The sequence below is a fragment of the Alosa alosa genome, chromosome 6, assembly GCF_017589495.1.
Source record: "Alosa alosa isolate M-15738 ecotype Scorff River chromosome 6, AALO_Geno_1.1, whole genome shotgun sequence".
Lineage (NCBI taxonomy): Eukaryota > Metazoa > Chordata > Actinopteri > Clupeiformes > Clupeidae > Alosa > Alosa alosa.
This window is the reverse complement of record NC_063194.1, coordinates 8,435,143-8,557,038: the sequence shown is the minus strand read 5'-3', so window position 1 is coordinate 8,557,038 and position 121,896 is coordinate 8,435,143. Positions and strand designations below refer to the sequence as shown.

The 121,896-nt window shown below is 44.8% G+C and overlaps 2 protein-coding genes and 1 long non-coding RNA gene across 9 annotated transcripts; 1 reads left to right on the top strand and 2 right to left on the bottom strand.

Moving 5' to 3' along the window:
* Window positions 1-400: 400 nt before the first annotated feature.
* Window positions 401-10,998, bottom strand: LOC125296052. Its single transcript, XR_007193710.1, has 3 exons — window positions 10,394-10,998; window positions 10,165-10,255; window positions 401-783 (listed from the first exon to the last, which is right to left on the bottom strand). It is a non-coding gene; the product is annotated as an uncharacterized LOC125296052 (long non-coding RNA).
* Window positions 10,999-11,080: 82 nt separating this feature from the next.
* actb2 (actin, beta 2) lies at window positions 11,081-14,949 on the top strand. Its single transcript, XM_048245697.1, has 6 exons — window positions 11,081-11,191; window positions 12,549-12,678; window positions 12,782-13,021; window positions 13,356-13,794; window positions 13,914-14,095; window positions 14,207-14,949. Exons 2-6 carry the CDS (start codon window positions 12,556-12,558, stop codon window positions 14,348-14,350), a joined length of 1,128 nt encoding a protein of 375 aa, XP_048101654.1. The 5' UTR covers window positions 11,081-11,191; window positions 12,549-12,555; the 3' UTR covers window positions 14,351-14,949.
* A 21,178-nt stretch (window positions 14,950-36,127) lies between these two features.
* tnrc18 (trinucleotide repeat containing 18) lies at window positions 36,128-103,972 on the bottom strand. Of its 7 annotated transcripts, none has more exons than XM_048246720.1 (30): window positions 103,834-103,972; window positions 101,801-102,132; window positions 83,715-83,870; window positions 75,495-75,599; window positions 72,648-74,768; window positions 70,354-70,456; window positions 68,311-68,516; window positions 67,418-67,564; window positions 66,703-66,893; window positions 65,493-65,934; window positions 63,092-64,165; window positions 62,187-62,335; window positions 61,444-61,577; window positions 60,970-61,146; window positions 60,010-60,184; window positions 59,340-59,742; window positions 58,513-58,773; window positions 54,524-54,763; window positions 52,730-53,115; window positions 51,536-51,664; window positions 50,221-50,371; window positions 49,030-49,147; window positions 44,357-44,432; window positions 43,633-43,741; window positions 42,862-42,978; window positions 41,982-42,140; window positions 40,056-41,635; window positions 38,987-39,223; window positions 38,669-38,743; window positions 36,128-38,496 (listed from the first exon to the last, which is right to left on the bottom strand). In XM_048246720.1, the coding sequence occupies exons 2-30, from the start codon at window positions 102,009-102,011 to the stop codon at window positions 38,290-38,292; spliced, it is 9,639 nt and encodes a 3,212-aa protein (XP_048102677.1). In that variant the 5' UTR covers window positions 102,012-102,132; window positions 103,834-103,972; the 3' UTR covers window positions 36,128-38,289. The 7 variants fall into 7 exon arrangements, with proteins under 7 accessions (XP_048102677.1, XP_048102680.1, XP_048102682.1 ...); XM_048246723.1 differs by having other exon boundaries at window positions 50,221-50,368; XM_048246725.1 differs by having other exon boundaries at window positions 60,970-61,137.
* Window positions 103,973-121,896: the final 17,924 nt, after the last annotated feature.

Sequence of the window (121,896 nt, the reverse complement as noted above, 5' to 3'; positions counted from 1 at the left end):
GGACTGACACCTGGTCTGCGCTCCAATGAAAGCTGGCCCTTCCTCCACTCACTCATACTGAGCGATGGGATTGCCTTTTAAGGGCATGGTTGTCAGAGACCTGCGGCAAATCCTCTCGTCTTCTTCCTGCTCTTTTCCCCCCTCTCCCTCTCTCGCTTTCCCTCTCCCTCTTACAGTCTTGTATGGCGGGAGGATTACTGTATCAAGTCAGTGATCATTTCCGCATATGTTATGTTCCTTTGTCATCCACATTCATCTGCTTCACACACACACGCCCCTTCCCTTCCAAAGAAACACATACACACACACCCCACTGCACTGCACTGTGCAGTGCATTTACATGGAATATGTGATGAATTATTTGAAAATGTATTCAAAGACAACTACTCTTATTCCATCTTCACTGGTTCAGTGATCGATTGCATTAGCGTTTAATCAAAGAGGCACGAATGTAGAATATCGTACATTGCTCCATGTTTATCTTCTCTGTTGAGACATCTGCAACCATAAATAATCTCGGGAGCATTCAACCGCAGCTGTGCAAGTGATCAGCGTGACCGTGGGCGAGCCTGTCCAAAGATTCACTTCCCACGAGGTCATGGTGCAGGAGCAGAGAGTAACCCGGGGGTCAGCATTCAGAGGGTTAGCTTCAGCCAGTTAGCATCGAAGTTGGCCAGCATCATCTTCATCTTCATCAGCTCAAAATGGCATCCAACAGGTGTTCGCTTCTGGCCAAACATCTGGCATGGAGAACCCTCGCCCCTGCCACAGAGGAGGGCATAGCTAGGGAAAAGGGAAAGGAAAAAACAAGGGGGAAAAACAAGGAACTGAGACGGTATTTTATTGACATACATTTTGGTAATCAGGTGTGCGATCCGTCCTAAGTGTCCCATTACATGAACTCAAATCCATCTCAAAGGCATCACACCCCATCACCCTCTTTCAGTGTCTCAGTTTGGGAGTTTCCTGGGAGGCTCAGGCTGCAGCTAACTAACAGTAACTCAGCTGTAGTCCCTCGTTACCCTTGAAGACCTCTCAATGACCTTGCATCAAGTGTGCACTTCATTTTGGCAGGAGGACATGAGGGAACGAAGTGAGGCAGAAAGTGAGTGGTGGCAGCAGAGAGAGAGAGAGAGAGAGAGAGAGAGAGATGGGGTTGGGGAGAGAAGGAGGGAGAGGGTGCTGGAGCAGGCAAGAGGAGGAGTGTGTGGAAATTGGGCCCTTGGGAGAATGGTCTGGAATACTAAGCATCTCTGATTCAACACCATCTCCGTGGCTAGTTCTCCTCCATGAACCTGCACAGTGGAAGCACAGAAAGGGACACTGACATGGGAAGTACACTCATACAGAACGCACAAGGGCTCTCGGGTGCTTCCCAACAGGCAAAAAACAACCTGTGTTCCCTGGAATAGATGTGGGTTGCTGAAAAATTTGGTAGCTTATATCCTCCAGACAGCTTCCATCTCTGGAGCAGAATTGGCTTCTATGAAATAAAGTTGCTTCTGAATAAAATATGAAGCACAATCTAAATGTGACCTCGAGTAGGTGTGGCACGATCGATACACTGCAGGCTTGTGCACATGAATCAGTGAATAAATGAATCAATTACAGTAAGACAATGCTATACAGTATTTCAGCTTTTGTTAATATTTGGACATTTTTTAAGAGTTCGGAAGCTAAACCAGGCAGTATTACGCAATCAATGATCTAAGTGTGAGTTCGGTGAATGTATGCTTTCTGACCTACATTTCTTACTGGGCTTGTTTTGGGTGTGCCAGATTGCAATGTGATGTGTTTCTATTGTAATGGCACACACTAGAGGAAATGGTATCTGTTATGAGCAAAAGGAACAGACACTGAGAGACAGTTCCTCCAAAAACCTCTGAATTTAATCCTTTTTTTAACAGTTTTTCTAATGAACAATGCGCAAGGCAGCACTATTTTCAGTTTCAAAACTACAAAGTAACACATTATTGTGTGTGGAGGGAGTTGACAGTGAATATGTTGATATACATTGTGACCGTATAAAGAAAAAAAAAGGCTTGTACAGCATTGTGCAAATGAAAAATGACCAATATACAGTAAAACACACCTTGGTCAAAGCTGTGCACCACTGTACATCTTTCTATACATCCTGACATTCTGTCTGTTAGGTCACATATATTTATATATGCTAGACAGGCTATGTCTAGCATATATACTAGTTACTAGTTATTTATGGTTAGTTCAATACATTTGCATGTAATGACACAAGCAATGAAATAAGGCCAATTTGTTTTATGGGTAGGACTATACAGCAGGGAACCAGTCTAGTGCATTTTGACCAACATGCACTAGACTGACTAGCAGCTGAAAATTAAAAACAGACATTTGTACAAAATCAGTTGCATGGATGTACTAAAGCATTGCTATTTGTTCAAGATGGGGAGAAACTGCTTTAATGATGTGCACAAGTGATAAGATGATATAGAGTTTGAACAAACAGTTTTGAGAATTTTCAATTCTGGTCTGAGAAATTTCGCCAAAGCAACTACAAAAAACTGTAAATGTTACAGATAAAAAGAAAAGTTCACCACCTTCACAGCTTTGAAAAACACAAGAATCCGATGTTTGAACAGAGCGAGATAGAGAGAATGCAAATGACATCTGACATACATTTTCTGTCTTCATCATTTTTGGTCTGATGTGACAGAGCTGCAGATAGATGCTGTTTCAGCCTGGTGATAAATGTCCTTTTGTGGTAATTCAATGTTCATCTTTTCAGAACAGCAGCACTACAGTACTATTGGCTACATTTGTCATACACAAGACAAAGGTAATATTAAAAGGAAGTGTGATAGCAGTACCATCTCAGAGTAGGCGTGTTGTAAAAAGCCCCTATAGTGTAGAGAATGGGAACAACCTTGATAACAGTGATCGAACAAATCTAGAGGCTTAGCTCCATTTGATATTGCTCAGTCTACTGTGAGTCACCAAGACTGCACAGACTGTGTGCTTTTCATGGAGAGAGACAATTGCCATTCCTGAGAAACACAAACATGGTCAGACAAGAGCTTCATTCCTCAGTGTTCAAACAGAGCAGAAAAGAACGTTTGCAGGCCCTGAACACATCAGCTATTTGCCGGTATTTGTGGGTCTCTTTTTCATCTGCTGGCTACAGAGACTCTTCAAGACAGACAGCCGATCCCAAAATGTGCCTGGCGTGACTCCATACACGCATCTGCTGCAATCTGATCTGGGCTGATGGATTTCCATCAATTAATCTCTAAGGAATCCTAGGTCCCAACTCCCATTGAACCGATGCCATGGTGTTGAATATAGTGGAAATCTCAACCCATTTTGTGGAAATGTCACTTTGTCCCTTCTGCTATGTTAAAATTAACTTCCCTTCAGCATTCCCTTTTGCATTAAAGCCATTATACTACATGCGGATGTGTTCTGCAAAGAAGAGGAATCCCTTTTCCTTAAGTGTACGTGAATGACACAGTATTGTTCACATGGTGACAACAACAAGCTGGGCTACGCCGCTACACTGGACACACAAAACAGTGCACTGCTGTATGCGTCTGTGTGTAACAATGACACTTCCTGTTGTAAAATCTCCACACATGAAGTTTAGCCTGAAACCCAAAAGCAAGCCCCGACAACATAAAGGCTGGAAAAAAAGGTCCTTACATCACAAGACATCATAAATGAGCTTTTGTGCGACTGACTGCGCCCAAGCAGTTACGAGCCCAGTAAACACACACACACACACCGTGCAGAGGCACTGAGCATAGCTGGCAGGGTAGGCAGAACACGCCTCTGTGATAGTGGCAGGCAGCGCTACACAAGCTGACTGCGCAGTGAATGGACTGCGAGCTTTTGATGACTAAGTTTGGCAATCACTACCTGCTCATTCACTCCATATATGGAGCCTGAGAGACAAGAAGGGAAGAGGCATTCTCAGCCTAAAGCGATTGTTTTGCCATCTAAACAGTGGAAGGAGGAGACCGGAGGAGGGGTGCCAGGCGAAGTTATGATGCAAGTATTATAAGTATGACTATACTGCAGACATGTAAATGTTATTGTGTGTGTGTGTGTCAGTGTGTGTGTGTGTGTGTGTGTGTGACGTGCAGAGGGGAGTGTCAGCCAGCTTGCTATGAGGGAGCCCAATGGAATCTCATAGTCTACTCTAGGTTATGGGAAAATGACTGTGAACATGACACAGAGGGTGAGGATAAAAATCACTGGAAGAGCTGGTGACATAGTGACAGGGGCAACACAGCGACATAACCATAGACAAACAGAGTCTCAGCCATCAGTCACTAACATGCAGAGTCGCTCGTGAGCTGAGCTTTCCCCTAGCTGTCAGGACTGACTATATAAGGCTAAGACTGTGTTGTCATCACAACCACTTCCCCTCTTGCTGACAGCATTCACGATTTAAAGGATATCTTTGAAACTAAACTAGAGCTACAGCTACAGCTTAAAACAGCGTACAACCTCCTGCCAAAGAAACAATAAGACCTCAGTCAGAGAGAATTCACAGGACTTTTACATTAGCCAAGTCATGCAACTTCTTGGGGAAAAAACAACAACAAACCAAAAGTAGGAAAGTTCACAAAAAACAGACAAAGGAAGGGGGAAATATGCTCAAAAACAACAACATTTTTCAGTTGAATCAACAGGCAGAAGTGAAAATCTTCTTTGCTACACACATTCTTCACAGTATCTCACCAATCACTACTTCATTCATTTAACCACAGCAGTTTCAATCTGATTTCCTTGAGAAAGTCCCATGTGACAGGGCCAAAGAATTCTTGACATTGTTACCATGTGACACACTTAAAGATTTCCTTTTATGGTGGTTGCTGTTACATCCACCAGGAGGGCGAGGCCTCTCATAGCCTAAGTGCACAAATGGTTTAAAGCTAAGCCCTTAAGGAAATAAATATGCAGAGACTAAAAAATAGCCAACATAAACAAACAAATATTTACTCAGGCAAGATTGCTGCATTCACCCCCAAAAAAAGTTTAGATTTTAAACGTTTTCATCGCAGCAATGAGCGGTTTTCACATATTGGCCAAAGCTGATAATTCGTCTTTGGTTAACCACATACCCACATACACCATCACAACGTACTTAAAAACAAAACTGCAGAAACATTTCCAGCATGTACTACTTGTACGTGTGACATACAACTTGGCTTCATGCTCTTACATTAGATCTCCTGAGGTGCAATCAAAGGTTACTCCATGATTCAAATATCCTGACACTCCCAAATAAAGTTCCAGGGAAAACTCTTAACACGCAGGGCACACATCTTGTCTCATTTCAAGGCCTTTCATATTTAGTGACTAAAGAGGCTATACCTACATTTTTCATACACACAGTTTGCTACTCTGAAATAATCCAGCAACAAATGACCAATATGCCATGTCCTAAACAACACAGGAGGTCATCGTTTGGAGGGTGCGGGAGTTGAAGTTGGGATTAGCGTGTCCGCATGGCTTGCTGTCAGTGTTTTCCTTTCTCACTGCTGTGATAAGGGGCAGGTTTATTGAAGAGCATGTTGCAGAGCAGTCGGCACAAGCATGCCACTGAGCTGCACATTCCTGGGTTGGCTTAGCTTGCTCTGGGGGTAAAATGCCTGAGTGTGATTTCCTGTGTGGACTCGCTGAAGAAATAGGCATCCCTGAGATATTCAGTTCCTGTTCAAATGCGTGGGTCATTCCCTTATTTGGCAACCAAAGTTGGCCTGTAGCTTGCAACCACATATCTCAATGATGTGCTGAGAGATTGTGAATTTAAAAGGCAAACCAATTTTGGCTTCATACAGGGATTTGTCATAAAGTGTAACTCTATCACACAAGAACAAAAAAAGAAACAACAAAAAAAATGTAATGTTGTAATGTAAGTAAAACCAAAATGGCCAACATTTTAGACTTGTTGAAATAAATTGCTGTTCACACCTATAATATTATAGTGTCAAGTAACCAGCCCCATTCACGTTGACTACATGATCATGTTTTCAGCAAGAGATTTCCAAATATAGCCTGCAACCAAATATTGATACTGGAACTGTGCCTTCATGCTGAAGTGGTTCCCAACCCAGCTGACTCAAAAGGAGCTTGGGGTTTCGCGTAAGAGGTGACACACCTTAGAGCTACCCCTGTGCCTTTACTACAGAGATTCAGTATTCACATCCATAATTACTTCCAATAGAAACTAGTCAACAGTGGTAGTACAGGTTCACTTGGATTTATGAGTCTGATTCACCATCAGATGCCTCAGGAACCTTGGGTTGTGAATAACAATGGGATTATACTTTTTTCATTTTCTCTGATCTGGCTTTGAGGCTGAGCCAGGCATACATACAACTCATGTCTGAATTACAGGGAGCTTTGGCCTAAATACACCGGGGCCTTAGACACTAAATATCTTGTGAGGATTCCCTCGATCTCAGACAAAATGTGGAGAAATAATGATTAGAATTAGTCAAGTCCACACCAAAACTTTTTGTGTGCGATTGAGTTACTGGCCACTGTCTGGGTGGACTTCTGAAATAATGTGCTTTCTCCCTGTTGTCTGGTATTACTCAACTTCCTAGTGCATGCGCTAAGAAGGCTGCTTGGCCCAGTAATCTCTCCCTGTGCTGATTCGAAGGGCTGTGTGGTATGAGCAAGCGGCGAGGATGTGCTAGTCTGATTCACTCGCTCGAGTCAATCTGCAGGCACACACTCCTTGCACTAGCCCCCTCCACTGGACTGCAAGGACAGATGGTGGCAGACAGATAAGTAAGCCCAGGTTTATGGGTTAAAAAAACAGAGATCCTCGCCTTGTAAACTGTGCCACTGGGGCTGGGCGTGTTCCATACACCAAGTCTGAGCTGTATACATACATGTATGTATGTATGTATATGGCATATTCCAGCAAATGTCATGGAAACATTCAGATGGTATTGTTCAGTTGTTCCTAAAGGCCCTAGCTAACTCTGGCTCTGTCTTGCATACTGATATTGTTGACGTGAAAAGCCTCTGGCTAAACACTCTAAATATGCATCTCACACCATAGATATAGCTGTTTCACAGTGACACTCATTCAGCTGCTGACTTCCTGCCTGCCTCAACTATGTCTATGAATCTCATAATGTGCTACGCCACTAAACAGAGAAGAGAGGGGGTTACTTGAGTTCCAGTTAGAGGCCTCTGTCAACCCAGCAGGACACTAATATGCCTCTGATCTCCATTGATCTCTATTCACGGAGAGGCTTGGGTGCCCACTCTCTCAGGGCCTTATATGTCAGGCTGGCACCCTGGCTGTCATTTGAAGCAGAGAGGGAGATAGAGAGAGAGAGAGTCAGAGGTGAGAAAGTGTTGAGTGGCCACATGCTCCACTATATCACAGAGGTGATGAGTCTAAACTCGGCTAGTGTCTCCTTAGCAGGGTGCCAGCGTTAACGGACAGAACGGAGTCAAGTAGGTGACAGACGTGTGCTGACAACCTTCTCTCCACACCGTGTAAATCTCAAGCACCATAAATGGCACCTGCAAGCCTATCGGCGTGTGACAGGTCTGCAAGGAGGAAGTAAAGCTGCCATAGAGGCCCAACGAACACAGTTACTACTGTAGGAGGTCTAGTTACTTGAATGAGGAACTCATCTCTTTGTCAGGTTCATTTCTTGTTTTAGGGTTGTTCACATCTTGCACCGCTATGCTCACAAAAGCATTTATTGTTATTTTTGACACAAAAAATCTTGTTTGTGTTACATACTTCTCTGAGGACACCATGTAAACATACAAACCAGGCGTCATCAGCCATGCTGATATGCATTGCTATGTGCTGCGGGTGTAATTATCATTGCATGTTCAGGACTGGTGGGGTGTCCTAGGGAGGGGACTAGGCTAAAGGATATGGATCCTTTTAAACCCTCAATTGTGGGCTAATCCAATCTGTCCACTAAGAGGCCATTTGGAAGATTCTGCCGTTACTGCTGTCATCTGACTTGTGCAGACAACCTCGAACTACAGAGAGTGCATGGCCAATAATAAAAAAAAGTGCATGAATGCAGAGATCAATGTATTTTTTGGACTGTGGGCGATAGTTAATCAATGCTCCATTTGCTGTCGTGGGGTGGGGTGGAGGGGTTGAGGTGGGGAAGGGTGGGATATGGCCAGTGGCTCGGTGCTTTGCTGGACTTCAAGGGGGAGCGTCTGGAAAGCATTCCAAAGAGACTGGGGGAGGGCAGGGCGGGGTGTGTCTCCGGGTAATCCTCACAAAGGCCAGAGGGAAAGCAGGCTGCCGAGTTTCTGGCCAGCTCGAGACAAGAGAAACAGGGAGGGTGCCGAATGCTGGCTTTTTCACTGGGTTGCCTCTAACTTCTCCTAATCATAGGCCTATCAATGCTCATTTAGAAAAGACAATGATAAGGGCAGAGAAAGGATTTACAATTCATTGAAAAACATGTGCAATGCTTATCTGAAATGTTGAAATGTTAACATAAACAGGGAACTTGAAAGGAAGAAAATTCTTTGCAGTTTCATGATAGTCCAGTATAACAGGAAATACTGATGGCAGGTAAAAGTGGCACATCATTTACAAGGGAAATCGTGAAATCTCCATATTTGATAACGCATACAGAATGTTCAAGGACAATAACCAACACACACACACGATCCTATCCATAACAACTTTTGATATTTACCGAGAGTCAAATATTTAATGAGTTGAAAACATCTCCCAAATGGGTGGAGGGGGAATGATAATCAACAACCCCCCAACAACATCATTCAAAAAGGATGGGACCCCCGGGCGAACTATAGCCCCTAAAAAGACACATCTGTTGTAACACGACCCTAAACCAGCCTAACTAATCTCACCAAAGAATGAACAATCAAATTGGTATCCATCACAATGAATAGCACATGCCACAGACAACCATCTCAGCCAAACACGATAAATAACTTCCATGACTTGGCAGAGGCATTTTCTAATAATTATTCTGGTATCAGTTTGTGAGGGGCAGAGAAGTGTGTGTGTGTGTGTGTGTGTGTCTGTGTGGGGGGGTGTTTCTCTGAAAGGGATGGGGGAGGGTACAGCAGCACCACATCCTTTGGAGGAGGATAAGCTGCTCCGAAACTGTGTCATAGTGTTTGCTCACTCCGTGAAACATTCTCTGACACCACCACGTAGGCTTACTATTTTTGCTCATCTGCAAAGCACTGCTGCCTGCATGGACCTGTGGCCTCTGCTGATGCCCAGATGTCTACATGGTGACTTGCAGCATGCCTTGTATTCATTTTCATAGAACATCATCTTCACTTTCAACAGTGATCATTTTAAGCTGAATATAGTTTACATTTTTGTTCATCATTAACATGCTGCTAACATTTGATAAAAGAAAAAAAAGACACATTAAGAACATGCAGTAACAAAACAAGAAAGTAAACAATGTTCTTTGGTTTATCAGTCCTTTTTGCTCCACAGTAGTCAACAAAGTTGAAGTAAGACTGTTGTTGAAGTAGTTTTACCTCATAGTCACAGCCCAAGGAACAGAACAAGAAGTGCTTATTCACCTGTTGGACAAGCGGTGGTGATGTCCTTGATGAGAATAACTATTAAGGCTCACTGTAATTATGTGGTCATTAGAATCAAAGATAGCAGCCTGTCATAATCAGCTGTTTGTGTTTATAGTAGCCTATGGGCTGACACATGTTCTAACTCAGTCCAATGTGCTCTAAGTTCATAGCTTACATATTAACCAGGCTCACATGCACAGGGCACAGTCGTAAATTTGGTACCTATCACACAGCTTGTCAGAGCCTATAACACAACAACCCCTGTACCGCCCTCCTCACCCCTCCCAACTTGTGCTGCAATCAAACTATAAATTGTCAAGTTGCTGTTTTCAGTACTTCTTGTGTAATACAGAAACTCTGACTGATGCAAAATACACACCATCACATAAAAAAAACATAATTGTCACTGTTGTCAGTGTTTGTGCTTGTGTACAGTACTTGTTTCTACTACTGTGGGGTAAACCATGAATTACAGGCATACTGTAGTAGAGTGTGATAGTGACAGTAGCCTAGGCTACTACTGGCACCCTGGCGAATTTCTTCAACACTTAGTTCCACTGACTGCATAGTGCACACAACATGAATAGGTTGAAACCACCTTACCAGTGTAACTGTCATTTTAAATCGTTGTCTCTGGTTGGTACTTCCCTCACTGGCAGACTACTTCCCCTCACTCTCTTGATGGTCTGAAGCCCTAACAGATTGGTAGAGAGTGTTAATGTGGTTTGTCTTTAGTGATGGTCATGATCAGTTGTCAGAATTCGGATGCTTTATTTCTATGTAGGCCTACATATTAATGGCAACCTGTTAATGGCAGGTCCAGAACACAAACCTGCGCTGTTGGCATGCTGGTCATTCAACTCTCACAGCAACAATAGTTTCCAGGCCCCACTGACAGGTCATAGTTTTGCTGCAAGAGATCTTAGGAAGCATACTGCATCTAGGAAGCTAAACATAGGCCTATAGGTTCATAATTTATTAATTGTTGGATTTGATATAACGAATTAGGCCTATGAAGTTATGTTGACGCTGGTTAGTTAATTCTATATGCAAGACAATATTTTACAAGTGTGGTGTGAGATAAAGCAAGATTCAATCCATACTTAGGCTACTAACGACTAAGGAAAATAACTCTGAATAGACAAATGGGTTAAAAGTGCATTGAAATAGCCAGTGTTTGCTTCCAATCATTCAGCAGTCCGTGTACAGCCTTTGTTTTGATCAGTTTCGTGAACCGATTAATTCAGAGATCATCCTTTGTTAGACAACTGATCGACATTGCTATATATTTGAAGAAAACAACATCGCAAATGAATGTTAGCTAATACCATTAGCTTGGGCTAGGCCTCAAAATTTGTCTTATTTTGCTCACGCCTGCTTCCCTCTCTCAAGTTGCAAGCAAGTGTAGCAATGTGCACGCGACACGCCGGGTGTGTGACGCTGAACCAATCAGATCGCTTAGCTCCGAAAGTTTACCTTTTATGGCTAGAGCCGGGCAGCCGGCTGCGTATAAAACTCTGCCCTCAACAGACAACAGCTCACTTTGAGCTCCTCTACACGCAGCTCGTGCGGGATATCATCAGCCTGTAATATTTTCTCTTAAACCGGCAAAAGCCCCCCCAAACCTAAGGTAAGTTTTCTGTCTAATTAATAGTTTTCTCACGGTTTTGAATACATCATAAGCCTTGTGTAAATCTCTTGGCTTAAATTGAGCTATTAATTAATACGAATTGGCGAAAGTAATGGAACTTATGTTCTGTATTTAAATATAACAATGTTCTTGACGAGTACACTTGTTGTTCTGCAAAATTGCATGATGTTGATTTATGAATAACACAATTTGAAATAAAGTGTGGCAACACTAGCCATGAAATGTATGACGACGTGATTAAGGCGAACCTGGCAGTCAAATGAACGTTAATATCACTTGATGCCAAGACTGGCTTTATTTAGCTTAGGGATGGGGATATTGTTGCTGTTTCACTCAATGCGGAAAAATAGTTCTTTAGTACTGGATTTGTCGTTTTATTGGTAACCACCACGCGGGGTCCTTTGTGCCTGTGCTGCAGCTGGGTGTGACCTACTTTGCGATATAGCTTAGCAATGGTCAACCAACTGTCCTTCAAGCTTATGCATATAGATATGAGGTCACTGGAATAACTGGGTCAATGGTTCTCTATTTCTTGTTTAGGGAAAATAAGCTTATTTTTGGTATGAACTTGGTTGGTGAATGCCGGCCGGTATCTGGTTTGAATTGCAGCCAGTTCACGTCAGATGCCCAGAATCGTGGAAGTTGATGGGGAGAATAACCTTATTTAAAACGATCAGAGTTAATGTTAAGGTGTGGCCTTTAAGTTGACAGTAGCTCGGTATTTTTGGGTAACTTTGTACATGGGTTGCAATTGACCCTCATGAGTTTATGCAATCACAAAGTCAACTGCTGAAGTCTCTTATTAGGTTTTACGTTTATTTAATCATTTTTGCGTCCTTGACTAGCATTACGCGTTTAGGTATCGACTTATTTGATAAAGATGGTCGGTGAGTTTGTTAACGAGAGTACAGCAAAATTCTTACTGAAAGATCAGTTGTGTGTGTGTGTGTGACGCACCAATAAAGTGTAGCTTTTTTGACGGAATTCAGGTTTAATGTCGGGTGAGGGAGGGCGTTATGAAACTTACATTCGTGGGCTTTAGGGAGTGGCCGAGGGCATGATGAATGTCGAAATCTGTTCCTTTTACTGAACCCCTATGCTCTGGCTACATGCCACTCTCCCGGCAGCCGCAAAGCTGCTCAAACCGTTGCCTTTTATGGTAATAATGAGAGAATGCAGAGGGACTTCCTTTGTCTCGCCTATCTCTAAAGCATTGTTGGTACTGTCGCCACCTAGCGGCAAAGTGAAAAATGTGCAGCACGGAACCGGAAATGAAGTGACGCCATGTGGTGTTGAATCAATGACTAATGATGCTTTTTTTCTTCTTCCTTTTCAGTTTAGCCATGGAAGATGAAATTGCCGCACTGGTTGTTGACAACGGATCCGGTATGTGCAAAGCCGGATTTGCTGGAGATGATGCTCCCCGCGCTGTCTTCCCATCCATCGTTGGTCGCCCCAGGCATCAGGTTGGTAGCCATTTTTATTGATTGCCATTTTGATTGTAGATTGTTATTTTTATTAAATGTTTTCTTTCAAGGTGTTAATTCTTTTTTATTTGTTCTTCTACAGGGTGTGATGGTTGGTATGGGACAGAAGGACAGCTATGTTGGTGATGAGGCCCAGAGCAAGAGAGGTATCCTGACTCTGAAGTACCCCATCGAGCACGGTATTGTCACCAACTGGGATGACATGGAGAAGATCTGGCATCACACCTTCTACAACGAGCTGCGTGTTGCCCCCGAGGAGCACCCCGTCCTGCTTACCGAGGCCCCCCTGAACCCCAAAGCCAACAGAGAAAAGATGACACAGGTATGTTGTATTCTATTTCTCATCAACACAAACCTTTACAGTTTTCTGTTCTATTTATCATTCTCTTCATCCCCTTAAACCTCCTTTAGGTTCTTTCGCTTCCATCCTGAGTCTTCTTTTCCTGGGACCTGCAGGTCTTTACCTTGTGTGCCCCCCTCCCTTCCCTTTCCTGTTTTTTCTCCTGCACTTTGTGTTCTCAGTTTTCTCTACACTGGTCTTGACTATTAATGTCAACTGCATGGTTTGGTACATATAATAACAGTGGTTCACAATTATGGAATGCAAATTAAATGTGACTATTTTTTTTTAATATTTTTTTTATTCTCTTTTGCAGATCATGTTCGAGACCTTCAACACCCCTGCCATGTACGTAGCCATCCAGGCTGTGCTGTCTCTGTATGCCTCTGGTCGTACCACTGGTATCGTGATGGACTCCGGTGATGGTGTGACCCACACTGTGCCCATCTATGAAGGCTACGCCCTGCCCCACGCCATCCTCCGTCTGGACTTGGCTGGCCGTGACCTGACTGACTACCTCATGAAGATCCTGACCGAGAGGGGCTACAGCTTCACCACCACAGCTGAGAGGGAAATCGTGCGTGACATCAAGGAGAAGCTGTGCTACGTCGCCCTTGACTTCGAGCAGGAGATGGGTACCGCTGCCTCCTCCTCCTCCCTGGAGAAGAGCTATGAGCTGCCTGACGGACAGGTCATCACCATTGGAAATGAGAGGTTCAGGTGCCCCGAGGCACTCTTCCAGCCTTCCTTCCTGGGTAAGTTGGTGTAACTGGCTTGACATGGCTTGTACAAAATCCTTTGGCCTCATCCTCAGCCATAATGGTCTGTAGAGACTATTTGATCTAATCAACCATCTCTTACTTGTCTTCACCAGGTATGGAATCCTGTGGAATCCACGAGACCACCTTCAACTCCATCATGAAGTGTGATGTCGACATCCGTAAGGACCTGTATGCCAACACTGTGCTGTCCGGTGGTACCACCATGTACCCTGGCATCGCTGACAGAATGCAGAAGGAAATCACAGCCCTGGCCCCCAGCACAATGAAAATCAAGGTGGGCATAAGTAGTGTTTGCTTAATCCCTTTTCAAAAAAGGCTATGTTGTGTCATTCACAGTAGTTTTACATGACTTGTTGACCTGAGCAACTCTCTTGTGTTCTTGCAGATCATTGCCCCACCTGAGCGTAAATACTCTGTCTGGATCGGAGGCTCCATCCTGGCCTCCCTGTCCACCTTCCAGCAGATGTGGATCAGCAAGCAGGAGTACGATGAGTCTGGGCCCTCCATCGTCCACCGTAAATGCTTCTAAACAGATTGTTACCACTTCACGCCGACTCGTACTGCGCAGAGAAAAACCTGAAACGACAACATTGGCATGGCTTTTGTTATTTTTGGCGCTTGACTCAGGATCTAAAAACTGGAACGGTGAAGGTGACGGCAATGTTTTTTGGCAAATAAGCATCCCCGAAGTTCTACAATGCATCCGAGGACTTAAAATGTACATTTTTTTTTCCATTTTTTTTTTTCTTTTTAGTCATTCCAAATGTTTGTTAAATGCATTGTTCAGAAACTTATTTGCCTCTATGAAGGCTGCCCAGTGTTGGGAGCATACTTAACATTGTAGTATTGCTTGTATGTAAATTATGTAACGGATACAATGTCTGGGTTTTTGTACTTTCAGCCTTAAAAAATCTTGGTCCTTTTTTTTTTTTTTTTTTTTTTTCCTTTTTTTTTTTTTTCTTTTGTTATGCAAAAACAGAGCTTTACCTTTATTTCAAACGTAAAGGTTACCATTCCCCTGGGCATATGTACAAGTTGTTAGGGACCGTGGCGGTGCCAGACATTGGTGGGGCCAACCTGTACACTGACTAATTCCAATAAAGTGCACATGTGTAAGACCTGTTAAAACTGTTCTGTTTCTTCAGTTCAATTGTATACCGAGTTATGAATTGCCATTTCCTTCAGATGTCAATCTTTTCCCTTCAAGTATTATTCCAGCCATCAGTACTGTAAACCTGGTGTTTGACACTTAAAGCTGCATAGATGGATGGATGGGTACTTAATTGATTCCCCAAGGGGAATAGCAGTCATGTTTAGTGATTTACCCACTGAGCCAAGATTGGGTTGTATGTGACCAAGCAAATCTTCTGAAACCAGTGTCTTAATGGCACTTGTGTCTGCCAGGTCTGGAGCTGCTGACGTAGAGATAGAAATGATCGCCATTATTGTCTCATGCAAACTCATTTTAATCGGTGAAATTCACATTTCACTTAAAGCCTCTGAGGATTTGGGTGGGAAAATTGAGTATAAACAGACTTTCTAATGAGACGGCACTCAAAAAATCCTCCCTAGAAATGCATGGGGTTAGTTTGTAACACGTATCCCACCCCTTCCTCGCCAAAATGTCAACATGTGTATACATTGAGCCAGTCCTGTGATGTGACTACATTGAGCCAATTATGTGCTGTGTTGTGCAGACATCGTGCCAGTCATGAGTTGTGAACGTGCTGCTGGAGCATGGTTGGTGTCGTGAAGCCTTGCGCACGTGCATTTCTGCCACATAGAATGCCTGATGAGTACCCAAAAAGCGTTGCAATATGGCCACTGAAAGGGACTTGCCTAAAAGGACTTCGGTATAAATTAACCATTTTGAAAGGAAGCAGGTAGGAGTTTAAAACAGACCATGCTTCTATAAATGTGCCTTGACAAGGTGTAATGAATTGGTAGCACTCTTAAGTACTTTAGCTTTACCTTAAATACTTTTGTGAGGTGTAGGAGAGACTGTCTAGCAGCTGAATCAAATGGAGGAATCCAGCAACCACTGCCTTCTGTTAGATGGATGAAAATGCCAAGCTACATTCAATCAACAGTCCATCAATCAGCAAAGTGCACTCTGTTCATTATTCTTTTCATTATTGGTAATGGATTGACGGGTGCACTTTTTGACCTGAGCGCAGCATCAGGTAATAGGAATTAAGTTAGATAATCATTTGACAATAATATTCTTGGTTTTGCCACAGCAATAGTCTACAATCAGAAGAGTCAACATCTCATTCATCAACACAGGATGATGAATTGCATCATCTATCTATTTCCAGTTATTTGCCACCTAAAGTTTATTAACAGCTGCATAGTTTCAGGGGGAGACAAGACCCACATTCCACATTTCCACTTTCTGGTTCTGAGTGCACATAATTAAATTTATTGCAACGTTTTATGTACACGTGTAACCGTTATGGCCTGTTATGGTTAGGCCTATATGAAAATAATTTTGTCCATATAATATCAGAAATGATGTGTTTTTAATAATGCAAATAGCCATCCATGGATGATGGATGTGCATTTACCTTGGTCAAGGATTTCACATACTTCCTTTTCATTTTTATTGCCAATTTTTTTAATTTTTTTATAGCAAAGTGAGAGTGTAGCCTAACATCAAATACTCTGTAATGTATTAAAAACCCGTAGAGGCGTAGCCCTCAGGAAGGGCTGTTGTGTGTGAACATATTTGTGACTCCGTCAGTGTGTCGGAAGTCAAATCAGGGGGAAGACTTGCCCAACTAATGTAATTTCTTCAAAGAGGCAGCTGTTGGCACCGCGGGGTGCATGTTCTCGATATCTCCCCTGAGAAACGATGAAATGCCACTGTTTGGTGGATCACTGGGACAGAACTGTAATGAAATCAGATGACTTCATCTATGTGAATACAGGATTACCACCATTCACTTTGTTTCCTATGGACCTTTCAGAGGCAAAATATATGTAAGAAGATGTGCATTCTTCCCACTTCTTCCCAGTGATTGATTGTAGAACTATATTTTGGGGTTTGTACACGCCACATAATGGAACATGTTTTTTTGTTACCAACAGTCTACTGTACCCTACCCTCCAGACCCCAAGGAATGTTTCAAACCCTCTTATGTTATTTGGAAGTTCTGGCCACAATACAGTAGATGGCGCCATGTTGCCATCTTTAGCCTATGATCATGCAACTGTGCTACACCCTAGACCTTGAAGTCTGTCATGCGAGGATCCCAAAATCTGCGGCAGCATCCTCCCCAGATTTATATTAGCTCTAAGCTCCCTAAGGAGCACATGAAACGGTTCTTTACCTCAGCGCAAGACCAATGGAACGCAATGACAAAATGGAATGTGGTTCCTTTTCTTGCTCTCCCCACAGTATGCACTAATAAGTGGGTGTGTTGTCTTGTGTGTTGGTAAATCTTTGTAAGCTGGGCCCCTTGTTGCTTTTTTTTGTGTGCATATGTGGAGGAGAGATGGGTGCCCTAGTTGCATATGATTTACACCTCACTGCACTGTGGTGGCTGACAGGACTTGATGAAATATGATCAAGAGATTGTTCCTGCTGGGGCCTTCTGGGGAGGAGTTACTCATACACCTGTGTTTATCAGCCTCTCTAACCCTATCTCTCTCTCTCTCTCTCCATCTCTCTCTCTCTCTCTCTCTCTCTCTCTCTCTGCGTGTGCACGCCGGCATGTGGGTGTGTGTGTGTGTGTGTGTGTGTAAGACAGAGAGAGAATGAGAGAGCACAAGGGGGAATGACTGAGAGAATAAAATTGAATAATAACCCCTGAATTAACAATGTGCTCAACAAAGGAGCCAATTATTTTCGTTATAATTATCATGCTTGCATTTCTATTATCATCAGAGTCCACTCAGGCGGAAATTAGAACCTTATCTTCATTAAAAAGAAATTGATGTGTATGTGTTTTGTCAGAACCTGAAATACGCTCAAACTACAAATAGGTTGCATTATCCACTGGAAATCTAGTCTCTCTTTAAAATACCTGCCTTGAAAATAAATTATATTCATATGTTTAATTAAGTCAATTTGCCCATTATCACTACAAAGTAGCACTCACCACACTCACATGCACATGTGTCTGAGACAATTGTCCCTAAATCAGCAATACAGCCCTTTGATTGTGTTTAAGTAAAGCACACTTTCCAGGCAGAACAGAACGATCATGTACCCTTTACACACATAGACAAATCCATATGTATTCTGTGACTAATAAGATCTTGTCACGCAAGAGTAGAAATGGGTTATCGTGTATCGACCATAATGGATTCGAGCCTCTGCCGTTACCACTACAGAAACTGAAGCAATGTTTTGCTCGTGTCTAAGATTTTAATAGTGATATATACTACATGCGACGATTAGCATAGCTGGCTGTATGATTGCTTTTTGAGTCCCACTGAATCTCTCTGCATTAGATATATTTAGAATGGGAGAGGAAGTAGAGTGAGAAAAGAGGGGATGTGAGAGGAGGGGTGCCAGATAGAGACGGTGAGAAAGAGAGAGAGAGAGAGAGAGAGAGAGAGAGGGAGAGGGAGAGAGAGAGAGATGAGGATAGATGTGCTCTTATATTTTTAAAATGAGAGTGGCTACAGTGCCATGAAAGCTACTGTATTATGGCGAGGGCTTCTGGACCCTGGTGTAATGAGGACGGGAGGTCTCGGAGCAATTTTGTGGTGCGCAGCGATCTGAAAGAGCATGAGCTGGAGACCGTGTCCTACCCCTATCCCACCCCTAAGCCTCCAGCAGGTCCCCCTGGTCAAGCTAATGGCACTCTGGCAATCTGAACGGATAAGCTCACTTTGGACAAATGGGTACATTCTAGCAACAACCTCATGTATGTATGTATGTATGTATGTATGCATGTATGTATGTATGTATGTATGTATGTATGTATGTATGTATGTATGTATGTATGTATGCATGTATGCATGTATGTATGAATCTATCTATCTATCTATCTATCTATCTATCTATCTATCTATCTATCTATCTGTGTTCATGTCTTCCAATTATTTCTTTCTCTTTCTTGTTCTACAACCTCTTTCTCTTTCTTTCTCTCACTGTCAGCCTCCCTCCCTCATGACTCATGACAGCCCATCACATCAGGAGCCCACTCACTCCCCCAAGCCCCCAGCAGCTCCTCTACTGTCATCACTTCACATGGGCCTGCCTCTAAGGTCAAAGGTCACCGCTCCAGTGTTCCAGTAAGAGAAGTAAACATCACCCTGTGAAGACACTAATGTGCTGGATTATCACAGGGCGCTTCGTTCTCACATATTCCATAACTGCGAAGCCTTCGGTTTGTTTGAATCTCTGTGACTGTGCCGGGCCTGAAGACTGGAGATAGCAGTTTACGACTGGCTGCTGATAACACCGAGCAGAGTGGAGGCCCCCGCTTGTGTGAGCACCCATTGTTTTATGCGTCCCGCACTGTTTATGTTGGAATGGTGCTGGAGCGAGTTTTGGTAGCAATAAAAGATAAAAGATTTACAACACAGACGGTGGGCAGCACAATTTAAGATGTTTATTTTTATTAAATTCCTCAGCATAAAAGGCTCCACGGGCCCCAATTCCTCATTCCGCACAGCTTGACGTCAATGAAATCTCTCGTCTTTTCTCTAAATGTTGTTATAGACTTCCCATGCTGGCAAAGGCGATTGCCGTGTATTTTTCCTCCCTTGTGCAAATGTAAATCGCTTTATTTAAAAGGCTCATTAGAGAACTGGGATGGAGGAAATTGAAAAAGATTTTGTCTGCCGTTATGGATGAGCTTGTGAAGACAAGCCTCACAGTCTCACACACAATCATGCCTCATATAATGGTGAGGAGAAGAAAGAAAAAAAAGGCGATCAGCTGAGAATAAATAAGAGATGTGTCGAAGTCAAAGCCAAGCTAGCGCTTCTTTTGTCACAGCGGTGGCACGTAACGCTGCGGCAAGGAAGATTAATAAATCCCACAAATGAAGCAATCCTTTTGATTCCCTGTTCAATATGCTTGCATATCATAGATTTTCCCCAGCCCATTATAGGAATCCCATACAACGTCTTTTTTCATCTGCTGTCACATTCATCATACCTGTCATTACCCAGAGTCTGTGTAACCCTCTTGTCCTTGGATGATGCATACTGCTGATATCTTTTTGCAGATGGCCCAGGGCAGGAGACTCTGGGAAGAAAGACAGGCTCTGCTACTCTCTGTCTGCACCAAACAAGTTTTGTTGTTTTGGGCTTTTTGGACAGCTGTGAGCAAGGTGAATCTACAGAGACGTGATGCACTGACACACAGAGACAGGGTTTAGAGGACTGAGTAAACAGCAGGATTTGAAAGAGCGGGAGAGCAAACTGTAACTGTGTGTGAGCAGGGGATTATGTCCTCATTCTTTTTTTTTTAAGGACAAGACATCTTTCGTCATCGTCTTTACAGATGGCTTGAGCAATACATCCTCTTTAATCACTCCTGCTCAAAAACAAGCTTATGTAAAGTTTTATGTTGAGTCTGTTGTGTTGTAAGGTTGTTTAGCCTTATCCTTTAAGACACATTTAGTAGTATGACAGTCAGAGATTTCCTGTATGTCGTTAAAATCAGCTAACATATGCATTCATTTAGATATCTGCTACACTCCAGGACATCCAAGACAAAAATCCCTGATGTCACCTCACAGGGCATGTGGATTGATAAAAACAGGCCTTTGAATTCTCTATTTAGACCCGAGAAGTCTGCAGATGGGTACACTTCAGTGAGTCTTGACAAACATTTTCAGCTGCAAGTTAGCTTGTGTAGCATGTGGTGTCAGGGATGGGCAGTATTTATGATACATGTATTTAAAATACATATTTCAAATGCAAAAACCTATAAAAAATATTTGATAGGCGTGTATTTTTGTAGTTTAAAAATACCACCAAATATTTTTGGTAAAACCAATACTTTTGGTGATATGATAACATCATAAAAGTGCAAAATAATGAATGTAGGTTGCTCACACATACAATACACTTCACAACAACCTCAAGATCTTGAGAACTTTAATAATCAGTTTCTTGAAAACTTTAATCATCCAATCAAAACACATGGAACCGGTTATGTGGTTGCCCTGCAATATTGCTCAAAAAGTTGCCACATGTATAACCTAAAGCAAGTTGCAACACAATGATAAATTCATATTTATGCCCCTTGGCGTCAATATATAAACAATACCCAGTTTACAGTAACCAACTAAAAGGGTCATGATCCTTCCTGATCAAGTCAGAGACTTGTCTCCACTTTGTACTACTTGACAAGTTCAGTTGTGACTTTTTGAGTGCATCTCTGATCTCATCTCACAGTATTTAGGCTGTGAGATGTAACAGGCAGGTCAGCATAGTTGATCTGTTGACTGTTTGCAGGTTTGTGGCATGCCTCGTAGGCAGAGAAAAGCTGTTGCTCTCAAACACTATCCACTTAATCAACAGTCAACTGATGAAGGAATAGATTAAATAGACAGATATGAAAGGTTTGCAAGGTGATTTCATGCTTCACGCTGATTTCAAAATACAAAAATACAATATTTTATTTTCATGCGTGGCTAATGTATTTTGTAGTTTATTTTGATACACTTAAAATTAGGGTATTTGATATTTTATTTGATCAAATAAAAGTATCAGATAAGTGATATACTACACAGGGTGAGCTGTAATCATGTTGTGTTCTCTCTCTTCTTTAGGCTTGCCTAAATTGATTACAGTGGCAAACAATATGACAACATTGGCAGCTACAACAATGCTAGATCCTGACACTGAGTTAAGATCGGGTGAATGTGCTCTTGCATTTCATTTCTTGTTATGACAAGGTGCAATTGGAATGACTTTAAAAAAATCTAGCTGCGTTGAATCTCCATTTCCCTCTTCTTCTGAGCTAAACCTGAAGCCAGCAGCACAGAGCAAACATCACTTGGGTGAGTCACAGTGTTTCCACGGAACCGTTTTCCTGTGTGTCCAGGGAGCTCCCGCATCCAAAGACATACACTTCCCCTCCTGACTTAACAGTCAATGATGGCTTAATATGCCTACCCTCTCCCCACTCCCAGCCTTTTCTTTCCTTTTACTGTAAAGTGTATTTGAGTGTTTGATATGGATAGGACAGATGAATGTGTGTGTGTGTGTGTGTGTGTAGAGACGGGCATGCTGGAGGAGTGAAGCATGCAGGGTTTAAGCACGGAGCTTGTCAGCGCTGGCGACCTCTCGGTGCCTCTCTGAGTGCCAGTCAGCCGTGCGCCGCGGTGCATCCGTCTCCTCCACTCTCCGCAGGCTGCACTCGGGCTTCTGGGTGATGGACTCTATTTGCACACAAACACGGATCAGGGAAGGGGGCGGCCGAGGCAGGCTTTTAAAAGCACCGTCAAGGACATTTTGCGGCACACTCACTGAATTAGACATTTGAAAAGGAGAAAAGAGAGAGAGAGAGAGCGAGAGAGAGAGAGAGAGAGAGAGAGCTCTTCTGAGAAAATAGTGGTGTTCTGCTCTCGGGAGTGAGAAAGGAATGTTTTACATTGGTGTCCTCTTTCAATGCCCAGGTCACTTGTTCTTTGTAGTCTTGGTCTTTCAGTTTACCTTCTTGCAAATAAAATGACAGGGCAGGAACAGTCTGGGCGAGGATTGGGGCTTTTGTTTCGGGTCGAGAAAGATAGTGCTAACAAACGCATCAGTGTCTCAGACACACATCATCTCAGTCATCTGCTGCCTTGTGTGGTCATGGTGTGACTCTCTGTTATGGTTCCCCCGAAAGAAAATAAAGAGAATGCCGCACACTCTGCTCCATGTTTTAATGTTGAAGTGACGTTTCGGCCGTCTGGCCTTCTTCAAACTTACACAACACCAACATCCAAAATGTCTTTATATTCATCCCATTTAGTGAACACCTGGTCCCCTAGTGCATAGAGCTCATCCATTGGTTGATCACCCTAAATGTCTCTGAGCACAAGGCTCACTCATTGGCAAATCAGTCTTGATTAGGGGAGACCCAGAGTATTTACATCTATTTACACATGTTTACAGATTGAAATTAAAACATCAGTTCAGTTAAAACATCATAAATAATACAATCTGAAAACATAAACAACACATTTTTGCAGGTAACCCTTCAGAGAAAACATTTAAGGTCATATTCAACATTTAAACCATAGGGTGTTAAGGTTTTTAAATGGTATATCCAGTAGTGTTCCATTCTGGAACACTTCATGGTTCCCCCGAAAGACAGACGAGAGGAAAGATGGAGGACGGAGCAGACAGGGAGGAGGACAGAGAAGGGAAGAAAGAGGTAAGGGAGAAGGGGAGGAGGACAGAAGAGGAGGTGAGAGGAGATGAAAGGAGGAGAGGAGGAAAAGAAGGGAGCAAAAGGGACTGAGTGTAGAGTGGAAGGGAGAGCATGTGAGGAGGAGTGGAAATCCAATAATTGCGAGGGCTAACATCTTACAGTGCGTCTGTGCATAAAGAATTTCTTTGACCTCAACAACTGAAGGTCTAATTATGTCCGTCACTGAGACAGGACACTCATTGATTCCCCAGATGACCTGCTTATTTCCTGGTCTTCATTCACATCTATTAAGGGAAGATTCATAGCTCATAGTTACACAATGATCAGCCACAAACCCAGCCATCTGCTTTAAAAAAGCATATGCCAGATCCATCCTAATAAAACACTGGCGTCACCTTGTCGTGTCTCATTTCCATTACACAACACTGAAACAGTGGCTTGTTATTCACCACAAACAATGCGCCGCTATATACACATAGTATCTGCACTCCCAGACCTCCTGCTGCTCTCAAGATGCTTTGCTTTTCAGGCTTTAGTCAATCAGTCTTGTGGAGACAAACACAGAGATGGAAATGGCGGAGAGAAGACAACAGTTAATGAGCCCAGAGGGACCGCTCTACGTCTCCGTCACTCTCGCGTGCACCATCCGTGGAATCGCTGAACGTATTGATCTGGATGGGGACTCAGCCCACTCGTGCAAATTACAGAATGGGTTATGTGAGAGAAAAAAAAAAACAATAAAGAAAACATTTGGAAAAAATGCCTTGCCTGCTATACCTGTCACAGCTGAGGGTGGAAGATTTGGAAAAAGTGAATGCAAATCCATATAGAGGAGAGAAATGCTTGTGGTTGTGTGAGTTTTAGGTGTGTTAGGTGTGTTACTGTTGTACTGTGTGAGTGTGAGTCTAGCAGAAAGGCTAATTCAGGCTCAGCAGCCAAACGGATGGAGAAGGCAGGTGAAACAGCAGAGGAACAGGCTTCTGTGTTTCGCACCCCTCCTCACATCTGTCATTATATCATTAGACGCCGTACTTTACCACTTTCAACACCTTTTCTTTCGAAGACTCACCTTAGACACACACATACACACCACACACAGACCCCCCCAACCAAACACACACACACAAACTCAGGCCTTAAAAAGCACCAGCCCCTCAGGTGTGTTTACAGTGTGCTAGCTCTGTTTTATTCTGTCAGATAAAGGAAGCTGGAGGCATCTGATGACAGCTCCCTCTTCACCACTGCTGTTCTTTCCAAAGCTCAGGGAACAGTGTGTGTGTGTGTGTGAGAGTGTGTGAGAGAGAGAGAGAGAGAGAGAGAGAGATGTGTGTGTGTGTGTGCACAAATACATACAGGATGTAGTATATGGCCATGCATAGAGCAGTGTGTGTGAAAAAGTGTAAATGTGTGTGTGTGTGTGTGTGTGTGTGTGTGTATGTATGTGTGAGAGAGAGAATATTTAAAAAATATAGATTACATGAGTTGCATACATGCATACTAACATGTATGTGTGTGCAAAATGCTTTGTTCATGTTTGTGGCTCATAAGTGTGTGTGTGTGTGTATTCATGCATGCGTGTGTTGAGATGTTGAAGGAAGGGGGAGCTTTGTGTGTGTGTGTGTGTGTGTGTGTGTGTGTGTGTGTGTGTGTGTGTGTGTGTATGTGTGTGTGTGTGTGTGGGGGCTGGGGTGTTTGATTGGAAGGCAGCTGGAGGCTTGGCTGCGCCCGGAGCTGAGGGTGTCCAGTGGGGCCGTCAGCAGCCTGTCTGTCAGCCCCTTCAGGCTGAGCACACCTGGCCCTCTGGGGCCTCACGCTCCTCCAGACCCCCCACACACACACACACATCCCTCCATCACCCCATTTTCTCTCTTTTCTCTGTTTTTTTTTCTGTCAGTCTCTTTTTTTCTCTATCCTCTGTTTCTCACTCTGTCTGTCTGTCTGTCTGTCTGTCTCTTCCCCCATTTCTCTGTCAGATTTTGGCTAGAATCAATACCCCCTCAGGTTATCTTTACAATGGCGTAAAGGGACTGCATGTTGATGTATGAGGCATGCCGGATCCATTGGAGGTTAGGGTGTGTGTTTGTCGGTAAGCATAACTGTGTGATTGTGTGTGTGTGTGTGTGTGTGTGTGTTGGGAAGACTTTGAAGGATTTGGTACGAAGCTACTTGAGATGGGTTTTTTTAATATTGGCCCAACTTTCATTTGCATGCTTATTCAGTGCCTCAGTCAGGCTGAAATCTTTGCATTAATGACTTGCTGAAATGTTCTCTCAGCATTTCTTTATGCCACACACAGTCGGCAAGTTCTCCACTGGGTGAAGCGGTATTGGGGGAGTTTCTTTAAATTAAAATTCATGACCACTTACAGATTTTTCCAGTGAGAACCAACCGCATGTCTAAAATGTGTTATTGATGGCCTACGCTCCATCACCTGCAGGGGAAGAGGATGAGGATTTTTTTCTGGCATGTTCCATAGAGGTGCCATCAATGAAAATAGAGACACTGAAACCAGATGGACATTAACACTGTTTGCCAAAGCATATGGTGTGTTCCTTCAAGGGACACATACTTTTGGTTGAATTTTCATTCGCTGTGCATTATTCAATCCAGGGGGTTACAGCAGAAGCTCCGCCCATACGACACAGAGAGTGCATGCACAAAGAAAGGATTCAGCCAAGAAAGGACACCATTCAGAGCACCAGACAGGAGTTATTGAAAGGTCAGTACGGAATGGCCTAGAAAACATCACAGGAATGGAAACCAAATGATTACGCACTCCAGAGAAACTATGTTTTCCATCAGCCTTTGCCAAGACTACTAAAATAGGAGCTCTCATAGCCTCCTCTCTCTCCTCCTTCTCACTCTCCTAATGTTTGCGGAACACTCCAGAAACCACAGTGCCTTCGCCCCTTTCCCATTGCGGGTCAGAAGCGCGTCCGAACCCATACTTGGTAGCAGCGCGAGGTTGTCAGCCTGAGTGGATTGGGCAAATGTGGTTTGGGGGCCCATATGGCCCACGACCCCTTCGGGCTGAGGATGGTAATAGGAGATCGGCACTGGAAATTGCTCATTGAAGACACATTACTTTTTTATTAGTTTTACCTCATCATGGAAGATTGTCAAGTGCAATTCAATTAACGATGATGTCAGCCTTTTATGCCCTACTTATTTTAATCCTATGACCATTTGGTCTAATCATCATCTTTTTTTCTAGCAAGGACTGCAGTGTCTGGTGAATGTCTAGAGGAACATCAATGTATTCCTGTCTTAACAGCACAGCTCATACGAATAAGTGTTGAATTTTTCTTGTCATGTTCGGTAAATGTGGCTGCCTGTAAATGGATGGTAATTGCACTTTTCTACTCAACCAAGATTACAGCACAGTACTCAACACAGTTCATTCAGAGCTCCATAGTTAATTCACCAATGTTACAGGCTGCCTGTTCTTGGGAACAGCGTGTACATGAGCATCTTGCTCAAGGACACTCGGACATCCAGTCAGAGTGATCACCAACCAACCTGGCCCTTTGTTTTGAGGTTCTGAACGACTGCTTCATCTGCAGGGCATTTGGACACAAGAATTACAAGCTAAGCAAACCGCCCCCCTCCCAGTCCCCTCCCTTGGCCCTCGCGTCCCCTGGTGAGATTGGCCATCAGGAGCTGGTCAGGCCCAGCTGACACCAGCGCTTGGACACAGGAGGGCGAGGGCCCTCCATTAGCACCTCTGTCTGTCACCTCCCCATGGCCACCGCGGCGAGGAGGTGACCCAATCGCTAATTTTCACACAGATCACTGGTCATTTGTTAGCCTTTCCCTGACAAGGCCAGATAAGAGAAAGTGAGGGAGAGGCGGAGAAAGAGAGGGAGAAAGAGAGAGAGAAAGAGAGAGAGAGAGGGAGAGAGAAAGTGGGGGTCCTCCAGTCCTCCACTGCCTCCACCTCTACTCCACCTCCTCTTCCTCTTCCTCTTGTGTGATAGTTCTATTTTCTCCCACTCCAAGCTCAGCGCATTGCCAATCTCCAGGCCTGAGCGCTCGGCAGGGGTTTAAGGTGCTCATTTTGGAGAACATAATGGGGCTTGATCAAACTGCTGCAATCACCTGCCTCTCCTCCTAAGCGCTACCTTCACTTCTCTCAGATGTGCCCGCGTCGTGCACACACACACACACACACACACAAACACGTGCGCGCACACGAACACACACACACGCACACACACACACACACACACACACACACACACACACACACACACACACACACACACACACACACACACACACACACACGCGCGCCCACACACCTGGAAGAAAAGTGCTGAGCGGTACCTCTGGCTTTTCTCTTCCTCCTTTCTCCTCCATACGTCACCCCTGACTGGCACGCTGCCTTGTTTTTGTCATCTCGCTATTCAAATTCAACACAAGAGCTCGTCCAGATGCCTAATACATATTAATGCTGGGAAATTAGTTTAGTGTGCAGTGCATGACATTAATACGATTATATGCAGCTAAAACAGCAGTGACGGATGTGTGTGTGTGTGTGTGTGTGTGTGTGTGTGTGTGGGGGTAGTGTGAGATGCGCTTATCACTTCGAGGCAGACCAGTGTCATCTTGCGCACAGCGCTGGGTGCTGAGATCTCACATAGCCCTGGTTTAATCACTGTGGAACAAATGTCCTTATGCGTCACAAAGAGATGAATACGGTGAGGTTATCACCATGGACAAATTGTCCGTATATCGATGGCACAGGCGAATGCAAAGCAAATATGAATTCCCTGGTCTGCTGTGAGAAAGAGAGAGAGAAGAAAACCGCTGCCGCTTCACTGCAGATTTCATTATGAAGTCCAGAGATAAGGTCAATTATTGAGAGTAAAATGTACTGATTCCGTGTCGACTGAAATCCATCGTGGCTGCCTCCCCTCAAACCGAGGCCACTCTTTTTGAAAGTCTGACAGTAAAAGCCATATTCATTTCATCACAGGATCCTCACATAATTTCTTAACCGCCTAAACGGCCCATAGAAGAGGTCCTTTATGGCTTTCAAGCGATGCCACAGCATTTTTCATTCTGACTGCCAATATACTTGAGATGACACACTGCAAGTGTTAGCGATGCAGCCAGGTGTCTGGTTTCTCCCGCAGTGAGTTCTTTGAGACGCTACGACAGCTGTGAGGGAGAGGAAAGGAGAGGAGGATGGTCATGCTGCTAATGTACCTAAGGATGTAGGATATTGGAACAACAAGGTAAATGGGTCTCCAGTGAGAAGTAAGGGGCCATTACACACGCATATACAGTATACTCTGTCTTTCTTTACACTCTCTATCTCTCCCTCTCTCTCTCTCTCTCTGTGTCTGTCTATTTCTATCATTCTCTGTCCTTTTCACATCTTCTCCCAGTGCGGTTTCACACCCTCAGATTGCCTTAATGACAGGGTGCTGATTGAACTTTCCCTCGAGGTCGCCATGTAAATTGGGACCTCTCCCCGATGGGCTCTCCAGGGCTCGGCAGTGCTGCACGAGAGACGTGATGAGAGGAGCGGTGGATGTGGTCAGTCACAACACAAGGCAGAGGCACTGTGCCTCGTGCCTGCTGTGGTCAGTGCCGAGGCCCCAGCCAATAAATCCTGGGGGTTCCTGACAGGCCGAGGAATATGGGCTGTGACAGAGTCCAGGCTTTGGGGGACCCCCTCGAAGTCGTGACAGGGAGGCCCCGCGGTGGCGCGGTGCAGCCCCGGCTGCCCTCATGGGGAAGCAATAAGGGACAGAAGGACGAAAAGTGGACCTGAAAGAATGCCAGAAAGCAAGCGAGGACCATGGGAGGGATGGAGAGGGAGGAGAGGGAGGGAGAGAGGAGAGAGAGAGAGAGAGAGAGAGAGAGAGAGTGGGTGGGCCACTCACTCCATCTTCCTGCGATTGCTTAAGCAAAATATCTCATGTTTTGGAGGAGCCCAGAGGGTCAAATAATGGTGTCGTCGGGAAAACAAGTCCCTCTCCGCCACACAGGCCATCATTTCAGCGTTAGAGCATTTTCAATCTCGCTTTGATGAGATGTATGCCTGCCAGAGAAGGCTTGTTTTGATCAGCAATCATTTTCATGGCCAATAAAAATCAGTGAAGTATGCACAGGTGTGAAATAGAAGGACACTGTGCAATGTAACAAGCCCAAAGAGAGCATTTCAAAATGGGGATGATGATGTCATGGTAAACTAGGACTTAAAATGGGTTCCTGTTTTGGTCATGAGATACAATACAATAGAGCTGCAAGTTTAGTCATAACATTGGTGCAATACATTTGCCTCAAATATTCACAGGTCCTGATGTCCATCTGCAAGATCTGAATAGCTAAAGCAGCACTGTAGAGATACCCAAGGAGAAGACGAGCACATCCACATCTGTTACACAGAACTATATGAGTGTCTAAAAAGGCCTTCGGCTAAATAAGATCCAGAGAGAATGAGAGGGAGTCAGAGAAAGAATGAGACCCATTAGAGTCAAACTACCAAAGAGAGAGAAAAATACCCAGTCTAGTATGGGAAGTAGAAGAATTCCACCCCCTTCCTCCACATCCTATCAGAGCGCAGAATTTAATTGTTCTGCGCTCCATTTCGTTAAACGTGCATTTCCACCTGTATAACTCCCGCATCATTTGTCAAGATGGACGTCCATGAATATTACATGGCTCCCCTTCTATTTCTGTATCATTAGCATAATGATGCAGCGGGCCGTAGTGCGAGGGCAGCTACGCTAAGATAGCACAGGGGAGCGAAGGGGGAGAAGCGAAACAAAGTCATCTGAACATGGCTACAAGAGAGTGTTTACCGGAGGTATTAATTGCTTTCATGAACATTGACGGTACTATGCCACTCCCCTTTAGAGAAACAGCATCACTCTTCAAATCAGCCCCTGGAAAAAAAAGTCTCACACACACACTCTTTCGCTCGCTCCATCTAATGTGAGTAGGTGCAGCGTGTATAAATATGTGCTTCCCCTGAGCAAATACATCTTGTTGGCTGATGTCGTTTTGCTACTCAGTGGGTGCTTTTGATTACCAGGGGCACATTACCCAGCTCAAGAGGCTTCTGCCGCACAGCACAGCTCCCACCTTATTTTGCATTCAAATGTAATTCCAGGATCATTTAGAGATGACACATCCAGAATCATTTTCAAATTGTATGGCGACCATGAATATTTACTTTTTTATTGGGAATGCTTCCCGACCAAAGCACAAGCATGAAAAATTCAAAGGCATTTTCCAAGGATTAGCCTATATTTTAGTGTGCATCCACACAAGGAGTGAGTCGCTTAAGGGGAGATGTAATTGGGCAACTTTACAGGGTGTTTCTCCGGGGATGAGCATGTTATAGGTGACTGTGGGTCCCTGCATGAGAGAATGGGGTGTTCAAAACCAGCGGCTCCTTGTGCTGTGGCCCTTTGGTATTAATGATTGGCGGTGACATGAAAGCTCTTCATGCCCAGGAGTGTTGGTGCGTTTGAACCTCTTCTGAGTCAGAGAATAACATCAAAGCACGCAAGTCAAACATATCTGTGGTGGTGCAAAATGGATTGCAACATGTCTTCAAAATGTACTGCACAACCTTTGCCAAGGAGAAGCTGTGCATTCCACCCAAATGAAATATTTTCAGCCTGTTTTAGTTCATTGCAAACAAAAGATGCCTTTGAGGACAAATGGTTCAATGTAGCCCTGCACAAACTGAATCTCAAAAATAGACACCCAATTCATCGCTGAGAGCCTCACAGTGAAACAGCTGTGTGAATCTATTTTAAAGGCATTATTATCTTATGACTGATCCTATATATTAATCGTAAATGTTCCTTAGTACTCATTTCTAATACGTGGATTTTATGATGGATGAAGTTGAGCTGAATAGGCAGGATACATTATGTCAGTAATAAAATTAAGAGGTGCTGCCATTAGATTAATTTATGCAAATGCTATTCCATCAAAAGAGAAAGAGAGAGAGACTTTATCAAATCTAATCTCATTGGGTTTTATATGCATTTAAAAAGTTGATTCAGCCGACAATGGAGAGAGAGCGCGAGAGAGACATTTGCTTGAGAACCTGAATCTGTAATCAAACGGCTACTAGTCTGAAGTGAGCGAACAAATATGCTCTTTCACATTCAGCAATTGGGCTCTTTTTGACAAGGACTGTTCTGTCAAGCTAGTCACACAAAGGCCTGGTCATTTTGTAAACACTTCTGCACTCTCTCTCTCTCTACTTGTGCCTGGGGTAAGTCTGATGGGGTGTATTAAATTGTGTACATTGACACAAGAAGCTTGTTTGGCAACCATTTGGCAGGGGGATGATTGATTTTCACCTCAAGGTGCAATTAATGGGGAAGGAGGGGGGTCATGATGGCAAACATGATTCCTGTGGTCAGCTGAATAGCAGAATGAATTTCCCCTTTATCCTTAATAAGCTGGCCAAGGTAGGTTTTTGAGGAAAGCTACACAAAATCCCAAAGAAACTCAGACCAATCACTCAACATTCTAATCAAGAAATAAGTACAGCTTCTGTGACCTAGAGAGGGTCCAAAAAATAATTGCACACAGTTCAGTATGAATAGCTTTGTTGTTTCTTTTTAAAAACATAACAGATAAAACGTTGTCCCTGAAACTATTCATATTCGACGAAACCTAAGTCTGACCTCATCATTTCCCATGATTCACATCTGCAAGAATGTCCTTCCTAACCTCCAGCCCTGGCTGCTTGGCAACCTACAGGCAAAAATATGACCATGATTTATGTGTGTGTGTGTGTGTGTGTGTATCGCCATCCATCTGAATGGTTGTATAACAGCTAATACAGAGCATAGAGCAGACCAGAATTAATAATGCTTATGGAACAAATGGCCTTGGTCTGTCTGTTATTGTACTCTAAATTCTCTTTAGAACACAAAAAGTCATTTATATAGTCCATCCGCCTGATGTATAGACCCAAAACAATATAAAAGCAAATGGAACACCACTTTTCATTCATCTTAGACAGATTGCATTTGGAGAAATTATGGTCCTAACACCAACGACATAATGTTGTTCTATCATATTATGTGACTTCACTGGCATTCTGAAGTAATGATGGATGTGTTCAAAGATGCTTCCTCGGCCTACTGCTCAAACACGTGTACGTCTCTCCCTTCCATTTTGGTTCCGCCTCTCAGGCTGGCTGAATTGCACCACTACTTCAATACTCATTACCTGTGGAGCACTAGGACCCAGGGCATTCCTCTTCACTCTCTTTAATGTGTTGTGAGAGGGTAGTTACATGGCCAATGACAGGTGCTATAAAAACCTCATCAGTTGTAATAACACCCGTCCCTACAGGCTTGTAGAGTTTACCTGCAAGGGTACACCAGCTATCTACACACAGCTCTTTTTGTGCGTCATGGGTCATCACCAGAGAGAAACAGCCCCTTCTATTTCCCTGAATTGGGAGGTGGTGTGTTTTCTGGGAAATTACTAGTTAGTTTCACTAGATTGTGCCTAGAGCAGCATTAGAGCTTTGCATAGCCGTCTCGAAGGAAACCATGAACCCTTCAATAGTCCCGCAACACAACATGTGACTTACGTTGAGTCTTTGTGGAATGTATGAAGGGGTTGTTGTACAAACTGATGACACAATGTTATTTGTAAGAAAAAACCTTAGATTAAACTGTGATTGGGGTGAACCATGTAAGACAGATTCATGATAACAGTAAAGAGAAAAATGTGAAACCAGCAGACAGATATAGTGTTTTATCTGTTTATTGTTGAACTAGAAAATATTGAAAAGAATCTAAAAGAAAAACACAGATAAAACTGGATGCAGCTGTTAAAAAACAATTATGTGAACTACACACAGGTAAAACAGCCATAGTTTATGTATGTTTTCAGATTTTTAAAAAAATTATTCTTTCCTTTTTTTTTACAAGATTAAATGTGTGTACAAAGTATATTCATAGTTGTCTCCCCCTCTCACATTAAGGACCATTTACAAAACCTTGATGCTTTTTAAAATGTCAAAATAATCTTTTTTTTCTTTTAAATTTGTAACAGGACCTAACTGATGCAGAGGGACTAGCAAAGACCAGTGAAGGACCAGCCTCCAGACTGCATCCTCCTCGCTTACACTCGCTCTTCTCCTCCCACACACATTAACACTTTCTATCCATCACTAGCAGCTACCTCACAGAAACCAATTTCAGCAGTATTGCACATAAAGCATGTAGGACAATTGTTCTGAGAGGGGGATATGATCACCAAAAGAAATAAAAAATTAACAGGACCTCAATAAAAAAAGGAAAAGAACATAAGGAAGTAAGAGAAACAGAGCGGACTTGAATCCCCAATATAAATAAAACACCATTCAGAGAGTGACAAACGAGTTCTCCACTAGAAATACCGGTGAGTGTCTCTCATAAGCCAGTGCATAAACATTAACGCTGCCATCCATTGACTATAATATTAAACCTGCACTCTGCCTTTATATGGGAGTTTACTATATATATATATATATATATATATATATATATATATATATATATATATATATATATATATATATATATATACACATACACACATAGGTCTGGGCATGACACAGGACCGGCATGAGAATGTTAAGATGATCGTGACATTTAGTGTATCGTCCACCAGCTAGACTCCGTTCATTCGATATGTGTTCTTGTTTCAGGGGGATTCAGTGTTATCAGTCAAGGCCAGTCTGAGGGGGGCCATTATGCCATGCCCATAACCCTAATGGCCAGCAGAGGTCGCTGTTTCACACTCATGGTAAAGGTTATATTGGGCCTGGGTGAGGGTCTAGAGAAAATGAGTGGCCCAGATAAGTGTTTATCACCAAAGTGACTACAACTGTGAAAGGGCAAAACAGGCAAAATACATATTTGTGATTGCTTTGATTGTTCTGCTCATCATTGCTTTAGCTTACACATGTGCATACAAAAATGTGTCAAAAAGTGCTTTTCGTCAACTCAACTCAGTAAACTTTTTTTCCGGAGGGGCACACACTATACATCAAACAGTTCAATATACACAAATACCTTGTGAAAACCCAACTTGGACACAAAGTTTAAATGGTGTTAGATAATGGGAATTTGATTGCCGTGGCATTAGATTCTGAATTGATGGGTTATTTGGCACCATTCAAGGCGGCTTTGGGTCCATTTCACAAGACTTAAAAATGTACCAAGCCAGTTGTACAGAAAGAATATGTATACTATATACTCTACATCAAAACAACATATAACGCTTAACATGTTCAAGAAACATGTTAAAACCTATTGAATATCAACAAGGAATCATCTCTTTAAGAGAGACTGGGCAACCAGCATGTGAAACAAGTGTAAAAGATATTTCAGACTCCTTAACTCATATCTACCTACACACTCTACATACATATAGTGTCAACCTATTTCTACAATATAAAGTTTAGAAATACTGAGGATGATGGCACCAGCTCCAGTTACTGGACTGCATGTAACTAGTGTCAATTCCCTTTTTGCCTTCTCTCTAAACAAACTCTAAACAAATAATAATAATAAAAAAAAGAAAAAGGAAAAATGTGAAAAATCAATTGGATATGTATGGCAACAGTTTTAAGGGCAGGGTTGACATTCAAAGCACAACATTCAGTGATGATGAAAGAGAATATGTGACCTCCACGCTTACAAAAACAGTGAAAGCAGTATGGGGGAATTCAGACGGACCAGACGTGATCAATGGGAAGTGTGAAATGCTCAATTTTACAGGGAGGTAGCAAAGAATGTGGCATTGGAGATGTTTGGCTACAGAAAGTCATGCTAAACTATGACTATGGCTGATGTTTACAAACAAAAGGTAAACAAACAGATATAAAAACAAAATGTAGCCTCTTAATTAAGCTAGAACCAGTTCTGCATATCATCTTTGAGAAAATGGCAGCCATCTTATTATTTTTGGAAAACCATCGTGCTATTGGGTTTTGTACATTTCAATCAGAAACAAAAAAAAAACATTATTCACCAGGCACATTTACATGAAACATACCCAATTTTAACTGGACATATAGTATTACAAAAAAAAAAAATCAACATTCAACTTCCTCTTTTCCACTACTAGAACATTAGGCACAAATATGCAATGGATTACTTAGGAAATAAACCAGAACAATCAACATAGTTTAGAAAATAAAGAGCTCTCCATGCTGAGAAAAAGTATTTGACATCGGACCCCCCTCCCCCCCCAACAAAAAAAAAAACATCAAAAATACATTTGATTGGTCTTGACTAGTTAAGCAGCAAATAAATAGCCTGGTCCTTACAGCATTCAAGGGCCTATGGTGATGAATGGCCAGTTCTTTGGAATACAATATTAAAATCGATGGGCACTATTCACAATGAGCAACATTCAACAACATATTTTAAAAACACTGCACAGTCGCCAACAGGGACCAAGGTTAAGGCTAGTAAGAGCACCACACAAATGCACAGACCAGAATAAGCTTAGTTGCCGTGGTGAAAATGGATAGAAAATGGATAGAAGTGCTGTTGAATGTGCACAGGTGAAAGAAAAAAAGAAAAAACGCCAGAAGCTTCTAGACTTACACTCACACAGCCACTATCGTGCCACTGATTTGTTTTTTCTGTTCTTTGTTCATGTCATAAGAGCCATGTCAGTTATCGCAAAGTGCTTCTATGAATACAACGTAATTGCTTTCTTTTGTTTGCTTGAGAAGGAACAAAGAAGGGAACAAAGGGTAAAAACACTCAACCAAACAAGCAAAGAGAAGCCAGAGGAAATGAGAAATTATGTACAACCCTTCAGCTGGGGCCAGGAGGCCTCGGTAACAAGAACATTACATACTGTACGTAGGTGCCTAATCTGGTGTCTCTCTGGGTGAAAAAGCCTCCCTGACTTGAGTCCACGATGGACATCAGCTGCGACATCCAATATCCTATCGCATCACACCTGCACTGGGATTGTCAAGGGAAGGCTGTCTTACACAAGGCCAAGGGAAGAGCTTAAGTGCTTTCTGTTGTAAAACTGCAGTACTGTCAACTAGAGTAGGTGCTGAATACTGACTCTACAAACCCATTGTGTTTCAGTTGTAGCCATAAAGTTACACGTATGCAATACTACAACATGTCCAAAGTCCTGTAGTGGGCAGCTGAGTTTAGCTACAGTAACATCTTACCCTAAAACTCAGCGTTCCTGATTTCTTTTATTTCGCTCTCATTTTAGAATTTTGTTCACAGTTTATTAAAGCTTTTTTCATCTTTTACTTTTTTAAAAAATTTAATTTCACATAAATCTATGGTACATGAAAATAAAACGTGTTTTGTCTACATATATTCTATATATAGTACACACACTGCTATATATATATATATATATATATATTATACTATATATAGCAGTGTGTGTATGTGAGTATTTACAGACAAAATGTATACAAGCTTCGCTGAGATCCCTTCTGCTTCTGAACAGCACGATGCGGACTCGTCCAAGAGAAGCGTTCTGTCTTGCGAACTCCAGGAAACGCTTGTGTAAATGTTGTGTATAGATCTCTTGGGCAGCTCGTAGGAAAATTGACTCACACTTTCCAGTGAATAAACAGCGTGGCGAGGAGCACCAGCCAAATCTCGAGCAGACGGCTTGAACTTCAAGGTCCTGTGCGTGGGTCTTATGTTGGGAGGAAAGACATAGAGGGAGCGTGATGGAAGAGAGAGAGAGAGGGGTATCTATCTTAAATCCTCCTCCATTCCCCTCCTTTCTTTTTTCTCCTGTCTCCTTTCAAAATGGCGTTGCCATCTCATTGGACAATCTGGAGCATTAGCACAGATCCAAGTCGCGGTGGACTGTAGTCTCTCGTCTGACTGCGGACAGTGGTGTGTCTGTCCAGTCCCATTATGTCACACACGCACACACACACACACACACACCCTGCCTCCTCGGGAATTTCCGCCATGGCGTCACAGAGAGGTCACCGGACAACATGGAGGCCTGGGTAAAGATGTCATGTCTGTCTTCCGATGGCTGACCGGAGAACCGCGCGTGATGAGGCTTGTCAGCTTGGATCACGCTCTCTACAGGCTGCTCCCCGAGCACCCGGATGTGTGTGGGCGGCCAAACACCCCTCCACCAGCATCACCGCCGCCGTCCACACGCATGTCTGTGCCACCCATGGCCCTGGAGAGCGTGTCCCATGGGAGTAGTGTCACCTCCATTTTGAGTCGTGCTGGTGATGTTTGGAGACATAGGAGGACTCAGCTGTGCAGATGCAGTTGACCTTGAAGATGTCGTTCCCCACGCACTCTCTCCATCTCGATGTCAACGTCACGTCTGCGTGCACACACACTCTCTCTATCTCGATGTCAACGACACATCTGCGTGCACACACACTCACACTTTTCCTTCTTCCCTTCCCCAAAATGACAAACGGAAAAGACTCTCCCAAAGGCTGAACGGCTTTTCTTTCTTTCATTGTCCTTGTTAGATACTCCAAGTCTGAACAGAAACGGATTGTGCTCCATTAAACGGGGTTAAAAATATCCTCCCAATTAGTTCTCCCGAGCCCCTCCCTGGGCCTGGGTTCAATACAGACACATTGTGAGCTGCCACTGACTCCAAAACGAAGTGTAATGGAAGTCTTTTTGAAAACATAAAAAATAAAGTCTGAAGGCATCCAATTTGGGCGAAAGCCACCAGTCAAATCCAGTGAAATAATTTCCGGTGTCCTCGCTCAACGCTCCACAGAAGGCAGTACACGAACACCTTTCTATTGTCTCTCTCGTCAATGTCGTTCACACACTATTGCTCACCAAGCTCTACGCAGATCAGGGAGGGGGATTGAAAAGTAATGTGTCTGTTAAAGCACCTGCTCAGCCCTTGTAAAAGATCTGTGTACATTTCCCGCCCGTTCCACGCTGCTGCTGTGAGCTGTACGGGGGTTTGAGCACAGAGAGAGAGAGAGAGAGAGAGAGAGAGAGAGAGAGAGAGAGAGAGAGAGAGAGAGAGAGAGAGAGAGAGAGAGAGAGAGAGAGAGAGAGAGAGAGTGAGTGGCCCGGGTCAGACAGAACGAAAGAGTCACGTCAGAGAGAGAGAGAGAGAGAGAGAGAGAGAGACGGATCAATAGCCAAGGCTCAGCAGATGACGGGCACGCCGTCCGTGTTGAAGATCATGCCGGTGGTAGGCTCGTAGGTGCCCGCCAGGTAATACAGGTCCTCACTGTCCTGGTATTTCTTGGTCTTGATCATCTGCTCGTACTGCTCCAGGCTGACCACAAGACACTTGTGGGAGATGGTCTGCACGTCGTTCTCATCAATGTGTGAGGACTGGTAGAGTGCTCGCTGTGAGGGAGAGAAAAAACAACAACGTAGGGTTAGAGATCTCTCTATAGTACAAAGAAACATGTTTGTGGGAGAGTGTGTGAGCCTAAGAGTGCATGCTTGTGAGAGCAAGTGTGTGTATATGTGCTATTGTGCAAGTGCGAGATGGACACTACAAGGGCAGAATTCTCACCTCCATGAAGTCTTTCCTTTGGTTGGATACCTGCAGAGCTGGGGGAAGGCTCCTTCCAGACATCTGATCCCAGTTCTGTCAAGAGAAGTTAACAGGGGCCTGAGCAGGCAACGACAGATGCGCAGTGCACACAGGCTACTGGGAAACAGTGACATCGGCATGCTCCGAGGACATGCACTGAATAACTCAGAGTCAGAACCCATACAGTGAGACCTCACTCCTTACTCGCACTGAATTCTAAACACACACACAGACACACACACACATAAAAGATATGTCAAAAATATGACAAAAAAATAAATTAAATCAAAAGCTAACCTTCTTGTCGTTGAGCTTCTTGCCAGGGTTGGTCTCTTCGGGGTGGTAGAACCATTTGACGCGGACCACCATGTTGTTGCCCCAGGACTCCCACATGCTCTGGATGTGTCCGATGAAGGGCAGGTTGGGCCTGCCGGCCGAGAGGAACACGGCGCAGTCACCGATGCGGATCATTTCCTTGCCGCGCACTATCGCCTTGTAGAACAGCTTCTTTGCTTTCCCCTTCATTCCACGCCTCTGCAGAGACAAAGACAACCATGAGCACTGAGGCCTATGACAAATCTACAGGGAAGCATCACATCGGATTTTCTTTGCCAATATTAAATATGCCGATCCGTTCAAATATGAACATGTTCTTCTGCACAAATATAGGTCCTATAGGTCCTTCTCATGGTGTTACATTAACAAATTATTATTAAATTAGCCCTAGGCACACTTAAAGGAACACGTCACCGTTTTATGAAATTGGGTTATTCACAGTCTCCCCTAGCGTAAGATAAGTGAGCAAAAACATTTTTGTCTCTTTTTGCGGGCATGCATTGTCTTAGTCCGGCAGCGCCCCCGCTAGCTTAGCTTAGCATAATGAGTGGAATCTCTCGTCGCCAGATAGCATGTCGTGAGTAAAAGTGAGCCAACAAAAACAAAAAATCCCTAATTACTTGCGTATTCGCAATGACTGCACTTTGCCCATCATTCCAATTAGTGGCCAAAGCCTCTCCTGTACTGGGATGAATCTGTTTGTCTCGTGATGTAGTGTAGGAGCGTATACTTCATGTAAATCACAATTAAAAATACCCTCAAAAGCCGAATTACATTTTTATTTTGACATCAAGTCACGGGCCGGAATTGGGGCGGACCCGGCCCGGAAGTTGCCCGCGGGCCGGGAGTTTGAGACCCTTAATGTAGATACAGACATAAAATATTTCCCATTTCCTTTTTACTCTAAACGTATTCTCTAATATATGCTAGCTGTGGGTGCAGGTATATGATAATGTTCCCCTTCACCTTTACCTAAAAGTTCTTTCCGCTCAGTCGATGGTGGGATAAAGATATGTGAATGGCCTCTCACCTGAGTAGGCTTCCCAAACCACTTCCAGAGCTGGCGGGCCGGCAGGAAGGCGGAGATCTTGGGCCGGTTCTCCACCGAGGGCAGCCTCTGGCGCTTGGCCAGCTCCTTGGTGGTGGGCAGGTGGATGCCTTCCCGCCTCTTGGGCCGGCCGCTCCCCTGCTGCTTGAGCTTCTGGGACTTTGGCTCCTTCTGTTTCTGCTGCTGCTGAGGCAACTGGGCCTGACCCCTCTGCTCCTGTTTCCGGACCTTGGTGGTCTGGGCCTGGGCCTCCTCGGCCGGCACCTCCTGCTTCTCCTCCTCCTCCTCTTCGTCGTCCTCCTCCTCCTGGGGGGCCACTTCCATGGCCGTGGTCGGGGAGGCCTGAGGGATGGCCGCTGCTTCCTCGTCAGAGCTGCATGACTCCTCCTCTTCTTCCTCCTCCTCCTCTTCATCATCGGTGGTGGACGAGGTGGAGGACGAGGAGGAAGAGTTGGAGCCGGCGGAGGACGAGGAGCTGCTGCTGGACGAACTGGACGAGTTGGAGGTGTTGGACGAGATGGGGCTGGAGGCCCTTGAGCTGTTGGAGCTGGTGTCCTGCTTCGCAGCAGCGGTGGCGGTCACCTTCGACACCACCTTATCCTTCTTGGTGGCAGCAGTGGCGACGGCGGCAGCGGCGGTGGCTGGGGACCGCTCGTCTTCGGGCTCAGACTCCGAGCTGCTGCTGCTGCTGCTGCTGCTACTGCTGGCAGACTCCTCTTCGTCCACGCCTGCTTTCGCCACCTCTCCAGAGCCCTTGACTTTAACCAGGCCATCGCTGCCACAGCTCACTTTTCGGACTCCGTAGCTGGACCCACCCTCTACCTTTGGCGCTTCGGCTTCAGGTGTGGTCTTGAGCTTGCTGTTGTTTTTCTCACCGGTGTTAATGGTAGTGGAGAGAGCTGGGGAGGAGGTGGTGGATGTGTTGTTTGGGATGTTGTTGTTATTGTTATTGCTTGTGGCGCTGGTGACTGTGGTGTAGCCCACCCCGAGAACAGCCTTGTTCTCCCTTTTGGATAGATTCTGCTCCTCCATCAACATCAGCGCCTTGGTCTTCTTGGTCTTGGGTGACATGACCCCCTCGTGGTCCAGCTTGATGAGGATCTCGGCCTGCGGCTGCTTCCTCTGGGCCTTAGTGCCGAAAGGTGCCGGCTCTGCCAGCTCCTCACTCTTCCTCAGACGCTTCGCCGGCTTCGCCTTCCCGATGCTGCTGCCGCCACCCACGGCGCCAGCCTCTTTCCCGGACATGAAAACGGCCAGGGAAGTGGACGGGTCGTTGTAGAGGTCAACGGAGAGGACTTTCCCGTAGATCGGCGTGTTGTAGACCGACTGTGGCGGACGCGCCTTGGCCAGGGGCTTGACTCCTGCCGGCTTCTTCTGGCTCTCGCCTGGCTGTGCCGAGATGGCGGACGCCGTGCTGGCGACACTACCGCTTCCTGGCTGGCTCTTCCTACCGGGCCGGGGACAGGGTCCAGGACGCGGGGCCGCCAGAACCTTCTCCTTGGCCGGCGGAGGGGCTGGTACGTCAGCAGGCTTTTCATGCTCCTTTGGAGCCACTTCAGGATCTGGAAATGGAACACACAGATAGCGTTTAAGCTTTTTTTTTCTTTCTTTAATACGACGCAGTGGAAAAAAAGGGGCCTAAATGAAATGCACTAAAAGGCAACCATCCCTCTTCCTCTGGCATACAATGTTTCACTCCCCAAACGGAAAATTATTTAATATCTATTAAATCAAAACCTATTCACATTTGGCTTCCCAGGGCAACTACAAGAATGTCAGCATGTACAGCTGTTGGTTTTTCCAGCATCATGGAGAGCTCTGAACATCTTGATTCTAGTATCAATTTCAATTGAACTGCTCTAGTACTGCTCCAGTAAGGCGTTGCTGTTGAAACAGAATCTGAATTACCAGGCTTGGGCTTGGGCTTTCTCCCTCGGCCGCGGCTCTTCGGGACGGTTTCCTCCGAGGGCTTGAGGCCAGTTTCTTCACTTTCCGGAATGTCCTTGCTCATCTTCCGACCACGTCGCTTAGTGCAGGCCACTAGTAAAGCCGGGGACGGCTCCGCACCTGAGATGAGAGTAACGCCATCAGACACAGAGGGCCTAACCACACGGAGATGGAATACTGCTCACTATAAAAGCATTTAAGCCAAAATATCACTTGGCAAAGCTAGAATCCATAGCCCTGACATAGTAATGCTACCCACTCCAGTAAAAAAAACACACTCTTTCCCAAAGCCTAATACAAATCTGTTATATGTAGAAAAGTACTTAAATGCAACTTATTTTCGGATACAAATGTAAAAATAGAACAAGGTATTGAAGTGAACAAAATGATCTTCAATGTCAAACCTAAAAGACAGAAAACACACCATATTTGGTTGTGGAAAAACTAACCACACAAGTGCTGGCATCATAATATCTGTGGTTGAAGTCACAAATCACAGCAAATTCCCATAACTACAGGCACAGAGGAACAAGTATTCGTGTTTAAATTAGCAAGCCACAAATCTTAGAACTGTACTCCACTGTAGAAAAATTCCCTCCACTGAATCCATCCCTAAGCTTCAGTAATCAAAAGAGGGCAAAAAGTACACTGAAGTACATCCAAATAAAGCACATGTGCAAAGTACACACTGCTTTTACTTTGCCATCCTTGGTGAGGTTACAGCCATTAATCTTCAGTAATGTTTCATTTTTAGCTATTCAGCATTCATATTTGTCCCCCCGCCCATCCTTTGTAGGGTCGTTAAGTTTGTCCTTGACGGCATGCTGTCCAGGATACTTACACTGGATCTTGTAATCGGGGGGAAGCAGCCGGATGTGTGACAGGGGAATTCGGCCTGTGTCTCCGTCATCGAACTCCACTGTTATCAGGTCGTCTGCTTCGTCCATGTCAGAAGTCCCTGGAGGCAGATAATGGGAGCGCGATTGATGTACAAGCAACGTCCAGAGCATGTATGTGCATCTCTGCTGAGGTGCTCCCACGCTAAACAGAAACCGCCTTCATGGGCAGGAAGGTAAATCTGCGAGACGCCGAAGGAAAGTAATGGCTTTTTCTGCGGCTGGGGATGGATGACTGAGGACCACGGAGTTTAGACATAGGGACTCTTTATCCACCCTGGCAAGACAAGAGTGGGGAAGCTGCTAGCGGTGGCCTTCCCCCCACTAAGAGAGCTTTTGACAGGGCTCCAACCGACTCCCCTGCGTCGGAGGGAGGGAAAATAAATAAAAATAAAAAAGCGAGTCCCGCATGAAACTAACCACATCATCATCATCATCATCATCATAGGCCACTGGGCTCACTCTTTACTTGGCAATACTTCTAGGTCTTTGCTAAAAGCTTTAGATTATGGGCAAATTAAAAGCCCTGCCCGGAGGAAAACAAATGTTCCTTCCACATTGAAAGTCAGCATTGAAGTTTAACGGCCTTAATTCCACACTGGCTTGCATTAAGAGAGGTTTCGCTTGGTCAAACGCGGACCAAGCCTCATACATAATTTGGAAGTGGTGCTTAGCTTGAAGCGGCGCATTGAGGGTCGGGAGGAAATGGGCCTTACCTTGAACAACGGTGCCAGGGTACAGGCAGCGGTACTGCTGGCTCCAGTGAGCGGCGATCCGGGTCCCCGGGGGCAGGTAGCGCACAGATGGGGGCTTCACGTCGATAATCTGGAGCCCGGAAAAGAAGACAACCCCCAACAGAGATTCCGTTAGTCAACAGGATATTGTTATAAACTAATGTCCTAGACCCAAAAAAAAGTCTAATTATCCGTTCGGCTGACTATAAAGGAATTAAAAAGCTAAATATAGAGGAAATTGGCATCTGTGTCCCTTCTGACTAGAGACGGACTTTCAAGGGACTTCTTTACTTGTAATCTACCCATAAGAGACCGGGGAAATTAAGAGTTGACTTTGGCAGACTGAGGCTTCCTACGGCACATTAACAGAGTGGCCGAACTACCGCTAACTGCCTAAATCAACAACTTTCAAAAGAAGGGAAAAAAACCTAGCAAAGCAAAAACATGCTTGACTCAACACAGCAGTCTAAAGTGCAATAGAGGCAGTATGTTCAAGTGCACCCAGGGCCTGTTAGCAGAGAGGAGCAACAGTGCAGACTTCAGAGAGAGAGAGAGAGAGAGAGAGAGAGAGAGATGGAGAGAGGAAGGGAGAGAGGGGAAGGAAAGACGGGGGCTTGCTCTGTGGCAAGTCCGCATGGTCAGAGTCTGTGGCTGAACAACCAAGATGGTGTTTAAGAGCAAATGAGCACAAGGATGCAACACTCACCGCCTCTTGTAGAAGCTGTTCCAGGCAGTAGATGTGAGGCCTGTTCCCCCTCTCTCCCTCCACCACCACACTGTATCTGGGACACACAAACACACACACACATAAATAATACACAAAACTAAACCATACGTCTCTGCTACTGCAGACAAAAGATGTACTCCACTGCCACCAGCGTAAATTAGAGTAAAAAAATAAGAACCAGGAACCCGGAGGTGGCAGGGGAGTTAGGAGCATAATTGCATGCCTTAGAGAGCACTCTCTCTCTCCTCCATGTTTGAAGGGTAGAGAGGGATAACCTGGGCCCTGTTAAGCCGGCCTGAGGAGTTGAGGGAGGACAGAGCGATGGCTTTGAACAGCCCTTTAGGAGGGGGAATGCTCAAAGGAGACAGAATCTTGCAGCAAGCTGCACTCTTACAATGCGCTCATCCCCCAAGAGAACCGGATTTGGAGCAGCACTCTCCTGTTTCCAAAAAACACACCAGCTGATAAGTTCATGTGCTCTGATGACAGCTTTATTGCTTTGATTGTCATGGGAGAGAGGCTGGAGGCTCGGTGACAAGAGACGCTCTCTACTCTGGTCATGACATGTCGTATCATAGAAACTGGTCCTGAGTCTGTTTTTTTGTCCCCGCTTTAGTATCTTCACTGAAATAAATATTGTTTCATCTGGAAGAGATGGTGGAAATAACCTGGAACTTTCTGGAATGGAGTTTTCTGCTTGACCTTTCCACTCTCATGTCCATGGAATATCTTTGTGGTTACCAAGCAGCAAAAGAGAGAGAGAGGTTGGTTCTATATTAAGGCGAGCCTCCATTTTTCTTCCCCAAAAGTAATGTGTCCAGGCATATTAATAAGCTCCGTCTTTGAGAGTCATTATGCCTAGGCGGACGTCTATGTTAATGTGTTTTTAGGCAAAAGAAAGGGAAATGGTGTCTCAGAGCTGGAGTGTGTGGGATGGGCCTGGAGCGGCAAACAAACAACCTGCTCTCTCAACCCCCATCCCCAATCACACACAGAGACACACACACACACACACACACACACACACACACACACACACACACACACACACATTAATCCTGCAAATGGTATACAGTAGGGGGAGTATGAGTGTGTGAGTTAGAGGAGAGAGAGCGAGAGAAAGAGACAAGAGAGCGTCAGTGAGTGAGTGAGTGAGTGTGTGTGTGTGTGTGTGTGTGTGTGTGTGTGTCTGTGCCCTCTACCAGAGAAAGCCCCTGAGGGCAGCCGTGTGACCCATTTCATCTGGATTCATGAATGGGGTGCTGCAGCTAAAGCACAGACCCAAGCATAGCTGTCAAGCTTGTCTGTCACTCAGTGGCAGGCCCATTACTGTGATGCTGGTTGCTGAGGCTATAGCTTGTGTGTGTGTGTGTGTGTGTGTGTGTGAGATTTAAGCCTCCCCCCGTCCATACACACACCTTAACACTTCCTCATCTAGCGCCACCAGCAGCAGTAACCCCCTTCCCTCCTTTATTTGCCCGGGGGTGCAGATGCCTGCTGGGAGCAGGGCGCTTGGCAGAGCTGCAGCTTCTGGTTAAATTCAGGCCAGCTTTTCCCAGGAGGGTAAACAGACACAACCGTGTGTTCTTAGGCAGCCACCACCACCACGCCCCAGCAAGAAGCCCAATCAGAGCTCAACACACTGGGCTAGTCCAGTCAGAGCTAATGCTACTTGAAAGGGATGAGTACATTAACCAAGTAACTTTAGAGCAAGACAAGCTAACACACTTTCTGTAATGTGGTTGTTTTCGCGTTCTTTATCCGCTGTGGTAAACATCTGCCACACTAAAACCCAGAGTGTAAATTGTGTCTAGCGCCCCCTCCCAAAAAGGCTGTAGCTACATTGTTATTCACTGTACTTAGCAATTCAAATGACCTTAGAAATAAGACTGCTGGTTTTAAAAAAATGCAGCTGCATAAATTGGTGATAAAAATGCTGAGCCCTTTTGAGAGAGAGAGAGAGAGAGAGAGAGAGAGAGAAAGAAAGAAACATTAGAATGTGCTGCTTCTGCAATGCACAGCAGTTTCGCCAACACAAAAGAATCTTTGATTACATGCAAAATTGAGGTACATTTGTAAAAAGAGAAAGAGGGAGGGAGAAAAGAAAGAGAAAAGAGAGTTAGTGTGAGTGAGTGAGAGAGAGAGAAAGTGAGAGGGGCACAAGAGAGAAAGAGGAGGAGAAATTAGGTGTTTTCACAAGAAGAAGGGAAGGGAAGGAAAAAAAAAAAAACCTGTGCTCCCAATCTCAATTAAGAAGGGACTACATAAATAAAAAATGGAAGTGCACTGAGGGGAGAAGAGAAAAAGCTTCAAATGATTTTCCCATTACCCATAAATAATGGGCCCCCTCCATTAGTATGCCCTTCACGTATCACACATGACAATGGGCCTTAGCCAGAGGTCCCTTTTCTTAGCCTTCCACACAAACACTGGGAGGGGAGAGAGAATGAGGACTTCCTCAACCGTTCCCAGGATTCCACTTGCTTTCATTTTGGCCCACTGGCTACTTTAAATCACTGGCCTTCAGAGATGGGGAAATTTGTAAAAGCTATGCTGACACACCATACTAGCCCACCATACCTGTGTTCGTGTGTGTACATGTTTTTGTGCGCAGGGCTGTATGTGTGCGACGTGTGTGTGTGTGTGTGTGTGTGTGTTTTGGAGGTAGAGAGATTCTGAAAGCCAGAGAGTGTGTGTGTGTGTATGCATTGCGCATGTATGTCAAAGACAGCGAGAGAGGGCACGCGTGGTGCGTGTTTGAGGGGGAGTGCCCAAGCAGCTAACTCCCACGCAGACAGGATGGCAGTGTAATGAAGACAGGCACAGAGACATAAACAACAGCACAATATACACAACTGAGTGCCCCCGAATGGATTTTCAATCTCGGGATGTATTTAAAATGTCGTGTAGCACAAGCTGCCGCGGAATTAGATTTTCGGAGAGGGGCGCGGCGGACAACAAGCGCTGTTCCAGTCAACCTCTTCATGTTAACGCCGCTCTGTCTCTCCCACTCGTTCGCTTGCTCGCTCCCTCCCTCCCTCTTTCTTTCCGCCCCACTCTTTCACCATCTACCTTTTCCCCCATCTCTCCCTTTCCTTTTCTTCCTCCCTTCCCTCGTTCGCTCTCTTTGACTCCTCTCGTTCGCTCTCTCTCCTTTCCGTTCATACCCACCCCCCTCTCCTTAGCTCCCGTCCCGTCTCTCTCCTTCCTTCCCTCTCTCTCTCTCTCTCTCTCTCTCTCTCTCTCTCTCTTTCCCTCTCTCTCTCTCTCTCTCTCCTTCCCTCTCTCTCCCTCTCCTTCCCTCTCTCTGCCGTCAGCAGGGATATTAAATCTCCTCACCAGCAGTTCTTGCTGTCATACTAAACCTCGTGCCTTGAAGCACAGGAGTAAAGGCCTGGGAATCAAACACTCCGCACAAAGGCACCTTCCTCAGCAGGCAAAGGGAGAGAATATTTTTAGTCCATTACAGACAGAGAGAGAGAGAGAGTAGGAGAATGAAATATGAGAGAACAAATAGCCGGCTAACTCATTTCACACAGCAAACCAGGGATGGACTGAGAGGGGAAGGAAGCAGGAATAGCTCATAAACAACACCCTATGCCACGACTGTGTCACTTAAGAGTGAAGTACTTCACCGTGACCCTGCTCTGCACACAAAAAACTATTCCAGAAGAACAAGTGTGTGTATGTGTGTATGTGTGAACATGTATTTCCTGATTTCCCAGCTTTGGCAGCTCAAGCCCTTGCAGGAGAGGAGTGGAGTGGAGGAGGATAATAATAATTGGAGGGTGGTGAGGTAGGTGAGGGGGTGTGTGGCATGTGAGGCTGGTGGGAGGATAAATGAATTGCAACGGAGAGCTTCAATCAAGGCTAATACTCGAGCGAAAATTGATCAGTGCAGCAGATAGAGTTTTCTGCACTGCATGCTAAACACAAGTCTGCCTGTGGTCGCTGAAGGTGCTGCTTTTCTAATAGAGTTAAAATGGAGGACACATCGTCTTCTTGTGGGGGGCATCAGACACACTCCCATTAAAGCCTTCCTAGTGAGATGAGTCTGCAGTTTGATAGTTTGTCTCCCAGCTTTTAGCTCCTGAAATGAGATTAGGTTCTGTCGAAAGAACTGAGCAAGACATACAAGCCCCGTGCTCCTCAATAAACTGCAAACACGGCTAATCCATATGTATGAAGCACAGGCAAGCCTCAGCTCGAGGGAGAGAGAGGGAGCATTAAAATAAGTTTTACATCAATAAATCTGCCGTTTGCCGTTTCCAGTGATGAACTCCAAGTGTTTTGGACCAGGAGAGAAAGCAAGTCAGTGAGCATTCCTTTTTTCCCCCATCCAATAGACAGCCAATGTAACCAGTTTGAGAGACTTTATCTGCTTGATCTCTTGATTGAACCCGCATTCATCACAACACAAAAAAACCCAGTAGTGTTGCACCGGCGGCAGCTAGGCAGCTGGGCCTCCGATCTCATCAGGAGAGAGAGAGAGAGAGAGGAGAGATAAGAGAGTGAGAGAGAAAGAAAAAGAGAGAGGAGGGGGGTGGATAAACGGAGACAACCATGAACACAGGAGGAGCTCAGAGAGAGAGAGAGAGAGAGAGAGAGAGAGAGAGAGAGAGAGAAAGAAGAGAAGGGAAGAGGAGGCTTACATGTCAGGGGAGTGGACGGTGTTGACGTGGCCGGCATAGAGCAGCTTATCGTCCATGGGGATGAGGACCCGGAGGCCATCCTGCAGCTCGTCCTTGTCAATGACGCAGTTGCGCGGAGCTGCAAGAACAATGTGATTTTGACCACAGATGTATAGAAACATGAACTCTACCTAGCCTCTCTGTGTTACATCTGTGTCTATGTCCGTGACAAGGTCCAGATGCTACGGATTCTACTGTTGCCATCACAAACTGTAAAAAGACAGAAGAAAACTGTAAAAAGCTGAGCAGAATGCCTGGTTCTAGCGTCTCTGGAAGCTTTGCCAGGAGTAGAACCCAGCACACTGAGCTCTCTAATCATAGTGAACGAAGTTCAGTAAAATGGCCGATTGTGGAGGCAAGCTCTATAGAGCAACCCTGCCGTTCACCCCCGGCATATGGATGCAATCAGGCCGTGTCAAACAAATCTCCACATTTTTTAAAAAGTGCGAGATTAAGATAAGCTGCGGGGGTGAGAGCGCCCGCGCTTCCTGCGTCACTCAAGAAGAATGTGTTTTATTGGCATGAGTGAGGGGGAAAATGGCGACTAATTTAGCCATCAAAAGGCATTATGAGTCCAGACAAGGAGAGGAGAATTACAAAGCAGCTGCAATATCTGGCTGACAGCACTGGGTATGTGTGAGAGAGGGGAGTGTGGATTTTATGAGCCATGTGTACGCTTTATGAATGTCTGTGTGCAGGAGTTATGCATTTGTGTATCAATACAAGCTGAACTGTTTAGTTATGAGCTATGAGCTTGGCTATACATGAGCATTTTTATAAGTTGTATAGTTTTATTCAAGTGTCGAGTCATATTTGTGTACTGCAGCATGTGCTTGTATGTTTCTTTCCTTGTTACAGGCTGTGTATCTATATGAAGAGTTCAGATGCAAATCCCTCTGAATCCATCTGAGCAATCGTCTTTTAAATGAGCAATTTTTATCAGGCTCCTATAGGTTTTTTCCTACAAATCAATATTATTTGTTTAACGTATAATCAGCATTCGCTCACCATAGATATCTCATTTTTGATGGCGTTTAGAGGCTTTTGCATTTGAACTCTTCATATGTGCCTGTGTGTGTGATTTTTAAGGTGTACATTTGTGGGTGTTGAGATGAATTGGGCTTTGGGTGTGTGTGTGTGTGTGACCCTCACCAGGTGTGCAGGGCCTCTCGGGCTGTGACGTGTTGACAGATACGTTCTCGTCCTCGGAGAAGCTGCTGTCCTGGTTGGGCTCGAAGTCCTCGTCGGCCGCCATGCTTTCCATCAGCCTGCTGACGGCACCACCCTTTCCTGAGCGCACCTGCTGGGGGGATACGAGAGCACGTTACACCCCACCACCACCATCCTTCCTTCAACACACACACACACACACACACACACACACACACGATACCAAACACCGATGTGGCTTCCTTGTGTGATTCTCAGGATGAATCACGGGTGTGCTTACGCTGCAAGAATTGATTCAGGGCAAAACCCATTTAGATGAGTGACAAGCTGGGCCGCTGTGCAAAAGCAGGATCCATCTATGAAATGCCACAGGACTCAGGGGAGCATAATAAACCGAGCACACACTACCGTTACTATTTTTTCTGTGTGTGGATCATTAGAACATGTGATCCCTGCACTAAAATGAAAATGGGCTGGCTTCATTCTGCCATGAATAATAAATGCGGAGGCCAATAAAGAAACAAACAAACAAATAAATAAATAGATAAATAAATCAAAATAAATAAATAAAATAATGCACCCTGTGTGAGGATAGAGAAAGGCAGAAAATGGATGGAGTGAAATGTCCTTTAGTTAATTGAGCTCCCCCTCTGTGTCCTGGTGACTAATTAGGCAGCCACCCCTCGCTCACACCCCACTGCTGACGCCCCCCACCTCCCACCCGACCTCCCCCGACCGTTGTTTCCTCAATAAGGGGCGTGTGGTATTCCGAGCGGACCTGCGATGCACAGGACGGGCCTGGGAGGGGAGGTGGGTGGGGGTTGGCTTGGGGGTGGGTGTACTTAACGGATGGCTGATTCTAATGCACGGCTATTCCCAACAGGGTGTGATGGGGAGGGGAGGCAAAGAGAGGGAGTCCTAGGACTGCCAGGTAACATTATTCTAATGCCTTCTCAGACGCTCCCTTCCTCTCACAAGTGCAACCCCCCACCCTACCCCATCCCCCCACACACACACACACATTCTTTAGATCCCACATGCCCCTAAATGAATAGCCTCACAAAATGGCAGCTAGGTGCAGCCTTTAAAATATTTATCGCCTGGGCAAGGCAGTGGCTCTGTGGCGCCATAAAAACATGACTGGGAAACGCCACCCTCCCTTATGAAATTGTGATGCACTATTTATGCACTTCAGGCAGCCAGTGTTAGTGCAGGCAGAAGCTAAACGGAGATAAATAAGTGGTTAAATGCCGGCAACACTACAGCCACCGAGGTTAATGCGAGTTGCCGTGGTTACCTCTCTGGCTTTGGGCTTGACCTTGGCCTTGCGTCCGGGGCTGGCGGGCACAACAGGGGTGTTCTCTATGTGCGAACTGGACAGCTGAGGGGGTGCCACACATGTCGGGCTCTCCTTACCCTTCTTTTTCTATGACAGACAAAAACAACAACAACATCCACAACGTCAACAAAAACAAACTATAAACCAAACGTTCTCTACACTGGTACAAAACCATGATGTCACGGCTCTGTCCCACCCTCGACTGACAAGAAGAGAGGAACTGTGGCTACTGAAGCCACCTTGTGAACAGAGAGACGTCTCTGTCTCTGTGTCTCTCTGTCTGTCTCTCTCTCTCTGTGTCTCTCTGTGTCTCTCTGTCTCTGTCTCTCTCTGTCTCTCTCTGTCTCTCTCTGTCTCTCTCTGTCTCTCTCTGTCTCTCTCTCTCTCTCTCTCTGTCTCTGTCTCTGTCTCTCTCTCTCTCTCTCTCTCTCTCTCTCTCTCTCTCTCTCTCTCGATGTTTTCCACGGTGTGATATGAGGAAATGGACATTAATGGGTATTCATGTAGGGAGCACTATAAAAAAAGGTGCTCGGTGTGGGGAGGTGGGAAGGGGAAGAGGGAAGGCAAACTCCAGTTAATTGAAGCCTGGCGAGCTCCAATCATCCTTTTGTGTCCAACAACATGACATACTCGGCGGGGGGGCCTCCTTGTCCTACAAATGTACCGAGACACCTGCTGCTGGAAAAGCACTCAGCCTGGCTCCCCCGCACTTGGCAAACAGCGACTCACATAGATGGCGTCGATAAAAGGATCGGGCGTGGGGGGCCTTGTCCATCACGCCTTCACAGAGGAAGACTCAAGGGTGTGACATGGTGAACATGTCAACTCCTCCCAAGTCTTTATCAGGCGCCAAAAGTTTGGAAAAATGTAGTGAAGAATAAACTAATTCTTAGCAGTGCACTGTAACAGTGTTTCATCAACCACCACCATCCTTTTAATTAGAAAACTCCAACTGCAACAAACCAACTGGCACCCCTTGTGTTCGTAACATCCAATCATTCACTAAATAGAGCTCTATATATAGTAGGCAGTAAAGGTTCACTATATAGCCGCCGACGTTAATGCGGCGTCATTACGTAATGAATTAGTGGATGTTCCAAACTCATAGATGGTCTTGTTCCCATATAAAATGAGATGTGTTTACATGCATACCTTGTTCATCTCCTTCATCTCCTTGGGCTTGTTGAGTTCCTTGGGGCTCTGAGGGTTGGATTTGGGGGGGCGGGGAGGCGGGGGCTTGTTGGTGGGCGAGACGGGATTGGCCACGGCGGCATCGTGGAGGAAGATGCGCTCGCTGCGCCGCCGCGTCCAGCGGTCATCGTCGCTGCCGTCGGCCCCAAAGTCCAAGCTGAACTCCCTGGGGGATTTGACCTTCTTGGGCTTCCGTCCGCGCTTGCTGGGGCTAGACTCCTCGCGCACCACGCTGGCCGGGGGCAGCAGAGGGAGCTCTGGAGCAGAGCGCTTGCCCTGGAGCAGGGAGGGGAACTTTTTCCGGATTTTTCCGTCACTCTCCGAGTCGGTGAAATCAAAGTCAGGGCCTGGGGAGGGAGCATTACAAACAAACACCAACAGCTCACCAACAGCTCGACCAAGAATATCTTCAAACACAGTGAACACCAACCTCACACAGTACAACATCTGCCCCGAGACACACACACACACACACACCCCGACACATGTAACCACAACACAAACCCAGGAGATTTACACATGCTCCTTTTGCATACCTGTTCATTCCCCCCAGCACAACAGACATGACAGCTCACCAGGGACCGACCCCCGGGACTCTCTGTGCCGGCCCGCCCCCCTGGCGAATCCGAAACGCCTGACGCCGTAATGTGCACTTAAAACCATAAGTGGAGCCAGATGGAAGAGTGGAATTCTCCACTGATGCTATTTGGGTGCACTTTGAACCGCGGGGTCTGGAGTGCCTTTAATTGGGAGGGCTTGCTCGCTCTCCGCCTGCTCTGGCTCAGAGTCTGAGTCGTTCTGGCTCTGGCTGTGGCCCGTTCCGACTCTGGCTAAGACTCACTCTCTCTCTCTCTCTCTCTCTCTCTCCCTCTCTCACTCCCCTGGCGGGTCTGGCACTGCCACAGGACACGGGCTGGTCGCTGCAGGGTGCACAGGCCTGGATCACACGCTCACCACACTGTTCCATCACCACCCTAGAGGAGAGATGGGAGGGGTGTGTGTGTGTGTGTGTGTGTGTGTGTGTGTGTGTGTGTGTGTGTGTGTGTGTGTGTGTGTGTGTGTGTGTGTGTGTTAAGGGCTGCTGGTTGGAGCAGAGCAGAACAGCAGGCCCTTGGTCGCCTCGCGGAGGACACACACGCACACACACAGGAAACAGATGTGCTGAGTGGGTAATGACACTCCAGTCTCCAGGTGGTGCGAAACTGATGTGTGCCTACATTCAATAACGCTCCCGCCGAGTGCCCATTCAGAGCACAATGTGTTTTCATCCGCCAAGCACCTTTTCAATTTCTCCCCTCCTCTCTCCCTCCCTAACCTCTGTCTCTCCAGATCCATCTTGGTGCGCTCTCTCGCTCGCTCTCGCTGCCTCTCAGTCACACAGTCAGTCACGCACGCACAAGCTCGGGGCGGCCCTGTGAAGGTGCGCCCACGACCCGGCCAATGACAGTGTCTCATCAGGGACTCCTCCGCTCCCACTAGATTCACTGACATTATGCAGCTTATGCACAACGGCCCATACTATCAAAGACCCAACATATTATTTTACTGTGTGTATAAGTGATGCCAACACATCATACCAACACAAGAGGATACAATCACAGCCAGATAAAACATGACATAGAATGACGTGGCAGTCACATAGCCACCACTTATGAACTCATGAACACACTCACTTACACACACACACACACACACACACACACACACACACTCTCAACCCAATTCAAGCGAATGAGTGTGTAATTTTCTTTTTACCCAGAATGCTTTGCCTCTCCTGTTTCTTCTTGGCCTTCTCCTTGGCCTCCAGCTGGATGAGGGACATGGGGTTGCTGACAACTGGACTTGGGATGGCGCTGGCAGCGAAGCGGGCCAGCATCCCGAGCCCGCTCTCCTCGAAGGAGGAAGAGCACAGCCCATCGCTCTCGTCCAGATCATACTCGTACTCGTCTTCCTTGTAGTCATCCTCGTCATACTCATCCCTATCTGTGAGATACTCTGTGTGGGACAAAGGAAAATGGAGGTGTGTTAATATTACAAACATGACTTTTGAAGAGATTTGAAGAGATTGCAAATGCAACCATATAAATAGGTTTTGTGCAAGACACAAGTGTTGTTGCCTTAAGCACTTTTGGGTATTAGTGTTCTACCAGTCTTTGGTTGTGGTTAGCAAACGAGGCATTGTATCTCCTCGTACTAAATGCATTCTCAAGCTGAACCAAATGCATGCTTTAAAAATAAAAAAAAAATGCATAATGAATGCAGCCCTTTGGCATTTCTTTTTAAGGATTTCCCTCACCCGAAAAAGGTACTGGACTGCTTAAGGGAAAACTAAAAACCAGCTCCGCAGCCATCGTGAATACCAAAACCGGTCTGTCATTCATCATCCTGACACCGCCAGGAGAGGTGGGCGTGCGGCTGCACCGTTTCCCTTCCGTCGGGCCACTCTAATCTAGCAGCACGGGGGCCAAGTCCGCCTGGATTAGGGAGGGTTCCAGTGCAAATACGTGGGCGCCCACCCACAGCTACACAAGATTACTGGAAGGGGGACAAAGCCTGGCTTCATGCAGCAGTGATACTGTAGGCAGGGTGGGCAGTAGCTCATCAATACAGCTTTTTAAACTTAAGGAGCTTTTTTTTTCCCTTGCAGGGGAGAAGGGGAGACGGGCGGAGGTGGTGGTGGTGGTGTTGGTCGGGTGGCGGTTGGGCCTGATTTTATTCAGCATGTCCTCTTGCGTTTTCCCCCTTTTCCTCGCAAAATGAGAGGATGGGGGGTGGAGGAAGAGGGGTTGGATGTACACGATTTCCCCTTTAAGCCAGACTAAACACAAGTGGCTCAGGAGGGAGCAGCCCCATTCCGATTCTGCTGAACGAGCGGGACGGTGGTGGTGCTGGTGAAAAGAGGTGGCTAAAAAAAGATGTGGAAAGACGAAAAAGCCCACAGCACCATGGAAAACGCCTGACTAGCATGCAAAGTGAGCGCATATCCCTGACTAAGACGGTCATCAATTATTAACGCATCATTCAGTGAAGAGCTTGTCCGACTGATACAATTGATAAAACAGAACAGCGGACTTTCAAGGACTAAATGTAAAACAGCAGGTACCCATATGAAAAGCAAATGTAATAATAATCATTAAAAAAAATATTAATAAAAATCACTCCTCTTTTCATTTGCTTTTATCAAAAAAGCTGAGGCACACAGTTAACAGACAAGGACAGAGGACAGAGACAGGATGTTAGCGGTGCAGTTAGGGTTTGAGGAAGCCGTGGTGAGCTGGTTAACACAAATGACGTTAGGAGGCTTTGAAGCAGACACATAAGAGGAGCTCAGCTCGTGTCGGCATTGCGCACACTCAAGTTAGAGATTCCCTTTTCAGATCTGACTCGACACTCCCAAGTCATTGTGACTAAGGAAAGAAAAACAACAAACAAAAATAAAAACAAATCAAATCAACCACAGGCAGGTGAAGGGGTGGAAGCAAGCAAAAGGGTAGCACACAAAGCGGGCTCAGCGGGACACCTCCAATGCCCCATGGTGCACTCTGTCAGGCACACTGACTCCGGGGCAGGGGCAGCCTCGGCATTCCTCAGCCATGGTTATATCATCGGCCTCCCTCAACCTCTATGTTCACCTGCCAACACATTACACAAGACTCTGGTATAATGCCACCACTACCATCAGTGCTGTTCTACTGTTAACCACTCCACAAGACTCTGGTATAATGCCACCAATGCTCTATTGTGCTGACAACCACTCCAAAACTAATGCTAGAATCACACAGCCAAGATGACAGCAATATCGGAGACAACCATATCTCTATTTCACTGAATTCAATTCTCATCATCAGAGGAAAGCCAGCAGCCACATGTGCTAGGGGGTTTTGCAGTCTTCTTATGCCACCTTTATAGGAACAGACTAGCCAATGCCAAATAACCATATGGGCCTAGCACAAGGGAAACATCTGCATCTGCTTCTAAAATCGATGTGATTAAACATTAAATGCCATCTTCCAGACATTAACTGACAGTTACACAAAATATGTTCCATCCTACAAAAACCATCTGCCAAAGACTGTAAGTGTCATGTGCATGTATATGGACTGCAAAGAATCTCAAGTGGAATTGTCGTGAACTGGGTTCTGTCAACAGACAACTATGCATTAAAATTGAAGAAAACGTTCAGTAAAATCATAAAAATAAAACTAGCCTCATGAGTATACCAGAGCTCTACATACCAAGCGGTGACATAACCATGGCTTTTCAGGCACTACATTGCCTCAAAATGGCATTCAATTAGCAAGAACCAACCAAAACAGAATTAATAATAACAAAAAAATATTGCAAAAAAATCCATAACATTCCCAAATGTATTTGTCGTTATTGAAGTTTAGTTTATATAGGAGAGCATCAGAACAAATTGTTTTTTTTTTTTAATCAAAATTGGTAGACAAACAAAATCAGTAGCAGATTAATTAAGAAGTCAGAACAAAATCAAATAGAAAAGGAGGGTGGTGTCCTACTTACAGAACAATGCCCATGGCTCAGGTGACATGGGAGACTGAGCTCACGTTGTGCGGATGGCTGGCTGGCTGCAATAGTCCCAGCCATGCCAAGCTTAGGCGTCTGTTTGAGAGGTTGCAGCAGGACAAGCAAATGCACAGACCAAGAGACATTCAAAAGCATCATGGGTAGGAGAAGGGCAGGGTCGGGGGTGGGGGGTCAAAGGGCAAGGGTGGAGGAATGGCCAAGCAGCTGCAGGGGCAGAGAGGGGAGAAAGCGAGCAGTCTAGGGAAACTAGGTTATTCATTATTGGTGTGGTTCGTTTAGTAAGCAGCCCTGTTTTCCAAATATCCCAGCAGGTTCCCTGATATGTGGCTCATGTTTCACACACCATATATTCCATCCTCTCCCTTTTACAGATTTGTCATTAAACAGTGGATGCTGAATGAGATGTACATATCATTAAGTATATTGGAAGGCCTAATGCTAAGATGTATTCAGTTCTTTTCCATAAAGCCAAGAGTGAATAACTGGTTTGGAGATGTGTCTAGGCTTGCCTCGTCTCATAATGCTGTCATTGAATAACAGAAATGTGAAATCTCTGCGGTCATTCTGGAGCCTAATAAATCACACAAGCCATTTATTCCAAATCACAAATAGGCAGAGCAGTTTTTGCTATGGGGATATTTGAATAACAGAGCAGTGTTGTAGCAATGTGCTAAGTGCTGCAGTCTAAACATCTAGATAGAGATGTAAGCAAGAGAGACAAAGACCACAGTTTTTCTCTTTCAATAAAAAAGAAATCAGCATGTTTAATAAAGCTTGGGTACCAAACTGCAATACAATTGATCAAACAAATTTTCCACAAAGCCACACATTTTTTCCAGTCACAATGGCAATTATGTCTTAGAAAGCCAGACATAATTATAAAAAAGTGATTTAAAAAGAACGCAAGTTTTAAAAATAGCAAGGACTCCAGAAAGAGCCAATAATATTATATACAAGCATAAAACAGGGCTTTTGGAAGACTGCACTGCCTGAATCTAAAGAAGCCTCCTCTAGAAACATATCAGCAAAGCCAGCAGTGATGGATGTGGAAAACAAAAACATAAACAAAACAAAAATATAAAGCAATAAAATTTAGAGAGTTATGAGAATAGCTGCCACCTCTCTAATTCTTTGCATAGTGTAGGATTTTAAAAATTGTATTTGTTTGTTTTATTTTAGCGTTTTCGTTCAGTAACCTTGGTCGAACGAGTCCTCTGAGGAGCTGACGCCTGCCTCCTGCAGCAGCATTGCAAAGTGCTTGTGTTTCCGGTCTTTGGCCGCCTGCTTGGCTTTGAGGGTTGCCGGCGAGGCGCAGGCCCTTTTCGACGCCGAACGTTTCTTCTTGGACGGAGTTCTGGACATGCCCGGCATGGGGTGGCGCGAGCTACTGGGTCGGCTAAGCATGGAGCGTGGGAGCCACCCATCCTTCAGCGAGTCGTCGTCCTCAGAGTCAGTGTCTGCGCCGAAAAGCAACACGGAAAGAAACTTAGGAACTGCAGACCCAGAGGGCTCCATAGTCAATAGCAATGCTCAGAGACCAACAGTCAACTATCCATGAGTTTCTCCCCAAAAATAAAATAAAAAAAATTTTACAATGTGGAAAACTGTTAATAGAACCAGTGCTAATTACTAGAATTCTCAAGTCAACTCTCCACTGAAGGTTGTATTTGTCAGAATGAGTCTTCCGACCCCATCTCAATTAAAATTGACATCATGCCATGCCTAACCCATCCCACAACCTTCATTATCACACAACATCCAGGAGTCCAATTAGCACAGCCGCTATGGTAATCAATGGCACCTCCTAATAACCAGCCATTCTTATTACTGCACTACAGTGTCCACATAAAACTATAATGACTCACATGTCATTTGAATGCAGAGCACTCACTGAGAGAGTAAACCAGGGCCTGCACAAGATGGCTGATTTCAAGCTAGTCACTGCTGGCTAAGATCTGGACATGAGGACTCATCTCCAAGAACCGGCCCGGCAGGTTTTGTGTCCAGCGGTCGGCATACTTACTGTTGGAGTAGCTGCTGGCTTCGGATCTTGCCGGGGAGTAAGTCACCTTCCGCTGTGATCTTCCCTTGAGGCTCGCGTCAGGGTTTTTTGTTTTGCCGGCCATTTTGCTTTTACCTCCTTTGGACGAGGACTTGTGCACGAAGGTGCCAAGGTCTTTGGACAGGCCCGACTTGCTCGGCCGGCCTGCCCGGGAGTCGGCGTCCGAGAGAGTGGGCCGTTTGCTACCGCTGCCGCCACTTCCGCTGGCCCCGCTAGCCCTAGACTTCCCTGAGGGGGTGTCTGTAAACCTGCAGGAGGACTTGTTGAATTTACCCAGTTTAGTGAGCGACAAGGCCTTGTCCAGCTTGGTGGCCAGCTGCTCCTGCTCACTCACTCGGCCCTTTTTATGGGCCTTTTTAGGCACCTGTTCACAAAAGAAGACATAGAATACAGACACAATGTTATTTATAGAAATCAAAATGGGAACATGTGCTGCATTTCATTCCTATAAGAGGAGAACGGAAGAGAAATGAAGTAGGGAACAATAGAGAGAGAGAGAGAGAGAGAGATGGAGGTGTCGGAGGTTGAGGAGAAGACCTTCTCTTGAACTCTTGCATGTCCATGGTTGGACATTATGACCATCTACAAATGTTAAAATCTTTTTAAAAGAGTTTTTCTTCCGCACACTGACCTCATGGGAGTAACTGGACGAGGCTTCCGGGTCATTCCACCGCTTCTGCTTCCTCTTCCCCCGCGTGCCTCCGCTGTCCAGCTCCTCGTCTTCATCCCGACTGGACGCACGAAACCGCTTCCTCAGAACTTCCCCGCTTTCAGAGTCCTCAGAGTAGTGCAGTCCCCTGCCTGTCCTGTGATGGCAAAAAAAAACTTAGCGGTTTGGCCTACACTCTCACACAACCCTCTTGTGGCCGACCCGGGTCATTTCCCGATCCCATCCCATCCATCCATCCATCCATCCATCCATCTATCCATCATTCCCTTCCTGTCACTCATCCTGTCGCATTAAAAGGCATAAAATCCCCACAAAATATTCAAAAAACACAAATATACATATACAGGCAATGAGAAATACAACTAAGCAGAAATGCCTTTCCACTTCTCACAAATCCCAACATAGACCCAGCCAAGCACTATCAGGCGTGGTTTGATGTAAATGATAAAACCAGACATAGATAAGGTTGCTTAAATAGCACTTGTAGGCACTGCACTGAGAGGGTTTTTTTCCCGCCCAGATTTAGAGATTGACTTTTGCAGTTAGGAACCGCAAGGTATGAATGTGCTCTTTGATGTTCCATCTTGCACAGCTCAACAAGCGCAGCCTAATATTGCTAGCAGTGCAAAAGCTCATTGGATTCCATCTCCAAGAGCCTGGTGGTAGCAGGCGCACTGGAGAGTCAAGAGCTTATCTCTTTCCAATCCTCACTCTGCGGAAGATCTGTCTTTGTACATGTTGCCATTTGCCAAATGCCCAAAGTAGATAGTTTATTCATCTAGCAGACACTTTCATCCAAAGCAACTTATACCACAGGCATACATCAGTATGCTTAGTATGCTCGAGCTGAGGGGGTACAACGGACATGGACAGTGGTAATAAATGTCACAGGCAGTCCAGAGGTCAAGAGGACACACTCACTTTGTGCACTTGGCGTCCGGTTTGCTGGTAGTCCTCTGAGGCGAGAGCGCACAGAGGCCGTGTTTGCGCTTGCGTGGCCGCCCCGGCCCCCGTCTGCCCAGGCTCCTGTTGGCCTCCTCCTGCTGCTGCTGCTGCTGGAGCAGCTGCTGCTGCTGCTGGTGCTTCTCCCTAAAAACCCCACAAAACACAACGCACAATCCAGATCAGTTTACACATACCACAAAACACAGTTGGCTTATGTGTGTTCAGCTGCACACATGCTTTAGTTCAGCTTTGGGGGGGGGGGGTTCATAGAGAGATTGTTTGGAAACCCATCTATTAGTTATGTGATTAGTTATGGTCAAATTCTGCAATGTGGTCAAATAGGTAGTGTTTCCTTCAAATGCTCTTTGATGGCTGAACATGAGGGTAACTGTGAAATTCAAGTGGCCCAAAGACTGCTGGGCAATGCAGGAGAGGTCAGGGGTAACTCACTGGCTGTCCTTCCACCTCTGCAGCTTGCCCAGCTCCCGCTGCTTGTCCTTGTACCTCTTCTGCAGCTCAGCCAGCCGGATGCGGTACTCCACCTCCATGGCATCAATCGCCTCCAGCGAGGCCTTGGAGAACATCTAAAGGAGAGAGAGAGAGAGAGAGAGAGTTAGGAACACTTAAGAGTGGCGTCTTGTTCATTACAGGCACTGTTTTCTCAGCATTTTCTCAACACACCAAGGCAGGGATGACAAGCCATTTTCTTACTAACAAGAGGTGAGGAATGCGACAGATTTCAAATCTGACTTAGATCGGCAAGGCACCATTCTAGCTTTATTTTCAAAAAAGAAAAAAGAAAATCATCCTTTCAGCAGCTGGTGAAGCAGTCAACAGGGGCACCCGAAAGAGCCTCAAATTGCCTGTTCCAGCCATTTTCACAAATGTGCGCAATGACTCCATTCGGCAGGGGGGTCACCCGTCTCCTCTGTGAGTGCCCTTTTTAAGACAAACAGCCATACGCACAGCCATGTACTTAGACACGCTTGCAGAGATAACAGAACCCCTCTGTGCATTTTAAAGAGCTTTATAGTCTATCTTTGAAGGAAAAAACAACCTCAAAAGGACAGCATTTAAAACACATCAACAAACATTAGGATAACAATGACAGGAGATTTTCGACGAGGGTGTGTGTGTGTGTCTGTGTGTGTGTGTGTGTGTGTGTGTGTGTGTACGAAAGAGGGAGTCATTACTGGCTCATCCTTCTTTTGCCTCCAGCTGTACTGCTTGTTTGGGTCGAGTTCTCGGGGCAGTTGGATGTGAGACTGGCTCTCGATGGCCTCCAGAAGAATCTGCCTGCTGGCCTCGAGGAGACTGTCCAGGCCGCAGAAGTCCAGGCCTGCTGCAACACAAAGAACCAGACGATCAATACGCAACACTAATTGCAGCCAGGCAGCCAAAGACGCGGGGCCCATAGGCGTATCTAAAGGCTCTCCTGTGGAGTGACACTGCCATAAATACAGGCCTGTGCTGCGCCTCAGACACTTAAATAGATTAAGAATGTAGAGGAGGAAAGGGGAGAAAGGGAGGGAGAGAGAGAGAGAGAGAGAGAGATGTGTGGCAGCACAGTTGCCTTCTCTTTAAATCTCCTTATTTCTCTAAGAGCTACATGAAGGGTGCTGCACGCACAATGAGGGCGCGTCACCCGCATGCTGTTCATCACTGCGTGTGCTCTCTCTCTCTCTCTCTCTCTCAACCTGCACACTTCAAACACTACAGGAGCCGAAGTGATCTGTATTAGGAGTCCCTAATCTAGTTACCAATATATACCAACTACTACATGGACACTCCACACAAGGCTATGTATATAGAATGCTATGTAGTTTATTCATAAAAACTGACTATTTATTCTACATGTGGCTACAGTATCATATGAGTCTTACAATATTTATATACACAGAGTGCACTAGTGCTACTCTACTCATCCAGTACTCTTCATCCAACACTATTTATTCAAAACAATTTGTCCCCTAGAGAGTAAATGGTACATGACAATATAATGACAATATAATAATAATAATAATAATAATAATAATAATAATAAGAGAAGCAATTGAGGCCATGGTGCTGCTGGGGGTGCTGGCGGTGGGAAACTTACACTGCGCTGCGTCGTCCTGCCGCCGTTCCATCTCCAACTCGGCCAGCTGGCTGAGCAGGGTCATGCCCTCCAGGGCTGACGACTCCAGAGAGGAGATGCCAGCACTGCGGTCAGCTGCCAGAACGGACAGGGAGCCGGCCTGCGGCAACTCGCTGGCGGCCAGCAGGGCGATCATGCCCGCCATGGGGTCCTCGGGCAGGATGGTGAGGACAGGGGCACCGGCCGGGAGGGGGAGGGCTGAATGCAGGGGCACGGGAGAGGGGTGCGTGGGGAACAGATTGTCGGATTGCGGGGCCTCGTCGTCTGGACACGCCGACGCGGAGGAAGCGGACGCAGACACGGGCTCCTGTGGCTCACGGCCCGCGCTGAGCTGCTCTGGTGTGGGGGCGGCCTGTTCGGACGGACGGACCGGCTCGGTCTCCTGAGGACGGGCCTCAGGTGGGCCCACAGAGGGCTGGAAGGACGAGTCCGCCAGCCTGATGTACCTCTCCGGAACCTCCACCTTGGGCCTGCCATCTGGGAGCGGGGCCTCTGGGATGGAATACGGTGGGGTGCAACCATACGACGAGGACACCGCCACTTCCACTTTAATGCCTCCGCCAGATGCTTCCTTGCTGCCTTCCATGCGCTCGTCCAGTCTGGGTCGATCCTGGACCTCCAGGCCCGCCGGGCCTATGGCGTCCTCCATGCAGACGGCTGCTGAGGCCACTTCTGCGTCCCTGGAGTGGCGCAGGGCCCCCAGGCCCTCCTGGCTCAGGCCCTCCTTGCAGTCCTCCAGCTGGGGCTCCTGCTTGGGGGAGGGGACGCCGCTCTTCCTCTCCGGCGTCTCCGGCTCTCGGGAGGCCTGCAGCGGCTCCACCACCACCGGAGAGCACAGGTGCCGGGGTTTGACGTCGGCCGAGGCCACAGCCGCGGCGGCGGCGGAGGATGCCAGGCACTCCGAGGGCTCGGTTGGTAGAGGCACGTCCGGGGCCAGGCCATCGGCGTCCGCGGCTGCTGCCGGCTGGAGGAGGTAGGGGTAGTGGCTGGCGAACGGAGCGGCTAGGGGCTGGTACGGATAGCCGGGAGGAAGTTCTGGGAAGAGAGGAAGGAAGAAGAGAGGGTTAAATGAGAGAGAGAGAGATAGAGATAGAGATAGAGAGAGAGAGAGAGAGAGAGAGAGAAAGAAAGAGAGAGACTGAGGGGCTCGGAGTGCTTATGTAGAGCGGCAGACACCAGAGAGCTTAGGTCCCTGTGACAAAGTGACTTAGTGATTAATCGCCCATGTGCACTTCAGGACTGAGGCTTTATGAAAGTTTCATGAGCCAAGTGGCCTCAGTGATGGCATCCCAAATGCCCAAGAAAACACACACACACACTTTTCACTTTCATGCACATTCGCTCAAGAGTCCTTCCACACACACTAAGAGAAGCAACATAAACAAGATCACAGATATAAAGTTATTCATCTCTATTCTGACACAGTACCATTTATCCTTTTTTTTACCACTCACAAATCACACAGAGAGAGAGAGAGAGAGAGAGAGAGAGAGAGAGAGAGAGAGAGAGAGAGAAAAAAAAGAAAGAAAGAAAGAAAGAAAGAAAGAAAGAGAGAAAAAGAGAGAAAGAGCCAGAGAGTGCAAGAGAGCGAGAACCGTCAGGGGACTAGTGGCAAAAACTGCTGCTTTGGTAAGAAGTCTCTATCGCAAGCAAGCAAAGTGGCAGCTGGTAATCCCAGATGTGTGGGACTATTTGCAGCCTCCTCATTAAGGCAGCCCAGCCCAGCCCAGCATGCTTTGACATGAAGAATGGGCATCTAAGCCTCCGCGCCTGCTGTCCTGCACAGATCCCCAGGCCCCTGCCCAACATGCTCTTCAAATTTGTTACCGGAAGATCAATAGCCAGGGCTGCAACAATGACTGCTTCTGATGTGCTCTGTAGTTTTAATTACAAGCTATATGCAGATTCATACCACCGTTAATTAAAAAGCTACATGCATGCAAAACATATGCATCAATCATGGACTTTGATGGTAATAATTAATATAATAATAATAATTCAAGTACAATAACTCTGGCTTTCTGTTACACACACATTAGCAGCCGTTTTAGCTCCCAAAATCCACTTTCCACTCTTGTGGGCCTATGATGTTATGAGGATCCTGATGAACTGGTGCAAACTGCAAAGCATTAGCTACTCTTTCAGGGGTCCTGTAAAAAGACATTTACAGACTTAACAACCACCTATAGGGAAATTAACATATAGGCTCTTACCACCTTTAGTATTCATTATACATACCAAATGAAAGCCAAGCTCAGGCATATGAGAGAGAGATAAAAGAGAGAGAGAAAGAGTGAGTGTGTGTGTGTGTGTGTGTGTGTGTGTGTGTGTGTGTGTGTGTGTGTGTGTGTGTGTGGCTGACCTTGATACATGGACTGAAAGGGGGCTGAAGCCTGCTTCTGTAGCTCCAGTCCTTCCTTCTCAGCCACCTCCACAGACTCCTCTTTGGGCCGGATGGGCGAGGGGGGCGGTGGGGAGGCCAAGACCGGGCTGTGGGGGTGCGGGGCTGGGGTGGACGGGTGCGAGTAGGACTGCGGCGGGAACGGCTTCTCGGCCTTGAGGTGCTGCTGCTCCTCGGACTTGAGCGTCGTGACGGACGGGGACGGCAACGGGGCAATGGGCAGCGGCGTGAGGGCCTTGGTGTAGGACGAGGTGGACGGCGTCGGCGAGCGGTGCGGCGGCTTGCGAGGGTGCAGCGGCGGGGCGGAGACGGCCGAGAGGCCCGTCTTATGGGTCCCCTCACTGCCTCTCTTGTCCACTTTGTCCTCCATGTCGGCCCTTTGTTCGCTGGCCTTTAGCCTCTCCTGTGAGTGGAGAGAAAGCTGTGGTCAGGAGGTGCATGATGAGAGGCACCACAAGCACAGACACCCCCTGGAGATGGTCCCGAATACAACTAGCCGAGAAACTAGCAGGTGCCATTATTCACACAGATTTAGGCAACGACAACAAAAAGGCATATGACAACAAACGCACGGTTCGTCCCGACTGCTTCTCACAAGCTTCCGATATTCACTCCAAATGGCAAAAGCCCATCAAAGACACAGCTAGCAGCAGGGTGCCACCTTCAACATCTTTATGAACCCCCTACAGAGAGCATTTTAACAGACGTCTGGCACAGGTTATGGAAAGTAGTGCGAGTGTGTGTGTGTGTTTGTGTGTGTGTACACTGAATGGAAGGAGGACTGAGCCATCCAGACTCCGAATGAACGCAAGCTTTGCATTTTTCCTTCGTCTTCTCTGCATTTAGATGTACAGTAGTTGGCAAATGCTCATGTTTGCGGAGTTTCGTCCTGTCACTTTGCACAAACACGCATATTGCAAACACTGCAAACTCAGTAGAAATTGTGTGTTTGTCTGTCGCACAGTCTGTATGCACAGTGGTTTGAATGCACAGGGACTCGCCAAATATTTAATGACTGCACATACACCAAAAACCTCCGGTCTGATACCGTGTATTGTGGCAAATATTTGACTAGTAGTTACTGTACATAACCGTAATTAGAAGTCAGTCAAGTAGTAGTGAGTAAAATGAAATGAGTGCCAAATAAAAGATGTGCTGTGCGACTGCTCACCACGAACTGTGCGTTCCTCTGCATCTCCATGACCTGAGCGGCCTGCTGCTGGATCATGTAGAGCTCCTGCTGGCGCACGAGCTGCTGGTGGGAGAGCAGCTGGAGCTGGTGAGCGTGCTGCAGGGAGCTGCCCGCCGGAGGGTACAGCGCAGGCCACAGAGGGGGCGCGCGCTCCATCAACTCCTCCGCCGCCGCAGGGGGGGGGTAACAACAGGAGGAGGAGGTGAGGCTCAGGTATGTTCAGTATGGTGAGGAGTTTCTGCATGGGTGTGGTAGATCTTAAATAAATGTCCATTATTTACATGTTTCACAGTATGGAAAAGATTGCTTCTCTGGCTAGTATTGGCATTTTCACACATAATCCACAATGATAGAAACATACGTACAAGACATACAAATACAACTTATACATGGGCAGGACAACTACACAGCCCATATTTGCCTATATCAGAAAAGCCAATATACAGAAAAAAACAGGGGTAGTGCAAGTTACGAGTAGCGTGCATATGGATATGAAGAATGCAAATACTAATCCATATATAGAGGTTAAAGAAAGTATACATATTTTGACAAGACATTCATCTGAGACTCAGATATACGAATGTATATAAACCACAAGATAACATAACATTCCATTTCCAGCCCTTACCCACACACTTGTAGAGAAAAACAGACATGTCTAAAATGTCTCTCTAAAGGCCTGTGGGGAACCTACCATAATGGGAGAGATGCTCCGCAGGAATGACAATCAGCTGGCCAGACTGGGGATCGCGGGCAAACTGGTACGGTGCTGGGATGGAGCCCGGCATGGCAGGAGGGTAGCCAGAGGACAGGCCCTGGTGCATGGAGGGGGGTGGCAGGCCTGCATGGATCAAACAAACAAAAACGAAAACTACTGTTAGATGACCAGCACAGGACTCCTACGCAAAGCCTGGAGTTGATGGTCCATTTGCATCGCAACTGAAGTGGTTTTGGCAACTGCTCATAGCTGCCTTTGTAACGCCATAATGCCAACTCTGCACTTAAGTTGAACAGCTTTTTCTTCATCTATGCCAGGAATGGAAGGCCTTTTGAACTTGTGCTAGGCTAGGGGCATTCTTGTTTTGGGAGTACTGTCTAGACTGCAATCTCAGTGTCAGGGAATCGCAAAGGGAGCACATTGGTTTGTGCTGTTATTTTTGGATGAGGAACATGTACAGACCATGACTTTTTTTTTTTAGTTTTTTTTTTTTTTCTGTCTGGGGCAGAGAGTTAGGACATTCTTAGAAGCCGAGTTGGAACAGAACTGGCAGAAACACACCAGACAGGCCCACAGAGACGAATCAGAGGAAATTAAGCAGCCGTGTGACACTGCAAACACGGCAGAACCGCCGCGATCCCAATCTCAAGGAGAGGGGAATTACAGCACAGTGAAAACGGTGAGGCAAAAGCAAACCAAACCAAGCAAAACAAAAACAAACAAACAAACAAACAATCAATCAGACTGCAAAACACCACAACATTCTTTGGAAATAAAATAACCTTGAAGTGCCCCAGTACAGAAACACTAAACTTTAAATCACGACTTCGCTGGCACTGCGACACATTGAGAAGTGTCCGTGGTATTACCGTAAGGTGACCCCTGCAGCCAGACGGAGGGAGTGGCGGAGCGTGGCAGCCAGGGGTGCGAGGCCAGGTGGGAGCCCGGGTCGCCGGGCCAACGCCCCGTTCCAGCCAGGGCCGGCCCACCGGTCACCACCAGGTTAGGGTTGAGTCCACTGGCCGACACCATTGGGGGGTGCATCTGAGTGTACTCAGCCAGCTCCTTACTCTCCCTGCCGATGGAAAACCAAGAGAGAGAGGGAGAGAAAGGGGAAGGGAGGGAGAGGGAGAGAGAGAGAGAGAGAGACAGAGAGAGAGAAGGGGGTACAATTTAAAAAGCGGTTACACAGAATAATGAGGCTTTCTGTCATTTGTTCCCCTTTTTTCCAGGACAAATTAGACACAGACACCACAGCCCAGGATTCAAAGTCTGAAAAACTCAAAGTAAATAGATTTTTTTTTGCATAATGTAAGCATGCTTCGGCCTGGGAACAAGGCCAAAGTTCGCAGTACCGTGTAGCTGTCTGTGTAATTGCTACTCAAGCAATGTGAAAAAATCTCATGCTCCCTTTTGCCAGCTGACCACTGCTAATTACGCAGGTCCTTCATTAACAGTCACCCTGGTACTTTATTTCATATTTGAATTTTTTTAGAACAACTAGCATCTGGACCCTCGCTGTAGTAGCATTGCTTTTTAAGCGACTGTGGCATATAAAGGCATTACCAAGACATGGGGCACTAACTCTCGTTCACCCGGCCATTCATCCATCCAGGGTTATGCAGTGGGAGCAAAAACTGGAGGCTGATCCCCTGCTGGGAGAGCCAGTCTTTTTTATAAGCAGCAATTTCCACAGTGGGGAAGGCCAGGCTTTTTCTGCCACTCTAAATGAGTGCAACACTTTGAAAATAGACTCCCATGAGCATGGGGAAAGTACCCATAAATCCATCTGCTCCTTAAAGAAACCCACGCTGCGAGGGAGACCAATAAAAACATGCCCTGTTAAGCCAATGAGGAGCCATCAGAAGGAGTCGAGCGGCTTTTCTGAAGCAGAGCGGAAGTGCTCACAGCCTTCGGCAGTAAACTAAAAAACATTTTCATAACGAGGTGCAATTAATTATGTGCGCTCTCCGCCATTTTTACTCTTGGCTACCTCTGAAGGCAAGACGACATACTTAAATTAATTTCGGGGCAAAAATGATCTCCGTTTTTGGCAAGAACCACTACTGCTGCTGCTGCTGCTGCTGCTGGGATACAGGCCTCACAAGGCACTGTATACATCTCGTTTGGATCCTCTTTCGGAGCGCCTTCACTGGTAGCTTATGAGAACTGGGAGTTACTTTAATGAGTAACCTTCAAAAGGACAAACATCCTATCCTTTAACGGCTCTTATCGCCAGTTTCCACATAACTGCGGGGGGAGAAAAATCAATCTTGGCCACAGAACTGTGTGGTGCTGCTCCTCCCCATGTCTCTGTGAGAAGATTGGGTATAGACTTTCGGTTCCATTTTACCCAAATTTCACCCAGTGCAAGACAAAAATCCAAAATGCAACAGCAGACACAAAAGACTTCAAAGGCTTCCAGTACGAGATTACATTAATGAATACAAGAACGCAAAATAAATGATGCTGTATTACATTTTATGGCCTTCATCTAGCTACATGTTAATGGCCTTCATCTAGCTACAAGTTAATGGTTACAATGTCAAAAAGTAACATTCAGTAACTGAGTGGTAGAATTTCATAAAAATTAGATATAATGCATACTTGGTCTTACAGTGTTAGGTAGATAGACTTGAATTAGATATATACTGCCATTGTACAGACACCAATACAACAAAACTTGGTTTGCTACAACTGAGGGTGTACTTAGGATAAAAACATTAAAAAAACAGATAAATATAAGAATGTCTAAATAGTAATAAAGTACAGGTGATGTTAAGATAAATAAAATAAAAGAAGGATAAGACAGCATCTGTTGCCCATTTGAAATGTTATTGCACTTGTTATATATTATTGCGCTTGTTGATAACTGCGTTGTTGATGTTAATTGAGCATGTTAAACGTCTCACCTCAAAACCTTCTCCTGTTCTCGCTCGAGGCGGCCAGTTAGGAGCCGGTCGTCACGGTGACGTGTGCGTTCATCTCCTCGATCGTCCTCAGCGTGACCCGAGTCTGTGAGGGGGCACAGATAAAAGAGGTGAGGGGTCAGGTTTCAGATGGGGGCTGGTGGGGGTGGGGTAGGGTTTATGTTGGAAAGGCACAGGTGGTTTGCATGAAGCCTCAATTGTGAACTCTGGAATTCGCAGACCCATAAATCAAATTAATTTGGGAGAGCCATTCAAAGGAATGTCGTTACGGCAGACTCAACCTGCATTTTAAGCTCAATAACCTCAGACAAGATAACTATGCGTATATTACAGCGAGCACCTCTGTTCCAGAATTATCTAACACATAGCAGGCCACTGTAGCGTGTTATTCCATCTCTGGTGCCTTCTGTGTTCACTCCACTCTCAACAGGACTTCAAAAGGGGTCTGGACTGTGCCTGGGTGTCAGAATGTGTTTGCATTTCTCCGTGGGCATGGACGAGTCTAAAGATAGCCACAGCTCTTAGTGACAGAGCTTATCAGTCAATGGGCTGATTCAGTTTGCACAAGTCAAGTGGGATGAGTTAACACAACATGGACATTACCACCCCTCAACAAAAGCCGACGACAGGCACATCAAATTGACTGTACGGTTTCGTTGCTGGAGGGCTATGGTCAGTACAAAGCAAAATACGACTCAAACAGCAGTCTGCAATAACACTATAGCTCACTCTAATCCACTTTAAAATCAAATGCACATCCAGCAGCTGTTGTCGATACGATACGTGAAAAAATAAAATAAAAATGATGCGACTTGTACAACAATGGTCAATATTCTGTTTAAAGCCAGGAGGGTTCCATGCCAGCATTTCAAAATAGCCTGAAATAAATGTCACAGTGAGTGCAGGCTCCGGGTGGCTGGAGAGATGCACCCAGGTCCCCTCAGTCATTTTTACGAGTGTATTGAACCCTTCAGTATTGACAGCAGGCTGGAGGAGGAATACGCTCTTGGCAAACCTCAGAGGGCCACACGAGAGGAGCACTCCGATCGCGGTCATGCTCCCGAGCCAGAGGTTTTTCCCACTCGTTTCCAAGGTTACTGAAATCTAGTCCCGCAAAACGCTATCCGTCAGCCATCGGCGGAGGAGGAAAGGGAGGGGCATAAAAGGAGAACACCCAAAACAAACATGATCAGAACCACCCACACAAAAAAAGGCACCGTTCGCCATTTTTTTTTCTCTTCGGACACATTTATGATTTCAGAACGTCCCCGTGGTTCAAAAGGGGAGCTGGTGTTATTACTACAAACCCTGCGCACACAGAAGGAAATAAATTAATGCCTCTCCCCCTCGCTCAGTCAAGGCTGATTCTATTGCTTAGCAACAAACCTAAAGTCCTATTAGAATTCAGCTCTTGTTTGGAGCTTTTAGTTCTGCTCTGTAAATTACATTTATAATGCAGGCAGGAAGGCAGGCAGGCAGGCAGCATCTTAGTCAGAGAAAAGGCTTAGTATACTCTCTCACACACACACACACACACACACACACACACCTCCCTACACTGGCAGGCCCTACTGTAGGAAAAGCACACTGACAAGACCTTAGCCATCTCTTTTACATAAGGTCCCTGAAATGGCTTGGTAGTAAACAGGAGGGGAGGCTCTTAGGCTTGGGGTTTCTCTCCGCAACACAATAAAAGAAAAAAAAGGTCAAAAAAAAAAAAAAGCACACTCAAACAGGTGAATTGTTAAGATATGAAGAGAACTTTTTTTTGTTCCTAGTGAGAAGTCCACTGTTGAAATATTACGCAAAGCCATATGGACGTGTTTCCCGTTTACCAACAAAACTAGATGCGCGCGCAGCCATGGGGCAGAAGACACTTGGTGGCCGTCCACAACGTTATAAACTTAACCTAAATAGTCGGCTGCTGTAATCGGATTTTTTTGTATACCCCTGTTGTCTCAATGATAATAACATCTCATTTCAGACTATATTTCAAAGTTTGCCGTTCATTTGCATTATTAATATAACATCATATTTTGTCATTTTTGGCGAAGACATGCATTCCGTTAGGGATATTGAACATATTTAACATTCTCTAACCATCGTGATTTCGAATTGGTGCAGTTTTCAGCACAAAAACTAATTTTATTCTTTTGCTCTATGCTGTTCTATGGTGTTTTCTGCCTCTTGGATGCGCACGCATGTTTTCATGACGTTGCATAGAAATCCATGTATTGACTTGAGCTGGAAATGTAAAGCGACTAAATCAATCTTACTTTTGATGCCTCCTCCAGGGATGGTCCTCTCACGGTCCCCTGGTCCTGAGCTGGGTTTGCTGTTGTTGTCTCGCTGACGCGCCACAGCCACAGCGATGCCCACAGGCGGATGCCGGACCTCCACCTCCCCCTGAGTGCTGCCGCCGCCGCCCGCGTCTCTGCCAAAGGACTTGGCGCTGTCGGGTCTCTCCGGGTCCCTCTTCAGCTGCTTACCGGGCTGCTGCGGGGGAAGGTGCTGTACCTTGGACACGCCGCCGGGTCCAGGGCCGTGGCCATGGCCGTGCCCGTGGTTGTGGCTGTGGCCAGCCTCTAGCTTCATGCTCCCGAGCCCACCGAACGGGCTCCTGCCACCGCCAGAGGAGGCGGAGGAGGAGGAGGAGGAGGAAGAGGGGTGCCTGGCGCCGGGCTCGCCAGGGAAGTTTCCGCTGTACTTGATGAGACTCTGCATGGCCGACACCTCGCCCGCGGGGTGAGGGTCCGGCTGGAGGCCCTCGGGGCTGTTACTGCTGCCGGAGGGCCTGTGGTGGAGGCCGGAGGGGTCGAGGTACATTCGCTTGCCCCCGTCCTCGTCCCCTCCGCGGCCCACGTGTCCGTGGTGGGCAGCCAGAGCAGCCATGTGGCTGGTGGCGTAGTTGCCCATGTCAAAAGGTTTCCATTTGGGCTCAGCAGTCGCAAAGCCCTTCAGGGGATGTGGATCTGTGTGCATTGCAGCTGGGTCCATCCCCGCAAAGGGGTGCGCAGGCCGGGCAGTCCGCTCCCGCTCTCGTTCCCGCTCCTGGCTGCGGCTCTCTGCCTCCAGGTCCATTTTAATGGGGTGTCTGGACGGGGCGCTGGAGTAGTCCCGGACGTCGGGGCTGTGCCTGGATTTGCTCGTGCACATGTCGGCAGGAGGGGGTCGTTTTATGGCTAAACCGTTTGACCTTATGACAGAGCCTTCCTCCCTCAAGAGGTCTCTTTTGTAGTCGGAGTGAGGGGGGGACTCATTTCTAACCAAGGGCCGCCCGTGGTCAACATGAGTCCTGTCAACCAGTGGCACTGATCTGTAGGCTTCCCGGTCCCTCTCTCGTTCTCTTTCCCGCTCTCTTTCCCTGTCTTTCTCTCTTTCTCGCTCCCTCTCCCTCTCTCTCTCCCTGCTTTTGTCGTTTTTATTATCTCGAGCTTGCGAGGCAATCTGGATCGGTCCTTTCCTCTCGTCGTAAACCTCGACAGAAGGCACATACGTGGGAGCGATCACTCGGTGTTCCTTTCCTGGCTCCTTGGCGGCCGAGTAGAAGGGGTACAGGCCAGGCGGCATGTGGTGAGGGGGAGGGTAGGTGCCAGAAGACACCAGCCGGGGAGGCAGGTGGGACAGCGGGCTCTGCAGGGAGGGGGGGACGGCGTAAGACATGTGCAGGGGACCTCCGGGAGAGCCCGACACCGAGTCGCACCGCTTCTGTCGTTCCACGTGGCTCCCGAGGTGGTGGCTGGCGACGCTGGGTCGAGCGTTCTCGTCGTCACGGAGACCCCGGTCACGGTCGGGTTCTCCGCTGGCACACCGGGCCGAAGAACCGCCCTGCCCGCTGCCGCTTCCACCGCTCCTGCAGTTGCTGATCGACGACGTCTGCAGCGGATGCTTGGGTTTGGCGTCGGGCGCGCTCGGCCCAAATGGGTGCTGGTGGAAGGCCGGCCACACGTGCTCCATGCCGCCCTTTCCTAGCCGCTCTGACCCGGAGAGAGGGTGCCGCTCCCGGTCGTCCTCGGTCTTGACATCTTGCGTCAGGTCCACTACGCTGTGGGGGCGCTGCTCCTCCCTGGACCGGTCACGCTCCCGTTCTCTCTCCCGTTCTCTCTCCCGTTCCCGTTCCCGTTCCCTCTCACGTTCCCTCTCCCGTTCCCGTTCCCTCTCACGTTCCCGTTCCCTCTCCCGTTCCCGCCTATGCAGCGGGGTTCCCAACTCAATCTTGAAGGCCTTTTCCTTCCCCATTTCCCGCTCCCTCACAGGGTCCCTCAGGCTTTTGTGGGCAGGCAGAGGCTCCTTCTCCCTGGACAGGGAGCTGGGCATGTGGGCACCAGGGCTGCGGGAGAGGCTGGACTGGGAGTGCAAAGACTGTTGCCCCACGGGACTGGGCAGGTAGAAGCCTTCTGCAAGAGAACAAGACAGCATGATCAAAGCTAAGTCATTGGGCAACAGCACAGTCATTTGCAGCATCTTGGAAAGGAAAACATACACTGCCGTTCAAAAGTTTGGGTCACCATTTCCATTCCACTCCATTATAGACAGAATACCGGCTGAAAGCAGTTGCATTGTTTTTTTGATCAGGGCAGCAGTTTTCAGATTACATTATGTCCTTACATAATTGCAAAAGGGTTCTCCAATGTTTTCTCAGTTAAGGAGTTGCCCAGTAACTAAGCAAAAAAAAAATACCCAGTCGATTTTTGATTGAAAAGCTAGATGTCATTGCTGTTAGACTGTGCAGAAGGAACAACAGCAACAACCTGAAGTCAACTGTGTCTGTCTACTGTGTAGGAGGTAATGCTAGGACCTTTATAATCAGCTAACAGAGAAATAAAACCTACTAGAAATACTTCATTTATCAAACAAAAAAAGAAAGGGAAAAAAAACAACTCCCACACACACACAAAACCAAGACAACTGCCTACACATGCTCTTCACATGGACTGTTAAACACAAAGTGGTGGTTTTGTCTCTAAGCACTCAGTATAAACAAAAGCTTAGCGTTACATATCAGTGTGGGTGCTACCTGCACAGACTGGCAGATCAAGCATTCAGTTATAATCAATAGAGCACCTGACCCTTGATGGAAATCACGGTGCACATGAATGCTTCGGAGGAAAAAGATGGCAAACCTTTTTGTGAGTCGAAGAGTGCATGCTGGCCCAGCTGTGGGTGTTCCATATGGCCGACGGGAATGTAGGGGCTGGAGTACAAACTGCCAGGCAGATGTGAGTAACCTGCGGGGTAGAACGCAACATTTTGTCAGCCTTTTTTTTTTTTTTTTTTTTTAATTTTTAAATCACCATATTGCACTCTTCAACTCCATGTTTAACTGTGATTTTTATACAGATTATTTCTGCTCTTGTCTTTGGTCAGCTTTTATTTTTTTTTAACAAAACACTCACACACATCAAAACAACAGACTTCAAAAAATGTAATCTGGTATCGGTTCGTGAATCGCCTTTGGGCCAGCAGACTGCGTGGTGTGCTGCTGGAATCATAAAACTGAATTACGTTGTAGCAACTCAGGAAGGGGTCACATGACAGCTGGTCACCAGGGAGTGTCCACCCTAACATACTCAGTCATGAATTTTATCAAAGATTTCACCAATGACAATGAAACACAGCCATCTCAAGCACACACGCATGCTCATACTCGCTCAGTCAGAAACATTCCCTCTAAATATTCATTTTAACGAGTACCACAAATCATTCGAGGCACTTAAAGTTGCGGCCGTGATAGGGCAACGATAATGTCACCGCCTGACTATTAGCCGGCCGGGTTGGATTCCCGAACACGCCATTGCGAACCTCTATGACTTTACATAAGAGCGTCTGCTTAATACCAGTCAACTTTAACATTTCTGAGTTTCTTATTCTCAGTCCCCCAAACATGGAAATAATTGACATAGTCTTCTTTAGTTCCTTCTTTCTTATGTGTGTATGTTTCAGTGGAATCTGTTGCCCTGCAGGTGACCTATGCCTTCCCTGACATAACCCCCAGGCTCTAATTGGGTAGAAGGTTCAGCAGCCATCCAGCTGAAGCCGAGTCTTTGCACCCAGAGGGTGGGGTAGGGTGGGGCTATGACTGTTCTTATAGTGGCACACTGGAGGGAAATTGATGAGGGAGAGCAAGTGATAAACAGAAACAGCACACAGAGGAAGATTGAGAACCAGACAGGAATAGAAAAGAAAGAAGGAAAAAAAGGAGAGAGAGATTGGGGCCGAAAGGGAAGAGAGAGCCGGCCTGACCTGTTGGCGTATGGATTGAGAAACATTAGTGAAGGGGAGGGGAGGGAAACAGGGGGAGCAGTCACTCAGGCCTGAGGCGATGGCTGAACCCCCGTGACTCTTCCCTCCGAGCGAGGCGACGACTGACAAATGAAATGTTTGTTTTCAAAGCCACCGCCATCCCAAGCATGCAATTATTCAGAACACTCGCAGGCGTGTCAGACGAGTTTACCGGTTTTAGCAAAAAGGTCACAAGATGATGGTCACGACTCAGCTAGTGAATCCTCCCCTTTAAAGAGACACAAGAGTATTTCGGCGCTACAAACATCTCCCACAAAAACAACACAAACATACTGCAACAACACACCACCAATAGGACAGGTGTGCGTGGCTGCCTTTGTTTGTTCCGATGAAGGACCTTAGCAGGCTTACAAAACGCATTTAATGAGCCTGGAGTCCAAGAGCCAATTCAGCCCCAGGGCTGAGGGCATAATAAATGGGAAAGGTCAAACAGCCATCGCATCCCTCTGACTGCCATGATAATGGGCTCAAGTGCTGCGCCACTCCTTAAGGCTTCCATTCAACCCCTGCCATGGCCAGATCAGGCCAGGACAGAGGTTAATTTGAGTGGTTTGCAAAATAATTCAACCCTTCAAATAATCACAGTTTTCTTGTTTAAAAAAGATATCTAGACATAGCATTTTCTCAATCAGTGTTTGCATTATAAACCTTTTATCTTTTAGCGCATTTCTAGATGCTAAATAAGTTGCTTGTCTGTTGACATTAGAAATAAAAGCATTAAAAACTAAAATATCCTACTTAATAGCTGGACTGTGTTGCATCTTGCATCTGGGTGTTGTGATGCAACTTTAACTTTGTTTGAGTTGGTCCAGTGCTGCTCAATTGGACATAAACATAAAAATTACTTGGAATGTTTTCCTGTAGTTTCAGGAATATATTCCTGTATTTTCCTCACAATAATCTGCATCACTTTGTCACCTCAGTCTGTAATTTCTTCTGCCTGCCAGATGACCCTTGGACAGAGTGATTATTATGTCCTGAGAGAGATTTTGTTCTTATAATATCAACTGGTAGCACCTTATTACGGTATAAACAGCTATGATCAAATAAGGGGTACCTTTGTAGTATTTGTGAATTACTGAACTCAAAATCACTATGGGTTGAATATCCAAAATATTTTTGAAAATCATATCAAATATAAATGTTCACAACAATGCCGATTGTGCAAATATGTTTAAATATCTTTTCTAAATGTGAAAATGGTGATTAATTCCGAGCAACCAACTGCATTTGCAACCCACTGTATTTTACTGCTTGTAGCAAATAAATAATTCACATCGACAAACAGCATACAAGTGGGGGGGGAAAAAAACACCATAGTAAAATTCCATGGATACCATTTTAACATGAATATTTTAAGCTGCAATTGAACAGGCATCTTTAATCTTTTTCTTTATATGAAATAATACCGTGCTGAAGGCAATCGTCTTATTTGAGTGCATAGAGAGAGCGCCTCAAAACAACATGAGGGATTAGCTTCTGACAGCACAGGCAATTAAAATGTGAGTCGCATCAGCCAATATAGATTAGAGCTGGAGTCACGGGGCTGTCAATGAAAGGAAAGCACACCGGTGTTTAGAAAGATAATACAGCCAAGGTGCTGCGGGGTATCAAAGGTCAGGGGTCAAGGGTCACATGATCTTAATGACTGCCTCAGCATGAGCACTGAAAAAAGAATTGCCCTCAGGCACTTTTGGGGGCAGGGAGACTGGGCAGACAAAATAAAATAAAAAAGCCCATTCCATCTTTAAGGCAGCGTTCCTCATACGTACAGAGCCGGTACGAGAGAAAGAGAAGAGAGACCTTGGCCTTGACTAAAAGCAGACAAAGAGCAGCACAGTCACATTACTTTGCTATGCTATTCTCACAGTGCCATTCCGGAGGATTACTTATAAGAGGCTATGTCAGTGACCCCCCCCCTGATGAAAAAGTAAACCTTGGCGGTGTGGCAATAACAGGAACATGGGCCATAGTGGCTTTGCCCACACATGGGCTTTGGCATCATAATTTACGCTAGCAGCCGGGAAATCTACAAGCCAAGGATCGAGCTGGGAAGGCAACAGCCGTTGTTGCCAGCACACGGTCTCGCAAAGTAGCCATTTTTGGCGCACAACCTTCTACCCAGATAGTTACATCAACTGCCACTGTGGGCTTTTTTTGAAATATAGTACTCTGCTGATAAAAGATACGGTTGGGGAAAGGTACACCAGTTGCTAAGCAAGTTCTGGTCGAGCCACTAATAGACGCCTGGAGCCAACTCCGGTGGTTCATTGGAGCGGCCTTAATATAGAACTTCTAAGGCGATACGATCGCACTACGCGGTTGATGGCATTCTGACACCATTCCGACAGAGAACTGAGGACATCCTGCCCGTGTTTATGGAGAGGGTACAAAGGTGCCGTCCATTTCAGCTTCTTTTAGGGAGGACAAACATAGGCAAGAGTGTCAAAGATAATTGCAGTGGTCAAAACCAAAGAAAAGATAGACCAGGATTGCGCCTTCGCTTTATGGTCATCTCCATATTTGTTTGTTCTGATGTAAATACCAGCCACATACTCACTTCCCTGAGGAATAACTGGCCTTAGTTTCTGACTACGCGCCTTTCCGCATCCACACAGCGAGAGAGTGTCAGAGTCCACCCAGACTGATAAGAAAACCTCCGGGCTGTATAGTGGAACGAGGGAAAAAGAACATAATCCAGAGAACAGATTAAGGGGCTTAAACCCGGTGTGATTGTGAAAAGAAGGGCAGACATACAGTGTCTTTTCAAGCATAAGAATGATTTAACTTGGCCGTTTCTCAAGGGATCTATTACCGAGGACGGAAGAAGGTTACGCTTAAGTGGGGCATGGTAGTGTAGAATTTTTTTGCTCAAAGTGGAACAATCCAGGGAAAAAAAGAGAGACGCCATTAGCATTCAATTGGGGAGGGCCCTGTATCTGGGAATTCAACACACCATCCCCTGCCTGGATATTACCAAGGACCTCGAAGGCTCCTCTAAAAACTCCACTTTGCGCAAAAAAAAAAGTGGAGGGAAAAGGAAAAAGGAAAAAAAGAAAACTGACAGAGGGATGGAATGAGCTCTGCAGCGGAGGGGTGAGCAGGGGGTGGGTGGCGGTAGGGATTCAGAGGTGCATGCTCACGACATGATAAAGGTCAAGGGGTCGTGTGGAGGGAGGATAGCTGAGGGGGTGGGTGCGGGGTGGGCAGGGGGTGGGCCGGGATGAACTTTGACACGTCACACTTCATCAGTCAGACCTCACCTTCACTCTGCAGCAGCAGCACTGGGACTGGGACACACTGCACAGACACAGGGAGAAAGGCCACGTCCCACACAACACAACACATGCCTCTCGTCTGCATTCAACCTGGAAACCAAAGCCTTTTGTTTCTCCACAGACACAAACTATCCAAGTCCATTTTTACACATACACACACCAAGTCTAAATCAACCAAATCTTACCACTAAAAAACACACACACACACACACACACACACACACACACACACTCTTTCATTCACAGCCAGTGCTTGAAACCAGAGCCACGCATCCACTTCAGTATCAACAGGGTCTATCTGAACCAACACATCCATCAGGACAGTCCAGCCAGAGTGCTAGCCTTTCACTGGGGGCCAATGCGTGACAGGAGCGGGCAACAGGCACCGACACCAGCCAATCAATCAATCACAGGCCGGGGACACAAGCCCACAGGGCCTACGCCATTGGCTGACAGCACAGTCCAAAGGTGAACACTTAGGGCCATTAGTAGATCTGCTTACAGTCATTTAATAGCCAACAACTGACTCTGACTAACTGAAGAGGGGAAAAACCAACACTGTGGTTGTGATATAAAATCATTGGAACCATAAAAAGAGTCACACACCCACGTGCAAAAATAATCTTTAAATGTTTGGCACTGGTGTGGAGTATAAAAGATCAAAAAGACTAATAACATATCCTGGAGCACAGAGTTAGACTGCAGTTAAAGACTCTAGCCTTGGTCTGCTTGATCTGTGACCAGGCTAGCATGTGCCTGTTTTGCAGAGCAAAGCATTATCAACACACTCATGGAGATTGCCTCTTTTTAAAGTCAAATGCATCTTCTGGGGTTATCATGCACACAGAGGCGCTCCACAAGAGAGGGACTGAAGCGTCAACAAACTCAATCATGCGCTGGGGGTAACAATTCATGTTTATTAATTAAACTTTCAAAAGATAAATCTTTTGAGGCTGCATCCTCTTTTATTTCCACCGTACTTTACAATCTCCTTACGCAGCAGAGACGGGGGTTGGAAAAAAAAACCCCGCAAAAAACCACACACACACACACACACACACACACACACACACACACACGGGTACGCAACGAAGGACACACAAGAATTGTTTCTCCCTTCTCCTGCAAAAATAGCAGAATTCCACAGCTGCCACTTCTCGTTCTCTGTAGTTAATAGGGGGCAGGTGCACCCTTTAGAATAAACACGCATGTTCAAATATTTTCGCAGGCCGCAGAGAGACAGAGTACACTTCAATGTCAGCTATTCATCACATTTCTATGTAGGCAGAGCAACACAGACGCCGCGTGAGCCGTGCCAAGGCTTTAGACACAATTCATCGGCACTTTCCCTCTGGGGGGACGCAAAACAAAGCGCCGTGGGTACAAGGCCCTTCAGAAAGCCTAGTTAATAATCCACCCACAGTCCTGTCGTAGCTCCTCTGCTCCTTCTTCTCTTTTCTTGGGGTCTTTTCTCCCCCACCCCCCCTCGCCATTCTCTTGCTATCTTGCGCACAAACCCGTTTTGTTGCGCTCCGAATCAGAGGCGGCTCAAAATGGCAGTGCACTCCTTCATGACCTGGGGCATTATTCAGAGTTTGAACACATACAAAGATTACATTTGAAAAAAATAAATAAATACATTTAAAAAACAAAAAAAACTGGCTACTCGTTCAATACTAGAGAGACAAAGGCGCTTGATACTGAATGGAGAGGAAGTTTGGTTGACATGAGCACACACTACTACTTCATTTGTGGGGCTGTAAGTGGAGCTCAGAATAGATGCATATTATAAAATCATAGGCATCAGGTCAAATGATAACAGATCTGCTGGATCAGTGATCAGCTCTTATTCTACATTTTCCCTGTTATCAGAATGAGTTGTCTGACTGGAGGCTAGCCTTTTGGAAATTTGGCCCGATGCAACATCTAAGCCAAAACACTGTAGGACTGGCAGAGAGATGAGAATGTAAATAGTCTATCAACACTGTAATTGCAAGACATGCAGCAAGCACCAACATATAAATTCCTTCCCTTGACATTATGGCCTACAGGCATTTGCTGTAAAACCCCACCTTAAAAGCAGTATTTCTAAGAGTCTGGTTGGAACGAACTGCACTTTACTGCTGGCTGCTCTGATGGGTGAATACTAAAAACATTTTAAAAATTTGCTTCACAATATGACACGTTTACAGCAGCTATCGCTAAAAGCATTTGAGTACTCCCCTAACTACCCTATTTGGTACACTACGGAAGTAAATGAGTTACAACCATTCAAAAATAATGGCTTTTAAGATACCACATCGTTACAAACAGCATCTTATAACAGAAAATCGCTTTTCAAAATCAAAAAGGAGCACTACACTAAGTGCAAACTATTAGAAAAACATACTGGAATTAAAAATGGACCAACATGTTCCAGTCAAATGTACACTTAAGGGTAACATTGGGTCTGACTGAAAATATTGGTGTCAGATTTTACCTTACATTTTGTGCAAATGTAAGTCAACCCATATTAGCAATTATCTGTATCTTCTTTAAAAACACATACCTGCCAAACTTTATTTTTACCATCTCAACATTACTGCGACATGTAGTTACAACTTCAGCACTCTCTGTCTAATAATGAACAAAAGCCATTTTTAAGAGCGAAATTTATTACAAATGGCCTGTATGACAGATGTGGTCTGTCTGGCAATGAAATTGCTGGGCTAAAATTGACCATTTTTATTGCTCTCTGTACAGCCCTGACAGAAGGCTCATACAAATTTAGCTTATTGACTTCAAAATGGCAGAGAGGGAGGTGTGTGTTTGTAGTGTGTATGTGTGAGAGATGGGAGAGTAGGAGAGTAAGAGTGAGAGTAGGAGAGAGAGAGAGTGAGAGTAGGAGAGAGAGAGAGAGAGAGAGAGAGAAGGAGAGAGAGAGAGAGAGAGAGAGAGAGAAGGAGAGAGAGAGAGAGAGAGAAGGAGAGAGAAGGAGAGAGAGAGAGAGAGAGAGACAGAGACAGAGACAGAGAGAGACAGCGAGAGACACAGAGAGACAGAGAATGATCAAGTGTTGGACACAAAGTGATATTACACATTGCTAGACCCTTAGAGTCAGTTCACTTATTGAGCACACAAACCCCAGCCTTTATCCGCCTGCACAATATTCCAACTGCCCCAATTCCCAAGTCGATTCCTATTAACTCCCCCATACAAAAAGAAGACAGAAATCCCTTGACTATTTTGACAGAGCGTGTCAGCTTGCACAGTTTTGTTTCCCTTTTTGCCTTCTTTCCCCAAATCAACTCCACCATCCCATCGCCTCTCCCCAGCTCCAGCATTCATGTATCTGGCCTTTGCTTCAGTCCACTGAAGCATCAACAAATCTGATGGTTAAATTCAATACATTCATTCCCTCTCCATCAAGCCGAAGCCCTGCTCCACACCAACAGATCGTGTGCCATGTCAACCCCCCCTTAAGGCCATTGCACAGTCCTATTTCTCTTCCAATCCGATCAGAGTTTCACCGATTCTGAAACTTGTGTCATCAAAGTTTTTGGAACTCCAATTTCTCAGATTTTTCGTACACGTATTATGTCAGTGAATGAGGCTTACTACTGCATTTCTTTCTGCATTTGACGGATTGAAAAGAATAGACTATAATATAGATTTTACCTTTACTGGAGGCTGCCTTAGAAACAAGTGTAGACAATCAGAGAGGCACACGATGAACCAAGAAAGCACAAAAAAAGAGAAATATGGTGAGGAGGGAGCTCTTACCTTCATGGGACGCCCACAGCTGGGCCATGGGAATGGCGGAGGGATTGGGGGGCCTGAAAGAGGGCTCGGAGGAGAGGCCACTGGGGGTGGTGTGAGGGTTGGAACCGCTCACATAGCTGCTGAGGAAGCCACTGGAGGCACCTGGGAAGGCATCACCTGAGGGCGGAGAGGAGGGAAAAAGTTAGTCAGTCACTGAATGGCAGATGGAATGCAACAAAGTGACAGGAGGCTCTACCAGTACAATTCTGTCTTCTCACAAAGACAATTACGCAACAGGGCTTTTTGCCGTCTTCCCTATATCAACATTGCCCAATAGTAAAAAACAGGTTTGTGGTTGTGGAGCCATTTAACTTAACGATCAGTTTGTTGTTTATCTGACTGAATCAGCCACACAACAAATGCCAAATTGCTTTTTCTTATAAACAAAGTCATGAATAATTATGAGTAAAGCCAAATTGTTATGGTAGCCATCATTACAATAGCCACCACATGTACCACAACAGAATGTGGAATGTCTCATTTAAAAAAAATAAAAAATCTTGCCCCCTGCTGTCCATGACTGGAAAGAAAGGACGACGCTGGTACATTATACAGTATTAAGCTCTCACACCACAATTATGTCCCCCGTCCACCCCTCTGATAAAAATTGCCGTTTTTGTGGTAGCCGGAGTACTCCACAGAGATCTGCTGAACCGTTTAAAACAGCCAGTGCCAAAAAAGGAAGGGTACAACGCCTTAGGCTTGGAAAGAGCCTTCATGGTGAGAGAGTGCGCCCTCTCCCTCTGTTGTATTTGAAAAATATCAGCAACAAGACAAGTCGTGGCAATGCTATGAAGAGTGTTTTTTAGCATTTAAATCAGTGAATTAAAAACCCTGCGGTGTGGGCAAAGCACACCAGTCAGTCATGCATGACACATGGACACAGGCGTGAGTCCATCAGTGATGAGGCCCCGCCTCCTCCCGGCTGGGCCCAAAGAGACTCTGTCCTTTCCCACATATTCCCTCGAGCCGGCCAATGTGGGTGGAACCCCTCACACCCATTATACAAACCAAAGATGGATTTCGATACACTCGTTGACTTTCTCTCTCTCTTTCCCTCCAACTCACCCTTGCTCTCTCTCACTCCTTCTCTACTTTGTCTCTCTCCTGTTGCCTCTTGCTCTTCTCACACAAATACACACACACACTCACACTTCCTCAACAGTGGCACAATGGCCTTTCTTTGCATGTGTAAACAGTGAATTAGCATGACAACCAGAGGAGGAACAACAAGGCATAAACGGCAACATGGGGCCTTTGTGGCAGAGGTCAGCATACAATTAACCTGGGGGAGGGAGGAGAGCCATGGAGCGGCAGAGTACAGGCCAGGGGGTCCTGCACGGCACGGCTGCCCAAGATCATTTATTTGTCACCAGACGCGAACCTTTGCGTTGCATCTAAACATTAACCAGAAGGTAGTACAAGGGAGAGGTGGGGGATGGGCCAGCCAAGGTGTAGAGGCTGAGAAGCCACAGATAAAAACAACAAAATAACCACTTCAAGGGGCGACTGTTGAATGTTGTTTAAAATCAATTTCCTAAATGTATTTTTACTGGATTGAAAAACAACAGGTAACCTAATCTAAGAGAGGGTGGAGTGACTTTTATAAGCTCTGATAACCAACTGCCCAGTGAAAATGCTCAATCATTGTATACAGGCCCATATCTAAAGTTATCAGAGTAACACTAGTAAGGTATTAACCAAAAGGTACAACCCTGGTACAAGCAATGACACAGATCAGTACAGATCAGCAGTAGTGGCAGCAGCAGAAGCAGAAGTCTCTAATTCTGGATCATCAGCTGTGTTTTGGCAGCGGAATGGGGATAACGCTAGTGTTACACTCGTGCCGTAAGAGAACAAAAGATGATTCAAGCTGAACCTGGTTCAGTTTTCCTCTGCGATGTAACATTAACCCTGGTAACGTTTTAGGTATCTTTAACCACTTTGGACATCAGAGGAGTTGTCGAAGTTTGGCCGAAATGTATGAATTAGCAATTAGCAGTCAGATGTAAACGTTGCGGTTCTGCTTTATCATTGCGATTGCACTGTTACCGCTGCCAAATAGCTCATGTTTTTGTGTGGTTTTGTTTGTTTGTCTGTTTGACCGCAGGACTATGGGGGGAAAAAAAACTACAAATCCGTCATGAAACTTGAAAGCGTGCAGTACAGGCCGATGAGGAACCAGGTACATTTTACAAGTGAATCTGATCTCACAGGCCAGATTCACAAAGTTAGTTTCCTTTTCAAGAACATTGTGAGAAGGGGGCATTTGCCACTGGCAGAGGTCTGAATGCCCTTCCCGTTTTCCTGTGTGATCATCACCTAATTGGCGGAGCTCTGCCCAACACGCCCTGTCCTACATTATGCTAAACTTCGCTCACATCAACTCTGTACAGACATCACACCCTAGAGCCCCAGCCCAGAACCCCCCCAGCCTCCCCATCCACAGTCCTGCAATATTAAATAAGTAGGTGAAGCTCCCCCAGTTCCAGACCATAAGAAACACTCGCGGAGGACTTCCAAATCAACCCCTCCACTGCTCTCTCTCCACCTCTCTCCCACACACACACACACACACAGTGATGCCCTACTTGTTTTTGATGGGCTCCTCCAGCGAGCACCGTGCTGAATTCAATACCTGTGTGCCAGTGCTCCTGGCGGAGCTGTTTTGACGGCGGGATCCTTTAGTGCAGTGCTTCAGGGCGAGTTGTACGCTCAAAGGCACACGCCACGCTGTCCGCTCCACCAGCTACAATGTAAATGGTAGCACCTGTCTAATAAATAAAACAAAGCCTCCAAGCAGACACTTCGCTGCTGTTGGCGGTGCCTTGTGCTCAGCGAGAAAATAGATTGAAAGAGAAAGAAAGAAAGAAAGAAAGAAAGAAAGAAAGAGAACAGGCAGCACGAGTCAACTAACTACCAACAGAAACACTAAGCTGCTCCTTTGATTCAATTAGACAAGATGCATACCCAAAAGAGGTATGGCCTAGAGGGGACTGTGCAAGAAATTTGAGAAAAGTCATTTGTTCAACATTATCTTTTTAAATATTCATGTGGTCCATCCACGATCGTCTTTCTCACTGCTGAGAACAGTGCCGATCCAGCGTCCGAGTTCTGGTCCTTGTCACTCGGAAACGCTCGTCTTTTTAAACAGACGCGGAGACACAGTGAGCAGCAAGCCTGCCTGCCTGCGAGCATGAGAAAGCCAGGAGGAGAGTTCAGCAGGTCAGGAGCAGTTCAACTTCCTCAAACGCCAGAGTGCTTTTCTTCAAGGGGCCTGACAAGGTTTTCCCCCCATCCCCACCCGTCTCAGTCTCCCCCTTACGGAGGGCCACAGCCACAGACGGCCTGAATGGGATGGAGGAATTTCCTAATTGCTCGCGCTGCTGCTGCTCACCCCGCCAGCAACCCACAGGCAGTGCATAGCACTTTCACAAAACCCCGTACCAATACCCCCCACAATTAACACCGGCCCTTAAAGACAATCCGGCATGAAAAAGTTGTAAATTAGAGAAAAAGAGGGACACTAATTAGGATTCAAGGCCTTAAACCAAAGCAAAGAAAGAGAATGGTGTGTGTGTGTGTGTGTGTGGGGCATTAAAATTCACAGAGTTTTAAGTGGTTGCACTACCTCCACCAAACAGCCGATTAGAGGGCTGCTCACAGTACAGAGAAGAGCGCAAAAGATGCAAGGGAATTACAATGCAGATCAGGTACAACAGGGTCGCAAAAAAAGCACGGTTCATAAATACATCACAAGTAACCCATTAAAATCTGTAATGGCAACGGAAATAAAAAGTTAAGAGTCTAGCAAACAGAGTTAAGATCAAAACGGCCTCACATGGTTTGATTTGAAGCCACCGAGAGAGCTTCCCATATATACACAGTGGAATATCAGGGATATTAGTGTGGGCTTTGCTACACCACCATACTTATTAAGTGCATGCGGGTGCCAAAACTGAATTTGGACAACACCCATTTAATTAAAATCTTGCCAAACAGCAAATCTACTAAAGCTCTTTGATCATGCCCATCCAGACAGGCATGGAGACATGCATGAGGTCATCTGCGTCGTCATCAGCATCAGAAGAGCACTGAAGCAAAACCCGTCAAGAGTGGATGAATCAGAAGTTAACAGGGAGCACGGTCCAGAACATTCTTTTCTGTTTCTCCTCCATCTCTCTAAAAACAAACAGCAGGACAGGAGCCTTTAAAATGACTGTTGCCCTCTGTCCTAGTCTGCCTGAAACAAGGAAGTGCTTTCGCTGTGACTCAGGCCTGACGCACGGCTGGGGTTTGATACCCCTATGATTTTCAGCTCAGCCCTGACTGACCACATGACAATAGCAGGAAATGACTGAGGTCCACACAGCACTGTAATTGAGGTTATGCCACAAAACACCCTGATCACCTTCCCCTTCATAGCTGCACTCTAACCAAATAAATAGCATACTCTCTCACACAATCACTAAATCAGAGGGAATAGCTTTGTCTGAAAGTCGACAGAAAAGTTCAATGACCTCCCAACAAAACAAGTCATCTGGGATTCTTTCCATGGACCAAACATGGCACCTATGATCGGCCAAATCCCGTCAGGAGGATCTGCCCGTCCAGACACGTCCATCTTGCCGTTATATAATCAGCTAAATTCCTGCACTCTTTTGGGCCTTCAGTTCAAACATCCACCCTCTCTCTCCCCCTCTCACCCAGTGGCCCTGTCAGAAGAGTGACAAAATGATTGCAGGCTACATTGGTTGGTCTAGTGTCTACTGAGGTAATCTCTGTCTGATAGATGTGCACCTATGCTTCAAGTGTGGGAGTTCTCATTTAGAATGAGCCCGAAACCACATTCAATAAAGAGTCTTCATTTGTTTTTGTTTGTGGCAACTAGAATCACTCCCCAAAGCTTGAACGGCACTTTGTGAAGCTGGAGTTTGCCCATCAGGCCAAGTACACATCAATATTAAGAGAAACAACTCGCAACCAATTATGAAGCACTGAGCAAAAAGATTTAATACAACTCTGCATTTGGTTTTTTTTTTAACAATCGAATGTAAATGGGAAAATGTTTCAGCTTGCTGACAGAGCTTATTGAAGATTATGAGGAGGAGCTGCATGTGTGGGAGAAAAAAAGTGTGTGTATGTTTGTGTGTGTATATGTGTGTGTGTCTGTGATGCTGAGACTCTTAGAGAGCACAAGAGTGCAGGAGGGAGCTTTAGAAAAGGTCAAACACATCTGCAGTCATCAGCATACAGCTTCCCTTTGAGGGTCCAGAATGCTGCCGTGGACATTAAACACGTAACATTTGTTAGCTGCCTGTTCAAAGCCAGGGCCTCTGGATTTGTGCTGGTCGTACTGTTTTATAAGCCACAAGGCAGTGCTTAAATAATACCAGTGATCCGCGGTATGTTGAGGGGGCAAAAGCACTGAATTTTTCTGCACTGGATTGCAATTACGTGAACAAGCTTAATGGTGTACAGGGGGAGAAACACACTAACATGGACACTGACACACACGAGAGAGAGAGAGAGAGAGAGAGAGAGAGAGAGAGAGAGAGAGAGAGAGAGAGAGAGAGAGAGAGAGAGAGAGAGAGAGAGAGAGAGAGAGAGAGAAGAAAGAAAGAAAGAAAGAAAGAAAGAAAGAAAGAAAGAAAGAAAGAAAGAAAGAAAGAGAGAGAGAGAGATGCACAGGCAGTGCAGTGTATATTTACACTACAGCCTGAATGTTTGGTCACACAAATATTTCATGAGGCAGCTGTGCTTCCTATACCCTCCTCCCACTCCCTTGCCCCACTCACCCCGAAAGTCATTTGTACAAGTGCAGATAAGCCGGTGATTTAATTAGAAAAAAACATAAGCATTTGTAGAGCAGTGCATAGTCCAAAATGGAGAGAGTATGTATATGTGTGTGTTGGGGGGGAGGGGGGACTTTCCCACGCTTAGTGCTTAGTGTTACTTAAGAGAGCTGGCCTCACTCGGTTTCTCTCCACCTCTCCACACACACACACACACACACTTTTCCCTCTCACATGACCACACACACTAGAATGTTCTCTGGGCATGTGCAACATCATGTGCCCACATACATACCCTCACCAGTGTGAAGCCCTGCTAACATGGATCAACGACAATAGAGCGCCCACAGTGGAGGGCACTGGCCTGGAAGTGATGGTCTTGGCTCAATCAGATGTATTGAAACAGACTCCACAGCCAGATGGCGGGGAAGGGGGAAAATATAACGTAATGCCTAGCGCATGTGACTGCAAACTCCATATAAACGGTTCTGCTTTCTCTTTTGCATGAGCGGGGAAATGCACCTGGGAAAAGGGCTGAAAGTGAGAGAGGGCAACTCTACACCACTTTTTAAGCCTTGTGTGGACTTTAAAAAAACACACATTTCACACATTCTGCAATAAGGAAACTTTCACGTTCTATGTCAATCTTTTTTTTCCCCTTTTCTTTTTTTTTTACCAAGGGGAAACCAAAAGTAACCACAAATCTAAAAAGGCATTGCTTATTTGGTCAATGTGAAAGGACTTTTACAAAAATGATTGCAATAAAGATAATATGGTTTTGGTTCCACATTCAAGGGCAAGCCCAAGCATGTACAAAGCAGAAGAGAGAGGTGGGTGGTTTGAGACGAAGAAACTAAAATGAAAATGCTCACACCAACACTGCTTGGAAATGGCGCTTTCATCTGCCAAAAAACAGAGCTGGACATCACCCAAAATGATCACCCAAATCATAACACCCTTCTGCTTCTTTTCCAGAGCAACCTGCTACTGCAACGATAAGACTCCACTCCACAGAAAGACATCGCTAGTTTCATCATCTTTTTGTCTAAAACATTTCCATTCCAACAGCATAAAACAAACATGAGAAATAAAGCCCTGTATTCCTGTGAGATAGCATTGTTTAGAAAACTAATGTCACAAATGTAATACTGCCTTAAATCAGAAAAGGTTTTTAAAATACTGTAATAGTTCTATAATGGTTTCATATGATTGTTATTATAAGAGTTGCAAAAATAACACTCAATTTAGGTTTCATCACATGGATAATTTATAAACATATAGTTGTTGTACAACGTGACTAATAGCTCCTTGAAACAGCATAAGAAAATCCATTAAAAACTGATTAGCACTTGGGGGCATTCTTCCTTCCCTCTTCTCTTTTCTCTTGAAGCACTGCTCTTCAGAAACATATCAGGCCCATATATATAGAGCATAGCTTACGTTGTTAAAAAAATCAATCATTAATAAGAGTGGTAGCATTATCGTCCAGGACCAGACTAAACTATCTGATTGCCAAAGCCCTGCATATTCGTCTAGCAATGAGTGAGTGCTTACTCACTGAACCAACAGTGACATGCAAGATTTCGCTCCCTGGTAAACCAAACCAAACGGAGCACAAAGAATGTCTTACCGCGAGGGCGGGATGGCGGCACTTTCGCCACAACTGAGGGTGTAAAAATAGTTCGGGCCTCTTCAGCACTCCGACTGAAACAGGAGGCCGCGGCCGACATGAGAGCTGGGTTTCATTTCTCATCCTTTGTTGGCTTTTCAGAGGCTCGGCTTAATCCAGGCCAGCACGCCGTACCCGGTCACTCACGCTGTTGTGTGTGTGTGCTTGTGTGTGTGTGTGTGTGTGCGCTCCACTACACACCTGACCACAGGGCCACATCACCCTGCCTTTTATTCTATTTACAAAAAATAACACAGCAAGGACTGCAAGGACGAGTAGGAAGATCCGGTCGGTCTTATCAGCCCTGTATACATGAGGGGAGATCGTCATCACTAGAAATAAATAAACAGGCCCAAGAGGACAGAAAGACAGCCAAATATACACTAACAGAAATACATTAATCCACAAATGTAATCAAACTCAAGTACATAGGTTTTTATCTATTTGAATAATAGGGGGGAAAGCACAGTTGAACTAAGGAATTGAAGTACTACAATGTGGATAGAGGATGATGTTGGCATTTCTGGAGAATATGACAGAATAATCTAGACTGGGTGAACCCAGCCTGATCTGCCGGCGATTTCTTTTTCGAAAAGGTTAAGCTTGGTCTGGTGAAAGTCAGACTAAGAATAATCCTCACAAGAAAATAAAATTATTTGTCCCAAAAATCATGACATGGAGCCCCTGAGCAAAAAAGCTAACATCGAGATTTCAGTGATGTGCCCATGACCATGTGTAGCTACACACACACACACACACACACGACTAGACCACGGACTTGAAATTAAACTGCATTGACATGGGTGTAGGCTTTCTATGCCACAGGGCTACGCTGCACAGAAACCTGATCTCATCAGCCTTCAAATCACTAACCGTCAAATTACAATTTAATAAGCCTTTTTTTCCTGCCATCTCTGGCAGATGTTAAATGAGGGATGTATCAAAGCAAAGCGCCTCATTTACCATTTGCTTCTCTTGTAACTAGAAACGTTCTAGAACACATTGAGCAGTATTCTTATGGCATCACTTGGATTCCAGAGGACGTTACACAAAGAGGAAAACAGAGATGAAATACATTTTGAGATTAGCAAAATGAGCCCCACCATTACACGAAACACATTCAACATCAAGTGGCATTCTCTCACGTATCTTCTGCAATAGCTGGAAAACCCCAGTCATGCAGTTGAAAAAAGGAAAAGGAAAAAATAACATGGCATTGCACATGCCTTGCAGAGATAGCATCAGAGAAGCTATGAAGCGCGTGGACATGAGCATGCCAAACAGCCAAACAGCCAAAGCGTTTTATTCCAGGACCACGGTGCCTATCCCGCAGAGAGAGGGGGGTCGGCTGTACACCAGGACACTAAACACTTTATGTTTAATTCAGAGGGAAGTCAAGGCTGCAGGGAGAGTGTAAATTCTCAACCAACGCCCTCCCCTTTTTTGCCCACCCCCTCCTCCACCCTGACTACTTATACTTGTCCTCTATCCGCGTGTATGCTCCTTCTCTCACTCTCTCTTCTTCTAAGACTCCCTCTGTTTCCGTCAGTCGCACCACGGCTGAGATCACTGCTCAACCCCCCTCCCCCGACCTTTCAGCTGAAGGGCTTCAGCCACCGTGTGTGTGTGTGTGTGTGTGTGTGTGTGTGTGTGTGGAAAGAGAGGGGGGGTTACACAATGAGAGACATGCTTCATATGGCCGCTGCTTGGCACCGGACCAAGACGAGAGAGTCACAGGACGAGGAGCTCCGGAGTAGAGGCACCGCCGACAATTAATTCAGCTCTCACCACTTTCCCCACGCCGCTAAATAAACACCAACAAATCATTGCCGAGCCGTGCCGAGCCGAGCGGGCCGACCAGCTAAATCCCCGCCAGCCTCTCCAGCCCCAGCGTTCCCCTTCACCTTGAAAGTGCAGCACAACATAGAACAGCGCGGTACAGAGCAAAGGGGGAGAATGATAACACCTGGACTATCAAGGCCATGTCTGCCTTCACAAGTGACCCCCCCCCCCCCCCCCCACTCTCTAAATCCCATTTGGGCCTTCTGATTCAAGAGATGTTGTTCCTTTGCTCTATAGTGAAGCAGGTTCGGGCAACACATCCCTGCTTGTAGCTGCCTTCAAACAGCAGAATGAATAAATCATAAATTAAAAAGGACTGTGTGTGTGTGTGTGAAAAAGAGGGGGGGGGGGCTTCAAATGACAGGGCTGTGTCTCAAACAGAGGTCTGCTTTTATATGTGTGCCCCCAGCTACACTTCCAGCCACTTGATGGTCTGGATCTTTGGATAATAACACGCTGAGGACAAGTTGCAAACCCATGATCTATGCAAGCACATCTGTGGCGATAGAGGTACGCACAGAATCTGGATGGCAGTAGGAAATAAAAAAAGGCCAATGCCAATCTGTTCCAAGTGCCCTTGGGTGAGTGCGCCCCTTATGCCAGTGGAGGTTATACAACCCATGTCAAAGACATCACAGCAACAATAGATAGAACATTCGATAATTAAAAACAAAACACACACCTCCCGCCTTACATTGTCCATAAATAAATAGGCTAAATATATCTTACATTGTATCTAGTATGTGCAACTCTATCAGAGTAGGCGATAAAACAGACTCGAGTCCTTGCCCCGTGCTTGCTCGCTCGCTCTCTCTAACAGGCGCATCCCTCCTCAGCATGCACATCCAAACCTTCACAATCGTGCAAGACGACTGGCTAAATTGCTATTAAATCGGGTTAGCATCATTAGCACGCTGCACGAATTTGTTCAAAACTGTTGCATTCAAATTGACTGCTAAGTTCTAATCATCTCAATCAAGATGCAAATGGAAAAGTATTTTCCAAGACTCAAACGGGCCTGTCCCAAGGAGAAAAAGTATTCATTTGAAACTTAAACACACGTGGTTAAACTGAACAGTCTAACCAGTAGACTATGATAAGCTACTTTGTTTACAATATTTCCAGGCTTCAACCAGTGCTGCATTTCATTCAGACTTATTTATTTGAGTGTTTCATGATTGTGTTGCTATTTCTTTTCCCTGTTTGCTTTGATTGATAACTGAGGTGATTCAAATCAGAGGAAGGTTAAGTTTAAAATAAAAGTGTTTAAATTGAACTTTTTTTCTTCTGGTCCTTATCTGAAATAGAATTTTTTTTTAAATCAATTATTTATCGATATCGACTGATATGAAATACTTATTTTGTGATACAGTTTTCAGCCATATCGCCCAGCCCTAGAGCGCACATAGATTTTGAGGGGGCTGGGAGTTGCAAATGGATTCTGGGGCATTTACAAGAGCAAAAGAGGGAGAGAGAGAGCCTCAACAAATCAATATGGGAAAGGTTTTGGGGCAAAACATATACATATAAAAAATGGAAGGAAAAAATAATGAGAGCGAAATGTGTCAGCAATCTCCTCCGGTCTCCAGGCCAACCGGCGGGGCCTGTGCGTTCCAATAGACCCATAAACCAAAGGCAGGCCTGGAACGCCTGATGCTCCATGCGAGCGCTGATCAATCACACACTCCCAGGGACACCTTACTTCAAACATGCTTTGCATCAAACCACCATTCACATTTTCCCATGATCCCTTGCATGCTCCATATTTCATTTGTACTCCAGTTACACCAACACATAGGACCTGGTGGTGGGGGCTGCAAGACACATTTCATGCCTTAGAAGCGGTGCACTCTTAACTACCATTCCTTTCCATGTTTAACTGGTGTTTATTCAATTACAGCATAGCAACCCACTCAAGCTTGGCAAGGCTGAACAATGGTCTGAAAAGTTCATTAACTGGTGGTTTGCATAAGGTTTAGGCAATTCTTTTCTAGGGATCAAAGAGCTATATACTCTTATAGTAGCTTACAGGACAGATTTTGAGCACATAAGCCATTGGTGAGGCACACAATATCACACAACTCAAAATCATTGCTTACCTTCTGATCACATTTACCACTCTCCATTATGAATCAACCACCTGACAGCCAATTCATCAACACTGAACCGGCCCTTAAAAAAATCCATGTTAAAGGTGGGTCATACACATTACCAAAATACTCACCACTTTGATAGACCTCCTGTTTTCCAGTTTTGAAAGCATGTAACTACACAATACAGGCACACAGAGGCTCAAGTCTGCTGAAAAGGCCAGGCTACTGACCCAGCAAGCATAACAGCAGTCTTCAGTGACATCTCCTGTGTTTGACTGCTTCTTCTAACAAACACAACAATCAATCAGAGGTCTGTTGTACTTGCCAAAGCATTTTAAAATGCCCATACTTTCCCAGAAGGGGTATGTTGCGTAAATGCACTGCAGACATTCAAAGGCTAAATCCCTTCTGCAGGAAACACAGGCTGGCTTGAGTGAGAGAGGGTACCAAGCAGCCATTAACGAGTAGGAGAGCAGGAAAAGAATGTTTGCGTTTCCAAATCCAAGAATAACATCCATCTGTCCATTTTGCTCCATTTGCTAAGAGCTTTTCCTCAAAAATTCAGGTTTGAGTCTTTGGTTCCATGCATGCACACACACACACACACACACACACACTTTACATGTTTAACTGACTCAAACTTCAAAACAATTATAAAGCTTTCGGTTAATAGAAAGAAAAGACCATACTGAGGTGTGCTTTTAAGTAGAGAGAGAGAGTGAGAGAGCGAGAGAGAGAGAGTGAGAGAGAAAGAAAGAGAGAGATACCGAGACCATTAAATAAGATTCTGCATCGCTAGCTCCAGTGTATATCCAATTATAAGGGTTGCCAAATTAAATAACTGTAGCATATTTCATGTTTTGGGTGCCCAGTGTGACTCATTCCAATCATGCCCTAGTCCCCACAACAAACTGTAAATCTAGTTTTCATGACTAAAAACAGTGCAAAAACTGTTGTGGAGTAAATTCATGGATATTGGGTTGTTCCATTATACATGTTTGAGAGCACAAACAAAATATTAGAGAGTAAAAAGCAGTGTGAATTTGTCTAACGTTTCTCATCATTACAGACAGTTACAGACATTACAGTTATTCTCTCATAATCCAGCGTACAACAATGTCTTATTTTGTCCATTATTCTATTACAGAGTTAAATACTGTATTAATCCCAATGGTAATTCAGGCATTGAGTAACTTAATAGCAAAAATGTGTCTGTATAAACTAGCTGCACTATACATATGACATAAGATAAACAAAATATAAGCATAAGATACCAAACACTTTGAACTACAAGTATGTAGTATGTAGTATGTAACCTATAGATAATTCTACAGGACAAAAAGGAATGCGGGCTGTGGGATGCAGGAGAGACGTGCAATTACATGACAGTAAATAATAAAGTGACTGGAAAATAAGCATAGTATGTAAGACTAAAAGCCAGCAAAATAAAGCAAAATACAAACAAAAAAAGGCATTTCCAACCTGACAAAAATATAGGGAGAGCTGTAAAAATTACAGACCAAAGTTTCTTCTGACAGCAATCCAAATGTTTTAAACTTATGTTTCCTCAATTTCTTTGGTCCACTTTGGAAAACAGGGAAACACAGTGCATGAAGCTAGATTTAAAACCACTTCCCCTACAGATGACCTGAGATACTAGGATAAGGAATAGCTAAACAACATCCATTTTTTTTAAATTAAGCCGCCCTTCAAAAGATAGTCATAAAGGATAAGAGACCATTTGCTTCTGCCAAACTCAGTGATTACACCATACATTTTATAAAATCAACACCACATGTTTTACAGAAAGGAGAACGGCAAAACGATAAACGAAGCCTGCTCTCTTGTTCAGTTGGTTTTTAGGGGGTGGAGGGTTTGGCTATTCAACAGTTATTATTGGAGCAACCACTGTAGTGTTTGTGCAGTCAGGAAACTGACTCATTCCATAAACACATGATGCGTTTTCAGCTGACTGACTGCTTGCATGGAGACCAATTTAGTTGAATTTAAGTTCATTTGCTACAGACTGGAGCGTGAAGGACAAGCTGCATGTCTCTTCTAATGGAGATTGTGATCAGTTTACTCACTTATTGGGGTGCAACTGTGGAGCGAAGTAGCCATTTCATGGAGAATGAATATGGCACACACAAAATGTATCCAAGGGGGAAAAAGGGGTGGCATCCAACTACATGACGTAATTTCAGAATAGAACAATGCGTAAAAAAAGAGAAGTTATAATTGGACAGATATTTGTCTTTGCGGCTGAGGGATAAAGCTGTGGACATTTCAAAACCTACAGCTATAGCTGTCAAACAAAGCAGGATCTTAAATGTGTCTCCACGAGAGTGCATGTCATGGCATGTTAAAATATTCCAAGCCTATTTATTCCTGTAACCAAATGCCACGGACATCCAACTTCCAGTCTTGCACAAACAGTAACTTTCCATCTACATCTGTGAAGAGCTATGTGAAGGTCAGATAATTTGGCAATGTATTTGTTTTCAGTAATTCTCACACCTGCTGCTCCCAGACTAACTGGACAATCACAGGCTTGAGAGATTATGGCAATTACTGCAACCCTGAATGAAATACAAAATATGAATGAAAATTCATCACAGATTCAAACACAGATAGATATCTTGCCTTTGCCAAGTAAAGCTGGCATTGGTGAAACCACCAGTTTGCACTATGTACACGAGGTGGTTATGTCATCTGGCATGTACATGCATACAGTGTAACCAAAACTGAAAACCCACACTTAGCGACAAGAACGACAGGGAGATAGCAATCCACTGCAAATTTAGTAACTAGCCCAACACATTACTCTGCTGGAGTCCCTGATAACCATTTGATTGCTCCCCCTCCTTTCACCTCAATGCACCATTCAGAAACACTGTACTTTTCTCCCACATCATCTGATCAGAGCGAGTAACATATCCAAAGCCTTTTCCAAACTTCCTGGATATAATAAGGGCCCTTTTTCATCACTCTACATAGAAATCACAGGGATACATCAAAGCGGCATTGCATCATTCTCCGGCTAAGTTAATCATCTAGCTAGTAATGGGTGTGGGGGGGCAGATATACTGCATTAAGGCACATGCCATTTGTCCACCTGCTAAGTGACTAATCATTAAAAACATCAATCAATAACGTCCGTCTAAATCCTCAAGGTAGTCGAGGTCTCGTTTTTGCAAGACCCTTCAACACACAAAAGGAAACTGACTAATGTGCACTGCATGCCTAACATTGTTTGTGGCGGGAGTTTTTCATATGTTTATGTTCCTGCTGCCTGTTTTCAGTGAGGATTTTAGGAGACACTTGACAAGCCAAGCTCTGAAAAAAAGATGTTCCAATCCCAGCTTTCCACTGCTGTAGTAGGCTAGACTATATGTGGAAGCCTTTTTTAAAGTGAGCACTGAGATGATTTGGGGTTTGCTGTGATTTCCACCTCTTTGGATGGATAAAATTGCAGTTTTCTAGCCGTACGTGTTTTTTTTGCTTTTTTCCACAATGGGTTAGTGTACCTCTCAGTTCTGAGTACATCAGCACAAACCAGTCAGAAAATGTCTGGCAAAGGATAAGGAATGAAAATTGTACACAAACAAAAACTGAAGTTCCTCTCCAAAATGCACCTTTGACCAAACAAATTACATGCTTCTTGCATGCAGCAAGTGGAATTCAGAAAGTGATTTCAGCTTTCTGAAATAATTGAACAATCTTGGACACTTCGGCCAACCAGAAACATGGGGGGGGTCCTTCATTTTACTCTTTTTACTCTTATACGTACAGTAGGGCAGCATATCTCAAACTTTTTCAGACGAAGGACCACTTAACCAATAAAAAAGAAACACACGGACCACCTAGCTAAAAAAAAAAAGACCTACTTCAACAGTATATTATACTACACAATAGGCCTACTCACTGAACCTTGCTTATTGTCTTTGCACTTTGCTTATTGTGTCAGAGGATTCATATGATTTAAACTGGCATATCGTACATAGACAGTGTTGCAGAACTGTTTGGATTTACATACAAGTTGGTTCAATATTGCAAACAACTCATCTATATTATATTTTACCACGTCTGCTTGCGGACCACTTGGGATAGCTTGCGGACCACCAGTGGTCACCGGACCACACTTTGAGAAACACTGGTTTAGGGAATACTCGAAACAACGATCTTATATTTCACCGTTGAACTTATCTACAGCAATGTAAACCAAACACCGTGAACATACACTGCAGCGTAATTGCCAGTGACACAGCAATTAAAGTAAGTGGTCTTTATTGAGACGTTAGGAAATATGTACACATCATAAGACCCATTATATGAATGTACCTCGTTTTCCACGGCTTAATTAAATTAAAAGTCAAACGTCAGCTCTAGCTACGCTTTCAAGGGCACAAGAAATCCACAGAGAAGAAAAGACTGCATGTGCCTCTTTGCTTTGAATTAAGACAACAATACATCTTTGCAATGTCGAACGGATTGGCCTAGAAAGCCCTGAGCACCAATTCAGGCATATTTATGCTACAGAGGCAAGAACGCTCTGGGATCTCTGGTCTCTGGTTGTTGTCGTTGTCAGGACCATTGTAACTGAGCTAGCTCACCTGCACTGAGGCCAATCTGTCACTGATGGTGCAGTCCAGCACACCACAGGGGACATATGGTGATGGAAACAGAGCATAAAGGCCAAACACTGCATCCCAGATTAACACGGCTTAAACACAAAAAATATTTTTCTTCTCTATTAACTGTGGTTAAACAGAGTAGATGCATTTCTTCATAAAAACAGACTCTCGGCTTGGTGTTGTTGTTATTACATACCATGTCCAATCAAAATTGGCAGGTTTTATATTCTAATATTATGTTTTTCATTACAGATGGTTGAAAAGGGACATCAGGTGTTGTTAGGATCCACATGCCACTATTGATTATTCTCACCACACAGTCGGGGTGCAAGGGTGAATGAAAATGTTTTGTGACCACAATTTAATTAGTGGAGGCATCAGCATTATAGAGTTGCAATCAATCACAAATAATATTATATATATATATATATATATATATATATATATATATATATATATATATATATATATATATATATATATATATATATATCCTATGCTTACAATCCTCCCCTCTGTTCATACTTAATGTAAAGCTCATTGTAAGCCCATCCAGGTAACTATACATATGAAAACTTATTTTACAAATCAGATTATTGTAGACCATTCACCAAAAATATGACCAGTGTTCTCAGAAGCACCAACACAGCTCATCTCAACACACCCATTTGATATAGTAACAGACTGTCCAACATGATGTTGCACAAGAATCTATTTTGAGTTTGCGGGTTCCCCCCTTCAACAAGCTTATCCTCTTTACCCCTCTGTGAATATTTTAATCTGCTTTTAAATGTATTTCCCAGAGTAATTCCTCACCGGTCACAACTAAACAATGTAATGGCAGCAGGCAGCTGTGCATTCATTTCCTTAATAACAACCCGGTCAGCAAATACAGCCATTCTAAGCAAAGAGTAAACCTCCGTGATTATTACAGGATACATTTTATACCGTTCATGTTCGAATACACTTGTACTTGCAGTTGCAAGGTAGCCCAGACCTACTCAAGTACTTAACTATAAAGACTGCCATTTTACTACATGGGATTTGCATTTTGGGGTAGCCCATCACAAAAATATTTCCCAAATTAACCTTAGGGAAACCGACCCAACGACTGTTCTCACAGTTTGTTAGGCTGCATTGATTTCAAAAAGGAAGAACTTACCTTTACTTAGTAGGTCTTTTGTAAAAATTTCAATTCGAAGATGGAGCAGTAGCATTTCAACAGAATTACATTAGGCTACAGTGTAACTGACAGGTTGGAAACACTCTGGATACAAAGCTGCTACACCCACAATCAGGCACATTTTATCAACTAAAGCACACTTCGGTCGCTAAATAACATCGCTCCCCCTTTTTCGTCGATATCACCTCCTCCTCTTTAATAGCTATGTGAATTAGTAATGTAGACTGTGATCTTAGCAAAAATGCAAATAGTGAAGGGGAAACAGGGAAAATATTGTATCACCCTGAAGTTATAATAGGGTCTAACATACATTATAAGCCAAATGTTGATGTTCACAGTAATAAAGAAAAGGAGTTTTTTTAGCTTGTTATACTGACGTTTTTGTTGTTTTTCTAAGGAGAAAACTAACAAGCAAATTACACATCACGTCAAATGTGAAAGAGGGCCAAACATTACTTTCTATGCTCCATACAGAGCCAGTAGGCTAGCCTCCTGTTGGGTAGCCTTCTCTTAACTAAAGCAAAATAGTGTAGTTGTAAACCATAGAAACAGGGCGAATAAACTGTAAGCATGAATAGCACTAACTTGGCATTGTGTGCCACGGCCCTATAGATATAATTTATATTTCCAAACTACAAGAGTGTTTTATGCGTAAATTTAGTTTAGAAAAATACACTGTCAGCAGCGCGTCCGGGGAGAAAACTGCTTACAACATTTCAATTCCTGGTTTATCTGCGATACGGAGTTTACACAATGCAAATCTAGTTATAGTCATGTATTAAAAAATATAAACTATACATTTTCCCAATTAATGTAATACAGGCTACTCACTGTGATGAGAATGTAGGTTAATGGCAGACGATAAGAATTTTCCAGAGTGAATTGACGCCGGGTGCCCCGCGCCCAAGTGACCGGGGGAAGAGGGTATTCTCCCGGCTGCAGCGGCTGCTCCAAGTCGGTGTTGCTCCATTGACAATCCCGACAGCAAAGGAGGGGGGACGTGAACAGATCTGGGGTGTCCAAAATCACGGCCATCCATCATCCACAATAGGTAAACTTGATAAAAGAAATTGTTCGATCGGAAATTCCGAATAAGCCAGTCCTGGCTATACTGTCCTTAGGGTTCCAGGCATATCCGTGTCCTTATCCGGCATTCTGCCGACCTAAAAAACAAGGGGAAATTCAGCTCGAAACATCCCAATTAACAACGTTTTATTGGATTTAAAGGAAAATCTGTGTTCGACGTTAAGATGCGGCCCGTGGTAGTAGAATGACGCAGTTTTATATTAAAATATATCCTAACTATCAAAAATAGCTCAAGTGTTTGTTACCCACGCAAACACAGTATTTTAAGTACGTTTTAACAGATCAGATGCAAGTTACCAACAGTCTAGGCAACAAACACCAGCCGTTTTACTGGAGATTCGCTTGCGAGTGGAAGTCGTAAGTTGCCGTTCTTGTGCTATATGCTCTGCCCACAATATAAATAGTATCCTCCGTTTGCAGCTATGTTAGAACTTCGACTGGTTTATCCAAATGATACACACCCAAGTGGGAGGCTTTACTGACAAATATATCCGTCCTAAACGGGTAAATGTGTTTTCAATTTGCACGCGTAATGCACTTAAAAATACGATTACTTCGCAGTTAACGTCGTAATCCAAAGATGCGTCCGATCAAAGTGCGTAAGCGACGTCTACTAGGCTTCGTGGTTTTAAAGGAAAATTATCGCAGCCTGTATTGAAAAAGCTTTTTGATGTTTTGAAACCATCTGCGTTCAGTTTAAACATTTTGTTGACACGTTCAAATGAATGACTTTGGTTGCACTGCAATGGAAAATAAAGTGATCAATAGCCTCATTTTGATTGATACAGTGAAATGGGTTAATGCGACCTAAACGCAAACGCATTTTTGGAACCGGTGTGTGGAAAACATTTTATAACCTTAACACAAAGCAATACGTGGAAGTGCAAATGAGGGCACCACAAAGCGCACGAAACATAAGTTTACGAGTGTGGCTGTTTAGTTTAGATCCCTTGGTCTCGTCGAAAGGGTTGTCGGTTCTACAATTTGGGTGAGCAGAAAGCCTACAGCAGTCACGTACGTAGATGTACAACTTACTTTGTTTTGTTTCATTCCCCATCAACAGTAAACTAGTCACTACAATAATGCATCAAAGCTAATTCCGGCCTGTGGAAACCAAGTATTTTAACAACTGTATGCTGTCCTAAATCGGTCATGAGTAGCTCTTGGTAAACGTAGCCTAGCCTATAACACGACGATGTTGTTGTCGGGGAATGGATTCCGCTCTCCTTATGCCATCTTTGTGTAATTTGTTGGGGGGAAAACAGCTAAAATTATTCAAGCTTGATGGGGGAAAAGATGTTGCTCAAATGCTCTTGTGTATTCACCCTGATTCCACAAAGCCTGTTTGCCCTCCATTTCATGTTCAGCCATAGGCTGTGTTTTCATGGCCCTATTTGTTTAATTGTGTAAGGAAAGGCGAATTTAACTTTAGCAAGATTAAAGTTTGAAAAATTAGTGGTCATGAGTTAGGCTGCTTTTGGTATGTAATGTTAACTGGAGTCCTCGGCCACGTTTCGACATTACACTACCCAAATTGTTCCGAACAAGAGTTGCTAAACTTTTTCCGAGTCTATGTGAAAGTGAATTTATGCGTAACGCTACTCAAAAAAAGACTGCAGCGTAAAGATTCCGAATAAAATGTAGTCTACACGAAATGTTACGCGCCTTTTCACAGTTAGTAAATGACATGTAGGCTAACGATACTGTTTGTTCTAATGAAACACTTTTAGCCTCCCTAACCGCATTTAAAATCGCAAATATTCTGCAACGATTCTTACTTGAAATGGCGAATCTTAAAGTTAAAAATCCAAATCTTCCACAAGATCCGGCCGATTAAAGAAAAATTGCGCTAACTCCATTCAGAAACTATCCAAAGGTGCTCTACGGGACAACATTTGGGGAGGAAGGCCCCTTACAACAACCTGGCTAAGTCTCGATAAACTCTTCAGCAATGAAACAATCATTGTTTACAAGACCCGCCTACAGTAGACCAAAACCTGACAAATTCTACAGAGACGTCTGCTATTGGCGGATGGAGGTGTCCATTATGCCGATGTAAACAGCTGGCTGCTCGCCAGCTCTATAAAACCAATTATGGACCAAGGAGGTTGGACTGTTTCAAGTCCCCCCTTAATTCAAGGCTGAATGATCAAAACAAGCAGTGAGAATTTTTTTAGGGCAGTTTCAAGGCTGCTCAAGCTTCGTTGATTTAAAATGGGCGAAAACGGTCTTCGTTACGCACACAGCATCGTCCTGCCAATTTTATAGCTAAATGGAGATGCTTTCTTAAGGTTATTCGAGCAGAAGAGTTCAGATATAGCAGAGCTTGGTTTTTCCTCCGTAAATGTTGATCCATCCAAACTGCACAAAACGGTTTATTGTATTTATTGTATAGCCATCCGTGCGCTCTCGTCCCCGTATTTGGCGTTAGTTCTACAAAATAGTGCGCAGCTTTCGATTTAACCAACTGTGAAATTCTAAGGGAATCGCCTGTAATTTACTAACTTCCTAGCGGATGATTGAGACAGTGTAACTCAGTGAAACATTTGGTTACCATGCATTGTCTACTTTTGAACATCGGACTTTTGGTTATCGAGCCGCAGTGAGTGATTTGGCAATAGATGACTTCCTGGCAAATCATAGATTAATCGCAGACCTAGTGGCTGAGACACGATGGACTAATTTGGAAAGGAGGCATTTCACATAGGCAAATTTATAGTTTGGTCGTAGCTGTCTATTCAAATTATGTCTGTCTGTCTATAGCAAGTCTATTCCGTAACTTCTGGTCACCATAGGCTACCTTTCTTACTGGTAAATTGTTTGATGTCGCATAAAAATGTCATGTGTCGGCTTCAGAATGCTATAGCATAACAGAGTAGCTTTATAACTGGCGATATCTGATTGAAATACTGCTGTGAACTATTGGAGCTTCGATGGATAACTTTAAACGATTTAAAATGAAAATTGGACGTCTAGGTCATAGGTAAGTTACTTTTACAACTTATTAGGTTGGATTTCAAACCAAGGGCCTGATGCGTCTCTTATGTTGCACAATTTCTTCAGAAAAAAATTCGAGCGGTTTCAAAACACCCTCGTAGCACACCGAAGAGGCTGTTTCAAGGCATCCTTTAAAGGAACCGGAGGGTAGAGACTGAAATAGTCTTTCCCTTCGCACCATTGATATCTTTGAATATTCTTGTTCAAGGTAACCTTTCTAGAATTTACAGATGCTCTGGGTAACGTTAGGTTTCAGAGAGCATCGTCTCTGATGGGAAAACATCGACTCTGGAATATCCCTCTTTTTGAGGATCAGCTGGGACGATAACAAATATTTGCATCGGGAATTTGGTGTTTAAGCAAGAATGTAGGCTAAAAGAAAGGTTCATGGCGACATGAGCAGAGGTGTAGCGAGGCATTCCGTGTCCGGTGGATCAGCAGTGAATGACTGCCTCCTCTTACTACTTTGTTTACTTGCCTTTGTTTCGTCGAAACCTTCGGACAGATTTATGCATGTGTTATCTGAGACGTTTCGCCGTCTGTTGTTTTCAACCGTCCAAAGAACAGGAATTGCGTAGCGTTTCCTAATACTGGATTTTATATATTTTTGTCTCCAGCACTATGTCGACAGCCATGCACTTTCTGACGATTGTCTTCAGAGGTGGGTTTGTGTAACATGCTTATGAATAAATTAACAAATGAACACATTATTACAGGCCTGCTTGTTCTTTGTTTCATGTTTCAACAAACTGCCTATATCATAGGCTATGCGTTTTGCGTGCTGTGATTTCATATTTGTATGAGTTTAAGTGGGTTTGCCTAATGGCCTATAGCCACCAGTCTTTAGCGTTTGTAATTTACTGTTCATCTAAATGTAGATGTTTAGTATCACTTAACTCGATATGGTTATAGCCTATTATTTATTAGCCTGCATTAAACCACGGATAATTCCGTGGTATACTAATAGACTAGGCCTATAGCCTATGCCTTAATTTACCCTACCTTTACATTGCTTAGATTGATTACAAATTGATTAAATAAACATTGTAGTTTTCCCCTTTAAATTAATAAAAATAAATGGACTACTGTGATCATTTGGGCACCGTTTTGGGGGGCCAGTAAAGTCAGTATGATTTCCCTAGCAATTATGATACAGGATTGTTTTTTAAGGACTGATTTAGAATGTTTGGTGAAGACCATTCCTTAAGGGACATCAAAGCACTTAACCTTGAAAATTTTCTCTGATTCATATGACTATTAACTATGTCATTGTGATTTAACCAACTGAACTATGACACTAGCAATATTTTATGGTCGACCACTTTGGTCGTTAAGGCCTGTCCTAAAATACGGCGTATACTTAATGTATAGGTCTTGGGCAGTTGGTGTATGTCATTTCACAATTATTCCAGCGGTGAACAGAACATGTACAGAACATTGTACATTTAGACCAAATACCGAGACGTTCAGTAACTGAGGCCTACGCCTACCAATGCAACATCCCTCTATGATAACCACAAGGCTGGGGTGTGCGCTCAGCATGCACGTTGAAGTTGCCTATGTAGCGTCGGGTTTATTCAAAAGAAAGATCGCGCTTGCACCATATATTCTCCACAATATTATTCATGAATCAGTCCCTTAACAGTTAAAGTGTACGACTGTTGATTAATATCATTAAAGATATCTGAGGGAGGTGTTCAGATGGTGCTATTGCATTTGGTTTTAGTCATGTGGCATCTCTTAAACATGCAGTAGATGCCTAATGCACAGTAAGTGCAATTCGGCGTTACCCACTCACTTCACTCACTTAGGCAGTTTGAGACTTGTGGAAGTTTACTCTCAGATACAAGCTAACATTTATTTTCATTCGTTTGATTTTTTTTATTCCTTTTTCACTGAAGATGAAATATTTGTGAGATGAAATTAAGATGAAAATTAAATCCATAACCCACATTTACTGTAGCTTGTCCATTTTATAGATTAACCTATGTATATGATTGTCATTTTATTGTATTCTGATAGCTGTAAAACGGAATATAAAATAAGTCTACCTGAAATGGATGGATATTAGACAAGCAAAGAACAACATGGGTGCCAGTAGCATGTTCTCAAATCCAGCATCTGCTAGTAATTCAAAGTATTGAGACAGGACATTCTAGAATCTGAATAATACGAGTGAAACGATCCTTATCTGTTTGTCTCTCAGTTGTGTCAAAGTCATAGATATTTAAGCAGAATTGCGGGGCAAATTCAAACCTTTAAGTTTTGCGCACGATTTTGATGGCACAATTGGTGCGTTTGGAGTGGCACACAAGCAAGCTATAGGCTAGGCTTCACAAGGCCTAACCATTGATTATCAATTGCGTGCTTTCCATCTAGATTATAGTAGGCCTATATTAGCTGCATACATGTTCTAATTAAGGCTGCAGGAAAAAAAATATTAATTGCGATTTTTCTGACAGATATTGTGATCTGAGCCAAGCTCCAGTTCAATATTCCAAAATGTCCAAAGTTGGGCTACTTCTGATCATGCCTAGTATGAGAAGCACACATTGCAGCACTCCTGTTAAGTGAGCTTGACTGTATGTCACACAAGGATGATTATGACATTAATATAAAAATCACAGATGTGAGAAGATTGAGACAGAGTTGCAAGGTCCATATTTAAATTATAATCGATTAATTGTGCAGTCCTAGTCCCAATAGTCTTATTTGGAAGCTGGGACAAAAGTAATGCAAGGCTTAATTGCAACAAGCACAGCTACCCAATGGCACAGGCTAGCCACTTTTGCATAAATAATATTCATGGTTTGTGAGCATTTATCTCACTGGCATTTTGAAAACAAATGTATTGACCACAACTTATACCTTATCCATCACCATTTGGGGTGAATAATGCATTGGTGTTGTAGATTTTACTTTAGGCCCTACCATTACAAACTCTGTACAATTGCCCTCTATATGTTACAACTGTCCCTGACAGGTTATAACTGTCCTCAATGACTGTATGATCTACATGAAAATTAAGACAATAAGCAATAAGTATTAGGTCTAAAGGTGAGAGGTTTATGTTGCATGTATATTCAAATGAAATTCGATCACTGTATCTTTTCCCCCCAACAACATCCAACTATCACAGTTTCCTCTGTGAGGGTGCAAGAAGAGGGGGATCTATAGCAAAATCGGCTAAAACATAACAGCAGATCATTGTAAATTGTATTATTCAATATTCCACTTAAACACAATTGACTGCATGATCACTTCACAGCCTTTTTTTTTTTCTAGCTATCACACACCCTTCAATTGTGGCACATGTTGACTATAAGCTTAAGCATGTATGGGTTATATCACACTGCACATGGCAAAGATCTGTCTACTAATGTTTATACTGACCTAGTTGAATGGGCCAAAAAGAAAACAAAACTTGAGAAAAAAAATGAGATGAATCACAAATGAACTAAAGCCAAATGTGGACAAACAATATTTTCATTCAATATTAAATAATGGTGATTAATGTGTGGCGTTGCCAACCATTCAATGAAATGGAGTTGCTTTGTCAAGCCATACCAGACAGTGGTGGACCCAGGCTGTTGGAAGTGCAGGGGCATTCAGGGGACCTCCCCATGAAAATGTTTGAGATTCTGGCAGCTAAATGAATCATTTTTGCGTAGTTTGAAACAAACTGCAAGGCTAAAGACAGCCCATGACTTGCAAGAGAAACTGAAATGAAGGCTAAATGGGTCTAATCGTTTTTATTCCCTTTTACCTTGATCTTGCCAAATGGTTAGCAACAGGGTAACTCCATTATTTGCACTCTTGCCCATAACATGAAGGGAAGGGTATTGTAATGTGTTCTGTCCATCTCTCTCTCTCTCTCTCTCTCTCTCTCTCTCTCTCTCTCTGTGTGTGTGTGTGTGTCCGTGTCCGCTTACATAACATACACTACTGGTTCGGTTCACTTCAGACTTTTAGACAAGATACAGGGCCACCATATCTCAATCTCAGACATTAACATTTGGAAATGGCAGCTAGATATTAGCCTAACTTATCTGACCCTTCCATTAACGTACTAAAAAAGTATTTGGTAGCACGCTAGACCATGATCATGGCACTGACTTTGGGAAGACCTTCCCTAGAGGGCATGTGGTAAGGAAAACATATTAACATAAAGGCACTACATCTTATTTTCACTTTTTTTTTCATTGCAATGGCATGTTCCAGTGTTGACTAAATCATGACACTTCAAGCACCGTATAGGGAACCAGTTTATCCTCTTGTAAGGGCACCAATCACATTTTTTCTACCACAGCGGAATCCAGTATGAAACTTCCCTAAATTGATGCAAGTAGGGACACTTTACTTCACGGCATCACATTTTATCCACTAGAGGAGCACCTGCTTTGGCACTTCTGTATGCTTTCTAACCTGTAGTACACTATACAACACTGCATTCTGTATCGGAACACGGGAGCATAGAGGGCAAAACATAATGGCACCCATTTCCAATGGAAGGGTGCACATAGAGAATGCCAAGTGTAGACAATTTTAAGGGGCACACATGATTAAGACACATTGTTGAACTTTCTGACTTCAGAGGCAAATCCTCACAACGTATGGGGCACTCCAGAGGACAGGACACTGAAGCATTTTTCTCATGTGAAGGCCATCCAGTAGGACACTTAGTTTTGAGGGCACTTTAGCAATGCATTTTGAACCATGAGGGCACTACCAGTCGCCCCCTCTCTGCCCCCATCCTCCAAGTTTGATCCTTTTATTCTTTCAGTCTAATGTATTTAATGCATAAGCAATACAATATACGATATATGGCACCCCTTTCACATCTAGATATACATGAAGTTAAATCAAAAACCTGGTTTGAAGTTTTACACATAAGCATTGTGTGATTCAGGATGTGTTAAACTGAAAGTTGTTGTCATGCCAACAACATTTCCCGTTCTTCTCCCTTGTGGCAAGGAAGTGCATAGAGAGATCAAGGTGCCTGCCTCCCACATACAGCTGAATAGTTGAATGCACTGTGGGCCTACGCTTCAGCAACCAAATTCTAACATGCCTCAGTGTGCTGCTTACCAGTCAGGTTCGCAGAAAGAGACATTTATTTGCAAGGACAGTACTGCTGTAACAACTCCACAGACCTCATCATCCATCAGACGATGCAGGTAAAACCTTGATCTCTCCATTTCACTCCTGAATGCCCAGCAAGGGCATAGGCCAACATGTGGAGAGCCAAGCAGGTCTTCAGATCCTGGGGACACTCTCCAGTTTGAGCCATAGCAGACACAAAATTCAACAGAAAGGGTGAATCACGAGTCCTCTGGAGCGCAGACCTCAATCACCAGGACTCACCATAGTCTCTTGTATATTCACATGCATTTCGAATCAGGTACAGTCAGTGCAGAGGACAAGGGTGTGGATCTTGTCTGCACTATCTAGTCCTACTCTTTGACCAGATATGAAACATGTACACAACGCGGGAAGGAAAAGTCAAACTCATACCACATGATGCCGTTTACCGTCCAAGAAAATTCAGACTGTAAACTGATTTGTTGTAATCCTCTTCAATTACAGTGATGAATGGCACAAGCACACACAACCCTTAATGAGATGAACTGGCTCGTTCTCCTCCACCAAACCTAACAGACCACTCAGAGTTTAGAGTGAGTCAGAGAGGAGTTGGTGTTCAAAAGAGCAAGCCACAGCTGACGCACAGATAAGCCCACCATGTCGAAATAAGACAGAGGACACTTGGCTCTCGGTTCTCATTACACCAGCGATCAGTCCGTGAAATGGCAACCTACTACGGCATTCCTGAACAGATCTCTTTGGCAGGAGAACATTTAACTGATCTAAGGGTCTGGCTTTAGACCCCTAATATGGGTAAAGAAAAATGGTTGGAGACGTTTCAGTTGAAATAGCAGAGTGTGTAGGATCATACATGAGAGGCATTGTGCATTGGAGCCACTGTCAGATGTCCCAAGGAAGTGAAATTTGATAGGCCTGTGTGGTAGTAGGACAGTGTCTCAAACCGATAACAAGTGAATTACCACACTGTTTGGACTACAGCAAACAACAAACTTTAACTGAGTAGTAAAGCCAACAACAATGATGGCATGATTATTTGAGAGGTTATTACATCGTAATATGTGATAATAATGAAAGTCCACAAGTTCAAACATTGCAGAATTAAACAATCCGCCCTCAAAACCATCACCCTTGCAAGGACGTAATGTTTGATTAGAGATGTATCTGTACCAAGCTGCTGCTTTGCAGGATCGAGGCACTTTGCTGCGGTTTTACATGTAAAAGGCAGGAAGGAAGAGCTGTGATGTAATGGATTTCTGAGAAAATTTAGAACTGCTTGTGGCGTAGCGTAAAGGATGTCAGAATCGGGGGTGGGGGTGATACTCTCGGGTCTGACAAACCACACACAGGCAGGTAGGGGGAACTAGGTCTTTCACAATTCAGTCTGTCAGTCAAGTTTAGACAGCATCAGATAGCATTCGATAGCATTTCTCAAGCAGTTTTTGGCTCAGATCTGCCGGATCAACACCAGATCAGATGAGGGTCAAACCCCTATCAGAGTCAGCTGGGGTCTATCTTTGCAGCTGACCCAGGAGTGAGCTAGTGAGCTGTACTAGTAAGCTTGTCAAAATTAGGATCTCCATAATGCAGACCTTTTGGCAATGTATCTAAAAGGCATACCATGTTTAAAATGTAATACACCTGCTGTTGCCCATTACATACTCTTTCCCATTACATGTCTACAGCAATGTACTTGTATGACTGCATGACATACAAAATGGTATATGGCAACAAGCTAGATGGCGACAAGGGGCAGTGAACGCTACTGTTGTTCTTTTTTTCCCTCAGTGATGCAGACCTACGATTCACAAGGGCAGAATGTTAGCAATGGAGAAAATACTTTTTAAAAATGTATTATTATTATTGTTGTTAGCACGTATCCCTGTATTGAATTGAGATCTATATTAAGATGGAAAATGGAGAATTGTGAACATGGAGAAAACAGCATACCCTGCTGGAGGGTGGCTCAATCCATATTTGATTTTTAAAAATAATGTCATCAGATTAAATATTTTCATGGATTAAAAACGACCAATCATTAGGTTTTGTTACACCAAGTCTCGTTACATTTCTCTAATGTACCTTAATCTAATGGTTTTCAGGCCCAGTGCTTCACGTTTAAGTTCTCATACCTCACTTGTGCACATGTTCTGCAAGGTGACTTGTGAAAACTAGCAAAAAAGGAAACAGAGAGACGAGGATTGCAAAACCACAATTGATCTAACATAACTTTACAGACAACCTGCAGGTGTGAATGGTAACTATGAGGATGTGTCCCTATTGCTGAACGTGCCTCAGGAAGATCAGTGATATTTATCTCTAGCCCACCTTCCTGTTACCCTGGAAATCCAGAGTTCTCGCGAGAGCACAATGGAATTGTCTCTGCGAGACGCTCTGGCAATGAGCAATGATGCACGTTACTTTTACCCCTTCATCCCGGGGAACCAATCAAATCGGCGTATCTGACATAGGTGGGCCAGAGGCGAGTTAAACTGATGATGACAGCGCTGCAACGTTGGAGGTCAGTAAACATTAGTCGTAGTGTTATCCAATTGCGTCGAAGTCCAGAATCATTCAGAGTAAACATTGGTCTAGTGTTATCTAATTGCGTGCAGTGAGATTTTCAAATGCATGCTTGGTGCCGCCCCTCGAGTTGGGCCATTACATTGTTCGTGGCCAGACCCTTAATCTTTCTAGATTACCAGGGTCTGGATATTCCAGGCTACCTTCCTGTGGCTATATATACTGAGTTAGATATCCACATTCAAAGCCACCCCACCTACTAGGTTTGAAAGTGTAAATTAATTGTAAAATAAACCTATCAGGAACGAACAAAAGGTTGTTTTCTATGTTCTATGAGAAATGAGAATAGAAGTACAAATGCAAGATATCCAATCCAAGAAACAGATTTTTAACTAGCCTACACAAGACTGACCTTAAAGTACAGCTCCAGGCTAAGAACATTTTTGGATGATAACAAGTGTAAACTTTCATTGGGGACCAAAACATTAACCAGAGTAGTTTTGAGTTACCAGAATATGCATTTACAATGAAATAGCATATAACGAAAGCCTTGGGGGCAAACTCGCTACCACTATGTCAAAGTGAATCACTAATTTAAAGTGTAACTCTGGAGTAAAAACAACCTAGGGTCTATTTAAGGTTAGTTAACAAGTTCAAACTTTAGTTTAAGAGCAACATTACGTGAATTGGTGGAATTTTGAGCAAAGACCATTTTTTGCATTATCACTGAATGGACTTATAGTGAAAGCTAAAGGGGCAACTAGCACGTCAATAAACAAACCACTAACAATATAAATGAATATAATATAGTTACACTTCTGTGTTGTGAGGGTTTATACAGACAAACCAAAGTATTGTAAACTTTGAAAGTGTACAGAGAGGTTATAACAAGACCTGTATCATAGAAAATTTGGCTGACTTCCAGATCCTAGTGTCAAATCAGCGGGCGCGTTCAATCTTGCAGCGCTGCGCAGATATGGCTGAACGTAAGGCATGTTTGTATTGTAAGATGCAGTCAGATCCCATTAAGTGATAATGCAAAAAACGGTCTTGCTCAAAACTCCAACAATTCACATAATTTCGCTCTCAATCAAAAGTGTGAACTTGTTAACTACCATAAATAGACCCTAGGTTGTTTTAACCCCAGAGTGACACTTTAAGGCACTGACAAGGCTGAAAATATCATTGCAATTCTGTGATACTGTGGAGAGGGTACCTATTGACACAGTGTACAGAAAAGGGTATTAAAAAGACTATTCGGCCAGTCAGGGAATTATCTTACTATTATTCCGGTCGTCGCTATCTTGTGAGTATAAAGACAGTACAAGTCAATTACCAAACTCTTCTCCTTTTGCGTCCATTAACACTAGTCTTTGCAGCATTCAGCAATCGACTTGGACTTCTCCTAGGTTTTTAGACCGCAGTTGTCCTTTAAGGTTCTCAATGTAGATGTATGCAGATAATGGGAAAGTATAAAATGTAGTGACTGTCACATGGGTCACATAGGTTGGATGCCTCTTTAAGATTTGTGATGGGATCTGGGAAAACCCATCACATGGTGAAATCAAAAATCCTTGATTACTGCTCTGTTTCAACCCTCTCTGGTGAGATGTCGTCAACTTAAGATTCTGATACCATCCTAGAAACATCCTAGATACCGTTCCCTAGCAACATTCTGGATACCATCCTAGCCACATCCTGGATCAGAATCAATGTTATCACTCAACAAGAGGATGTGATTAAACCAGTTTTTTCCGGTTTAGCCTTCTAACATTTAGCATGAACCTCGTTCATTCTATCCCATGCCTGCTAATGTAATCACAGCAGTGCATTACACCATTCCCATAGGTAGAATAGAATCAAGATAACCATGTCTCTCCCTGACAGCAATACCTGTCAAAAAAATCCCTTTGTATATTTATGCCAAGATTACATACCTGGAGAGCCCCTTTTGTAGAGGCAGGTCCCTTTTCTCCGTTTTCCAAATGGTGATACAAATCATCCAGGGCCTGCCTCATGCCAAATTCAGTCCACCTTTTTTTTATTTGAGCCACTTAAGTGAAGTAGCAGCAGTGAGATGCAAAATTTATGGAACTCTGCACCCCCCTCCCCTCCAACATTCACATTCCACCCCCACCCCTTGTCCCTTTTGGAGGGGTCCTTGGTAGAGATCTCTTGGGAGTGTGATCTGGTGCCCCCACCAACCCCAACCCCCTCCTCCACCACCACCACCATATGAATTCAGTTATGTGGCAGCAGCTGACAGCCTCCCCACACTTGACAGGCGGGCCAGGACGAGTTGCCATGAGCCTCTTGCTGGCACCAAGGCCCCACCCAGGAAGACGTTGCCTGCTGAGGGTTTAATCTCCGAGAGAGGAGGATGGGGGGATAGGAGGAGGCCAGGTCTCATGACAGACTTTATTTCTCTCAGGGCGCAATTCATCATGGGCTGTCCGTCACGGGCCTTTAATAAAATGTGCTGTGGGACATATCCAGCATCGTGGCCAAAACGTTCCGGGCCGCGTACTTCAACGCCATCGCATATATTCATGGCTTTCTCATTCATGAGTTTGTTTGCCTTTTGTTGTGCTCTGGTTGTTTCATCACCCCTCCATAACTAAGCCCCTCAGCTAATAATTTGAGGCTTTAATGCAGGGGGGAGATATGGATAGATGGATAGATCTCTACACTACATCAGACACTACATGAGTAACCAAATCTAAATATAGCTCAAAACATGCTTCTGAATATACTACTCACGCTGATTTTTATTATTCACGACTCTACAAGGACACGTCTGTCAAAAGCATTTGATACAATTCCTGACAGCATGCTATAAAATATTCATTAAGCACATTCACAATATACTCTAGGATGTAATAAAACCAGTTTCTTTTCCCCATTTCTTTCAGTTAATCCAGTTTTTAATAGAAGGACAATGCTAAATCCGTCAGTAAAATCCCTAAGCCGTCTCTGGTCTGGAATCGAATGAATAAGAATGTTGTTTTGGCTTCAACGTTTTCCAGTGGAACTCAATCACAGGGAGAGAACACAAAGCGAGCTAAGCTAAAAAAAAAAAAAAAAAAAAAAAAAGCAACGAGAAAGAGAGCGCTGACAGGAAATGAAACTGATTTCAATGAAAAAAAATAAACATACGCTAAACTGAGAGGGCTATTGAAAGTGCTGCCAATGAGTGGAGCTGGTAAGGTGGCTGGTGTGTGTGTGTGTGTGTGGGGGGGTGTTGGTAGGTTTAACATTTTTTTTTAATTAACTCCGGCTTTGTGGCAACCTTCTCTCAGAGGTGAGGAGCCAGAGCTCTTGACTATAAAGGGCAGTGCTTCAGCCAGCATGTGAGTTTGAATCCATAGCTACACGTCTTCCTCTTCTTCTGCAGAAAAATCTTGCTGGCGAACAACACTTCTGCTTTCTGTATTCGCGGGCCTCAGTCTGGGCTCCTTCACATGAATGCACAGGGAGCTGTTTAGGTTGGACAGATTTACCCAGGCACAGATTACTACCTATGGCACTATTTAGTAAAATGTGATTGATTGTGTGCATGAAATTTATGGCACAGCGATGAAATTCACTGTGCTCTGAACTGAAGAGGTAGTTTGTTTTAGAGCAGTACATCACTGTACAAAGGCTCGATGATTAAAACCACAGTTGTTCGATCAATCTCCCCTGTTTCCATCGTTCAGAGGTAAGGAACACGAATTCTCTCATAAGACGTGTAATGGAAAGCCTAACTGGCTTTTTGATGCACCCTTTTTTATTTAACTTTCCGCATTCCCAAATTTCTTACTGAAATACTTACGAAGGGGGAAAAAAGACACTTTTCATAAGCATCCATTAATAAGGATTCTTCATCCTTCCTGAACCCTTAAATCCACCGTGTCAGCCCTTTTAAAGAGAAAGACATGATGTTGAGCTGCCTCAGTCATCAAAGTATTTTGGTCGTAGCCACACCACAGCACCGCAGCACATAAACAGGCCTCGGGGCTTGGCTTCCTCCTCCACAGCGCGGCCATTTAAGCTGCCCTCCCATGTTGAAGGTCCGCCTGGCTGACCTCCAGCGGCGTGCCTGTGTGCTCCGTGGATGCTCGGTGGCAGGAATATATTTCAGGGAGAGAGAGACAGAGAGAGAAAGGGGAGAGAGAGAAAAAGAGAGGGAGCACAAGCGCAGCAGAATTCAAGTCTACATCCTATCCCTGTGTCATTGAAGAGCCACTGGGGGTAGGGTTGAGGCTCCATCGGCTTCCAGCCGGGCCATATGAGAAGGTGTTAAGAAGCCATATCCACCAGCCACCCGCCTACCCCCCACCCTCCCTGCCCGGTCAGGGTGAGAAACCAGGCCTCACAGGGTTACGCCTATTCTGGGTAGATGGGCTGCTGGCTTCATTAAGGGGCCTCTTGCTGTTACAGATATTGAAACGTGTGGACACATGGAGCATTATCACAGAAAGAAAGGGTCCAGGAGATCTTTTAAGTTTTCTTTACTTCTTAAAGAGTAAGTGGTCTAACATCATCTGGCTAACACCAGACATTTCAAAGACAACTGCAAAAAGCTGAGAATGTTTTTCAAAAACTTCCTAAGGAGTCAGTGGTCTAACATGCTAGCTTTGTCTGTGTTTGATATGTTCTGCAGGGACAAAAGCACAACATGTGGAGGACTGCACAGTCCAATGCACTAGGCCCCTTCCCACCAAAAATCTTCGACGTCTTCAAAGGAATCACAAGCTGTTGAGCTGGAAAAGCGGGACAGGCATCACTTTGTGAGCACTGTGCACAAAGGGTTTTGATAATTAGGCCACCACTGATGGAGCTGAGAGATGTGAAGTTTTAGGCGTCGCTATGACCTAGAGAAATCTCAATGTACAATTTGGCGGGTTTTGATGTGTTCGGCTGGAATAATGAGAGGTTTTCTCAATGCATGGTGACAGTGCTTCTGTAGTTAAGGGAAAGGGTCACCCTCCCTCCTGGGAAGCCAGACAGGGCCTGGGAAAAACGTTAATTGAGATCCAGTTCCTCAAATGGCATTTGTACAGTGCAACAGCAAAGTGTGTGTGTGTGTGTGGGGGGGGATTATTTCAAATGCTAAATGCCACTGGGTTCCTGAACTAAACAATTTATCTAGTGGGGAAAGTTAATTATACACTCCTTTTTTAACCCTGGGAAAAAGGATTTCTTGGCCCATTTCTGTGTTTTAATGTATTTGTAATAGAAATGAAAGAGTTTTTTCAATGGGCCACATGAATTTCCAAGTTGCTGAAACTGAAAAAAGATTCAGTTTAATTTGCTATGTGGTCTCCCATTCTGCCTGCCCCCACCCCCACCCTCCAGAAAAAAGGCATCACAGCAATTATTTAAGAGAGCTTTTATGGTTTGTAACTGAATTCTAGGCGCCGGAAAGTTTGGTCAGCTGCGGCCTTGACAGAAGTCCTAATGCACAAGATTTCCTTGTACCGTGTCAATGGCATAAAGTGAGTTCGAATGTGGGCAAAAACAACTTCAGCAAGACTGGGATTTACAGCACCACATCCACAGATTAGCCCAGTCAGTCGCCCCCTCGAGGGGTGAGATGGGGGGTTGGGGGTGTGCGTGCGTGCGAGTGGAAGGGGTCAGGAGGAGACTGAGCAGATTCAGTCTCCCAACACCATGGCGGCTCAGCGAGAGGCAGAGCCACAAAGCTCATCAGCTCAGTCCTGTCATCCAGCCCCCTCCAGACTACAGCCCAGCATCACTGCAGCTCTACATGCCCCACCACCACCACCACCACCACCACCACCACCACCACCACCACGGCTCTGACGGCACGGCCACAACTATGGCAGGCTGCAAACTTTAAGCTTGTTCAGCTTAAAGTTCAGGCTCTCATTTAGATAGAACACCTACACAGTGCATTAAACATCCAGTAAATAGTTTTCAAGGTCTGTCTGAATGGGATCCTATAGTCTACATATACTGCTTTCAGTGGAAATGTAAGGGAACATACACAAACATTAGAACTCCACAGCTTGACCTAATAACATAAGGACACATAAGGATCTCTCTCATTTTATATTTTTGCATGCTTGTTCTGGTGAACAAACATGTGCATAGAATATGGTATGTCTGAATTATTTTCTTGTTTCATTATCATGTCTGAAAACATGACATTATGCAAGTTAATTCTGGTGTTGAGGTGTTTAAGTCTATCGATTTGACAGCGTGATGAAGTAAAGTGTTCGAGAATAGTGCAGAATGGCTGCCAGCAAAATTGAATCTACACAGCACGCTATCGCTGGAATCTAATAAGGGGTTTTCTAGACGCCAAATATGATTAAGGTATGATAATGATGGAATCTAATTGCAGCCTTCTAATCTATACTTTGCCCCGTGATCCAACACCAAACATGTTTGTGGTTGATATGGTGATGACATGGTGACATTAATACTGGAGACACATACATAGTTTTTTTTAAAGAATCCCTTTCTCTTACGGATATGGATATAAAAACATTTGAAATGTCATTCCCATAAAACAGTAATGTGTCTGTCAATTATTTCAGCCTGAGCACTGCTTGCAGAGTGTTTACAGTGCTCTGTCAGATTTGCACATACATAGGAGAACCTTGTTTTGTTTTCAGCAGATTTATAACAGCGTATTTTATAATGTCAACACCTTTTCTCTTTCAAATCAAGCTGAAGGTCACCAACCCTTTCTTTAGCTTTCTTCTTCTTCCCTCCCCAAAGTACAAAAGTGCTCTGTGACATTCTAGACAAAATAATTTCGTTCTCAAAGGTCCATTGTGTTTCATTTTGGAAAAGGACAAATGACAGTCATTGGGGTTTTATTGTTCGACGCCATCAATCTTGTCTCACTGTCCCTTTTGTCGTCCATCGTGCACAATAGGGGCGGTTTTGTTTGATGTAGTCATTTCTTGACACAAGATCCATGCAAGAGCAGTGTGGGCAGAGACTCCATGGAGCCCAGGTAAAGTTTCTACCAGCTCCGCAGTGCTAGCGGGGAGAAAGATGAACCACTGCGTTGTTGATCAGCAGCAGACGTGACCTGCAACACAGAGGTGATGGGGCTTTTTTCGTGCCAAGCACCCTTGTATGGAGGGTATGCTACCGATGTATGGAGAGCATCGGTGCAGAGCCCCGTCTGTATGCCACACATGTCTGGTTCAAAAAGTCAGACATTTCCCTGACAGTGTTCTCTAGGAACCACACAGGTGCGGCAACTAGTGGGATCCTTCCAGGGGGAAGAAGCCGAGTTGTAACTGTGTTACATTAGCTGCAGTCCCTGCATGCAGTGGGGAGGTGAAGATGCACATCAAGAAGGGATTCTTGGGAGAGCATAAACCCCTCACACCTCTGAGATTCAGAATGCTAGAAGGCACAAAAAGTGACAGGCAATTTTAGATTATTCATAAATTCATTGAGCCTACAGCAGATGTTACAGAAGTGCACAACATGCATGAGTAAAGCTCGAGTCGTGGTTAAAATCACAGGGCGCATGATGTATGGGCATAACACACCTATGCGCGTTGATTGTTTTGTATAATAACATGTGTTCGGTGAGTAAATAGAAATGCTATTTGGGCCAAAGCAAAGATTTCTCACTGTTGAAATGACTGAAATGACAGATCTGACAGGCCTGCTCATAGCTTGCTGTTCATTTGTCATCTCCAGTGCATCTCCCACTGAGATCAAACAGCCTTCCTTACCAAAGGTGTGAGCAGACAGAAGGGGTAAGGGAGATGATTTGATTTTGTTCCCTTCACTATCAGAACATCGACGACCCACCAATTGCCTTTATTGCACCTTAGAGTTGAACCACTAGACATATGATTCTCTTTGAAATTGATTGCATTTTTTTGTATAATGATTTCTAGTCAAGTGAAGAGTCATTTCATACATAATGATAATGTTTTTATCTATTTCGCAATGTGGAATGAATCAAGGACCGGATAGTGTGGTTTTCCAAGTGGCACGCTGAAGCAAATATGATCAGAAGCCTTGTTATCAATCTATCTCCTTGGTTTCATAAACCTGAGGGTATCTTATCAGTAATGGTGGGGGTGCAGATCTGTGATATCTGTGTGTGTCAAGGCACTTAGAAACCTCAATGTACACAAGAGCTGTGAAGAGTCTTGTGAAGTTATAAAGTCTATTTTCTCTAAATGTCAAAGTCAAACATTGTGATGACATTGACGTATTTATAATAATAAATAGTTCTACACAGACCAAAGCTGTTCCTCTCTGTCCTGCTTTATTCTATTTGATTATATGCTATTCCATTCTGTTTGTATCTATTCTTTTTCTTTGACTTTATGTTTTGTTCTACTGTGGTCTATTATGCTACTTGATGTGGGTTCACGGTTGCATGGTTTGGATCCACAAATCCTCAAACTTGCATGAGCATAATCTCTCCTGAATGACTCTCTAACTCTGTTATTCAACAGGATGCCTGGGAGTTTCATAGGGCACTAATGCATCGGTTCTGTGCTCCCACTGAACCACAACATATAGAAATAAATCAAGGATTCCCTGAAGGTTCTGTTTGTTAGTTGAACCACTGGAGCTTGGTAAGCGACTCAGCTGATTTCAGAAAACAAGTGTATGCATTTCACCTTCATCAGCATTTATGGATATGCATGTGTTTTCTGGTGTAATTTGATCTGTCATTTAGTAGAGATGCATATTTGCCACGTGTGTAAAAACCAGTGGAATGTAAGCCACTGGATGGCTGAACTCATCACATTTTCACAACAAATTGCTTCGTTGTCACTTTCATGTTCCTTGTGCTAAGTAAAATGCCCACTGCATGGTTGGCTGGACAGCAAAAATGGAGAAGTGAAAAAAATAAAATGTAAGCTCTTAACATCTGTTTCCTCTCTCCCTCTCATGCAGAGCAAACTGGTCTCCTACAAAAAAAGTGTGATTCTGAGAAGCAGACATAAGAAATGTTATGCACTGTTACTTCACAACAGCACACAGTTACTCCACTTGGTTCAAAAACAACGACTGATGCGGCTCAAACGACTAGCATTGATTTTGCAGGATGAGTTCCAGACAAATACACAGTCGAAACATCTTGATGAATCCCTTGCTAATCTTTTGTCTGATTTTAGACAGAGGATCTCTCCCTTAAGCCACTGTAAACACTGAGAGGTTGCAGAGAGGTGTCGCAACATGCCCACCTCACACAGCGCAATGGCCTTCATGTTATTCCC

Coding starts and splice junctions, on each gene's coding strand:
- actb2 (XM_048245697.1), top strand. CDS start 12,556: ATGGAAGATGAAATTGCCGCACTGGTTGTTGACAACGGATCCGGTATG. Junction 12,679..12,781: donor TTGGTCGCCCCAGGCATCAG/GTTGGTAGCCAT, acceptor GTTCTTCTACAG/GGTGTGATGGTTGGTATGGG. Junction 13,795..13,913: donor CTTCCAGCCTTCCTTCCTGG/GTAAGTTGGTGT, acceptor TGTCTTCACCAG/GTATGGAATCCTGTGGAATC.
- tnrc18 (XM_048246720.1), bottom strand. CDS start 102,011: ATGATGGATGGCCGTGATTTTGGACACCCCAGATCTGTTCACGTCCCC. Junction 67,565..68,310: donor GCTGCAGGGGTCACCTTACG/GTAATACCACGG, acceptor TGATCCATGCAG/GCCTGCCACCCCCCTCCATG. Junction 60,185..60,969: donor CCGGACGCCAAGTGCACAAA/GTGAGTGTGTCC, acceptor TTGCCATCACAG/GACAGGCAGGGGACTGCACT.